This window comes from Pelophylax lessonae (assembly GCF_965119305.1).
Source record: "Pelophylax lessonae genome assembly, chromosome: 5".
Taxonomy (NCBI): domain Eukaryota; kingdom Metazoa; phylum Chordata; class Amphibia; order Anura; family Ranidae; genus Pelophylax; species Pelophylax lessonae.
Genome location: NC_138772.1, coordinates 384,821,815 through 384,933,188, shown reverse-complemented (window position 1 = coordinate 384,933,188; position 111,374 = coordinate 384,821,815). Strand labels below are relative to the sequence as shown.

The window sequence follows — 111,374 nt, the reverse complement described above, 5'->3', positions numbered from 1 at the left end:
TTTTTTTCTCCAGAGTCTTTGTTAAAAAAATATATATAATGTTTGGGGGTTCTAAGTAGTTTTCTAGGAAAAAGTACTGATTTTAACTTGTAAACAAAAAGTGTCCGAAATAGGCCTGGGGCTTAAGTGGTTAAAAAGTGGGTGGGAGGCACATATACAAACTGTTTTAATTCCTACACCTTTCACCTGATTTGGATGTAAATACCCTCAAATTAAAGCTGAAACTCTGCAGTTAAAGCACATCTTGTTTGTTTCATTTCAAATTCACTGTGGTGGTGTATAGAGCCAAAAAGATTAGAATTGTGTCAATGTCCCAATATTTATTTACCTGACTGTACCGACTTGCTCCAATTAATGGAGAATCCAGACAGGGAACCAAAGTATTTTATAAGGGACAAGGCATTTGTAAGGGAGGCATCAGTGTCGCCCAGGTGGAGGAGTGTGTCATCTGCATATAGCGAGATTTTATCCTCCTTGCTACCTCTAAGGAAATCTGAAATAGATGGAGAAGACCTGAATGTCACTGCCAATGGTTCAAGGGCAAGTGCAAATAGCAGGGTGACAATGGACACCCCTGCCTTGTACCCCGATAAATCCCCATTAGTACGCAGCCTAGCCATAGGGGCTGAATAAAGCAGCTGAACCCATGTGATAAATCGCTCGCTTAAGCCGAAGTGTCTAAACACCTCCCATAAATAAGGCCACTCTACTCTATTGATGGCTTTGGCTGCATCTAAGGATAGGATTGCACGATTACCCGGATTGGATACAGGTATCTGAAGCTTCAAGGACAATCTTCTGATAATAATCGCTGTGGATCTAGCAGGTATGAAACCAGATTGATCCCTATTGATGAGCTTAGAAGTTACTCTCGCCAGACGTGTAGCCAGGGCTGTAGCTAAAAGCTTGACGTCAGTTGTTAACAGTGAGATGGGTCAATATGAGCCTGGTAACAGGCAGTCTTTGCCAGATTTAGGTAAAAAAATAATAACTGCCTCATTCATAGACAGGGGGAGGCCTCCCAACTCCAAAGCTTCTAAAAAAACATAATTTAATTGTGATAAAAGGGCCTCTGCGTATTTCTTATACACCTCTGCCGGCAACCCGTCTGCACCCGCAGATTTGCCGGATGGAGAGAGGGACAAGGCATCGAGCAATTGATCACTAGTCAAAGGCGTGTTTCAGCATGTCTCTATTGGATCGTGAAAGTTGTGGTATTCCACTCTCTTTTAGGAAGGACTGAGTGGCTTCTGGTGTAGGTGAAACTTTAGAGGAATATACATCACAACACAGAAATCCCGAAAGGTCGTAAGGATTTCCGAATGAGTTTGAACCACTCAAACTGAAATGTTAGTAATTGTAGTAATCGAAGATGAACCTATGTGGGATTTTGCTAGCATCGCCAACATATGTCCTGTGTTCTCCCCTTCCTCAAAGAACTTTTGTTCCAAAAAAAACATTTATTTTTGGCTTTGGTCAATACCACCTGTATCGCTAGTCGCTGGGCTTTTACCCATGTCCTCTCAGTATGAGAGGATGGGAGATCCACATATGTAACTTCAGTTTTTTTTACTTCCCGCATTACCAACTGCTCCCAGGATCTGGTCTCAGTCTTAATGGAGGAGATTGTTTTCATAAAATTGACCCCGTATAAAAAGCCTTTAACGAATCCCAGAACATCCCTGAGGAAGTCGTGCCTTTGCTAAATTTGGACAACAGTTTTGGTATGGGGTCAGGATCTGGGAATAACGATAACCAGAAAGGGTTAATTTTCCAGTACGTCTGTTTTGAAACGCCCGATGTTACATAGCGGGTGCAGAGGGGGGGGGGATAATCGGAGATGGTCCTTGACTCGTAATGAGACAAAGAAATCAAGGGAAGCATTTCCTCGTTACAAAGACCAAGATCAATTCTGGAGAGGCTCTTGTGTAAGGCAGAGTAACAGGAGAAAACCTTGGACTGCAGGTTATGTGTACGCCAAGCATCCCTCAATGCCATCTCTGCCAAAAGTCTAGCGAAGGGCGTCTGATGTCCTATTGATTGACATCCAGATATTTATTAAAATCCCTTGTAAAATACGCTGCGATGTTTGGATGATGGGCCAAAAAGTTTGCCAGGGTATTAAGTACTTCCATAGAAAAGGAATGAGGGGTGTATATATTGACTAGTACACATTCCAGTCCATCCAGGTTGCATAATAAAAAGATATATTGACCATATAGATCAGAAACCGACAGCTTACATGAAAACGGTCCATTTTGTTAAATTAGCGTGTTTACCCCCCTTGAATAGGCAGAGTATGTAGAGTGAAATTGATAGCTGAACAATCTTGTAGAGAATGGGGTGTTTTGATCTGAGCACAAATGGATCTCCTGTAAACAAACTACAGAGGAGCCTAGACGTTTAGCCATATGCAAAACAGCCAGTTTTTTCACTCTGTTACTTAACCTTCTCATGTTCCAGCTAATTATCCCATCTGATCTAGACATAGCAAAACTGTAAAAAAAATGTTAGGCAAGTTAATCCAAACATTGCAGAAATCCAGTACATCATATAACACACTTGAGTCCTGCTGAAATGAAGAAGTGAAACAGTGAGTATGACACACTAAAGGATCACAAGTCCCAAATCCAGAGGTGAAGGCACTCCTCAACCACATGGGATCTTCAGAAACCAGGAAATAATTGTCTTCCAATGCAAGAACAGAAAAAAAAATTAATAAATAAAGCTCAAGGACCAACAGAGTCCACAAGTTGAACTTAACAGTGTGAAAATGTCCACTTTGGACCAACATCCAGGGGGTTGAAACAGCTGGACTACATAACATAGCCAGACTCATAGGCATGGTGCGCAATTGTAGGAACCAAAAGGAAAAACCAACCAAAAACAAACGTATCGGGTACTTGCATGGATCCACCTTAAGAAAAGATCAGGGGCAAATAAGGCATCACAGTAGGTGGTTAGGAATGGTAGAAATAAGCGGCTAATGTACAGTAGCTTGCCTACGTCTCACACCATCTTCCCGAAGTGTCCAGCCATTGGGAAACAAGGGAGGGTTTTTTGAAGAAGTGTGTTTCTTCTTTGGCAACAAACACATAGGCGGGCAGGATACAGCATGGCATATTGTAGATCCAGACCTGAAGGCGTTTTTTCACCTAAGTGAATTGTGCCCTCTGCTTTTGGACCTCTGCCGAGAAGTTGGGGAACAATGGGATCTTTGACTTGCCAACCACTAGAGCATCTCCCATAGACCTGGATTTGGAAAGGATCAAATCATGATCTTTGTAGTTAAGCATCTTAAAGAGGAATGATTTTGGAAAATTGCCTGGTGGTAAAGGTCTGGGAGGGACGCTATGGGCCCTTTCCCCTGAGAACATCGGTGAAAATGAGTCTCTTCTGAACACAGAAATTAGCCATTGTTCGATAAATGTGACTGGGTTTTTCTCATCGCTTTTTTCTGGGATGCCTATTTTTCTAACATTGTTTTGCCGCAGCCTGTTCTCCATGTCATCAAGGCGAGCTGCATGTTTAGCAGTGGCGGCTTGCTGATAATGTACATCACGCTGCAAAAGCGCCCAATCCTCTTCTAAGGTACTCAGGCGCCCCTCCAGCGCTGTTGTGTGATCCCGCAACTTTTGCATATCTTGGCGAATGAAAGTAATTTCTGTCTTCATCCCCTTAATCTCTGATGCAAGCTCTGTAATGGAGGAGTTACAAGTCGTGACAGCCACTAGAGTGTCTCTCAAAGTAGGTTCCGATCCATCCGGGCTCTTGGCCTGTTCTGCACGGCTGGCCAAATTAGTAGGAGGTGTACTCAGCCTCAGATTGATTGTCACTATGGTCTCCTGGAGTGTCGGGCAGTGAAGGAGCCTCCCATGGCTGCGGCATGGCAAAAACCTTTTGAGCCACCTCTTTATATTTCTCCTTGGCTGGCCGCTGGGGGGCAGCGCCATCTTGCCCCATGCTGTCCGAGGTTGAGCGGAAGGTAGATCCACATTTGGACATGTCCCCGGAGGTGAGGAGAGGTATCGCCTGATAGCCCGAGAACTCTGCTGCCGCCCGGTGTAAGTAGCACGAAAGGGAGTGGAGTATGGTAGGTGCCAGAAGGATTATTGCACTGATGTTTGGCAGAGCTAGTAGACCATGCGTCCATCTACATTCGCTGCCAGGCCACGCCCCAACAAAATATGCTTTAATTACTGTGCCACAAGGGAGAGTCTAACAGACATGTGCAAAACTCAGCAAAATCATGGCAGTGTTATTTAACCCCTTTCAACCTGCGTTGGTGGTCAGTGTCATTAGTATTTAAGCTCCCTTCCCACTTTGGTAGTCAGTGGCATTGTTATCTAACCCCTCCTCACATTTGTGGTTAGTGAAAGTGTTATTTAACACCCCTCCCCACATTGCTGATTAGTGACATTGTTATTTAACCCCCTTCCCACACTGGTGGTGAGTGGCATTGTTATTCAACTCCGCTACCCACACTGATGGTCAGTGACAGTGTTATTTATTCTCCCCCACATTGGTGGTCAGTGGCAGTGTTATATATTACCCCTACCTATACTGGTGGGCAGTAGCTGTAATAAGTATTCCCTTTCCCCCTGGATTGGTGGTGAATGACAGTGCAGACACTTCAGTGCTTTGGGTGGATTCACAACCTATACAGTATCTCACAAAAGTGAGTACACCCCTCACATTTTTGTAAATATTTTATTATATCTTTTCATGTGACAACACTGAAGAAATGACCCTTTGCTACAACGTAAAGTAGTAAGAGTACAGCTTCTATAACAGTGTAAATTTGCTGTCCCCCTCAAAATAACTCAACACAGCCATTAATGAAGAGGAAAGACAGACTCAAATTGAGGTATATAATGAAAAAAAGGGGGGGGGGGAAAGGGCACCCACGTCCCAGTATGTATAAAAGAAAAATGAAATGGAGAGGGGGGCGCAAAAGGGGGGGGGGCTTTCTAGAGGGGTGCCGTCATTAGACCAATATAATTAGAAAGTTGTATAAAACAAATATTTTATTGAAAAAATATAAGTATAAAATGTATACTGTATTTCCAAACAAGATAGGACAGTAATACAGTGATCAATTAAAAACATGTAAATACAAGCCTAATCATAGCAAAACCATGTATCGATCAGTAAATATCGTATCTTACACAGGGGCTAATAGAATATACTACAGACCCTTAACCAACCAGAGGTAAATTGTCCTGGTTAGTGTAGACGTGAAGAACGATGATGCCCAAAACTGTAGCCCAACATGTTTCGTGGGCTATATATATCAAAAAGAAACACAACATATAACAAATCTTTGATATTGTACATAAGCAGTTATATATTTATAGCACATAACACATCAAATAATCAGAGAGAGGAGCCTGACCATATATAACACACCTGAAAGGCATGCAGCTTGCAAACTGACAAGTGGATCCCGGACCATAAAGGTAGGTATCACCCCCCCCCCCCGGGGCAAACACGGGAACTGTTCACCACTGGTAGCGGCCGCAGTGCGGTTGAATAGCTCGGTATATAGAAGATCTAGATAAATAATGTAAAGAATGCGTGACACTAGAGTATGTAATAACAATATGGAGGTATATCAATCCACAAGCATCGATTGCATGATGGAGACGTTGTTCAGATAAAAGAGGTTATTAATATATATATATATATATATATATATATATATATATATATATATATATATATCATCCGAAGATGATGATAATAGGTATCCATGGATTAACTATATATATGTCTTACCCAGATGGATCCAAAGGTGGAAATAGAGACAAGGGAACGGGCAGGATGATGATGATCCTAGGAACTGGGTGAATAACCCCTAGACAGTGACCAAAAAATAGTCAGCATATCCCAGGGAATCTGGATAAAAAGTGGGGGGGGGGGGGAGAAGAAGGGGCGAAAAGAGAGGATTAGAGTTTAAAGATGGTGAAAGAATGAATGAAGACAAAAAAAGATAAATAAAAATGGAGATATATATCTAAATGTATGTATGATAGGGCGTATATGGGTGATATATGTGTATAATTATGTGATGATAAAAATATTAAATATAACTCTAGAGGGAACATAGTGCAGGCTAGGATGAGATATGAAAGATATATATGATGATGTGGCATTATCCATAGGAAGTAGCCATGGCAGGTCATGATTGACATCACTATAATGGTGTAATGGGGTATACTGGTGTATGGAGGAACCCATGAGGGGATGAGGGCCGTCCATCGGTAATGAGATGTGCGATACAGAGAGACAAAGAAAGGAAAATAACCAGTAGATGTACAAGGTGGCCTCATAAAGAGGGAGAGAGGTGCCAGTAGATCCAGTTACCTGTGGCGATTCACCGCAGCGTGTCCCCCCCTGGTGTATAATGGAGGACACTGAGCGGGCCAATAAATAGGGGAAGTTCCGCCCCAGACGTACATAAGAACGTGGCGTCAAATGACGCTTTCTGGGGCCGACGTTTTGAGTGCGCGTGCGCGGGAGAGTTGCGCACGTGCAGTGGCCAGCGTGTCCTGCAGTACCCACGATGATCGGCAGGGATCACAGCCAATAATGAATCACCAGCCAGCACAATCGGGGAAGCAGGAACAGCCGGACACCCAAGCCCGCCCAAGGGGAGGGCCTGGGACAAAACATCACATGCTCGCCACGGGGGAGAAGAAAACCCAAAACAGTCCCTCCACAGGCACAGCTGTAGAGGCAAGATATACTGCCAGAGAAGCAGCGGCAGCCACAGAATATGCTTAAAAAAGGCTCATCTCAATGATTGAAAATTATGCACAGATGTAGCACATTATACAAAGTAAACAAAATAGTGATGCATATAAACATATTTTGATTAAATTACAACAATCAAGCACAAAAGGGTAAATACAAATCATAATATCTGCATCATCTTTTGAGACAGGTATGTCCCAAAAATAGGATCGAGGATTTCAAACCAGGAGATCCCCGGTTCTATATATACAATTACATTTGATGGATCTAGAGTGGAGTTGGACAGGGTGGCTAAGAAGGGAAAGGAGGAAGGGGGTGGAAGGGATAAAAACAAAAAAGAAGGGCAAAGAGTAGGGAGCAAGGGAGATGGGGGGGGTTAGGGAAAACGGGAAAGAAGGGGGGGGAGGGAGGAAAAAGACAGGGAACAGGAAAGTAGTACCAGTCTGACAGATTCAATCACAGAAATGGCTTGTATGAATGTGCTTCATTTAAGCCAGGGGGTGAGAGGGCATTAAGCCTCTCTATCCAAATTGTCTCACGCTGTTAAATCCGGCAGTCCCAATCGCCTCCTCTAGGGTCTGGGGAGATGATCTCCAAGACCCTAAAGGAGACACAGGTTTTATCAAGTTTGTGATGTAAGCCAATATGGCGTGTTACGGGGGTAAGGATTTTGCCACCCCCGGAGTAGTAGATGTGATCTCCTATTCTTTGGCCCAATTGTCTAATAGTTTTCCCAACATAAAATGCTGAGCAACTCATTAAGTAGACAACGCCACGTGTAAAGCAGTCGGTGTGTCCGCAAAGTTTGTGTGTCTCATTATTAAGTAAGTGGTGGGACCCTCTTCAATCCAGGGGCAGCGGTGGCAGTTACCACATTGGTAGGTTCCTGGTGCACCTGGAGAGTGAGAGGGCCCATCCACATAATGGCTCTTTATGAGATGGTCTCGTATGGAGGTGGCTCTCCTGAAGACCAGCTCAGGGTATGATTTTACGTATTTTAGACAAAGTGTAATCTTCGCTAAGAAGGTGCCAATGTTTTTTAAGGATGGAACGTAGTTGTGTGTTATTATCAGAATACTGAGTAATTAGTCTCACGGTCTGTGTGGTATTGGTATTTTTCTTTTTGTGTAGTAAATCAATTTCTTGAACAGGCCTTTGCTTTGTTGAAAGCCTTTCTTAGAGTTGTTCGGGAGTAACCGCGTAATAACAGTCTTTGCTGAAGTTTGCGTGCTTCATTAAAGAAATTTTATCTAAATATGTTTATATGCATCACTATTTTGTTTACTTTGTATAATGTGCTACATCTGTGCATAATTTTCAATCATTTAGATGAGCCTTTTTTAACCATATTCTGTGGCTGCCGCTGCTTCTCTGGCAGTATATCTTGCCTCTACAGCTGTGCCTGTGGAGGGACTGTTTTGGGTTTTCTTCTCCCCCGTGGCGAGCACGTGACGTTTTGTCCCAGGCCCTCCCCTTGGGTGGGCTTGGGTGTCCGGCTGTTCCTGCTTCCCCGATTGTGCTGGCTGGTGATTCATTATTGGCTGTGATCCCTGCCGATCATCGTGGGTACTGCAGAACACGCCGGCCACTTGCGCGTGCGCAACTCTCCCGCACACGCGCACTCAAAACTTCCCCTATTTATCGGCCCGCTCAGTGTCCTCCACTTCTTCTTTCCGCCCACCCACCACACTTTGGGCATAGATAAAGGAGCACCTTGTATCACCATATACGGACTGCACTTATATAGGACTCCTTTTGGATTCAAAGTCACCGAGATTGCACATGCGTTTGGACTTATTTATTGGATTAATTATACGGACACTTTTTTTGATACTGCTATTTATATACATATTCTTTTATTTTCAGTTTTAAGAGTACTTTGCACTTTTGCACTCACTTATTTATTGGTAGTCATTTATATATATTTATTTTCGCACTTATATTTATTGATACACTTATATTTATCGATTGTCATTTTTATGGATGTTAATTTACCACTGGTTATTATTTATTGAACTCCATCATTGTAATATTGCTTTTATTACTTCACATTTGCCACTCATTTTTGCACCTTCCTGCACGATTGCACTTATGGTATATTTTTGTTGATATATTTTGAACAAGTTTTTATCTGATGTTTTTTTATGCATAAACCTGCCCTGATTTATATTTGCTACACCAAATTATCCAAACATATTATACATAGATCTTACCAGGGGTTTTTCCTATAGATCTCCATACAACACCCTACCATCAGTACAGTAAGATCCTATCCCTCAAGCACCCCACCAGGCAGCGCCAATCACTTCCCTTTTCCTTTCAGTGTCCTCCATTGTACACCAGGGACGGGACACGCTGCGGTGAATCACAACAGGTAACTGGACCTACTGGCACCTCTCTCCCTCTTTATGAGGCCACCTTGTACATCTACTGGTTATTTTCCTTTCTTTGTCTCTCTGTATCGCACATCTCATTACCGATGGACGGCCCTCATCCCCTCATGGGTTTCTCCATACACCAGTATACCCCATTACACCATTATAGCAGGTCTTGACAAATTTTCCTGAAATCTAGGAGCCAGCTAAAAAAGTTAGGAGCCAGTTTTTTTTTTTTTTTTTAAAGTAACAACCAAGCTTTATTTAATAAAACGGATACTAAATTTACACATAAATACGACTAGACCCCCACTCTCCTCTATAGCGCAATTGGATGAAAACAGACTGTCTGTCTCTTTCCATCCGATGCCATCTGATCCGATCCACAGGATGGATAGAAAATAGAACCACCATCCGTCTGCTTTTGGCAGACAGGATCAGATGGCGGCAGATTACTGCTCCATAGAGGAGAATGAAGGGTCCGATCAGGTCTGCCTGAAAAACTGACAGGCGGACCTGATCAGACAGCCCGTGTGAAAGGGGCCTTCGGCTGTGGCATGGCGATGAGGAAAAAAAAAAAAAAAAGATTATATATATATATATATATTTTTTTTATTATTAATAATAATAATAATAATAATAATAATAATAATTGGAGAAAAAAAAGAAATATTTTTTTTTATTTTTTTTAATAATTAAAAAAAAGAAAAAAATATTATTTATTTTTTTTACATTTAAAAAATAAATTAAATTAATAATAATAACCACAATCCCTGTCAAAGGTAACTAACTGGACAGGGAGATGGTAATGCATTGAAAACAAACAGGCAGTGGAAACAGTCATTACAACAGTCATTACACCCGGCCACCACAAGAGGGCGCCAGTTCCCCATTGGAAGCCTCTCATCTCAAGCAGGCCGAAAAGCCGGGGCCTCAATTTTCAGACAGCGTGGAAGTCCGTGTACTCCGTGCGCGGAAGTCCGTGCACTCCGTGCAAAAATGACAGGACACCTTCTGCAGGGCACCCCAGGCGCCAGGTCGCTAATTCTAGTCGCAAATGCGACCTGGCGCCTGGGTTTAGTCGACCCCTGGATTATAGTGATGTCAATCATGACTTGCCACGACTACTTCCTATGGATAATGCCACATCATCATATATATCTTTCATATCTCATCCCAGCCTGCACTATATTCCCTCTAGAGTTATATTTATTATTTTTATCATCACATAATTATACACATATATCACCCATATACGCCCTATCATACATACATTTAGATATATATCTCCATTTTTATTTATCTTTTTTTGTCTTCATTCATTTCACCATCTTTAAACTCTAATCCTCTCTTTTCGCCCCTTCTCCCCCCCCCCCCCTTTTTTAATCCAGATTCCCTGGAATATGCTAACTATTTTTTGGTCACTGTCTAGGGATTATTCACCCAGTCAATCACCATCATCCTGCCCGTTCCCTTGCCTCTATTTCCACCTTTGGATCCATCTGGGTAAGACATATATATAGTTCATACATGGATACCTATTATCATCATCTTCGGATGATATATACAGTTGTATTCAAAATAATTCAACCCCCCAATGCTGTAAAGGGTTTTAGGGAATTTAGTGTACATTTGTAATTGTATTCAGAATGAAATCCTACAAGGACTTCTTAAAGAACCATATGCAACTAAAATGACATCAATTGGTTTTGTAATACAGTAGTAAATGTTTCTTTTGTGAATTCTTCATTGACACAATTATTCAACCCCTTAAAGACTACCACTCTGAAGAACAGAGGTCCATTGAAGTGTTTTCAATCAGGTATTGAAAACACCTGTGGATGTCAGGGAGCAGCAATAAAGCCTAATAAGCACCAATTAGGCAGCTTTAAAATGACTGATACTCAGCTCCTTCTAGACATTTACTGGTGTGGTTACAAACATGGTGAAGTCAAGAGAATGGTCCAGGAAGACAAGAGAAGAGGTGATTACTCTTCACAGGAAGGGCAATGGCTATAACAAGATTGCAAAGATGTTAAACATAACAAGAGACACCATAGGAAGCATCATTTTCGCAAATTCAAGGCAAAGGGCACTGTTGAAACGCTACCTGGTCGTGGCAGAAAGAAGATGCTGACTTTGACTGCTGTGCGCTACCTGAAGCGTAGAGTGGAGAAAAGTCCCCGTGTGACTGCTGAGGAACTGAGAAAAGATTTGTCAGATGTGGGTACTGAAGTTTCTGCTCAGACAATATGGCGCACACTGCGTAATGAAGGCCTCCATGCCAGAACTCCCAGGCGCACCCCCTTGCTGTCTCCAAAGAATAAGAAGAGTCGACTGCAGTATGCCAAAAGTCATGTGGACAAACCACAGAAGTTTTGGGATAGTGTTCTGTGGACTGATGAAACAAAATTAGAACTGTTTGGGCCCATGGATCAACGCTATGTTTGGAGGAGGAAGAACAAGGCCTATGAAGAAAAGAACACCTTGCCTACTGTGAAGCATGGCAGGGGGTCAATCATGCTTTGGGGCTGTTTTGCTTCTGCAGGTACAGGGAAGCTTCAGCGTGTGCAAGGTACCATGAATTCTCTTCAGTACCAGGAGATATTGGATGACAATGTGATGCAGTCCGTCACAAACCTGAGGCTTGGGAGACGTTGGACCTTTCAACAGGACAATGATCCCAAGCACACCTCCAAGTCCACTAGAGCATGGTTGCAGATTAAAGGCTGGAACATTTTGGAGTGGCCATCACAGTCACCAGACTTAAATCCGATTGAGAACCTCTGGTGGGACTTAAAGAAAGCAGTTGCAGTGCACAAGCCTAAGAATGTGACTGAACTGGAGGCTTTTGCCCTTAACGATTGGGCGAAGATACACGTAGATCGCTGCAAGACACTTGTGTCAAGCTATGCTTCACGTTTAAAAGCTGTTATAACTGTAAAAGGATGTTGTACTAAGTACTAAGATTGAATGTCACTTGGGGGTTGAATAAAACTGATAATGATGTGAGCACAGAAAAGACATTTGTGGTTATTTCATTATAAATGTTATGTTATATTTGTCTGACCTACACATGCCTCTTTGATTTAATTGTAAGCAGGATGACTGAATGATCAAAATCAATGTCAAACTGGCCAAAACAATCAATTTCAGTGGGGGTTGAATAATTTTGAATACAACTGTATATGTTTGTATGTATATATATATATATATATATACACACACACATATATTAATAACCTCTTTTATCTGAACAACGTCTCCATCATGCAATCGATGCTTATGGATTGATATACCTCCGTATTGTTATTACATACTATAGTGTCACACATTCTTTACATTATTTATCTAGCTCTTCTATATACCGAGCTATTCAACCGCACTGCGGCCGCTACCAGAGGTGAACAGTTCCCGTATTCGTCCCGGGGGGGGGGGGGGGTGATACCTACCTTATGGTCCGGGATCCACTTGTCAGTTTGCAAGCTGCATGCCTTTCAGGTGTGTTATATATGGTCAGGCTCCTCTCTCTGATTATTTGATGTGTTATGTGCTATAAATATATAACTGCTTATGTACAATATCAAAGATTTGTTATATGTTGTGTTTCTTTTTGATATATATGTCTTTTTCTTCTTTTCTAGTAACTGTATTGATGTTTATATAACCCCTCAACTGCCCCTGAGGAAGCGGCTGTTGACGCGAAACATGTCGGGCTACAGTTTTGGGCATCATCGTTCTTCACGTCTACACTAACCAGGACAATTTACCTCTGGTTGGTTAAGGGTCTGTAGTATATTCTATTAGCCCCTGTGTAAGATAAGATATTTACTGATCGATACATGGTTTTGCTATGATTTGGCTTGTATTTACATGTTTTTAATTGATCACTGTAATACTGTCCTCTCTTGTTTGGAAATACAGTATACATTTTATACTTATGTTTTTTCAATAAAATATTCGTTTTATACAACTTTCTAATTATATTGGTCTAATGACGGCACCCCTCTAGAAAGTCCCCCCCCCCCTTTTGCGCCCCCCCTCTCTCCATTTCACACAGCCATTAATGTCTAAACCGCTGGCAACAAAGTGAGTACACCCCTAAGTTAAAACGTCCAAATTGGGCCCAAAGTGTCAATATTTTGTGTGGGCACCATTATTTTCCAACACTGCCTTAACCCTCTTGGGCATGGAGTTCACCAGAGATTCACAGGTTGCCACTGGAGTCCTCTTCCACTCCTCCATGACGACATCACGAAGCTGGTGGATGTTAGAGACCTTGCGCTCCTCCACCTTCCGTTTGAGGATGCCCCACAGATGCTTAATAGGGTTTAGGTCTGGAGACATACTTGGCCAGTCCATCACCTTTACCCTCAGCTTCTTTAGCAGGGCAGTGGTCGTCTTGGAGGTGTGTTTGGGGTTGTTATGTTGGAATACTGCCCTGCAGCCCAGTCTCCGAATTTGAGGGGATCATGCTCTGCTTCAGTATGTCACAGTACATGTTGGCATTCATTTTTCCCTCAATGAACTGTGGCTCCCCAGTGCCATGAAGCCCCAGACCATGACACTCCCACCACCATGCTTGACTGTAGGCAAGACACACTTGTCTTTGCACTCCTCACCTGGTTGCCACCACACATGCTTGACACCATCTGAAACAAAAACATTTATATTGGTTTAATCCGACCACAGGACATGGTTCCAGTAATCCATGTCCTTAGTCTGCTTATCTTCAGCAAACTGTTTGCGGGCTTTCTTGTGCATCATCCTTAGAAGAGGCTTCCTTCTGGGAAGACCTCAATGCTGACTAATTTGATGCAGTGTGCATCGTATGGTCTGAGCATTGACAGGCTGACCCCCACCCCTTCAACCTCTGCAGCAATGCTGGCAGCATTCATATGTTTATTTCCCAAAGACAACCTCTGGATATGATGCTGAGCACGTGCACTCAACTTCTTTGGTCGACCATGGCGAAGCTTGTTCTGAGTGGAGCCTGTTGTGTTCAACTGCTGTATGGTCTTGGTCACTGTGCTGCAGCTCAGTTTCAGGGTCATGACAAACTTCTTATAGCTTAGGCCATCTTTATGTAGAGCAACAATTCTTTTTTTCAGATCCTCAGAGAGTTTTTTGCCATGAGGTGCCATGTTGAACTTCCAGTGACCAGTATAAGAATGAGAGCGATAACACCAAATTTAACAAACCTGCTCCCCATTCACACCCGAGACCTTGTAACACTAACGAGTCCCATGACACCGGGGAGGTAAAATGGCTAATTGGGCCCAGTTTGGACATTTTCACTTAGGGGTGTACTCACTTTTGTTGCCAGAAATTTAGACATTAATGGTTGTGTGTTGAGTTATTTTGAGGGGACAGCAAATTTACACTGTTATACAAGCTGTACACTCACTACTTTACATTGTAGCAAAGTGTCATTTCTTCAGTGTTGTCACATAGAAGATATAATAAAATATTTACTAAAATGTGAGGGGTGTACTCAGTTTGTGAGATACTGTAGGAGTCTGCATTCGATCCAACCCTCTGCTTAGAGTAGTTGGGCCTAGTCCTATACACAGCCAAGTCTGAGACCAAGGAACCAGTGCTGACTCTCCAAGCTCATGTCTGAAACATTTATTAAAAAAAACTCACTGCAGATCCATTTGCATTTCCATGAGGGTTCTGTGCCTCATGTGAGGTGGTGATCTTTCCCCAGTTTCACTCCAGGCTTCTGCAGCTGAAAATTCTGAGTGCGTTGGACAAACTCTCTTGTCTCTGGACAAGCCAATGGGCCTCTATCCCAAGACCAGGATATCTTTGACCTGGTGGCTGACCAGCCCTATGCTGAATTGTTTCTCCCATTAACCTAGATGGTCCTCACGACAGATACCAGCCTGTTAGGCTGCAGAGGTGTCCTAGGGAGGGAATCGTTCCAAGGGACAAAGTCGTCAATGCAGTCCAGGCTTCATTAACTTCTCATACTGAGGGTTATTTACTGTTTGTTGGACCAGCCAGTTTCAGGGACAACTGACGAGGAGTTTAGTCAAAGCCACAACCATGGCTTACATGAACACAAGGGTGCCACCAAGAGCAGACTTAATTATGGTTTGAGCCAAAGGCATGTTTGGGCCTTGTCAGAAGTCCACATTCTGGGAACAGACATTTAGCAAACAAACTTCCTAAGACATCAGTGTATGGATGTGTGGGAAAAGTATCTTCACCCCAAAGTGTTCCAAAACATTGGTCAGCACTGTGGGATTTTTATATGTAGATATATTGGCATCCTGATTAAATTACAAGGTTTGTGGCCTGGATCAAGGATACAAAAAACCTTTTTTGTTGATGCACTGGTGATCCCATGGGATCAGTTCTGGTTGATATCTGAATTACCTCTGCTACAGATTCTTCTTCGACTGGTTTAAGAGGATTTCGACTGGTTAAGAGCATTTCAGTAATCTTGGTGTCACCAAATTGGCCCAAAGGGACATGGTACTTGGGCATTCTCCAACTCCTAGAAGACACTCTGTGTGCACATCCAGACCAGCCAGACCTACTGTCTCGGGGTCTGGTCTATCATCCTGCTTCATGGGGGCTGGCTTGACAGCTTAGCTGCTGAAACCGAAGTCCTGAGAAATCAGGGTTTCCCTGACTCCAATATTCCTACACTGTTTAAAGCTAGGAAATCATCCTGTTGCAAAGGTCCTTCAGTGCACTTGAAAGCATACTTCACATGGTGCAAAGTACAGAGGATTCACCCAACACAGCACTCTGTGGAATGTGTCCTGTCCTTTCTCCAATCTGAGCTGGAGAAGCAACTGGCTTTGAGTACCCTGAAGGGGTCAAGTCTCAGCAATGGCTATTTTGTTTTAGAGACTGCTGGCCACTCATCCGCTGATAAAGGCCTTTGTTCAGGGGGTGGCTCACATTGTTCTCCCTGTTCCTACACCTGTTTCTACCTGGGATCTCAGTTTGGTCTTGTCGGCTCTATAGAAGCCTTTCTTTGAGCCAATGACTATCACGCCAGAAAGATGAGTCTCAGATTTGCAAAGAACTATTCTTTGTTCTTCATAAAGACAAGTTGTTTTTGAGGACCGGGGGCTCTTTCCTCTTACCTAAAGAGATTACATTGTGAGTTTACCTCTCTGCCACTGTTCTCTTTTTCCTGCCTGCAAGCTCTCCCAAGTGCTGTCCTGTATCTCCTTCCACCATCTCTAGATGGATTAGACAGGTTATAACTGAGGCTTAAGGGCCATACACACTATAAGATTTTCTGAAGACTTTTTCCTTCAGATTTACCTTTTCTATGTAGTGCAAGGGCCTGCCAGATTGCATACAAATTGAAAGTGTTTAGGTTTGACTTCATATTATATGGTTTTGGTAAGTCTAAAGGAAAAAGTCTTCAGAAAATCTTATAGTGTGTATGGCCCATTATTCCTTGAATGATAGAATTACACCTTTCCCTGGTAAGGTTCACCTTGATTTGTTCATTCAGTCTCGATCCACACTAGCGCGACTTGTCAGCCTGACAAGTCGCGCTCCCTCGTGGTCCATTGACTGCTACAGGACCCGTTCTAATAGTCGCTCCGACTTAGAAAAAGGGTCCTGTACTACTTCGGGGCGACCTCGGAGCGACTTGCATAGACTTCCATTATGTGAAGTCCATGCAAGTCGCTCCGAAGTCGTGGTGCGCGGGAATGCACAAGTCGCCCCCGAAGTAGTAAGGAGTCGTGCCGCCCCAGTGTGAACCGAGCCTTAGTGTCTTCTGGGTACCAGGTGCCTATTTCTAAGATTTGCAAGGCTGCCACCTGGTCTTCTGTTAACCCGTTTGCAAGGGTTTATAAAGGTGAATGTTCAGGCCTTTGCTGATGCTGGCTTCAGGCTGCTGTTTCAGTTGGAAACTTTGTTACTTTTTGGCCTGATGGCATTGTTTGCTGTGTTGTCCACCTCTCAGTTATATTGTTACATGGTTAGTCTGGTTGAAAAACGACCTTCTAGTTTAACCAATACAAAAAAAAAAACCTCCATATCTATCCCTCTATCTACAATTGATCCAGAGAAAGGTAAACTAAAAACAATAAAGCATGATCCAATTTGCTCCAGCAGGCAACAAAATCCTCCCTGATTCTGAAGAGTCAATCGGATATTCCCTGCATTAACCACTTTAGGACCGGAGGATTTTCCTGGTTAACGTACAGGCCACTTTTGTAAACTTGGCACTGCACGACTTTAACTGACAATTGCGCGGTCATGCAATGCCATAACCAAGCTAAATTTACGTCCTTTTTTCCCCACAAACAGAGCTTTCTTTTGGTGGTATTTGATCATCTCTGCGCTTTTCATTTTTTGCGATATTAATAAAAAAAATACCGAAAATTTTGCAAAGAAATTGACATTTTCTACTTTGACAGTTAAAAAATATCCAATATATTCAATGTTTGTCATATATTTAGGCCAAAATGTATTTAGCTACATGTCTTTGACAAAAAAATTCTCAATGAGCGTATTTTTAACCACTTTAAGACCAGAAGATTTTACCCCATTCCTGACTAGACTATGTTTTGCGATTCGGCCTTGCGTTACTTTGATGGACAATTGCGCGGTCCTGCGACGCTGTACCCAAATTTAATTTATGTCCTTTTTTTTCCCCACAAATAGAGCTTTCTTTTGGTGGTATTTGATCACCTGTGTGATTTTTAATTTTTTAAAAAAAGAGCGACAATTTTGAAAAACAAAACATTTTTCACATTCTGATATACAGTGCCTTGCGAAAGTATTTGGCCCCCTTGAACTTTGCGATCTTTTGCCACATTTCAGGCTTCAAACATAAAGATATAAAACTGTAATTTTTTGTGAAGAATCAACAACAAGTGGGACACAATCATGAAGTGGAACAAAATTTATTGGATATTTCAAACTTTGTTAACAAATAAAAAACTGAAAAATTGGGCATGCAAAATTATTCAGCCCCTTTACTTTCAGTGCAGCAAACTCTCTCCAAAAGTTCAGTGAGGATCTCTGAATGATCCAATGTTGACCTAAATGAATAATGATGATAAATAGAATCCACCTGTGTGTAATCAAGTCTCCGTATAAATACACCTGCACTGTGATAGTCTCAGAGGTCCGTTTAAATCGCAGAGAGCATCATGAAGAACAAGGAGCACACCAGGCAGCTCCGAGATACTGTTGTGGAGAAGTTTAAAGCTGGATTTGGATACAAAAAGATTTCCCAAGCTTTAAACATCCCAAGGAGCACTGTGCAAGAGATAATATTGAAATGGAAGGAGTATCAGACCACTGCAAATCTATGAAGACCTGGTCGTCCCTCTAAACTTTCAGCTCATACAAGGAGAAGACTGATCAGAGATGCAGCCAAGAGGCCCATGATCACTCTGGATGAACTGCAGAGATCTACAGCTGAGGTGGGAGACTCTGTCCATAGGACAACAATCAGTCGTATGCTGCACAAATCTGGCCTTTATGGAAGAGTGGCAAGAAGAAAGCCATTTCTTAAAGATATCCATAAAAAGTGTTGTTTGAAGTTTGCCACAAGCCACCTGGCAGACACACCAAACATGTGGAAGAAGGTGCTCTGGTCAGATGAAACCAAAATCGAACTTTTTGGCAACAATGCAAAATGTTATGTTTGGCGTAAAAGCAACACAGCTCATCACCCTGAACACACCATCCCCACTGTCAAACATGGTGGTGGCAGCATCATGGTTTGGGCCTGCTTTTCTTCAGCAGGGACAGGGAAGATGGTTAAAATTGATGGTAAGATGGATGGAGCCAAATACAGGACCATTCTGGAAGAAAATCTGATGGAGTCTGCAAAAAACCTGAGACTGGGACGGAGATTTGTCTTCCAACAAGACAATGATCCAAAACATAAAGCAAAATCTACAATGGAATGGTTCACAAATAAACATATCCAGGTGTTAGAATGGCCAAGTCAAAGTCCAGACCTGAATCCAATCGAGAATCTGTGGAAAGAACTGAAAACTGCTGTTCACAAATGCTCTCCATCCAACCTCACTGAGCTCGAGCTGTTTTGCAAGGAGGAATGTGCAAAAATTTCAGTCTCTCGATGTGCAAAACTGATAGAGACATACCCCAAGCGACTTACAGCTGTAATCGCAGCAAAAGGTGGCGCTACAAAGTATTATCTTAAGGGGGCTGAATAATTTTGCACGCCCAATTTTTCAGTTTTTTTATTAGTTAAAAAAGTTTGAAATATCCAATAAATTTCGTTCCACTTCATGATTGTGTACCACTTGTTGATTCTTCACAAAAAAATACAGTTTTATATCTTTATGTTTGAAGCCTGAAATGTGGCAAAAGGTCGAAAAGTTCAAGGGGGCGAATACTTTCGCAAGGCACTGTATAACATTCCCCCAAAAAAATGTATAAATCAAAATTTTTTAACATTTTAGGCCAATTTGTTTTCTGCTACATATTTTTGGTAAAAGAAAATCAAAATAAGCGTATTTTGATTGGTTTGCGCAAAAGTTATTGCGTTTACTAACTACGGGAAAGATTTGTCATTTTTATTGTTTATTTTTTTTTTTACTAGTAATGGCGGCGATCTGCGATTTTATTTTTGCGGGCCTGCGACATTGCGGCGGACAGATCGGACCCCTAACAATTTTTTACACTTTTGGGGGGGACCAGTGACATTACTACAGTAATCAGTGCTATAAATATGCACTGTTACTGTAATAATGACATTGGCAGGGAAGGGGTTAACACTGTTGCTGATCAAGGAGTTAAATGTGTGCCTCATGCTTACTGACGTGTGTGACACAGATCGCAGGTTCAGCTATGCTGAATCTTGTGATCTGTCCCTGCCTGTTTACACAAGTGGGCAGATTTTATCACTCTTTCCCCCGACAATCAGGGAAGAGCTGCGGTGATCACCGCCTCTCCTCCCCTGGCCCGACTCCCGCTGTGTCTGAATACAGCCGGAGCGAGCCTCCAGCGGTGCGCGCGCGCCACTGAGAGAGGGAGGAATCCAGCGACGTAGGTCTACGTCGGCAAGTGGTTAACTACCTCTGTTGTTACTACCTAGAAATTTTGTATCAAGTTATATATTGTGCATTTAGGAATGCATCCAGCTCTTTTTTTAAAACAATTTACTGAGCTGGGTAAATCTACTTCTTGAGGCAGTCTATTTCACATTTTCTCAGCTCTTACTGTGAAGAAACCTTTCCGTATGTGGAGGTTAAATCTCTTTTTCCTCCAGATGTAAATTCCCCCCTCGTCCTCTAATGACCTGAAAGAGAATAACTGAACACCAAGTTCATTATTTGGGCTGCCTATGTATTTATACGTGTTGATCATATTTCCCCTAATCTCCTCTTGTCAAAAGATAATAAATTCAGTTCAGGTAATCATTTTTCATAGCTGAGCTCCTCTGTGTCTCTTATCAGTTTGGTTGCCCTTCTTTGCGCTTTCTCCAGTTCTCTAATATCCTTTTTGTGAGCTGGTGCCCAAAACTGAACTGTGTATTCCAGATGAGGTCTTACTAATGTTGTGCTCTCTCCCGAAGGGGCAGCTGAGAAGATGCCCAGGTCTCCCTTGCTAGTACAGAGGCTGCCAGTCACAGTCTCCAAGCACACTTGCTCAGTTCAGGGGATGTCTTTTGTGGATTTTATTTGCAGACATTTGAACAGGAGGGAATTTAAGGGTTCATGATAAGCCAGACAGCAGCACCAGGACAAGAACACTCTGAACAGGCCTTCCAAACATTTATCCCCTCTCCAGACACCTTCTGGGCACCCCCTCCCCAAGAATTGGCTGGGATTTGATAACTATTCATAAAACTATTCATGATACTATTCATAAATCAGTCATTTGTCCTCCCATCTGGAAGCTTCTTCTAGAGGCAGACAGAAACAATCAACCGTTGACCTTAGGAAAACCTGACTAGACTAAAAAAAAAAAAAAAAGAGCAGGCTGCTACCCTAATGATATGTACAGGGGCAAACTTATGTTTTTCTCTCTCTTTGGATTCTATATCTCTTTTAATATAAGAAAGTATTTTACTAGCTTTAGAAACTGCAGCTTTGTATTGCCTGCTAATATTAATTTAATGATCTACCAGAACACCCAGATCCTTCTCAGCCATTGACTCTCCCATCTGTACTCTTCCTAGAATGTAATGTATGATGCATGCACTTTTTTAGCCCCCCAAGTGCATTAACTCTACATTTATCAACATTAAACCCCATTTAATACAATGTTGCTCAATTACATAGTTGCATTGATATTGATTTGTAAGTTTGAGACATTCTACAAGAATGTTACTCCACTGCATAGCTTGGTGTCATCTGCAAACTCAATAGCAAACTCTAATAGCACTTTTTTTTCCCAAACGCTATATCATTTATAAATAGGTTAAAAAGCAAGGGCCCCAACACTGTACCTTGGGTTACACCACTAATAACCTTGGACCATTCAGAGTATGAATCATAAATCGCTATTTTCTGAATATGGTATTTTAGGCAGTTTTCTATCTAGTAGCAAACTGGATTTTTTTGGCCTGTAGATTTTACCTTACACATTAGCCCTGTGTGGAGAACGGTGTCAAATGCTTTTGCAAAATCCAAGTATACCACAGCTACTCCTTTGTCAAATGTTTTGCTTATTTCCTTATAAGAAATCATATGTGCACGCACCTACAAGCATACAAGCGTACATGCGCACGTAGGGTGCATCTATATACACAAATTACAATTTTGCTACACATTTTAGGTATTGCACACGTCGTCTGTGGATAATTTTAAAAGCATTGGCTATGGACGATTTTGTTGTTTGACGCTATTTCACGGGCAACTGCAATTTTAAGGCTTAACATGTTTGGTATCTATTTACATAATGTAGCACCCTCCACGTAGGTGCTAGTGAGAGAATATAATTTTGGCTCTCTCTGCCTATCAGAGGAGCAGCAGGGAAATCAATATTGCTTTTTACCTACCAGAGAACAGGATCTGTGAGTCAGGTCTGCTCAGTTTGCCCAGTGTGTAATTCATTGGGTCTAGATAGTGTTTCACATTGGTCCAATAGGGAGGCATGTTGGACAGTGGGAGGAAACCTGACCAATGGATATACAGGCTTTGATACAGTCCCAGTGATTGGCAGAGGCTGGCTGTCTCGGTGCATTATGGGATACTGTATAAAAGCCAGGAGCACATGTGGTGTGGGGTCTTTGGCTGGTGAGCAGAGTCCCGGAGGGAGGGTGGCGGCTATCTCCTCCTCTGTAGCAATGGCACAAGGTCCCAGGCAGTCGGACAGAGGAAAGGAACTGATCCCAGAGGTCAAAGAGAACTGACTGGAGGGGTAGAGACACTGGAGACCCCCGAAAAACAGTATCGTAAGTAAAGTGGATCATGTCTCGGGGCCTGGCCTGAGGGGGGCCACCCTGGTGTAGGATAGTCAGAGGAAGGGTGTCAGTCTGCGGAGTGAAAGGAGATACTAGGCGGGTATCCTGAAGATAATCTACCCAACTAAGTCGTCTGTATAGAGACTTCCTAAACCTAAATTCTTCTAGTGGCAAGGTGAATCTGCAGCTGGTCTGCATCTTTAGACAGGAGCATGGCAAGACCACTTACTGTTATCTCACATATATATTCTTATTATTATAGCCAAATTTACCACCCTAACTTCTCCCACAGTTTTTACACCACATAGACAGTAATATAACGAAACGTGTGGATTGTTCCCGATTGGTGTGTTATTACTTTGTGGAACGTTTCGCCAAAAGGTTCATGAAATATCGGCATTTTTGTGGCGAAATTGGTCCTATAGGAATGAATGGCGGAAGGTTCAAAACTAGAGTGAGAGCTGAAAAAAGCTAGAGTGGGAACTAAAAAATCAGGACATGATTTCTAAACTGCCACCACTCCCTCATTTTCAAGCCCACCTACACAAATCGTATATCAAAACGTTCAGCTATCCCTGCTGCCACTAAAAATGTCCACGACTAAGCCATAGTTTTCACAATACGACCATTTGTTTACAACTCATGCCGTCCATTGACATTCATTGAAACTCCACTCTAGCCACCTCAAATTTGAAATGTCTGAACTGCGACTGTGCCTTCAATTTTAATATTTTAGACTATGCATTTTAGACTTATACTATGCATCAAAATGTAGGTCTGGGTCTTGTGATTCTCACAACATAAAGCTCTTTACTGTAGGATTTATAATTTTTAAACTACAACTGTTTGAAGTGAGCAAGTTGGAGCAGTTTGTTTTCAACTTTGGTAAGTTGCCCCAAAAGAATGAATGGTGGAATGTTCAAAACTAGACCGTTTGTTTCCAACTGCCAAAATTTCTTAACTGCTACCACTCACACACACACACCACACCCACCCACACACACACACACACACACACCACACCCACACCACACACACAACACACACACCACACAAACTGCTGCCACTCCCACACACATAGTTACTCCGCCCACTCCAGCTGGAGACTACCGATGGCGACAAGAACACTGGGCAAAATTTCCCCGGAAATTGTAAGTTTTCTAGTGGGTTATATATTCTATTTGTGTGCACTAAAATGAATGCTAGTCTATTTTTTACTGGATATATGAGTTTGATATATAGTTGCTCTATTATTTTGTGACATAAAAAAATTGCAACTGCCACTGTTTTATTCTATATTCTCTAAGTTTCAGAAAATATATAATATTTGGGGGGTTAACTAATCTTTAAGCCTGAAATGTGCATTTTAATATGTATGCAGAAAATGCAAACATGGCTCTGGAAGCAAATATAGTTTCATTCAAAATTAATGAAAACAGTTAAAGCAGAGTTCCGGCCTCAAAAAAAAATTTTTTTAGATAAAAATACCCCCAGGACAGTCAGGGCTAGTGCATTTCAGCAACGATAGCCTCTGAACTGTCCCGGTTTCACTTACCTTTTAGAAGAAATACTTACCTTGAAAATGTCTTGTCCAGCACTGCCATCTCAGGTGTGGGCAGCTGAAGCCAGAGCGTCCTCTTCAGTAACGTCGGAGTCCCAGAATGCCCTGCACCGGCCCTGCTCGTCATTTCCAGTGCATGCGCGTCATCCCTGCACAGCTTCTGGGCATTCCCAGAAGCTGTTTAGCAGGGAATGACACGCCTGAACCGGAAGTGACGAGCAGGGCCGGTGCAGGTGCATTGACTCCTGGGAGTGATGACGTGCGGCTCCCAGGAGTCAATGCAAGAAGCAAGAGACGGCGCAGGCTGCGGCCGAAGAGGGAGGAAGAGGAAGGAAGGTAAGTATATTTTCTTTAATAACAAGGTAAGTAAATAAAAAAAAAATTGAAATGATCCAATTCTTTTTCAGCTACATTGCAGGAAGTGGATGGTGTAAAGTCGATTTTGAGGCCGGAACTCCACTTTAAGGACTAAAGATGGGCTCGGGCGAGTTTGGGATCCTAGTCCCAACCCACCTGCCCGATCCCAACAGGAAGCTGACACTGCAGGTGCGGACTGGGAAATGTCTCACTACCTGTGATTAGCGGTGTACAGTCCTGGCGGGATTGGGCAGGTGGGTTGGGACTAGGATCCCCAACACGCCCAAGCCCATCTCTATTAAGAACCACTCAGGAATCATCAACTATACTCTGCAACAGAGAAAAAGGTCCTTGTGGAGCTAGGTAACTATCTAATTGCTCCATTAGGGTCACATGCACACAGGCAGTGATATACATGCATTTATAGGACGTTTCTAAGGCCTCATTTACACGGGCATACTTATGTGTAAATCCGTGTGAAGGGCTGTCTTTGCCTTCACAGGATGCATAGGTGATCTGTGCATCCACGTACAGGCAGTCCCATTCATGTCTAATAGGATGCAGTGGCTGCACACAAATGGCCAGTGGTTCCAATCTGACAGCCATGCAGGTGTGTGTGCTTGTCCCTAAATGCACAGGGACTGCGTTCAGGGATGCGCACCCATAAATGTAAACCCAGGAGAAAGTGATCTGGACGCATAAAGGCCCATTCATTCTACAGCTGCAAGGAAAAGTATGTGAACCCTTTGGAATGATATGGATTTCTGCACAAATTGGTCATAAAATGTGATCTGATCATCATCTAACTCACAACAATAGACAATCACAGTCTGCTTAAACTAATAACACACAAAGAATGAAATGTTGCCATGTTTTCATTGAACACACCATGTAAACATTCACAGTGCAGGTGGAAAAAGTATGTGAACCCCTAGACCAGTGGTCTCTAAACTGCGGTCCGAGGGCGGAATGTGGCCCTTTGCTAGCCTTTGTCTGGCCCTTGAGGCAGTATTCCTCTCAGTGACACCAAAGGTGGGGAATAATTTCTGCTACTGTTAAAAATGATAGGGCACTATTCCTCCTACAAATATAAATAATGGGGCACTTATTCTTCCACTGATACCAATAAAGGGGCACTATTTCTCCTCCTACTGACCACAGGCGCTATGTAACTGACCACTAACCCTGTGGCAATGTTTATTCTCACTAATGCTGAGCCGAGGACATTTTCTAACCCCACTGGCCACAATCCAGCCCCCTAAAGTCTGAAGGATGGTAAACTGGCCCTTTGCTTGAAAAGTTTGAAGACCCCTGCCCTAGACTAATGACATCTCTAAGAGCTAATTGGAGTGAGATGTCAGCCAACTGGATTTCAATCATTGAGATGAGATTGGAGGTGTTGGTTACAGCTGCCCTGCCCTATAAAAAACACACACCAGTTCTGGGTTTGCTTTTCACAAGAAGCATTGCCTAATGTGAAGGATGCCTCGCACAAAAGAGCTCTCAGAAGACCTACGATTAAGAATTGTTGACTTGCATAAAGCTGGAAAGGGTTATAAAAGTATCTCCAAAAGCCTTGCCGTTCATCAGTCCACAGTAAGACAAACTGTCTATTAATGGAGAAAGTTCAGCACTGCTGCTACTCTCACTAGGAGTGGCCGTCCTGTAAAGATGACTGCAAGAGCAGACTGCTCAATGAGGTGAAGAAGAATCCTAGAGTGTCAGCTAAAGACTTACAAAAGTCACTGGCAAATGCGAACATCCCTGTTAGCGAATCTACAATACATAAAACACTAAACAAGAATGGATTTCATGGAAGGATACCACAGAGGAAGCCACTGCTGCACGTTTACAGTTTGCACAAGAGCACCTGGATGTTCCACAGCAGTACTGGCAAAATATTCTGTGGGCAGATTAAACCAAAGTTGAGTTGTTTGGAAGAAACACACAACACTATGTATGGCGAAAAAGAGGCACAGAACACCAACATCAAAACCTCATCCCAACTGTGAAGTATGGTGGTGGGGGCATCATGATTTTGGGCTGCTTTGCTGCGTCAGGGCATGGACGGATTGCTATCATCGAAGGAAAAATGAATTCCCAAGTTTATCAAGACATTTTGCAGGCGAACTTAATGCCATCTGTCTACCAGCTGAAGCTAAACAGAAGATGGGTGTTGCAAAAGGACAATGACCCAAAGCATAGAAGTAAATCAACAACAGAATGGCTTAAACAGAAGAAAATACGCCTTCTGAAGTGGCCCAGTCAGAGTCCTGACCTCAACCCGATAGATGCTGTGGCATGACCTCAAGAAAGCGATTCACACCAGACATCCCAAGAATAGTGCTGAACTGAAACCGTTCTGTAAAGAGGAATGGTCAAGAATTACTCCTGACCGTTGTGCACGTCTGATCTGCAACTATAGGAAACGTTTGGTTGAAGTTATTGCTGCCAAAGGAGGTTCAACCAGTTATTAAATCCAAAGGTTCACATACTTTTTCGACCTGCTATGCTGAATCCTGTGATCTGTCCCTGCCTGTCACAGAGGAGATCCGCCTGCTTTGTTGACACAAGTGGGCGGATTTCCTCACTCGATCCCCGACGATCGGGGAAGAGCGGCGGTGATCAGCGCCTCTCTTCCCCTGGCCCGACTCCCGCTGTGTCTGAATGCCGAGAGGGGGCGTTTCCAGCGACGTAGGTCTACGTCACTGGACGATAACGAGCCACTTTGCCGCAGTACCAGCTCAGTGAGCGGTCCGCAAGTGGTTAAAGTTATTGTAAATGATCGCCTTGGAAAACAATCCATTCCATTTAAAATAGAAATGAAAGGCAAAATATTTTGGTATAGATATATAAAAAAAAACATTATAAGTACTTTTTTTTTCCCCTTATTTTCCACCTTATTTTTTATAAGTGAGCATATTCTCTCTGTTCTCAGCTGCATAAGAGCTGGGGGAGGAGAAACAGAATCACACTGATCTTCTCAGTGAAAGGTTGTGCAGGGCTGGCATGTCGGGGAAAGACTGATTATTGAAGGGGAGCACACTGAATTCCCAGCATAGCTAGAGAACTGACCACGAAGTGTTCTCCTGCTTAGTGTGGTAAATTTTTAATAGGATATCAGAGGAACTGGCAGGAACACCAGGGATTTAACACACAGGGAAGCGATACAAAAAGAAAAGGATACTTTTTCCTACAAGCATATGGTACAGCAGGCAAATATCAGGAATATGAAATGTTGGGGTAACAAACAATTTAAACACGAGTACAACTTATGTTCAGCTCTATCCAGCTGCAGCCTGCCATAGACTTTGACAGACCGCAGGCTTTCCCTCCCAGGCAAAATCTTATTCCAGGGGGGACGCACAGCAGCTTAATGCCCCCGTGTGGTTTAAAAGGGGAAACTCTGCTTGTCTGACCCCTTTTGGGGGGGGGGGGGGGCGGGTACCTGGTTTTGACAAGTACCTGCTCCCACTGCTGGCTCGGTTTACTGCGGCAAACTTAGCTGGAAGTTCGCCCCCCTCCTCCTTCCCCCACAGCAGGCCCATTCACAAAGCGCAGCGCAGTAGGGCACTGGCTGTGACTACTGGTTTCCCTTAGTAGAGATGGCGGCAGCAGCACCCGATAGCCTATTGAAAAATCAGCTCAGATAAGAACACCGCTGGATTCCTGGACAGGTAAGTGTAAAGTATAAAGTTTTTACAGCTGCTGTTTTTGGCATCAGACGTTTTTTTCTGCAGCCAGTAAACTCCCCAGCTTGTTATCCTATGTGTCCATGCACACATAGGCTGTTATCAGCAATTTTTGGCAGAGGCAGTTTCTGGCTGTAAAGAAAAAAAAAAAACTAGTGGGTCTTGAGTGGTGTTTTTCAGCTGTAAAAACGCTCTAACGTCAATAAACGATGCTAACTGGTGTTTTTTGATGTTTTTTTTATCTCATTGCTTTTTTTAAGCCTGGGTTTTGTTTGGAGGTGTCATTCATGGAACATAGCTTGGGTTCACACTGGTGTAAGCTGAACACCGGATGGGATTTGCACCAGAAATGCACCGCACTCCTGTGCACATCACATGTGATGTCTGTGCGATGCAATTTGAGCCAAATATTTTGTATGGCTCTACTTGCATCACATTTGCACCAAAATGTTGTAGGACCCTTTTTTTCTCCACACCTAATCGCATTGCATGGGTGTGAACACCGATGCGATTATGACAAGCGCACTGCATTTTGCAATGTGTTTTGGGGTATTGTTCATGGAACATGAAGCCCTGTTGACATTGTGCCGATTTGGCATGTGATTTGTCATGTCGAATCGCATGTCAAATAAAAGCCTATTGATGGCAACGGCACCAGTTCACACTGAGGGCAGGTTTGAAATACAATCCCCTCCCCCCACACACGTCAGTAAGCATGAGGCATACATTTAACCCCTTGATCACCAGTAAAGTTAACCCCTTCCCTGCCAGTGTCATTATTACAGTAACAGTGCATATTTATAGCACTGATTACTGTAGTAATGTCACTGGTACCCCCAAAAGTGTCAAAAATGTCAGTTAGGGATCTGATCTATCCGCCGCAATGTCGCAGTCCTGCAAAAAAAAAAAAAAAAAAAAAAAAAAAAAAAAAATCGCAGATCGCCATTACTAGTAAAAAAAAAAAAAAAATGACAAATCTTTCCCGTAGTTAGTATACGCGACAACTTTTGCGCAAACCAATCAAAATACGCTTATTATGATTTTTTTTACCAAAAATATGTAACAGAAAACAAATTGCCCTAAAATGTTAAAAAAATTTGATTTTTAATTTTTTTTTTGGGAATGTTATATATCAGAATGTAAAAAATATAATTTTTTTTTTCTTCAAAATTGTCGCTCTTTTTTTCAAAAATTAAAAAAATCACACATGTGATCAAATACCACCAAAAGAAAGCTCTATTTGTAGGGAAAAAAAGGACATAAATTGAATTTTGGTTACATCGTCGCATGACCGCGCAATTGTCCATTAAAGTAACGCAGTGCCGAATCGCAAAATATAGCCTGGTCAGGAATGGGGTAAAATCTTCCGGTCTTAAAGCGGTTAAAAATACGCTCATTGAGGATTTTTTTGTCAAAGACATGTAGCTAAATACATTTTGGCCTAAATATATGACAAAAATTGAATCTATTGGATATTTTTTAACTGTCAAAGTAGAAAATGTCAAATGTTTTGCAAAATTTTCGCAATTTTTTTATTAATATCGCAAAGAATGAAAAGCGCAGAGGTGATCAAATACCACTAAAAGGAAGCTCTGTTTGTGGGAAAAAAAGGACATAAATTTTGTTTGGGTACGGCGTTGCTTGACCACGCAATTGTCAAAAGTCGCACAGTGCCAAGTTGCAAAAAGTGGCCTGGACGTAAAGCAGGAAAATCCTCCAGTGGTAAAGTGGTTTAGGTCCTATATGTCCAGGGATAAATGCCAAGAACATAGAAGATATGAGCACATAGGTCCCAATCACGAGGCACCCTTTAAAAATTACAGACAGTCTCTAGGCACCCTTTAACATTTATGGACAATCTTGGGGCACCCTTTAAAAATGATGGACAATGTAAAAACGATTCTAATAATTTTACTTAATGCAGCAACATCTACAAGTCCAAGCAAGACACCCAACGTTAGAGGTGATTTATTCTTCCAAAGCAAATACACTTTTGAAAATTGGTTCTGACCAGTATGCCAATGTTTCTCTTCTCCCTCAGTTTTTCTCCATTACTCAGCTAATGTAACCCCAGAGCTGATAGAGAGGGGCAAACAAGGATGCTATGCAGGCGACTGACATCCTCCATATCAACTGATGATGCCATTGGTTGTTAGGAGGTCAGCAGCTAGAAGGTTGTAATGGTGCACAATGAAATACTTATGGCTCGTACACACTATAAAAAAAAAAAAAAAAATTGGGCGAGAATTTTAGTCCAAAGAACTTTCGTACAATTTTCATATAGTATGTATTATTATCCAGGATTTGTATAGTGCCAACAGTTTACGCAGCGCAATTCCGCAAAAAGAAGACAGCACAATTTACAATACGGTTCAATACAAAAGGAATAGGAGGGCCCTGCTCATGGAGCTCACAATCCATGTACACAACTTTCTACAGCCAAATCCAACCTTCTGAATGAAAATTTCTGAAGAGACAAGCTCCAAAATTTTTCTCAAAGATTTTCGCTTAATGTGTACCATTTTCGTATGAGAAAAATCCAAAACGAAAGACTGAGCATTATCAGAAACAAAAAACGACAAAAAAAGCCTTTGTCATGTGAGAATTTTCGTACAAATTTTCTTTCTTTGGTTCTGATTAGCTGTAAAACAACGAGGAAAATTGTACAATCGTCTGCCCAATTTTCTTATAGTGTGTACCCCACTTTAGTGTAACTAAAAAGGCAGCCTTCATCCACACGCTGGTTTGTATACTGTTTTTGGGCAATTTTTTTGCATTTTGCCAAGGCACCCCTGAAGAAACCTCAAAGCACCCCTGAAGAAACCTCAAAGCACCCCTGAAGAAACCTAAAGGCACCCCTGAAGAAACCTAAAGGCACCCCTGAAGAAACCTCAAGGCACCCCTGAAGAAACCTCAAAGCACCCCTGAAGAAACCTCAAGGCACCCCTGAAGAAACCTCAAGGCACCCCTGAAGAAACCTCAAAGCACCCCTGAAGAAACCTCAAGGCACCCCTGAAGAAACCTCAAAGTACCCCATGAAGAAACCTCAAAGCACCCCATGAAGAAACCTCAAGGCACCCCTGAAGAAACCTCAAAGCACCCCATGAAGAAACCTCAAAGCACCCCTGAAGAAACCTCAAGGCACCCCTTAAGAAACCTCAAGGCACCCCTTAAGAAACCTCAAGGCACCCCGGAAGAAACCTCAAGGCACCCCGGAAGAAACCTCAAGGCACCCCGGAAGAAACCTCAAAGCACCCCATGAAGAAACCTCAAAGCACCCCATGAAGAAACCTCAAAGCACCCCATGAAGAAACCTCAAAGCGCCCCTGAAGAAACCTCAAGGCACCCCTGAAGAAACCTCAAAGCACCCCTGAAGAAACCTCAAGGTACCCCTGAAGAAACCTCAAAGCACCCCTGAAGAAACCTCAAAGCACCCCTAAAGAAACCTCAAGGCACCCCTGAAGAAACCTCAAAGTACCCCTAAAGAAACCTCAAGGCACCCTGGTTAAAAAAGGCTGGTCTAGGAGACATAGCCAGCATCTCACCTTCCTGGTGAATGTGGGGCCCTGTTGACTCACCCCATTATCTACTGCCTTTCCATGAAAGGAATGCCAATGCTGGTATGAATAAGGCCTTCCAAAGAGAAGTGAACATTCTAGTCACACTGGAGAGAATAGAGCTGGTTTATGCTTGTGTGGAAGCTTTGTGAATGGAGTTGTATGTGGAGATGATTCCACACACACACAGTCAGCGCTAGCTGTGAAGATCTATGAGGAGGAGGATAAGCAGCAGGCTGTGTTTGGGGATGGAAACTAGGAGGGAGGTGCTGTGGAAAAAGTTTTTGTGAGTGTTCTGGGGGCTGGGATGTGCCTGCTCCTCCTTCCTCTTCTCCTCCACACGCCATAGAACTGAGGAGCTCCGAGCCGTACAGAGGAGCGCAGGGTGAGCTCACACAGGAGCGCTGTGAAGGCGGGAGGGAGCCATCCTCTGGTAAGCCGAACACAGGAGGAGAAGGAGGGCGGCTGGGTGTGAGTGTCTGGAGACATTACACGTCTCTTTTGTTACTTTGTAACTGTATGACAACAATGTAGGACGGAGCAGTCCTTATCAGTAGAGACAGAGGACATTCCTGAGTCGTAGGGAGATGTATCCACCTTCACCTCTCCCTCACATAGCACAGAACATTGCCCTCCTCGTCTGTGTATGGGAGGCCGGTGTGGTGAGGGGAGAGCCTTGCCTGCTCCTCTCCTATACAAATCATTGTGCCAGGAATGTCAGCATTTACCAGCACAAGACCTGCTCATGTCTCCTCTATGTGGTATCTGGGAGAGATTTACAACCTGTGATTATAATATAGAGAAATCTCCCTTCTTATATCATTTTACTGTGTTATGGAAACTATATGTGCTTTATTATGTGGTCAATGTGCAATTTTATCAAATATCCATAACTTCCCATCTTCTACTTAGTTAAAGCTGGACATAGATGCATTGTTTTTTATTTTTTGGCTCAGCCATGAGCTGAATCCCCAAAAAAAAACCCTTCCCCAATTGGCATAAGTGAGGTGGATGAGGGAATCGTCCCCGCTGTGTTGCATTCATAGGCGTGCGCACAGGGTGTGCCAGATGTGCCCGGGCACACCCTAATCACCCCGTGTGCATTAGGATTATTGCTCTGTGTGCCAATAGAAAGATGGGAAAGATCTCCCGCTTACCAACTTTGCCATAAGAGAAGTGTTTACATACTTCTCTTTCACTGTGCCGGCATGGAGATCTATATGCCGAGGTTATATATATATATATATATATATATAATGTGTAGACACACACTCACGTGTGTTTGAGCTTTAGGGTGCACACCCTAATGCAATAGGCTGCGCACACCTATGGTTGCATTCTGACAGTGGGGACCCCTCTGCTGTCTGAATACACTGATCAGTGCTACAGATGATTGGCTGCCGACACTGATCAGGTGAAACTTTTTCAACATTCCTGTTGGAGAGAAGCTGATCTATACATGGACTTCTCCCAAGTGGGAACAGCCATAGATGGATCAAATGTCAACCAGGAACCAGCTCATTTTCGATCCATCCATGGCTATCTTTAGATCCGGTTCAGTCAACCCAATGGCAAAAAAAAATCATTGATTTCATTTGGATCAATTAACAGCACTGGGATACTTTAGTCATGAAATCGATCAGATTATGAGAATACATGGTGGAAACAGTGATGCAATAATAACTTATGATCGTATCTTCCAACTGTTGATCTAGCTTCACTTCCCTGTGTGTAGCATTTCAATTGATTTGGGTTGTCCACTATAGATTATTTCTATCAGAGGTTGTATCGATCATTTATCAAAGCATGTATGGCCACCATAACAGCTCATTTACACTTCTTGTTGGGTTGGGGGGGGTGTAAAATCATGTGATTGAGGCATGTTTTACCTCCCTCCAACCCCCCCCCCCCTTAACCACTTAAGCCCCGGAAGATTTTACCCCCTTCCTGACCAGGGCCTATTTTGCGATTCGGCACCGCGTGACTTTTTTTTCTGGTCTGATAAACAAAAACCGAAATCTTTGGCCTGAATGGCAAGCATAATGTCTGGCGGAAACCAGGCACTGCCTATCACCTGGCCAATACCATCCCTACAGTAAAGCCAGGTGGTAGCATCATTAGGCTGTGTGGATGTTTTTCAGCGTCAGGAACTGGGAGACTAGTCAGGATCAAAGGAATGTTTATTGCAGCAATGTACAGAGGCCTCCCTAATGAAAACCTGCTCCAGAGCGAGTTGGACCTCTTCCAATGGGGCAACGACCCTAAGCACACAGCCAAGATAACAGAGGAGTGGCTACGGGACAACTCTGTGAATGTCCTTGAGTGGCCCAGCCTGAGCCCAGAGTTGAACCCAATTGAACATCTCTAGAGATCTGAAATGGCTGTGCACCGACACTCCCCATCTAACCTTATGGAGTTTGAGAGGTTCTGCAAAGAAAAATGTGAGAAACTGCCCAAAAATAAATGTGGCAAGCTTGTAGCATCGTACTCAAAATGACTTGAGGCTTTAAATTGGTGTCGAAGGTGCTTCAACAAAGTATTAACCACTTTGGCCCGGAGGATTTGGCTGCTCAATGACCAGGCCCTATTTTGCGATTCGGCACTGCATTACTTTAACTGACAATTGTGCGGTTGTGCGACGCTGTACCCAAACGAAATTGACGTCCTTTTTTTCCCACAAACAGAGCTTTCTTTTGGTGGTATTTGATCACCTGTGTGATTTTTTTTTTTTTTTTTGATCATGAGCTATAAACAAAAAAAGAGCGTCAATTTTGCAAAAATAACAATATTTTTCACATTTTTTTATATGAAAGTCCCCAAAAAAAATTTAAAAATCAAAATGTTTTAACATTTTCGGCCAATTTGTTTTATGCTGCATATGTTTGGTAAAAAAAATTGCAAAAAGCGTATTTTGATTGGTTTGCGCAAAAGTTATCGCGTTTACTAACAAAGGGAAAGATTTTTGTTGTTTTTTTTTTTAACGCGTAATGGCGGCGATCTGCGTTTTTTTTTTGCGGTACTGCGACATTGCGGCGGACAGATCGGACCCTTGACTGACATTTTTGACACTTTTGGGGTTACCAGTGACATTTCTACAGTAATCAGTGCTATACATATGCACTGTTACTGTAAAATTACACTGGCAGTGAAGGGGTTAACTTTTTTTTTGAGAGGGAGGGGTTATGTGTGTCCCTAGGGGCGTGATTCTAACTGTGATTGGCTGTGGCTTGAGGTGTAGGAACAGTGATCAACGGTCCTATATAGTAGAACCGTATGAACACTGTTCTTACACAGGGGAGAATGACAGGCGACTTGTTTACATCAGCCGCCTGACTTTCTCCCTCTGCACCGAAGATCGCCGAGTGACCGGCGGACGTCGGGTCCGCCGGTCACATGCGCGGGGGGGGGGGTCCCTAGACCCTCACAGGCTAGTGACGTAGTACTACGTCGCTCTGCCTGTGAGGGGCTGACTGCCGACGTAAATAGTCGTGCGGCAGTCGGCAAGTGGTTAAAACAGAATTAAAGTCAAAAGTATTTACCCGAGGCTGGCCATAGATTATGCAATTTTCCCTTGATTTCCACATCAACACAATCAGTGTTAATGGGGGAATCCTTCTCACTGCAATATTGTGTTCTGACAGCGGGAGGTTTCTCCAACATCACAATACAAAGATTAGGGATGCACTGATCTATTGGCTGCTGGAAAAAAAAAAAGGTGCCCATGATGGCATGCTGTGTCCCATGGACTTCAGTGCAAAATTGCGTCTCATTGACTTCAGTGCAAAAACGCCAAGTGCATCCTGAATTTTTGGTTTCAGTTTCGGAACCGTAATTTTCATTTCGGTGGACCCCTAACAAAGATCACTGCTGGTGGCTGCTGGCAGTGATTACATGAGAAAAACACAAAAAGCTGATTGTGCTAAAATCGTTCATTAGATCGACTTCAGTACAACCAGCCTGCCCATAGATGGATGGAAATCTGGGCAGTTCCTGCTGAACCTAATCCCACCAGCATCTTTTCCCCAGCTTCTTTTGGGTGCTGGTCTTTGGCCGTCTTGATTGGCTGGCATGAGATGATGTCATTTCCGCTCAAGCACAGGAGTGCAGTAATCCCAGCACACAGACAGCGTGCTGGATTGTAGATTGAGCTGCGCAGCTCAGCATACATTCTACAGGGGATTGTAAGCAGGCAGGTAAATATATTTTATTGCATGTCTCTTCTGCAATAAAGAGCCTTCCTGCCTGTCATTTTTTATTTTAGGTTCCACTTTGAGCAGCAAAGGCAGCTGGCCAGGGGTGTACACATGAATCAATGCAATGCGCAAAATGATCCACTGTCCCATTCCACAGGTACTAACACCACGTAATGCAACCCATTCAAGTGAATGGTGCCACGTCACAAGCACACCGCACATCTAAACTTGGCCTAAGAACCAAACCTTAAAATCAAAAAAATGTTATAAACCCAAATAGTAAATGGTTATACTACATATAGCCACATTTATGTTATCTGATTTGATACTTTAGACCAGAAGTTCCCAAACTGTGGGTCGCAACCCACTGGTGGGTCCCAGGCTGCTTTTGAGTGGGTCGCCAGCAGATTTTACTGAAAGCAATCAGGGCTGCCCAGGCGTCGGCAGTGCACTGTGTTACAAGGAAGGAGCAGGCGGGGCCTTGAGCTCCACTGACGCTCCGTCCCCTCCCCTTGCTGTGCCATATTACATGAAGCACAAGGGGTCGCTTGCTTGGCACCTTCTCGATCTATAAAAAGCCTTGCCTTTTAACTGAATGTAAGGCCCTCTGTGATTGGAGAAGGGTGGATGTCACAATCTCCCCTCCTCCATTCATGGAATGCCTTGTTTGAGAAGAATACAATTATCTTATAAAAATAGGGTTATCTGTGTTTTGCCCATAATAGATGCTTTAAAGCAGTGGTTCTTAACCTGGGGGGGGGGGGCAACGGGGAAATTGCTCCCCCCCAGAAAATATTACTGATTGTGAGGCCGAGCGCACCCTGGGAAATCAGAGCTGCGGTCGGGACAAGTCACATAGACTCTTGACGCTCCGCCCCCTGGACCTCCCCCAGCAGGTTTCCAGCCTATCTCCTGCAGGCTGCTTGAGTGGGCGGGATGGGGGATGTACCTGACCACGGAGATCGCGCCCGTCTGGAAGAGGAAAGTGTGAGCAGCTGAGCAGAGGGAGCCGAGTAAATGTTCCTGGAGGTAGGCTCAGCTAGCTGTACATGGTGGATTAGTTTACAAGCACCTCTATGCTAAGTCTGCTGAGTTACTGCAGCTTAGCATAGAGGTGCTGTTAGCTGACAAATGGAAATGCATGTCCTTTTCATTTAGCTCAATAAAGCATTGTGAATGCCCCCTGGTGTGTGCCCTCCTGATACCCCATGGTATGCCCTCCCAACACCCCTCCCCCCAGTGTGTGCTCTCCTGACACCCCATGGTATGCCCTCCTAACACCTCCCCCCAGTGTGTTCCCTCCTGACACCCCATGGTATGCCCTCCCAAAACCTCCCCCCCAGTGTGTGCCCTCCTGACACCCCATGTTTTAATGGTTTTGTTCTTAAAGCGGAATTCCACCTAAAAAAACAAAAAAAAATACATAAAAATACCCCCGGGACAGTCAGGGCTAGTACATTCCACAATGGCTAGCCTCTGAACTGTCCCGGGTTGCACTTACCTGCAAGAAGAAATACTTACCTTGAAAATGTCTTCTCCAGCGCTGCCATCTCAGGTGTGGGCAGCTTGAAGCCAGCGCGATCCTCTTCTGCGTCCTCTTCCGTCCTCTTCGGTCCCACGATGCACTGCGCCGGCCCCAGCCGTCACTTCCAGGGCTGCAGCGCCATCCCTGCACATCTTCTGGGCATGCCCAGAAGCTGTTTAGCAAGGTATGACGGCACCTACACTGGAACTGACGTCGGGGCCGGTGCAGGCGCATTGATTCCTGGGAGCGATGACGTTCAGCTCCCAGGAATCATTGCAAGCCAGGAAGTGACGAATCGCCGTGGCCGCCGAGGGGAGGAAGAGGAAGTAAGGTAAGTATATTATCTTCTAAACAAGGTAAGTAAAAAAAAAAAAAAATGCGATTATCCATTTGTTTTTCAGGTGACCCAGACCAAGAAGATGGAACGAACTTTCATTTTCGGGTGGAACTCCGCTTTAATGGTTTTGTTCATTTTGTGCACTTATGTATAAATATATACCTATGTTTTGAATTTGAAAAAAATCAGATTTTATTTTTCCAATTAAGAAGGGTTCGGTGAATGCGCATATGAAACTGGTGGGGTTCAGTACCTCCAAGAAGGTTAAGAACCACTGCTTTAAAGACTGTGCCGATACTGGCTGAAAATAAATTCATATTAATTTAAATTCATTAAATTACTAAAAATTTGAATATATATATATATATATATATATATACATACAGTGGGTACGGAAAGTATTCAGACCCCCTTAAATTTTTCACTCTTTGTTATATTGCAGCCATTTGCTAAAATCATTTAAGTTCATTCTTCTTCCTCATGAATGTACACATAGCACCCCATACTGACAGAAAAACACAGAATTGTTGACATTGTTGCAGATTTATTAAAAAAGAAAAACTGAAATATCACATGGTCCTAAGTATTCAGACCCTTTGCTCAGTATTTAGTAGAAGCCCCCTTTTGATCTAATACAGCCAGGAGTCTTTTTGGGAAAGATGCAACAAGTCTTTCACACCTGGATTTGGGGATCCTCTGCCATTCCTCCTTGCAGATCCTCTCCAGTTCTGTCAGGTTGGATGGTAAACGTTGGTGGACAGCTGTTTTTTGGTCTCTCCAGAGATGCTCAATTGGGTTTAAGTCAGGGCTCTGGCTGGGCCATTCAAGAACAGTCACGGAGTTGTTGTGAAGCCACTCCTTCGTTATTTTAGCTGTGTGCTTAGGGTCATTGTCTTGTTGGAAGGTAAACCTTCGGCTCAGTCTGAGGTCCAGAGCACTCTGGAGAAGGTTTTTGTCCAAGATATCCCTGTACTTGGCCGCATTCATCTTTCCCTCGATTGCAACCAGTCGTCCTGTCCCTGCAGCTGAAAAACACCCCCACAGCATGATGCTGCCACCACCATGCTTCACTGTTGGGACTGTATTGGACAGGTGATGAGCAGTGCCTGGTTTTCTCCACACATACCGATTTAGAATTAAGGCCAAAAAGTTCTATTTTGGTCTCATCAGACCAGAGAATCTTATTTCTCACCATCTTGGAGTCCTTCAGGTGTTTTTTAGCAAACTCCATGCGGGCTTTCATGTGTCTTACACTGAGGAGAGGCTTCCGTCGGGCCACTCTGCCATAAAGCCCCGACTGGTGGAGGGCTGCAGTGATGGTTGACTTTCTACAACTTTCTCCCATCTCCTGACTGCATCTCTGGAGCTCAGCCACAGTGATCTTTGGGTTCTTCTTTACCTCTCTCACCAAGGCTCTTCTCCCCCGATAGCTCAGTTTGGCCGGACGGCCAGCTCTAGGAAGGGTTCTGGTCGTCCCAAACGTCTTCCATTTGAGGATTATGGAGGCCACTGTGCTCTTAGGAACCTTAAGTGCAGCAGAAATCTTTTTGTAACCTTGGCCAGATCTGTGCCTTGCCACAATTCTGTCTCTGAGCTCTTCAGGCAGTTCCTTTGACCTCATGATTCTCATTTGCTCTGACATGCATTGTGATCTGGAAGGTCTTATATAGACAGGTGTGTGGCTTTCCTAATCAAGTCCAATCAGTATAATCAAACACAGCTGGACTCAAATGAAGGTGTAGAACCATCTCAAGGATGATCAGAAGAAATGGAAAGCACCTGAGTTAAATATATGAGTGTCACAGCAAAGGGTCTGAATACTTAGGACCATGTGATATTTCAGTTTTTCTTTTTTAATAAATCTGCAACAATGTTAACAATTCTGTGTTTTTCCGTCAATATGGGGAGCTGTGTGTACATTCATGAGGAAGAAGAATGAACTTAAATGATTTTAGCAAATGGCTGCAATATAACAAAGAGTGAAAAATTTAAGGGGGTCTGAATACTTTCCGTACCCACTGTATATGATAAAATTTTTCTTTTTTTTTTTTAAATTGTTCAGTTTGGTTTTTTGGCCAAGTGCACCCTAAATTTTCAGTCCAGAATGTTTATTTCAGTGCACCACTAAAATTTATAATATCCAAAGATCCGTAAGAACTCGCATTGATTTATTTTTATGTAATAACCAGTTAGACATTATAAATAGGAGTATGGAGATCCTTGAGTGTGAAATCTTAGATTTAGTGTAGGTCTTTACTATAGCGGATAAAAGTCCTGTAAACCGATAGATATATCCCTATATTATTAGGCCCAAAATGAAACGTTAATTAGGCAACCATCAGTCATCAAGTGAAATGTTTTCAGCTTATCTTATCTTGGAATAGGATAAACCCCCTACTAATGAAAAGATTTGAATTGTGCTTTTGCCAGCTCAGTAAATTAACAGCGGCTACAAATGCCAAGCTTATTATGTGATAATGAAACCTAAGACAAAGATATTACTGATTGTTGTAATGCAGCTTTGCAAGCTCTGTAGTGTTTGGTTTATAGAGCTGAAAGGATACAGATACTTGGCATTTCACCACTAAAAGACGTTTTGATGTCTTTTTGTTCATCATTATGACCAGCTTTCAGGGATGAGAGGAGAGGCGATTTCTCATCCTCATAGCATTTACAGAAATGAGAAAACCCCATTTTTTTTTTTTTTCCAAGATGTAAAAAAAAAAAAAAAAAAAACACTTTTCATCTACGTGCTCATTATTGCGCATTAGATTATCTTTAAGTGATTATTTGATTGGTTGCATAATTTGTAAAAACTATCTCCTGTAGGCTTTTGTAATGTGTTTTAATCAGTTTATACCAGAGATGTATAGTAACTAAGTAGAACTACTTCACTAAGTACGGAAAGGCGGTATCTGTACTTTCCTGGAGTAGAATTTTTTTTCTCCTACTTCCACTTTTACTTCACTACATTTTTTCGATGATTTCAATACTTCTACTCCAATATTTTTTTTTGTGTTGCATAGTTACTCGTTACAATTATAAAAAATTACCACTGCCAGAACAGTAGATGGCAGGTTTCATGAAGCTCAAAACATGTGTATTATCAGCTCATAAGAAAATAAATGCTACTGTATGTATAAATAAAAGCTGCATTTGAAATAATAAAAAACAATATGATGTTCAAACTTTTGACTTCGTTCTTTAATAACTACATAACACAGTACTTGTACTTTTACTTTCAGTACTTGAGTAGCAATTTTTTTTCAAAACTACTGGTACTTTTACTTTCAGTACTTGAGTAGCAAAATTTAAAAAAAAACTACTTGCAATACTTAAGTACAAAAAATGTTGAATACTTTAGTACTTCTACTAAAGTCACTTTTTGATCGAGCACTTCCACTTCTACTCAAGTCACTTTTTGATCGAGCACTTGTACTTTTACTCAAGTATGGGTTTCGAGTACTTTATACAACTCTGGTTTATACCGTAATTATGAGACACACAAACTCTGGCACTATAATACTGTGATTGCATTCATGAAATGATATATGCTAACAATTTTTTTTTTTTTTTTTTTTTTTTACAGCTTTCCCAGGAAGACTTCCTCTATTTGTTGTAAAGAATGAAGTCGTATCACTTTCCCATCCCTGCAGTAGCCATTGCCTTGTTCATTTCTTGGATTTTGCCAGTACAGTGCTGCAATAAAGCCCTCTGCGCAAGTGATGTCAGCAAATGCCTAATTCAGGTATGGTAAAGACCTTTACAGGAATGCTTAGGTCATGGCTGGCCCAAGACTGTAGAATAGACTGTATTGGTGCAATATGATTGTCTTCTATCTTTAAAGCATATTTGAACCTCAAAACAAAACTTTTTTTTATTTTTCAGATTACCAGTCCTCAAATGTGGTGGCTGCATTTGTTTTCTTTTTTCAGGCTAAAAATATTTTCAGAAAGTACAAATCACCTGTTCGCGCTAGACATGCAGTTTACTTGTCACTTCTGTGAGCTGAAAAGATGGCATCCCTTATATTTGTTAGGTCGGCCATAGACGGTTCGAGTCTCGGCTGGTTTAGCAGGAACAAGCCGAGATTAGAACAGTTAATGGGCAAGCTGAATGTACCAAGTTGATTGATCAACTTGGGTACAATGTGCCTGCCGGATTCTCTTGTGATTATCACTAACGGCTGCTATGGCAACTAGCAAAAATCACTGTCTTCTCTCGGGGGGGGGGGGGGGGGGGGTGGTGGTTCCCCCACCTGTGGTTGCAGGAAAGAAATTTGCACCATTTATGGCTTGGTCCCATCAATCCACCATTTATTGAAGATGATCAAAGGCAGACATATGAACTCTAGTCTGTATGACAACCATGTCTTCTTCCATAGTTCAGTAGAGAAATGTGTAGACATGAAGGTTCAGGCAATACAAGATTACCAAGTAAAAATAGAGGGGGGGGGGGGGGGAATCTATTTTAGTAAATGGCAATATATACAATCTTTTGTTTTTGTGTTTTTAGGTGGGGTAGATTAAATAGTGGAGATGTTGCCCATTGCTACCAATCAGAGTCTAGCTGTCATTTTTGCTCTTAAAGCCGTACTAGAACCAAAATAAAAAATGTAATACATTGCAGCTTACTAATTATTACGTGTGGTGGCTGCATTAGTTTTCTTTTTTCCGCCTTTTTTAACACCTGTATTAGGGTGCCTACACTCAGGCTTGAAGGAGCAACAGAGACACCTTTTGGACAGCAGCATTGTCAGTCTGGGGGGATAGGGGAGCGTTGTACTAACAAATTAAAGCCAAACTCTAACACTTTTTAAGCAGTTACAGCAAACAGTTTTGTTCTCTTTGAAATTAAGGTTTTACATTAAAAAAAAAAAAAAAAAAAAAAGCTGAATATAGTAAGCACCCCTGTTGGTAATAAATGGTTTGTCTTAACCCACTATCTTCTACATCTGCAGGACAGCTTGCTCTGTCAAAAAGCCACAGACTTACTAACTAGAATCTCTAGTAAAAAAAAAAAAAAAAAACCTAATGCAGCTATCGCATCTTAGAAGTGGTAAGCTGCAATATAATAAATGTTTCCTTTTTGTAGGTTTAAAACCGCTTTAAGGTTAGAAAATCAAATGACAGCCCTATTGCCATGGGAACAGGAAACGCTTCTCCCTCCAGTTTTTTGTGTGGTGTGTGTGATTTTTTTTTTTTTTCTTCTATCAATCCCAATGATTTTGCAGTCATCGGTGAACCAGACTTGCACCTATGCCGCATGACGTACATCCAAACTTCTACAGCAGGAACATTTTGCAACCGTTTAGGCTGCCTCTGAATCAACTGGGCATCTGCTTATTCATAGGTTGCTTACTTTTTACAGCCAGCCATAGTATTTGGCCATTACTATCAAAATCTGAATGTTCTTCTGAGGGCTACACCTTGCTTACGCAGGGCTACCATTTGACTTTACAGCCTTCAAACCAACAGCATGTGAAGAAAGTATCCTAGGTTTTAGACCATCATAGTCTTGTGGCTTTTGTTAGTAGCCAATTATGCCTTTTATTGCTTTACCTTGTAAGTGTCTAGAGTTGGCCAGACAATACAAAATCAAGGAGAAAAAAGTTAGTGCTGATTGAGTACTTCCCATTGTCCATAGTCATTGAACTCGCCATTATTTTTATTTTTTTTATAAATGTTTTAGTATGCACTAAAACCTTATTTGTTTGTATCATGTATCTATAAAATTTGATGTTATTTAAACAGCTTGGTCAGAGATGCTGACAGGACATCATGGGGAAACACTTAAGCCAGGTTATTACTTTTATTGCTCATTATTTCCAATCCTAATTTACAATACCAGTGTGGATCCTCTTCTTCTTTTTTTTTTTTTCTCAAATAGATTTTATTGAAATTGACATTCATAAACAAAAACAGATATATTAACCTCAACAAAATTCCCCGCCACCCCACCTTGAAGTCCCCAACAGCAGGGTTACTCATTTAAAATGAACTATAAATAGAAACAGTGGCTTGTAAAACCCAGTATGATATGATCATACAACAGAAAAATCTATTACATGTGAATATTGTTTATCAAAGGACCCGTAGCCATAACAATAAAGATTTGCATGGGAAAAAATGGATCTGCTTGATAACTAATCAGTATCACCCTAATATTACCATCTGTGATGGTAAAAACCCCAACAATGAACTTCTTCCATTTATTTACTTTATTTTGGTCTTTTTTAACGATACCTTTTTTGAAAGCTCTTTTTCTTAGATCTGTTTAATAAGTACAATAAATCATGATGGCCTAAGACATACAGAGCTGTCCTGCACATGGTTCCTGTGTTATCTCAAGGAGTCTAATTAGCCCTTCCAGTTCTTGTCTTGGACTATGTTGTAGAGATGAGGCCAGTGGCAGGGACTCCCAAGGTTAAGCAACAGCTGGGAGGGCTTACTGTGTTGTCAGCACGGAAAAAAAAAAAAAAATTATATATCACAGTGCCTTGCGAAAGTATTCGGCCCCCTTAAACTTTGCGACCTTTTGCCACATTTCAGGCTTCAAACATAAATATATAAAACTGTAATTTTTTGTGAAGAATCAACAACAAGTGGGACACAATCATGAAGTGGAACAAAATTTATTGGATATTTCAAACTTTTTTAACAAATAAAAAACTGAAAAATTGGGCGTGCAAAATTATTCAGCCCCCTGCAAAATTATTCAGCCCGCTTAAGTTAATACTTTGTAGCGCCACCTTTTGCTGCGATTACAGCTCTAAGTCGCTTGGGGTATGTGTCTATCAGTTTTGCACATCGAGAGACTGAAATTTTTGCCCATTCCTCCTTGGAAAACAGCTCGAGCTCAGTGAGGTTGGATGGAGAGCGTTTGTGAACAGAAGTTTTCAGTTCTTTGCACAGATTCTCGATTGGATTCAGGTCTGGACTTTGACTTGGCCATTCTAACACCTAGATATGCTTATTTGTGAACCATTCCATTGTAGATTTTGCTTTATGTTTTGGATCATTGTCTTGTTGGAAGACAAATCTCCGTCTCAGTCTCAGGTCTTTTGCAGACTCCATCAGGTTTTCTTCCAGAATTGTCCTGTATTTGGCTCCATCCATCTTCCCATCAATTTTAACCATCTTCCCTGTCCCTGCTGAAGAAAAGCAGGCCCAAACCATGATGCTGCCACCACCATGTTTGACAGTGGGGATGGTGTGTTCAGGATGATGAGCTGTGTTGCTTTTACGCCAAACATAACGTTTTGCATTGTTGCCAAAAAGTTCGATTTTGGTTTCATCTGACCAGAGCACCTTCTTCCACATGTTTGGTGTGTCTCCCAGGTGGCTTGTGGCAAACTTTAAACAATACTTTTTATAGATATCTTTAAGAAATGTCTTTCTTCTTGCCACTCTTCCATAAAGGCCAGATTTGTGCAATATACGACTGATTGTTGTCCTATGAACAGAGTCTCCCACCTCAGCTGTAGATCTCTGCAGTTCATCCAGAGTGATCATGGGCCTCTTGGCTGCATCTCTGATCAGTCTTCTCCTTGTATGAGCTGAAAGTTTAGAGGGACGGCCAGGTCTTCATAGATTTGCAGTGGTCTGATACGCCTTCCATTTCAATATTATCGCTTGCACAGTGCTCCTTGGGATGTTTAAAGCTTGGAAAATCTTTTTGTATCCAAATCCGGCTTTAAACTTCTCCACAACAGTATCTCGGACCTGCCTGGTGTGTTCCTTGTTCTTCATGATGCTCTCTGCGCTTTAAACGGACCTCTGAGACTATCACAGTGCAGGTGCATTTATACTGAGACTTGATTACACACAGGTGGATTCTATTTATCATCATTAGTCATTTAGGTCAACATCGGATCATTCAGAGATCCTCACTGAACTTCTAGAGAGAGTTTGCTGCACTGAAAGTAAAGGGGCTGAATAATTTTGCACGCCCAATTTTTCAGTTTTTTATTTGTTAACAAAGTTTGAAATATCCAATAAATTTCGTTCCACTTCATGATTGTGTTCCACTTGTTATTGATTCTTCACAAAAAATTACAGTTTTATATCTTTATGTTTGAAGCCTGAAATGTGGCAAAAGGTCGCAAAGTTCAAGGGGGCCGAATACTTTTGCAAGGCACTGTATATGTATATAAGGTGCTTGTATTACAAAGATGAAATTAATTTTTTTTTTTTTCCATTCTGAAATGGGTCAGGGGAAACCACTGGGGTAATGTTATGTGTTTAGAAATTAGGGAATGTCTTCTTGTGCTCTTTGAATTTGTTTTCCAATTGCCAATTTTTTTCAGTTCTGATAAAACAAATGCTTACATTTGGAGAACCAGAGAAAGGAATAAAGAATGAAAGATATTTGTGCCAGAATGTGGATCTTAAGAGAAGCATGCATAATGTTAACTACTGACAAATAGCTCTAGGCCATTTTCCTTTTCTAAAGCGAAAGTTATGTGTTCAAGCCTTAATACAGCTGTTTACAGTACTGAATTTAACAGACACTGCGGTGCCTGGGAAGCCCTAGAACTGTGGAGAAGCTCAAGTAAAGGCTTCACTCACAATAGCAGCATGTACCTGTGATGTTTGTTTCCACTTTTTTAATTAAGCATCACAGAGTTTGATCCCAGCTATGAGATTTATGCCTAGTACACAATGAGGCTGAACGAAAAAAAGAGGAGCTATATAGTTTGAAAAAATTGAATGAACCTTTTTTTTTTTTTTTTTTTTTACATTTCATTGGGAGAATGCAATTAACAAAAACAATGGCCGCAACATTTGACCGACAAGTTAAATCAAAGACAATATACAGTATGTTAGTATCAATTGAGAGACCTAGCAGTGCTGGGTCTAGTGGTGTACATTAAGAAATATTTGAATGTATGACGGTCGGATTAGTAAAGAACAAGCAAAGGGAAGGGGGGGGGGGGAGACCTCAATTTAAACAAATGTTACTGAATGAAAACATTTGAATACATTTCTACTAGTGTATGGTCAGCTTTAGGCATTTGATTGTGCAGCATAATGACACTGCGCATTTCTGGTGCCCGGAATATTATGAACTGCAGCCCATAGATATGAATGAGTGAAGGTGACTGTATGCAGCTGTATGGCGCTATTTACGTGATTATCGCATGCACACAGAAGTAGATGCGTTGAATGCACACATTCGTTGCGTTGTATTAAACTGTACAGTAAGAATCTACTTTTTCTACTACACTGCTTCCAGTCAAACATTGATATCACTGTACACCATTCAGCAGTAATGAAGCATCTCACTCCATGCAACAGTGAAGTCTTCACTCTGAGCATTGTTGAAAGACCATTAAGAAGTTGGTGTGTAAACAGGAGCCTAATGACTTCCTTTTGTGTGACCTTTCCAGACGTTTGTTAAACTCCAGACCAGAAGTCTCTGCACAGAAAAGTATTCATGTATCTCTCCTGCTGGGAGCAGTAATGAGGGATGTGACCATTTCAATCAGCTCTGTCTACCTTGATCTTATCAGAACACATTCCTACTGTGCTTTGCAGCAGATCTAGTTATAGATTATATAAACATATGCCCTTTATATATTTGTCAAATATTCTCGTGAATACCACACTGTGCCTGTGTCCTAATGAAAAACTGGCTAACTATAGTACTAAGAATGCCCATTTTCAATTTTTTTTTTCCAGGAGCTGTGCCAGTGTCGCCCTACAGATGGAAACTGCTCTTGCTGTAAGGAGTGTATGCTGTGTCTGGGCACACTCTGGGATGAGTGCTGTGACTGTGTAGGTAAGTGTTAGTTCTACAGTTTGTGTAGACCGGCAAAAAGATTTTTAAAGAGATTTGCTGGTGTGTTTAGAACTAAGACATTATAGGGAACCTTTATTATTGCATATAATATCTTGTATGTTTTGAGCATGTGTCCGGGCAAAAAAAAATGTAGTACATTTATTCAATACATACACATTTCACCTTGTTTATTTTTTTTTTTATTAGAGGTGCTGATATGGAGCTGGCAATTTAAGCAGGAAGGCCCTGCTTAAAGATTTTTGACTTACCGTAAAATCCATTTCTCTGATGTTCATTGACTGACACAGCACCCACCCCTCTATGGAGTTGTATTACTTCTGACACTGCTTGTAACAAAACTGAGTACCTAGCAGAGAGGGGGAGTATACCTCCCGGGACTGTCCATAGGCGTAGTCTTTTTTCTGCCTAGAGCCCTACTCCTGTAAGGGGCAGTATAACTCAATGGTCAAGTAGATCAGGAGCTGTGTCCAATGAACATCAGAGAAATTGATTTTACGATAAGTCAAAAATCCATTTTTTTTTTTTTCTCAAATTCTGCAAACCATATCCAATAACGCAAAAGAAGTTTGTTTGAAATAATAGCACATTTTATTTAAAAATAAAAACTAAAAAAAATCATATGTACAGAAGTATTCACGTCCTTTGCCCAATACTTTGTTGAAGCGCCTTTGGCACCAATTGCAGCCTCAAGTCTTTTTGAGTATGATGCTACAAGCTTGGCACACCTATTTTTGGGCAGTTTTTCCCATTCTTCTTTGCAGGACCTCTCAAGCTCCATCAGGTTGGATGGGGAGCATCAGTGCACAGCCATTTTTTGGACCTCTCCAGAGATGTTTAATTGGGTTCAAGTCTGGGCTCTTGCTGGGCCACTGAAGGACTTTGACAGAGTTGTTCCCTAGCCACTACTTTGTTATCTTGGCTGTGTGCTTAGGGTCGTTGTCCTGTTAGAAGATGAATCTTTACCCCAGGGTGAGGTCCAGAGCACCCTGGAGCAGGTTTTCATTAGGGATGTCTCTGTACATTGCTGCATTTATCTTTCCCTTATCCTGGGCTGGCCCACCACTTTGTTTGCCACCATTTGTTACTTTTGTAGATAGCAGAATTGCATGACAGTATCTATATTTTTGTGCCGCTAAATGCGCTCCAAGAAAAGTATTTTATGATAAGTACAAAAGTTCTGTTATACAGTATGATGCAGTCAATTGCACGAACACAGCAGTGTGCATTTTTTTTTTTTTTCTGAATCCCTCCTGTATTATATGGTATTACTTGTTGATCCTGTCAGTAGATCTTTGTCTCCCCCCCCCCCCCCCCCCCCATTCTCTGCCGAACCTCTGTTCCCCCAAAGTCTCCGCTCTCTGCTCACCTCTGTACCCTAAACCCTACTCTCTGCTCACATCTGTACCCCAAACCCTCCTCTCTGCTCATTTCTGCACCTCAAATACCCCCTCTCGGCCCACATTTATACCCCACTCTCTCTGCTAACCTCTGCAAGCCAACCCCTGTGTGATCCTCTGTGCCCTGCTTTCCTCTCACCAGAGCCCCAGGACCATTTTTCCACTACAAATCACAAGCAGTGAGTAGTACTGGCTGAGATGGGAATGCTAGGTTAGTGAGCTGCAAGGGACATATGACTGCCTGCTGGGTGCTCTGCGTCAGAATCCGATGCACTTAGCTCTTCTTCTGCTCCCAGCCCCCTTACTAGTTCTGCATACTCTCAAACAGCCTTGCACTGGGTACTGCCCTGTAAGGGGAGGCGGGGAGCTCAAGGCACAGGAAGCTGCCTTCCCCTTCAGTGCAGTGTCCACAGCAAGCTGCTTCTGATGTACAATTTGGAGCTTGGTAAAGTCTGCAAGCCTTTCTCAACAGGAATTCCACTGGACCCCTGACGACCTCAGGCGGTTGGGAAAGGCTGATCTATACATTCAGCTTTAGAACTGCCAATCAATTTTACAGGGCTCCAAATGTGCCACCCTTAACCCCATTCCATTTAACTGGCAATATACAGGATCAGGAAGTGTTTGGGGAACATCCATTCCGCTATCCCCTCTGCGACTAATGAACATGGAAGCAAGGTGTATTGCATCACCAGGTTCATAGCTGTCGTTCCTCAGCTATTTTTGCTGATGTTGCATGTTTCAGTACAATCTGTGCTTGATTAGCTGCCGTGGATGGTAGGGGAGACTTTAAGGGTCTAATAGACCCCGAATGTCTCCAAAAATATGACCTGTCACCTGTTCATGCTATCACATAGGGGGGGGGGGGGTTATTAGACTCTCTGTGTTGGCAATAAATGAGGGGAAAAAAAGTGTAAAGTTAAAATGCAGTAGAAAGGTTTTTAAAGGCTAAATTCACCTTTCCAGATAATGTGCATTTGTTTTACTGGAGCCTGCAGAGCATTGGACACTCGATTAGCAGATTGCAGGTGCAATGTCAGGCTCCTACACAGTCTTCCTCTAGCTTTGTGCCCATATCACCGTACAGGCTTTCAGTTACAAAGCTAGAGGAATACTGAATGAACTAGCGGTATGCTTGCAGCCCATTCAAACTACATGTATGTCTGCTGCGTTGGAAGACGGTACTTGTATTTTAGTTTTTTAATTCACAAGAATCTAATGAATGACATTGCTGTGTCTGTGTTTCTATGTCATTAAGAATAAAATGAACCCCTTTACAGAGGGACATATGTGTAATGTCTCTTTCTATGACTGATAATTCTCCTGACACAGATACACTAGTAACTATTATTACATCAGTACCAATAATACTTGTGTCTAATAAAGCCACCATCATACTTTTTATAAAGCGTTTTTTTAATGTAAAACACTTTTTTAGATAAGGAAAGGTTAGTATCCATTTCAGTTTTTTTCTTTTTCAGTGATTTTTTTGTTTAGATTTTTCAACAAAGGTACAAAAAAATGGTGTACGTTAGTTCCATGCCGGAGTCTCAACAAAGTGAACTGACATATTTTCAGTGAACACCATTTTTGTCACAGGTTGTGAGAAACCATAATGTTAATGAGAATATACAGAGTACAGCAGGTAAAATAATTATTGAACACGTCGCCATTTTTCTAGGTAGATATATTTCTAAGGCCCTTTCTCACAAGGTTGATCAGCTCGGCGGACTCTGCTAGGTTAGTGGGGATCGCTCCATCTAGTTAGTGGGGCTCGCTTAATCCCCGTTGAGCAGGGGGATGACAGGTCCGTCTTTGCTCACTGTGCAGAGATGGGCCTTTCAGAGTCCCGCTCTCCTCTATGGGGAGATCGGATAAAAACGAACAGCATGCCCATTTTCATCTGATCTGACCCGCTGGACAGATAGCAAACCTATCGCCCGTCTCTTTTCCGCAGATCTTGTCGATTTGGATGCCAGACAGGTGTCAGCGTGGGTGGCCCGATCAGGTCTGCCTAAGAAACGGACAGGCGGACCTGATCGTTCCAATCATGTGAGAGGGGCCTTAAGGTGCTATTGATATGAAATGTTCACGTCAGTAACGACCCATTCAATCCATACATGCAAAGAAACGAGAAAAAAATAGTTCAGAAATTAAAGTGATTGTAAAGTCTCGATTTAAAAAAAAAAAAAAATGTTCTACTTGCCTGCTCTGTGCAGTTGGTTTTGCACAGAGCATCCCAGATCCTGCTCTTAGCCCTTGCGTCCTGACCAGTGCCCTTTCTTCAATACTTTTGTTTTTAATACTTTTTCCCTGTGTCATTCCATTTTTTTTATTCATAACCTAATTTCTGAACTTATTTGTTTTGGTTTCTTTGTATGTATGGATTGCATGGTTTGTTACTGACATGATGAAACATTCATGTCAGTAGCACCTTTAGAAATATATTTACTTAGAAAAATGGTGACATGTTCAATACTTTATTTATTTTTTTCAAATCTAAATTTTATTAAGGCACGAAGGGGGTACAGAAAATCAATGTGCATATTTAACATACATGCCTACCATAAACCTTGTAAATGACAAATCAACATAGTGCTAATGCCTCACTGTGTATTAGTGGCTCTGCCACCTCGCACCATTTTTTCTTTTCGTTATAAACAGAGGAAGTGAAACCAGAGGGATATCAGACCGAAAAGGTAAGAAGTGAAAAAGAGAGTAGAGGAGGGAGGAAGAAGTAGAGAGGGGGTGGGTGGGGAGGAGAAGGAACTGATGGGGAAAGGAGTGGGGCAAGGGGGAAAAAAAGAGGAGAACAAGAGAACAATCTGAAAGGTATTGATTATGATCCGAGTAAGGTTACACCTTCTTCAGAGAGGACAAAGGGATTCCATAACCCCCACATCTGGGAGTATTGTTCGCTGTTCAATACTTATTTTACCTGATGTATGCACTCGGACCCAATCGTCAATTTTTTAACCCATTGGTGCTGATATATAGGAAGAAAGAAGTCGTCTTCCTCTAATCACACCAGCTTCTCTCCCAGATTCTCCACCTCCCTGAGCTGGAGAATCTGGGGTGGAGATATTTCAGTGAAACAGCCAGTGAGATCTTCAGATCTCAATTTCATAAACTGGTAGTTTGTGACAGAACTGTTGTGTGCTGTGATGAGAAGCCTGAGAACATATTCTCTTCTCCTCATCTTAGCTACATAAACCGGTACACCTGAGAGATTAGCCCAGGATCACGGCTTTTCTCTGTTTCATAAATGGACACCTCTCTTCAATCCACAGTACAACTGGGCTTTATATATATTTAGGGCTGGATTAGCTCCTGAACCTGTGTTGTGGAAAGTAAGCTAAGCTCAATACTATTGCTGTCTCCTTCCATAAACAAATGAACCTAATTATTATTACTGTTGTGTTTTTGTTGACAGCATTGTTTTAATCAGTGAAGTTTGTTACATTTTTTACTAACATTTTTTTTGAGCTGTGATGTGTCAGTATATGAATAGACCCCTGTAACAAATTCTACACCGGTACCTGAGAAGTGTGCAGGAATTGATGTGGCATAGATCACATTTTCTGAAGTCAACCAGGAATCTTGGCATGATTGAATGCAGGTGACTTCGCCAAGTGCCAGACTAGCATCCACCCTTAGGGCCTGTTAAAGGCTGTGCACTTTTCCTTCGCCAGATGTGCAGAGTTATGAGCTGACATCACTGCTTACAAAAACACAGGCTCTAGCTGCACTTTCATTACACCTCCTGTCATAAACACTTCCTGTTTCCAATGTTCTTTTAGTTGGATTTGTTTTCTATTTAAATAGACCTCCACTTTTCTTTCCTAATTAAATATATTCAACAAAGTTTAATAAAGCCATTTTTTAACAGCGTAAAGTAGGCAGTGTAACATTCATTAAAGTGAACCTAAATTTAGTTAAGTTAAGCTGCCTTAACATAAGGAACATTTATAAACGATAAACGTGTCTAAGCAGGGCTCTGTAAGATTTACATTTGTTTTAAATTTCTTCTGAAACACAGCATTGCACTTCCTATGCTGTAAATCTGCAGTGCGAGATCATATAAGGCACTGTAGCTCTGAGTGCTAGCCTCATATGATTTGTGATGTGATTTAGTAAGTTTACTGCTGTGCTTTTCACTAGTCTCCTTGCTAAAGAGAGGGGCTGTATCTGAGGCCCTGCACTGCAAGGATATCTTTGCATCTGCTCCATCTGTTTAGTGTATGTGTGCTTTCTGCAACTTTCCCACTGCTTCTTGCTCTGACACGAGGAAGCAAACCCCTGCCTCTACCAAAATGGCCTCCTCCACACAGACATGCTTACAGAGACACATACTTTGAGATGTGCTGGATATGCAGGGACAGTCGCGCTTTTTAAGTTAGTTTCCCCATGTGTCCTGGGAAGAGAGCTACAGCTCTCTTCTAGTGTTGAATGCACAATGTCACGTTGGTGTACAGAATCACTCTAAATAGTTGAATAACAGAGTCCCGCTGCCTTGTTACAGTGACCAGTGGCGGTGCTCTACTTTTCAAACACAGCCTCCTAGTGTGACTTTCTTGATTCATTACTAAGAGAGAGGTTACTTGTTCTTGCAATGCAGGAGCAGCTGCAAAGGGTGCAAGGCAATTTGTAGCAGAGAGGAGAATGGATTGTGGTGGAGTGGATCTTTTGAGATGGTAAGTAGGTGAGAGCCCTCTTCTTGAATTACTTAAGAGCGTATAGAACCACTTTCAGAAGTCTCTCTTCATTCCTTCTTACTGTGTATCTCGGTCCTATATGAAGTGATATCGCTGGGGAAGGATAATGGCGGGGAGGGGGGAAGAGTATTCATGAGGGCCATAAGGGGCACTGTGTGTGTTGAAAGATGGGGGAAGATTGGGGGTGCTGTATGTGTGTGTTTGTGTGTGTGTGTGTTTTACTGGTGGAAAGGGGGGAATTGTGTATTTTTTTAAATTCTATTTCCACAACCGAGCTGCAGAATGGAATGTTACCCCCCCCCTGGACTCCTTACTGGTCACTTACACTTTACACAGCCCTCATCCTTGCACTCTGTGCATTATGTACCTCTGATCCTTGCACTGTGTGCCCCCCCCTACACACACACTCACCCTGTGTGTGGCACACCGCTCACCCAGCATGTTATGTACTCCTGATCCCTGTACAAACCTAACTACAACCCTACCCTGTGCCTCTCCCTACCCTACTCTCACACCCCTTTTGCATGCCGCTGCTTTTCTCTGTGTAGTTGCCACATTTCTGATCATCCTAGCACTGCAGGATACTGTCGCGTAGTATCTTCACGAGCAGATTCCCAATATACAGGATGCCTCAAGTGAGCAGGGCTTCACAACCAAGTAGTACTGAATTGAATGGCTATAAACAATGTGGTGCCAGCATGTGCATGCAGGCTGCATTTCAAACACTTCTACATTTTCCTACGAATGAAACACACAGGGAACTTCAGACCAGCTAATACACAGCAGCAGCTATGGTAAAAACACTTTAGTCAAAAAAAAAAAAAAAATCTTTACTGAAGGGTACAACTTTGCTCGTTCAAATAAACTCTTCTGCCTCCTTACTCTTTCTCTTATACAATTATAGATTTTTTTTTTTATGTACAAAAAATGCGTGAAATAACATGTAAAATGTGCTTCAAATTGCTATAAAAAGCTATGAAAAACATATGAAAGCAGAATTAGCTGTGAACAGAGCCTTAATGCGCATTGATATGCATTTTACATTCATTTTCATGCATTGCTGTTGATTTCCATGGGCACCTCCAATATGTCCATGCATCAAAAAGATTTGAATGGGAACCATTCAGGAGAAAGGTGTTTTGCTTGCAAGGGGTTAATATGCAATATAACACAAAGGTTTGACTTAAGCTGGCCTTACACTATATACCATTTTGTTATTCAATTTCCTTTAGATTTACCTTCCAACTATGTAGTGCAAGGGCCTGCCCAATTGCATACAAATTTAAAGTGTTTAGGTTTGACCTCATATTATATGGATTTGGTAAATCAAAAGGAAAATTGTACAAGAGAATTGTATAATGTATGGCCAGCCATATACACTGCATCCGGAAAGTATTCACAGTGCTTCACTTTTTCCACATTTTATGTTAAAGCCTTATTCCAAAATGGATTCAATTAATTATTTTCCTCCAATATTCTACAAACAATACCTATAATGACAACATGAAAGAAGTTTGTTTGAAATCTTTGCAAATTTATTAAAAATGCAAAACAATCGCATGTACATAAGTATTCACAGCCTTTGCTTAACCACACAACGACCACCCACCGCAGTTTTACTGGGCAAAGCAGCGTAATACTACGTCGCTCGCTCAGGAGATTCTAGGGGGCGCGCGAGCCGCCGCTCGTTAGCTGGGGAGCCAGTGCTTGTGACTAGAGATCTCCTGCAGCTGAGAGAGAAGAACAGACGGTTGATGTAAACACAGCCGTCTGTCATTCTCCCTGAAATGATCACAGAGGCTATGTGATCCTGCTATATAGGATCGCATGTCTCTGTGATTACTTCACAAGCCACGCCATCAGACAGTTAGAATCACGCCCCTAGGGACACATTTAACCCCTTGATTACACATTCTGTTAACCCCTTCTCTGCCAGTGTAATTTTTACAGTAACAGTGCATATTTTTAATACAAACGTTTTTATTGGGCTTTATAAACAAGAAAGCCAAAAAAACAAAAAAACAAAACCAAAGTATGACATATCAAAGCTGTGTCAGTACAAATTATTCCAAACAAGTCATATATAGCACATGGTAAGGTAAATATATATACCAAAGAGAAAAAAATGAAAAGGTATACAGTATATCAAGTCATGTAAGGCAGCGACATCACATGCTGAATAACCAGGGGCATAGTCATGTGTTTGTAGAAGGCAAAGAATGATAAGACATATCAGAGTCCCAGTTGGAAAGTAAGGCATGGAAATCTATGTCATAATAAATGTGCTATAGTATATTAGCCTGATATTCTGATCATGTCAGGTTTCTTAGTGCATACTTCGGAAAAACTAACAGTAACAGTATTAACAGATTGTTCCTGAGATATAAATTATTGTCTGGGGTAGGACCCCCAAGTAGACCACCGAGTGCTGAAAAAGGGTAACCTCATGAAAACTTAAAACAGGATTAGCCCATAACCCAATTCTCCCATTTTTTTATGGAAGATATGCATAGTATCATATAATGTGTGATGGACCCTCTCCATACTCCTAATCGCCTCCATTCTCGACATCACCTGAGTCCAAGGGACCGTCTCCGACCGCCAGTTAAGGGCCACCGCCCACAGCACAGAGCAACATAGTGTGTGTGCTAGTCTCTGAATTGGTGCAGGGGCACCAGGAATTTTAGCAAACAGTAGTCCCATCTGGGGGGTAATGGATATTCTTGATGTCAGCATTTGGGAAACCACCTCTGACACCCTATTCCAAACCATAGATAGTCTGCCACATTCCCAAAAAGTGTGAAGTATGGTGCCCGGAGCACCACAGCCACGAAAGCAGCGATCGGAGACCCCCTGATAAAACCTATGGACCCTGTCCGGTGTAAAGTACCACCTAGTGTGGATCTTCACGACCGTGTCCTTCACTGACATTGATTTAGTACATTTATGCATATTTTGTAGCATGGAAGACCACGACTCAACTGACAGTTCCACTCCGAGATCAGCCTCCCACGCCAACATGGCCCGAGATTTGTCAGGTAGGTGGAGGCCATTGAGGTAACTATACAATCTCGAAATTACCCCTCTATCTCTAGATGAGGTACGGCAGATTAATTCAAAGGGGGAAGATTCAAGGCAGCCTGTCAAAGGGCCCTGAGAGCTATAAAAGTCTCTGATTTGAATAAATCTATGGAGTTCAGAATCCGGGACATTATATCTGTTCCTAAGGCCTTCAAAAGAGTAAAAGGAGTTATCTTGGAACAAGGCGTGGAGGGTGGTCAAGGAGTGTTGTATCCACCAGTTATAGGTGTCAGGAGATGTAAATGCCGGTGCAAAGCTTTTATTACCTACAAAGGACATTAAAGGAGGTCTAGATGAGCGCAGCTGGTACCTGTCATGACATGCTGACCAAAGCTTTAGAGTGTGCCATACTATACTATTAAGCTGTTTGAAGTCCCAAGGGTGCGACATGGAGGACCAAAGTAGGCCCTGAAGGTTAAAGGGGCGAACAGACTCGGTCTCAAACCTCAGCCAAGGTGGCAGCGGGGCTCCCGCATGCCATTGTGCGGTCTGGGCCAGTCTAGCAGCCAGATAATAATGCCACAGGCTAGGGACTCCCAGTCCCCCTTGAGAAAGAGGCCTATAAACCGTGGGTTTTCCGCATCTGGGCCTCTTATCTTTCCATATGAATCTGTTCACTGCCCTTTGAACGTCCTCCACATCCCCCCTCCGGAGTACAATCGGCAGGGCACGAAAGAGGTATAATAGTTTTGGCAATATAGACATCTTAACTGCCACTATCCTTCCCATGAAAGGGATTGGGAAAGAGTGCCAGAGGGACAACCATTGTTTTACCTTGGCAAAAGCTTGAGGGTAGTTAACGCTATACATAGCTGACAGGGACGGAGCTAGACGTACCCCCAAATACTGCAGGGACTGTTTCGAGACTGGAAAACCAAATGTGGTAGTGATAGTGTCAATTATTTCTTGAGGGATGTTCACCGAAAGGGCTGAACATTTAGAAAGGTTAACACTCAGGCCTGAGACCCTCTCAAAGTCCCTCAATACCTGTATCAAGTTAGGGAGAGAGACCAAAGGGTCCGGCAGGAACACCAACACATCGTCAGCGTACAAACTAATTTTATGTTCCTCCGAACCCTTCGTGTATCCCCTGATCTCTGGATTACTACAGATAGCCCTAGCCAGGGGTTCTATGGCCAGTGCGAATATTAATGGTGAGAGGGGGCACCCTTGTCTGGTGCCCCTACCCAGGGGGAAAAGATCCGAAGAGCAGCCCGGCAGCTTTATTTTAGTTTGGGGATCCCGGTATAAAGCCCTAAAGCCATGCACGAAAGCCCCCCGGAAACCAAACTTAGCCAGAATGACATCCAAATATGGCCAAAGCACACTATCAAATGCTTTGTTGATATCAAGTCCCAGTATCAAGGCCTTACGGTGGAATAGGTCGGCATCCTGAATGATATCCGACGCTAGGCGGATATTGTCTGTTATTTGCCTGGATGGAATAAATCCTGTCTGTTCTGGGGCCACCAGGGATGAGATTATAGGTGCTAATCGAGCTGCTAACAGTCTCCCCAAGATCTTAAGATCGTTGTTAAGGACAGAAATCGGCCTATAATTTTGGGGTAGAGAGTGATCCTTGTTAGGTTTAGGGATTAAAGTCATGTTGGCGTGTAGCATATCCGGGGGAAGCGGATTACCTTGTAAAACAAAATTAAAGACCCGTGCCAATTTAGGAGATAAAAAGTCTATAAATTTCTTATAATATGTGGACGTAAATCCGTCAGGGCCTGGAGCTTTAGAAGTTTTAAGGGATTTGATCACAGCTGCCACTTCCTCTTCCGTGCATGGGGCGTTTAAACTGCCAAGCTGCTCCCCAGATAGAACCGGTAAATCTAAATTATCTACCCATGAATAAGATACATCCTGGTCGCCGACCTCCGGAGGGGAAAGCAATTTCTTATAAAACATTCAGTACCTCTTTAGGATGTGAGACCAATCTGCCCCCCTCATCCCTTACCTTATATACATGTGCCGGTTGGAGAGACTGGTGGAGCTTCCTGGTGAACATGGCCGAGGCTGTATTACTATGTAATAGAAATCTTGCTTTCGCCCGCTTCAGTGATTTCTCAGTGGCCAAGGATAAAATAGAGTCCAAAGCAACTCTCTTTTGTGAGATTTGATGTTGTACCTCTGGAGAGTGGGTTTGGCTATGTAGGTGATATAGTCTATGTAGGTCAGAGGTCAACAAGCGGATATCAGCCAGTCTTTTCCTTTTGGCTTGGGTGGCCAGCTCAATCAACTTTCCCCTCATCACTGCCTTATGGGCAGCCCAGAGCATAGGGGGAGACACTTCACCGTTGTCATTAAGGGCAAAGTATTCATGGAGGTGTTCAGTTACTGTGGTGAATGTCTCTAGGTTAGAAAAGATTCTCCAGTTGGACGCGGAGAACGGGAGACCTACATGTTCGGTAGCAAAAGATACTATATGATGATCAGACCATGGGCATACATGAATACCTGCCGAGGAAGAGTTTGCTAACAGAACTGGAGAGCTGAACACATAGTCCAACCTGGCATAGCTGTCATGTGGGTGCGAGTAGTGGGTATACTCTCTCACCCCCACATTAAGTGCCCTCCATGTATCTATTAATTGAAAGTTGGTCAATGATTTATGTAATGCTCGTGGGAAGGCATTGGCCGTGCTCACCGATCTGCTCTTGTCCAGCATGGGATGTGCCACCAAGTTGAAATCGCCTCCAACCAGGACATGTGCAGAGGAGTATCGCTCCAAGATCTGGAAAAAATGTTGAAAAAAAGAACCCTGTGATACATTAGGGGCATACAGGTTAGCAATTGTAATTGATTTACCCTGGATAGTACCCTGTATTATGATAAATCTGCTGTCTGGGTCCCTAAACACCTGTTGGACATCAAAATGCAGGGAGCCACGAACCAGGACCATGACACCTCTAGACTTGGAAGTATATGTGGTGAAATAGACCTGATTATATGCTTTGTCAAAAAATTTGGGGTGGTTCAGGGCAGAGAAATGCGTCTCCTGTAGCATAATGATATCCGCTCCCAGGTGCCTATAGGAGCGGAATGCTTTCCGTCTCTTCTGAGGTGTATTAAAACCCCTCACATTATGTGAGATTACTCGCAATCCCATAACTGGATATATAATAGAAAGTTGCTACCCCATTGGCTAAAAGGCACTATTATATCAATGGAGATAAAATTAAACAAGTGATAGGATACCTCAATGGGCCGTGTATTGATCGGGAGAACCGATGATAAATCCCCGTCAGCACCCGGTGGTCTACATAAGATCAGGAACACATAGAACAAAAGGGAGAAACTTATTTTCATATAGAGAACAATAAACAAAAAAAAAATAAATAAAAAATACAAAAATGCACAGTTCAAGTCACTGGAGAACATCGGGGGACAGAACCCCGGTTCCAAAAGAGGAGTAACCTAGGACTAAACCGTCCTACACTCTTTTAGGTTTGAAGCAAACCTGCAGCATCAAGCTGTGTACCGCTGCTTTCCCCGCTGCAAATATCGTGCGGGGAATTCTCGGCAATACAGTAAGTGCTGAAGAGTGGGGGGAATAAATGGGCGGGCACAGAGAGCCTTCTATATGGCCCCAAAAAAAAGAAAAAGGAAAAACAACTCCTGCAGGAAGATGAAAAAAAAAATTTAAATCAAAAATGCATAAAGTCCCTTCAAGGGTGCCCAGAGAAAAAAAAAAACCCATCCTGGAGCATCCAAAAATACCCACACCCTCCCCCCCCCGTCCTCCAGCATATGAATACAGTACTCAAATCCAAATAGGAGAAAGAGAATAAGGCACGGGGGGGGGGGGGCTGCCAATCAGGGCTAGCTCGACTCCCATAAGTTTCTATGTTAGAGGTGATCAAGGAGCACGATCCCTAGATCGGGCTCCACCATTGTTGGCTCTCTGTGGTGACGGTGTTGCCCAAATAGCAGATGGACGGGGGGTAGAAGGAAGCCTATGATTGTTTTGGGGTTCCATGAGTCCCAGCTTCACCAGGAGCTCCTTTCCTTCCACCACATTGAATACTGTATAGGTGGAGCCATTATGGGGAACCGTAAGTTTGAAAGGGAATCCCCAGCGATACCGGATCCTGGCTGTCTGGAGCACAGACGTGACTTCCTTCATCTTTCTCCTTTTATCCAAGGTCGTTGGGGAGATGTCGGGGTATATTTGTATAGTGACCCCCTCCAGTTGGATATGCTGTGTGGTACGTGCAGCTCTGAGGATGTCTTCTTTCACGACATAGTCCTTAAGGCACATCACTATATCCCTTGGGGGTTTGTCTGGGGTGGGTTTAGGCCTGAGGGCTCTGTGGAGCCTGTCACACGCAAAGGACGAGGCAGGGTGCTCAGGGAGGAGAGAACCAAAAAGCTTCTTCATTGCGGCTACTAAATCTGTGGTGGTCTCCGGTACCCCCCGCACCCGCAGATTATTTCTCCGATTGCGGTTGTCCAGATCTTCTAGGTGTGATTGAAGCTGGACAACCGTTTCCGAGAGCGACTCATGTTCTTTCCTCAGGTCGGCATGAGCCAGTGTCAGCTCATCATGCTTAGTCTCTAACATGTCCGTCCTGCCACCTAAGGCCGCTATCTCTGCAGTGAGAGTATTCGTGGACTTATGGAGTTCAGCCTGGAACTTTTGTGCAATCCGGTCGTACATGCTAGCAAGGCTATCCTCCAGGTCTGCCTTAGTCAGTTGTGGAGCGTACTCACTGCGATCCGATGAGACAGGAGCAGGAACTGCCTGGGTCGAGGCTTCAGCCGGAGCCTGTGAGCCGTGAGCGCCATCTTGGGCCATAGTCTTCTCCCTGACTCGGAGAAGATATGTCGTCAGGGACCGCTGAACGGGCTTCTTCCTGCGTTTCTTGGGGGTAGGCATACACTAGAAGGTCCCACGGGGGTGATCAGGTAGTTTGGGAATAAAATTTCCAAGCAAAAAGGCCCCGGGGAGTGATTAGAAGGCTCAACCGAGCTCGGAGCGTCTCTCACATGCGACCGTCCGGATCCGCGCCTTGGACACGCCCCCGTAACAGTGCATATTTTTAGCACTGATTACTGTAGTAAAGTCACTGGTATCCCCAAAAGTGTCAAAAATGTCAGTTAGTGGTCCGATCTGTCCGCCGCAATGTCACAGTCCCACAAAAAAAATCGCAGATCGCCACCATTACTAGTAAATAAATAAATAAAAATGGCAAATCTTTCCTGTAGTTAGTAAACGCAATACCTTTTGCGCAAACCAATCAAAATATGCTTATTACGACTTTTTTTCACCCAAAATGTAGCAGAAAACAAATTGGCCTAAAATGTTAAAAAATTTTAATTTTTACATTTTTTTTTTTTGAGAATTTCATATAAAAGAATGTGAAAAATACTGTAATTTTTTCAAAATTGTCGCTTTTTTTTTTTTTATAGCGCAAAAAATAAAAATCGCACAGGTGATCAAATACCACCAAAAGCTTTTGTGGGAAAAAAAAGGACATCAATTTAGTTTGGGTACAGCGTCGCACGACTGTGCAATTGTCAGTTAAAGTAATGCAGTGCCGAATCGAAAAATAGGGCCTGGTCATTGAGCAGCCAAATCCTCCGGGGCCAAAGTGGTTAATACTTTGTTGAAGCACCTTCGACACCAATTAAAGCCTCAAGTCATTTTGAGTACGATGCTACAAGCTTGCCACATTTATTTTTGGGCAGTTTCTCACATTTTTTCTTTGCAGAACCTCTCAAACTCCATAAGGTTAGATGGGGAGTGTCGGTGCACAGCCATTTCAGATCTCTAGAGATGTTCAATTGGGTTCAACTCTGGGCTCAGGCTGGGCCACTCAAGGACATTCACAGAGTTGTCCCGTAGCCACTCCTTTGTTATCTTGGCTGTGTGCTTAGGGTCGTTGTCCCATTGGAAGAGGTCCAACTCGCTCTGGAGCAGGTTTTCATTAGGGAGGCCTCTGTACATTGCTGCAATAAACATTCCCTTGATCCTGACTAGTCTCCCAGTTCCTGACGCTGAAAAACATCCACACAGCCTAATGATGCTACCACCTGGCTTTACTGTAGGGATGGTATTGGCCAGGTGATAGGCAGTGCCTGGTTTACGCCAGACATTATGCTTGCCATTCAGGCCAAAGATTTCGGTTTTTGTTTATCAGACCAGAAAATTTTGTTTCTCATGGTCTGAGAGTCCTTCGGGTGCCTTTTTGGCAAACTCCAGGTGGGCTGTCATGTGCCTTTTACTAAGGGGTGCCTTCTGTCTGGCCACTGTACCATGCAGGCCTGATTGGTTGAGTGCTGCAGCGATGGTCGTTCTCCTCTCTCCACAGAGAAATGCTGGAGCTCTGTCAGCATGACCTTCGGGTTCTTGGTCACTTGCCTGACTAAGGTCCTTCTCCCCCGTTCGCTCAAGTTTGGCTGGCGGCCCGCTCTAGGAAGAGTCCGGGTGGTTCCAAACGTCTTCCATTTATGGATGATGGCGGCCACTGTCCTTATTGGGACCTTCAATGCTACAGCAATTTTTCTATATCCTTCCCCAGATCTGGGCTTCGAAACAATCCTGTTTTATATTAAAAAAAAAAAAAAAGATTTCAAACAAACTTCCTTCACATTGTCATTATGGGGCATTGTTTGTAGAATTTTGAGGAAAATAATGAATTTAATTCATTTTGGAATGAGGCTTTAACAGAATATGGAAAAAGTGAAGCGCTGTGAATACTTTCCAGATGCACTGTATGGTTTGAATCTCTGATCTGGTATACAGCAATGTGGTTGTCATAGTATTTATTTCCGATACCTATTTAACGCTGTCAATTTACGCAGATATATACATATATATATATATATATGTGTGTATAAATTGTACATTCACATCAACATCCCTACCCTCAAGGAGCTTACAATCCAAGTTCCCTAACTCACATTCATGCATATACATAGTAGGGTGAATTTAGACCAGATCCAATTAACCTACCAGCATGCCTTTTGGAGTGTGGGAGAAAACTGGAGTGCCCAGAGGAAATCCACGCAGGCACAGAAAGAACATGCAAACTCTAGTGTCATGATTGGGATTAGAAGCAGCGACCCTTTTGCTGCTAGGTGGAAGTGCTAACCACTACACCACTGTGCTGCCCTATATCCTATACACTTTTTTGTAAATATTTTTAGATCTTTTCAAGTGGCGATACTGAAGAAATGACACTTTGCTACAATGTAAAGTAGTGAGTGTACAGCTTGTATAACAGTGTCAATTTGCTGTCCCCTCAAGAAAACTCAACACACCATTAATGTTTAAACCGCTGGCAACAAACGTGAGTACACCCCTAAGTGATAATGTCCAAATTGGGCCCAAAGCGTCAATATTTTGTGGCCACCATTATTTTCCAGCACTGCCTTAACTCTCTTGGGCATGGAGTTCACCAGAGCTTCACAGGTTGCCAATGGAGTCCTCTTCCACTCCTCCCTGATGACATCACAGAGTTGGTGGATGTTTGAGATTTTGTGCTCCTCCACCTTCTGTTTGAGGATGCTCAATAGGGTTTAGGTCTGGAGACATGCATGGCCAGTCTGTCACCTTTACCCTCAGGTTCTTTTGCAAGGCAGTGGTCATCTTAGAGGTGCGCTTGTACTCCTCACCTGGTTGCCACCACACACGCTTGACACCATCTGAGCAAAATAAGTTTATCTTGGTATCAACAGACCACAGGACATGGTTCCAGTAATCCATGTCCTCAGTCTGCTTGTCTTTAGCAAACTGTTTGCGGGCTTTCTTGTGCATCATCTTTAGAAGAGGCTTCCTTCCTTCTGGGGCGACAGCCACACAGACCAATTTGATGCAGTGTGCGGCGTATAGTCTGAGAATTGACAGGCTGACCCCCCCCACCCCCCCTACACCTTCAACCTCTGCATTATTGCTGGCAACACTCAAACTTCTAACCTCTGTGCAAGTGCTCAGCATCATAACCTCTGGATATGATGCTGAGCACGTGCACTTAACTTCTTTGGTTGACCATGGCAAGGCCTGTTCTGAGTGGAGCCTGTCTTGTTAAACCGCTTTATGGTCTTGGCCACCGTGCTGCATCTCATGTTTCAGGGTCTTGGCAATCTTCTTCTAGCCTAGGCCATCTTTTTTTCAGACCTCCAGAGAGTTCTTTGCCATGAGGTGCCATGTTAAACTTCCAGTGACCAATATGAGAAGAGCGATAACCCCAAATTTACCATACCTGCTCCCCATTCACACCTGAGACCTTGTAACACTAAAGAGTCACATGATGCCTAGGCCATCTTTATGTAGAGCAACAATTCTTTTTTTCAGATCCACAGAGAGTTCTTTGCCATGAGGTGCTATGTTGACCTTCCAGTAACCAGTATTTGAGAGACAGTGATGACACCAAATTTAACACACCTGCTCCCCATTCACACCTGAGACCTTGTAACACTTAACGAGTCACATGACACTGGAGAGGGAAAATGGCTAGTTAGGCCCAATTTGGAAATTTTCCCTTAGGGGTGTACTCACTTTTGTTGCCTGCGGTTTAGACATTAATGGCTGTGTTGATTTATGTTGAGGGGAATGCAAATTTACACTGTTATACAAGCTGTACACTCACTACTTTACATTGTAGCAAAGTGTAATTTCTTCAGTGTTGTCATATGAAAAAAGATAATATAGTTAAAAAATGTGAGGGGTGTACTTACTTTTGTGAGATACGAACTCTCCAGTCAGCGGCTGAGAGCGCTGATCAGAAGTCGGTTGGCAGACCTTTTTTAGTCATGAGTCTTTGACAGTCAGACTGGCTGTCATACACACAAGGCTGAATGTCGCCGGTTTCTATTGAACTGGCCGACAATCGGACCGTGTGTACTAGGCTTTAACCCGGCCATAGGCAATTTTGAATCCTCGCTGAACCAGCTGAGATTCAATGTATGGGCAGGCTGAATGTACCAAGTTGATCGAACTATCAACTTTGGTACAACCAGCCTGCCAGATTTTACTTGGTAAATTGGCTGGTATAGCCGTTTGCAATAATCACTGTCTCCTCCCTCACCTGCTGAAGATCAGCAGTGCAGTGAAGTATTATGCCCCATACACACGTGCAGATTATCTGCAGACTTTTGTCTGCAGACTTACCTTTTCTATGTAGTGCAAGAGCCTGCCGGATTGCATACAATTTGAAAGTGTTTAGGTTTGACCTCATATTATATGGTTTTGGTAAGTCTGCAGACAAAAGTCTGCAGATAATCTGCACGTGTGTATGGGGCATTAACATACAGGCTGCAGAGGAGTAAGCACTGCTTGCGGTAGCTCCTCCCATCGGCTTGTATGTCCTATTGTCGTATGAGTTGGCGGGCAGGATCACAAAGCGCGGTGGCGAGCAAGTATTTGACACACCCAGAAGTGTAGGATACCTGCAGCAGCTGGAGATTGGCAACATGCCAGGATATAAACACATGGGCTGCTGGAAAGAGAAATACTGTATAGTATCTTTTCTTAACGGAATGCCTTTAGTTTACTTTTGACCCTGAAGTGACTGGATCACTTTACCACTCTGGCCAGTTAAAACTAGCATGACCGTGATATTTTATGCACATCCTAGTTTATTCTTGCATGTGCAGGTTGATAAATGTTTAGTTACAATGTTACTTTGCTACTTTCGTTTATAGTCCTTTGAACAGATACGTAGGGGTTGATTTCCTAAAACTGGAGAGTGCAAAATCTGGTGCAGCTCTGCATAGAAACCAATCTGCTTTGTGTGTGTTTTTTTTTTTTTTTCTATGTTTTATTTTAGCCAAGCTGAAGTTAAAAGCTGATTGGCTACCACCTGCAGCTGCATCAGATTTTGCACTCTACAGTTTTAGAATGCACCCATAGTGTCAGTGGACAGAAAAGTTAGTATGCTGTATTCAGGCTATGAAGTGATTGAAATAGAATATAATGTCACCTCCTGAACATATAGAATATATTTACTGTCAAATTGGCCTAATTAAATATATTAAAGCCTTAAGAGTAATCTGTACATAAAATAAGTTGTTTTGCATTCCCTCCTAGGAATGTGCAATCCCAGAAATTACAGTGACACTCCCCCAACCTCCAAGAGCACAGTTGAGGAACTTCATGATCCCATCCCATCTCTCTTCCGGGCTCTAACAGAGGTGGATGGCATAAAGCAACTTAACTGGAACATTGTTTCTTTCCCTGCGGTAGAAGAACTTTCTCATCATGAAAACCTGGTCTCCTTTCTGGATTCAGTGAATCAGCCACAACACCAGAATGTATCAGTGCCTCAAAATGGGGCCCATGTGGTTCACAGCAATGATAAAGGTATGTAAAGTAAACTTTGAGCATTTGCATTTTTTTAACCACTTGGCTAATGGGCACTTTCACCCCCTTCCTGCCCAGGCCAATTTTCAGCTTTCCGCGCTGTCACACTTTGAATGACAATTGCGCGGTCATGCAACACTGTACCCAAACAAAACTTTTATAATTTTTTTTGAGACCGACAGAGCTTTCTTTTGGTAGAATGTAATCACCACTGGGTTCACTGGACTGAACCCTTTTTGAAAAAAAAAAAAAAATAATTCTCTGTTATAAGAATTTCTAAATAAATAATTTTTCTCCTTCACTAATGAGTGCTGATGAGGCTGCATTGATGGGTGCTGATTGGAGGCACTAATGAGGCGTCACTGATGGGCCTTGAGAGGAGGCACTGATGGGCAGCACTGATACTTGGGACACTGATGATCAGTGCCGGCTCTCCTCTCCTCACTGTCAGGATGAGGAGAGGGCTGCTGATAACTGGCAAATCCTGTTTATGCTGTGATCAGCTGTGATTGGGACACCATCTGGTCACATAGTAAAGAAAGTATGATCTAAGGTAAACGCAGTGGCTGACCCCATCCCTAGTGAATATACAAAGAAGAAGGAAGAGTGGTAGTGGGACTTTGAATGAGGTCAGTCACCATATTGAATGTTAAGAAAATATAAAATCGCAAAAATAATTTATTGGAAATAACCTAATTGACACATTAATCAAAATACAGATAGACATGATATATATGGACATATGCAGATGGAGAACAAAACATACAGTAGATAAATTCATAAATACATTTCATAGTAATAAATACATATATCCCAAATGGTGTAGATCATACACATAAAGTCAGTCTCCAAAAGGTATATCTTCTTTTCAAAGGCTCTACATGTTTCGTGGCTCATGGTCCACTCGTCAGGAGCTATTTAAAATCTATTTCTGTAAATATACACTAATGTAAGAATACAAAATACTCCTAAAAACAATTATGACCAAATATTCCAAATATGTATGGATAAGTATAAATAACAGCTACTCACAAATGGTAGGGAGGACAAGAGACCACACTAGGAGCAATTGTCTAACCCGGGGCTGAGGCGGGTGCAAGCTGGAGTCACCCCAGAAAGGGGTGGGGGGGAGATGGAAATGTAGTCGCCCCAATGCCGGGGGCAATGCCAGACGCCAAAAGAATGTCCAAAATTGTGTAAGCACACAAGATGACCAAAAGGTCTGGGGAAAAAATGAAATATGTATTGTGTGTGTGTGTGTGTGTGTGTGTGTGTGTGTGTGTATATGTATGTATGTATATACATACACGTGTGTGTGTGTGTGTGTATGTACGTACATACATACATACATACATACATACATACATACATACATACATACATACATACTCCTGGCTCACACTTTGCGAGGTATATCTCACATTTTCTGCCCCAAAGGTATGTGGAGCACATTTTATAGGGGATTGCTGATGAGAATATTTTGTAAAGTGCACACTGATGGGCACATTTTGTTGTGCCCATCAGAGTGCCCCCTAACATAAAATGTGCCTTTTCAGCGTGCCCCTTATTTTATGTTAAGAGCAACGCTGATGGCCACGTTTTTTGTTTTGCCCATCAGCGTTCCCCTTAACATAAAATGTGCCCATCAGCATGCTGTGGGACACACTGATGGGCATATTTTGTTAAAGGGGCAATGTGATGGGCATATTTATGCTATGGGGCACACTGATGGGCATATTTTATGTTAAGGGGCACACTGATGACAACAGATGTAAGGGGGCACTCTGACAGTAATGCCTGAGGTAAAGTGGCACTGTGATGGGGACAACTGATGTAAAGGAGTGCTATGATGGGGACACCTCATGTAAGGGGACACTCTGACGGGAATGCTTGATGTAAGGTGGCACTGTCATGGGGACTCCTGATTTAAAGGAGTACTGTGATGGGCCCTTTTTTTTTTTTTTTTTTTTTTTTTTGTGTGTCCCTTAACATAAAATGTGTTTCCCTTCAGCATGCCACTTATATTATGTTAAGGGGCACTCTCATGGCCACAATTTGTTAGGGGGCTAACTGATGGGGCTATCTGATAAAAGTGGGTACTGACAGGAATGCATGATGTAAGGGGGCACTGTGGTGGGGACACCTGATGTAAGGAGGCACCCTTATAGTGACACCTAATGTAAGGTGGCACTCTAAAGAGGACACTCTATGTAAGGGGGGACTGTAATGGGGGAACCTTATAAAAGAGGGTACTCTGATGGGGACAAAAGATGTAAGGAGGAACACTAATTGGAGACACCAGATGTAAGAGGGCTTTCCATTGCAGAAACCTGATGTAAGTGGGCACTCTGATGGGAATACCTGAGGGAGTACTCTGATGGTGGCAACTGATGTGTAGTCTGATGGGGGCAACCAATGTAATGAATTACTCTGATAGGGGGACTGATGTAAGGGGGAACACTTATGGGGACATTTACAGAGTATTACCAGAGTGTGTGGAGAAAATAGTAGCTAAAGCACCAGAGCATGGCTTGTGCCAAGAAAAGGCAGGTAGACGCTGAAAACCGACCCTTCAAAGATTAATGGACAGACCAATATATGTTCATTTTTCCTATGGGAAGTTTTAAACCAGTTTGTCATTTGTTTTGCGAAACTGTGGCGATAATAAAAAGTAGCAATGTGAAGCACCACTACAAAACAAAACGTGGTTCATTTGAGCAAACCTATCCACAGCATTTTGAGGTGAGGGCACGTAAAATAACTGAACTAAGAGCACAGTATGACAGATCCACCAAAGTCCTCTCACATTCATTTACAGCCCAGCAGTGTGCAAATAAATGTTCACCTAAAGTCGCATGGATTTTGGGGCAACACAAAAGACCATTTACCGATGATACATTTGTTAAGGAGTGCTTGAATGCTGTTGCTAAAAACTTTACTAGAGGGTGAATAAAAAAGCTGTGTGAAAAATTCAACCAAATCCCACTATCGGCATCAACGTCAACAAAAAAAACACTGAAATTTTAACAGAAGATGTATTGGCACAACTTAATGCAGCTATTCAGAGTGCAGTATGCATTTCTTCAGCCATTGATGAATCAACAGGCATAACTAATAATGCCCAGCTTTTGGTGTATGTAAGATTTTTTTCACAAAGAATCAAAAGAGCTATGTGAGGACCGGTTAGGTGTAACACCACTTGAGATACATACAAGAGGACAAGACATATATGAGGCCATTAGGGAGATTCTGAAAAAAAGTGGGCTCATTCACCACAGATGGTGCCCCTGCCATGATAGGAAATCATGGACACAATGATGAAACGCATCAACTTCCTCAGGGTATCCTCATCCCATCAACATTGTTTACTAAAATAGTTTTCTTAAAGAAGTTGAGGCAAATGCAAATTACCTTTTTACTTCACAACAATGTTAGGTGGTTATGTAAGGCAGTGTATTGGAATGCTTTTGGTCCATTCAAACAGAAGTAGCAGTTTTCTTAGAACAACTCAAAAGCCAGAAAGCAAAACCGTTTTTACAAGATGAGAGCACAATGGATAATATTGCCTTCCTAGTGGACATAACATCACACCTTTTAATGAACTCAATTTAAAGCTCCAGGGCAAGAACAATTCCATCTGTGATTTGATGACCGTTGTCTGCTCCTTCCAGAGAAAACTGGATTTGTTTAGGGAAGATCTTCAATTAGAGTGCTTGCATTTCACAAAGGTGAAAGAACAGATTCAAGGAAAGAGAAATGTATCTCCTTTTGTTGATTTCATAGATAAACTGATTTGGAAACTTCAGTAAAAGGTTTGACCGCTTCAGTCTTGGACAGCAGATCCTCCTGCTCATCCACAATCCATTCCTCATTAAAGATGTCAAGAGTGTTTTCAAAGGAGGTGATGCAGACCTTCAAGTGGGCACACAAGGGATCTCTACAGACAGAACTTATTGATCTGCAAATAAATGTTGGCCTAAGAGAGCACTTTGGAGGAACTGATCCTGCTAACTTCTGGCTACAGACTGTGCCTGAGACTGATTTCTCTTGTCTAATAAAGGTAGCACTACACACCTTGACCATGTTTGGATCTGCATACAGCTGTGAGTCAGCGTTCTCCACTATGAACATTATTAAAGCCAAGTATTGTTCCAGGCTCACCAATAAGCACCTACATATTTGCATGAGATTGTCAGTAACTCAATTTAAGCCAAGATTCAAACTACTGGCAGGACAATCAAAATAAAGAATTTAGAGCCTAATCGAGGCCATAGATAATATGGGTCACACCTATGCCCCTCCAGTCTACCCCAGCCATTGCTTAGGGAGTAGTAAGGACCAAGCAGTGTTGGGAAATTGTACAGTAAATGTAAGGAAATTTTAACAGAAGGTAGAAAAAAGGGAAGGAAGGGTTGGGGGACCTGTTGAAGAAAGTTTTTTTCTATGTAAATGGACAGTTACTGTGCTAGATCATGCCAATTCATGCCTCAGTAAGACTCTTAAGATCCCCATAGAGGATACTTTGTGTATTTAGAGACCTGGTAAACCAGGTTACATGCCCTCTTTAAGATTCTCTGTTGACGGGGGGACCTCTGTTGGCCTTCTGGTCTTAGAATATCTGACCCCTGGGTCCACAGTGTCAATTCAAGGGATTACAAATTGGAGTTTCACTCTCTGCCTCCTCCCCACTTCATGCTTTCAGACATGTCTAATTCTATGTCACACTGGGTGGATCTGCTTGCTGCTGTCTAGCAACTCTTGTCTAACTGGGTCAGTAACCCAGTACCAGGAATAGCTTGCTTTCAATGTTTTTACTAAAGTAATTTCATGGTTCCCAAACCAATTAGAGGACTCAAGCCCATCCTGAAGATTCTCAACTTGTACCTGCAAAAAACAGGTTGGTTGTTGCTCCTCTCCTTCTGGACAGTTTTTCTGGCCTCAATGGACATCTGGGATGCTTACATACTCTATCTTTTTACGCTTATTAGAAATTAACTGCGTTTTTTGCAGTAGGCGATCATCATTACCAATTTTTGCCCTTTCCTTTTGGCCTGACTGCAGCCCCCCAGGTCCAGTCATCAAGGGGCTTGCTTCGGTTCATGTTGCAGGGTATCTGGATGATCTCTTGTCAAATGACCATTCATCCCTGTTCGCCAACATCCAGCAGACAGTGCAGGCTCTGCAAAGCTTTTGAAGGATCCTCTATCCCAGAATGTCTTAACTGGACCCATCTGACAGATTGAAGTGTGTGGGCCTGGTACTAGACGGGGCTTTGTCCATAATCTTCTTGCCTCGAGACAAATGTCCAGTCACAAAGTTATGTGGAAAGAAATATATGGTGCCCCATAGTGTAAAACCATAGACTTTTCTTAGCAAAAAAGGGAGAACGTCTGATTGGACGAAACGTGCGTCGGTCGCGCCATGCTGACGTCATCCCTACGAGTTTGAGGACGGGCGGAAGAGCCGACCGGCCGGCGGCTCACATTATACGCTCCAAAATCATCTGAATTCTGTAAGTTGCTCTCCCTTTTTTGCTAATAAAAGTCTATGGTTTTACACTATGGGGCACCATATATTTTTTTCCACATAACTTCGTGACTGGATGTTTGTTGGAGATTCTGTTGGAGTTATTCTGGCACTGGAACCCACTTCCATTGAGATCCTGATCACTGGCATTTGGCTCATAAACACTGATTTCTGGTAAGCGGCTGCGGTGTCGGAGGTGGTCTTCCTTCTGATTGATGTGTGGTGGGATTCAGGAGGTCTTTCCTGGCCACTCCTAAGGATACTTATTTCTGCACTTTTTTATGTGTATCTGGTAAGCAGATCGTGCTTATGGGGGATGGTCACTATCTTTTCCAATATCTATTTGATTCAATACACTGCATGTCTGGTAAGCAGCCTGTATCATTGGTGGAGGCTTTCCTTTGCACCGCGGTGTTTACTCACCAATAGTATATGCAGTATTATGCTATGGGATTTGTTATTTCTTTCATGCACTTGGTTCGTGTTTGAGTCTTCCCCAGTTTCCTGAGAAGTATTCCTCTATGAGTTTGTCCTGCTTCGGATTCGGAGGAATTAATCTTGACTTGGGCACTGAATTTGTTACACTCTGGTAAGAAGTTTGTACATCTAGTGGCCTTCTTCCAGTTTTTGAAGTGATTCATCATTTTGTTCACTTAAGGACTTTCACTGACTCATACTATCTTATCAAGTTTGAGATTTGGACTCCTGATTTTAACTTTTGGGAGCATATTTATTTATTTCACATATATTGGGTATTTGTTTTCATGACTGACTGTTGTGCAACTATTTTTATATACTCAATTTTTTCACAATTTTCTTTATTGATACGTTGTTGTGATTTTTACAGCTTAGCGCAGCTTACTTTTATATTATTTTTGATCACGTGTTTGTCACACTTTAAGCTGCCGCTTACTTTCTTAGGAGCTTTGCGCGATTATCACCCACTTTTTTTTTTTCTATGAATGCATGCCCCCCCCTCCTCCCATAGCAGAAGGGTTAAAGACAGCAGCAGGAGCCAACAGGAGCGCTGAAGGGCGACCCCTGAAAAAAGAGGATCGGTGCGCTCTGTGGAAAGCCATTGCACAGCAGGTAAGTATGACATGTATGTATGACGACCTTTCTTGTTGTCTGTGTTTGCCCATCCCACTAATGCATTACTTATGAACATCTTAGAGTCTATGAATATAATGCCTGTGTCCTTTTTATTGTATGATTTTAGATAAGAGGATTTTTTTTTTTCCCTGTAAATTCCATATCTTGCTTTCCATCTTTTCCTTGGTTAATCTGCTTTGCTTGCTACAAAACTGATGATCATGGAGAAAGACAGTGTTTATAGGGGAGGCACTCTTGGAGGAGGGGAGTGGAGATGTCCTCAAGAGCTTTACCAGTGTCAATTACCCGAAGCTCTGAGCCTATAACCCTGGGTCTATGAATACTATGTATGTGTCCTCTACTGTATTCTAAGGTTTCCAATTTTACAGATAAGTCAAAATTCCTCTTTCTTTTTTTAATATTTAGTTAAAGATTTAAGTAGGGACCATTCCCAGTTCTATTGTGCCCAACAGACCGTAATAGAGAGCTTAAAGCAGAACTACACCCATAAGGGAATATTCTGCTTTTCTTCCTCCTCCACCCCCCCCCCTCCTTTTTGGGGGGTAGTGGGCGATCCAAGCGGAAGTTCGCCTCCCCCTTCACCACAGCCTTCTGGGACACATAGGTCCCAGAAAACTGCAGGACCATTCACAAAGCACAGTGTGGGTCGCTCGCACATGCGCAGTTGGAGGCGGCCTGTGAAGAATCAGCTCGGATGAGGACATCGATGGATCCAGGGGCAGGTAAGTGTCCTAATAAAAGTCAGCAGCTACAGTATTTATAGCTGCTGAACTAACATTTTTTGGGGGGAGACTGGAGCTCCTCTTTAACTTTATTTTGTAATTGTGTTACTTAAATTGTCTGTTTTTTACTTTTTTCTCGGACTACATTTTCATATATGTAGTTGATGTGTTGATTCTTTTTGCTTATTCCATTCTGCTGTGCACAAGTGTAGCAAACAAGCAGATAATGCAGGTACTAATTACTTTGTGTGCATTGTACGGAATTTAAACAGTTGGTCATGGTCACAACAGTATGGTTATAGTGGAACAAGCTGTAGCTGCATTGCAATGAAAATTTAAGTCTTCATACTCCTGACATAAGCAATGATTCTAAGCAAAGAGGTTCCACGCCTACCCACATTAGAGGGTAACTACAGAAGTTTTCCTGTATTTGGTTGAAAACGGAGAACCCATTAACCTTTTCTCCACTTCAGATTTCACTCTGCTTCCACTTCAGGAGGCTGAAACCATGTTCATACGTTTCACAAGCACTAATAAAACACAAATTACAGACTTCAAAATTAGTGAAAGAGTCCACATTCCAGTTAAGTGACTGCAGGGGATCCATGCACAACAGTTTGTTAGGTCTCCTGCTGTGGAAATTTGTGCCCCCAATGAATACTAAACCCACAACTGTTTAAAAGAGTTGATTTAAAAAAAAAAAAAAAACTGTAATATGTTGGCTGAGATTCTGGCAGGGTAATGGTTATCAGATCTTTCCTTTTAATGACTGCAAAAGGAGGAACTTACCAGAGCTATCTCCACTGTGCAATCAGCACCAGTCTTTATTTGTAAATGTTCTCTGTGCATATATAATAAACTACACCAATGAATCCCAGGTGTACAATTCTAAAACTATTAACACTTTTAAATATTAAGTTGGCTGTGCCTGGAAACCAGGTGCAAATTTTTGTTCCTTCATTAATGGTTTATATTTAACTTGTAATTTGTAATCTATGTAGATTTCTATGGATGCCCAATCACATGAGCTGTGCAGATGCAGAATTTGCATTATATATATATATATCTGCCTGCATTTACTGTTCTAGTTAAGACACATTGTAAAAAAAATATCAAACATTTTTATTGAAATACTGCTTTAAAACGTTCAACTCACAAACATTAAAACAAAAAAGAACATGAAAAAATACATGCCAAACAAGGACATGAACTGTAGATTGGTACTTTACGCTAAATGAGTTTTGACCGGTCTCGCCAAAACAGGCTTCTTCAGAAAAATAGCATAAACACCCTAAAAATAAAAATAAGCATAAAGATAATATGCTATTGGAAAATTGATTACGTGTGTGAATCACACAACAAATAGTGTGAGATTGTGCACAAGGAATAATAATAACAGTGGGGTGTCTGGCTGGAAATAAAGTCCAATAAGCCAATGCTTGAAAAAGAAGAAAAAAGATTAGTCCATATCTTGGTGGATGTGCAGGTAAAGGTGGAAACAACCTTACGATAACCCCAAGGTGGGTGACTGGCGAGGTTTGGGGTGACCCCCTAGTAAAAAGACCTACTAACCAGATGTACCCACCCCACACAGGGGTATAGAGCGGGTAATTGGAATGTAGCTAGATGTTCCTTCCTTTGGCTCCTTAGTTCCCTTCTGTGTAGGGGGGAGGCGTAGTGGGCAGTCACTGGGGAACCCGGGTGTCCCAAGGGGAAACAAGCTTGGTGGGGTCTTCTCCTAGTAAAGTGAAATCCGGCAGTCCATGGTGGAGTCCGGTCACTCGATAGTATGTACTTATGGGAGGGTCACATATGGCAAAGAAAGGCTCGATAGTGTGATATCGTTTATAGCTTTATTCGGATCAATATACAATAGATGGGGATGTTGGTGCAATGTTAGGTTTATCAAATTGGCACCACCTATTTGATTCCTTTTTCCTGCGTTTACTGTTTAGGTAAAGTCAGCATCTCACAGTGTATTTAAATTGCTAAAGCGACATATTTCACCATTGACACATCAGTACCATCCCTGTAACTGATGTGAGTTGAGAACACATATATATATATATATATATAATAATTTATGTTAGTCCTCTTCTGAAGTAGTATTAAACAATCAAAACTGAACCCATTTTTCTTCCTTTATGGGATAAAGGTTTTACATAAACCTGTCATGGTGAGCACCACTGTTGGTGGTAGTTTGTCTCAACCCTCTGATAAATCTGCAGAACAGCTTGTTCTGTTTAAAAAAGGAACAGACTTGCTGTCTAGATCACCAGGTGCAAATAAGAGAGCCTAAAAAAGAAAATGTAGCCACCGCATCTATGAATGTGTAAGCTGCATTTTCTAGGTGTGGTCATTTGCCATCGACCTTTATGACCAATTTAATTTGGGATACTAGCTTTCTTAAGCATGGGAGCAAATTAACCTTTATTGTATTTTATAGGGCTTTGGAAGCATACATGCTTGTGGCCAAATAAAAAATAAAAATAAAAATGTAAACGCTTCAGAAATATCTGGCTATGGGGATGTAAAGGTGGACTTCAGGAGTTTGTTGACAGAATACATTGACTGGTGAGATGTTTGTAAAATTACTTAATATTTTTAGATGGATACAGGGTTCGTACGGTCATGAAAATCCTGGAAAAGTCATGGGATTTTGACATGACACTTTCCAGGCCTGGAAAAGTCCTGGAAAATGAGTAAACTTACTAAGTTTTGGAAAAGTCATGGAAAAGTGTTGTGCAACTATTTCATTTTGTCTCTGGGCCCCCTGTATTCTGTGGGAGCGGGGGACAGTAAGTGGACTATTTTCTCTGTTTCGGGTTTAGGCGGATTAATCAGCCACACTGCACAGCTGAAGCCTGATCACTGGTCTCTTCAATATGAATAGACCGTGACAGGCTGGGAACTCTGCGGCGGATTGATCCGCTGAAACTGAGAAATAGTGCATTTACTGTCCCGCTCTCAGGGACGTACCAGCAGGGGGGGCGCGTGCACTGGGGCGTGTCAGGCCGGTGTCCGCCGGACCGCCCGCATCTCCGCACTGGGGGGGTGTCAGGCCGGTGTCCGTCGGGCCGCCCGCATCTCTGTGTAAAGAAGGCAGCGGCAGAAGGAAGGTCAGTGAGGAGTCTCGTGTGCTGGATAGGAGGGGGATGGGATGGGACAGCTGCATAGAGAGGAATTGAACTTTCATATTCCTCATGCCTCATGTCGCTGAATGTTGTTACTCCTCCTCTCAGAAGCTGCACTAGGAATATGTATATAAGTTCAATTCATCTATATGCAGCTGCCCCATCCCCCTCCTATACAACTTCCTTTGCTGGCCCCCCTCAGTGCTATTAACCCCCCCAGTGCTCTTTTAGCCCCCCCCCCAGTGCTCTTTACCTCCCCCCCTGCTCTTAGCCCCCTCCGTGCTCTTAGTCTGTCTCCCCCAGTGATCTCCACCCCCCTGTGCTCCCTAAATCCCCCCTCAGTGATTTCCTGTTCCCCCCCCCCCCGCCCCAGACGTGCTCTCCAGTTCCCCCCCTCCCCCTGTGCTCTCCATCCCCCTGGTTTTCCCTGCCTGCCCCCCCCAGTGCTCTCCACTCCCCTGCGCCTTCCAACCCTCCTGCAATGATTTCCAAACCCCCCCTTAATTCTCTATATCCCCCCCATGCCCTTAAGCTCCTCCAGTGCTCTCTGCTTCCCCTGTGCTCTCCGGCCCCCCCTAGTGATCTTCTATCTTCTATCATGTCCTCAGTCTCTGACTATCTCTTGTATCGTATCGTCCGCAGTCTCTGACCATCTCTTCTACCATGTCCGCAGCCTCTGACTATCTCCTGTACCATGTCTGCAGCCTTTGACCACCTCCTGTATCATGTCCACAGCCTCTAACCACCTCCTGTACCATGTCTACAGCCTTTGAAAATCTCCTGTACCATGTCTGCAGCCTCTAACCACCTCCTGTACCATGTCCGCAGCCTCTAACCACGTTCTGTACCATGTCCGCAGCCTCTAACCACCTCCTGCACCATGTCCGCAGCCTCTAACCACCTCCTGTACCATGTCCGCAGCCTCTAACCACCTCCTGTACCATGTCTGCAGCCTCTAACCACCTCCTGTACCATGTCCGCAGCCTCTAACCACCTCCTGTACCATGTCCACAGCCTTTGACCACCTCCTGTACCATGTCCGCAGCCTCTAACCATCTCTTCTATCATGTCCATAATCTCTGACCATCTCTTGTCTTTTATCATGTCTGCAGTCTCTGAGGGGGTCTGGAGAGGAGTCAAAAGTGGGAGTGCTGTCGGGATGGGGATCACAGGAGAAGTCAGACATGTGTGGACTGGGGAGAGGAAACTACAGGATAAAACCAGAGCATGGTGCACCTAAGAGGAGGTCAGTGACAGTGCTGCCCGGCCAGTCTGAGGGGGGGGGGGGGTCACTGATGTAAGGAGGCACTGTTATAAAGGTTCCTCCTTATATCAGGACCCCCCCCCTCCCTTCCTTAGTGCATTCACTCTGTGGAAAGTGGTCTCTGGTCACCAGAGTCCCCCCTACATCAGAGTTCTCAGCTTTTTCACCCGTGCGCCTGAAGTGACACCCGCTCCCAGCTGCGGCAGTGGTGCTTCCATACTGTAAAACAAGGGACCATTTTGAGTCGCGCTGTATCCAGAAACGAAACCCTAACTGCAGAGGTACTGTACACTACAAAGATTGTCATTTATTTTAGTAAAAATATGCTGGGTGTGACAGGGATTTTCTTATTTAACATGTATACATAGACATTTCATGAAACTTTAGGTCATGAATATTTACGTGAAGTCATGGAAAAGTCATGGAATTTTATTGGTAAAAATGTGTATGAACCCTGTGGATATCTGTTAATCACAGTAACTTGTATGCATCCTATATACTGGATGAGCTAAAACCACTAGGTCTGACCTACCATTGCCTCTTTTTAAATGAAGAGGTGAACAATTTTTATGGAATATTTCAGCTATGTGTGGATGCACAAAGGCTCAGTTGCATCTGTTTTTTTCTATCTTGGATGAGATGTCATTAGAAGAATTTGAACTCTGGCACCAGAAATTTTCACTTCTCTAGCTGAAAGGTAGGTCTAATAATCTCACCACAATTGGAGTTGGCACTATTACAAGGTTAAGTGTTAGAGGTTAATATTTGGGTTTGGTTAAGGGAAGGCTAAAATCAAGTGCAAGAGCCCATTTATACTATTGCATTACATTTGTTGTTGGGCTGCGATGCCAATCAACTGCAATAGCAACGGTGAGCTTGCTTTAAATTCTTATATACTGCAGTGTCTATAAAGGTTAATTAGAAGACAAGGGGTTACCGCTATAATCCTTTTACACTCTATTAGAAGGCCTATTTTCCTTGTATGAACAGCTATGTGGTTGAAAACAATCTTTCTACAATTCTGGTGGCCTGATGATCTGCAATTCCCCATAGATAACTGGATTGGTTAGTCCTGCTGAAATGCAGGTATTATATTATGGGCCAGTGATGTCTATGAGCAGATTAAAATAAACCTTTCATTAAAGAAATATGTAGCTGATTTCTTGTTCTAGAAATGATAGTTGCTTGGCTGTTATGCTGAACCTTTTTCTACTTTACTTGGTCTGGATCAGTAAACTGGAAAGCATTTCTTAACATACTAGCTTGTGAAATCACATTTTAGGGTGCAGGTCAGTAATGGCAAAATTCATATTATTTCTATGATCATCAAATTTAGTATGGGTAAACTAGTTTGAATGTCTTCACGTTGTTCAAAGATGTACTGTCAGCAGCCTATGTACTTCCTGTCCATCTTTGTATGGACAGAATGCTGAGTGTAGGTCAGTTTCAGTAAAGTTAGATTGGCAACCACTAATCAGGAAGGAGTGTGTAGAATAAGGGCTCCTTCGCACGATGTGAAGGAACTTGCGATTTTCTTGACTAGATGAATCACCCCTAGGGCGCTTATAACACATTTTTAAATATGCCCCAATCACATTACAGGCGGTCCCCGGGTTACAAACATCTGACTTACAAACGACACCTACTTACAAACAGAGAGACAACAGGAAGTGAGGAGAAATCTACCCCCTAGGAAGGGAAGTTCACTCCTGTAAGAGTTATAGGAAAAATGTGTCTCCACAGATGCTTTATCACCAATCATTGTCTCCACAACAAATCAATTCTCAAAATCCAGTTGTCATAGGGACAGAAAAATGTAGTGAAATCTTCTGAACAGGGGCACAGACAGCAAAACAAATGGTACAGGGGTGTTAACCCTTCCCTATGCTATCCAAAAAAAACTTAAAAATTATTATTTTAGCTTGAGCTAAACTTAAAAAATTTACCTGTTCTGACTTACAAACAAATTCAACTCAAGAACAAACCTACAGTCCCTATTTTGTTTGTAACCCGGGTACCGCCTGTAAAACACTGGTGTGGTGTAGTGCGGTGTGGAAAAATGTGTAGCATGTCTGCATTTGTCCACAGCAGATCACTGCACAGCAGCTCGGTTAAAATAGGTGCCGCTACGTGACACTTCAGATAGGGTTTTTTTTTTTTTTTCCATTTTTGGGAAACCTCTCGCACCTTCCTGCTGGAATTGACTTTGACAGCTGCTTGAATGGTAAAATGTGGTGTTTTACTGTGCGAACCAGTGTGAAGGAGCTCTTACAATATACTGTATATGTTCAAAATATATCATAAATGCAATGCCACCAGAAGATTATGTACGATGAGGCACAGAATCTAAGGGGGATAACAGCCTTACCTGGGAACTTTGCAAAGAAGCATTGGTTTTTACTTTGAGATGCTCCTAGGTCATGACCCCCAGGTTTGCAGTGTTCGTGACAACTGGCATGCACCTAATAAGTTGACCGACATGGCAAGTGAGGTGCCCCTAGATGAAGGATGTAGTAGCGGGTATGGTAGTCAGTAAAGTAGGATGTGTGAACACTGCTAGATTTGAGAGACAGCACATAGTTGTTTTCTGAAAGCAAGCCAGTAGATAGAGTAATTGGCACAGAACTGTAGTTGGTAGACAAGTCAACTTGTCTACCTCATGGATACATACGCGTGAGCAGGTGGCACGTGTACACAGTTGCTAGATCTTCATTTCAATTATCTAGTCCTTTGACAATATGTATCACATAGGTACAGTAATTATGAAAGATTTTAATTTTCAGTTTAGCTCCCTCTTAGTTCAAATGAATATGCTGCTTTTATGTCTGACGTTTCAAATCTGTCTGTTTTCGACATAAGATCACACACATGACCTGAACCTAATCTGATACAACCAAGCATAAACCTTAAGTGTGATTTATACTATAACAAATGCAATATTATATTATCACGGTAGCAGTAGCAGCGATATCGTACTATATATCAAAACAAATATATTTGATGCCATTTTTATCACTTATGTTCAGTGTGCCACATGATTAGCCCTGAAAAAAGTATGCAGATTTGGCTGCATCTAAATGAATGTTGAATGCTTGCTTCTGCTGTGCTCTAGGTTTCCTTTTTATTTAATCCTGGTGGTATGTGTTCTATTATTTCCCAGCGCGATACCTGGAATTTAACAATTTCCAGCTCATTGCATAGGGAAGAATAATGGTCAGATGTATCATATTAGGGTCTTTTACTGGGGATGTCTTTTGATCTTTGACAAAAAAGGGAAAATATGAAAGGCAAGGATACTGTAATTGTTGCTGTTTCTAAATATTTTTTTACACTGTGATTAAAATGACATAAATTGGAACATCTCAGGTGTTTAACTGTGTTAAACAATTGTAAATTTTAGGAAAGAAAATGATCTACTACACCAACACTAGATACGTAAAGATCTGCTACTAACACAGCCCTACATCTGTACAAACTTGGGGCCATAACTTCCCCCCCCCCCCCCCCCATAAAGATTGACCAAATCTAGATTGATGCACATGGGTACATGGGTTTCCTCACTGCCTCTTCCCCAAAAAAAAAACAATAAGCGTTATGTATAAATATCAGGAATTGTTCACTGAGACTGAAAAATATTAACTAATGTAGAAGATACTTTTTTTTTTTTTGTCACAGTTCATGGATTGTTCAATATCCAAAGAACTTGCTGTAAAGTAAACCAGCCAGATTATTTTGAATTCTGACTTACACAAATCTTGCACAAATCAATTTGTTCATACCTAAATAGAAATTTTTACTTTAGTTTACTTTTAATTACATTATTTTCTACTCCTGGACTCCTAGACTCTTTGATATGGTATCTGCCAACATTTACAAAGGCTGAAATTTCTATTTTAACCACTTCTGTACCAGGAGGTTTTACCCCCTTAACCACTTCTGGTCCAGAAGATTTTCCCCCTTAATGACCAGGCCATTTTTTGTGATTCAGGACTGCGTGTCAATTTTTTTTTCCCATGTAGCAGGTTTTTTAGGCATTCAGCCTGATGTGGGTCTGCCATTGTTACCACTGACGCCTTCAGCCCATTTAAGCTGAATACCCTAGTGTGAGATTGGAGACAATGACCATTCCGGCATCTTTGGTTTGTTTTTTGTTTTTTGTTTTTTATATAGGGGATGGGAGAAGGGAATTGGTGGGATACTCCTCTGGCTCAACTAGGTACAAAAGGGACACTTTGTGGAAAAATGTCTTTCAGCGCTGTCTTGACGCCGGCTGGATGCCGACCAGCGCTTGCTGCCGCTTGAAAAACACTGACTTGCTGAACTGTACTTGAATTTGACTTCTTACACTCTGATGATCAGCTCAAAAAGTCCTGGACTGTGCTTAGACTTGACTTCTGACGCTCTGGTTAGCTCAAAAGTTCTGCATCCAGCTACCTCCAGTCCTTCCTGACTGAGGTAGCTCCTGTAACTGCTTGTGCTGCTGCAACTCTCAACACTGTACACTGCACGCTATACACTTTAACACTTCAGGGCCCAACCGCTGGCGCCCCCTTTTCACTTCAGGGTCCTCTCACTAGGCACCCCCTCTACACGTCAGGGTCCTCTCACTAGGCACCCTCTCCGCACTTCAGGATCCACACACTGGCATCCTCTCTGCTTCTCTTCAGGGTCAACACTGGCACCCCCTTTACTTTTACTCCTGCACTGGCTAGCTAGCTCCTGGATCCCCACGACCTTCACCGGAGAGGTCACCTCTCTAGGCAGACCCCCAGGGGGCAGTTTGCAGTACTCACGAACTAGGAATGCTTTCCTGAAACTGGACCCCTCTCTCCACTGGTCCTCTGCACCGGATACTCTCTGCAGCTCAGCTCAGCCCTCTGTCACCTCAGGCAAGCCACCTGGGACACCCGATCCTGCTGACAGGAGGAGAGACAGTCGTACTCTCCCTCCTGGGACTCTGCTTCCCGCCAAAGATGCTGCATCATGCGTTCCCCTCAAACTTATAACCACTCCCAGAATGCTGTGCGGCAGAATCTGCCTTTCTGGGGTAGATACAGGTCTGAGTGCACCATTGGCTGGGTTTCCTCCACTGCCCAATGAGAACCCTCTCATGGAGCACAGTGGGGAGACTCCCCAGTCTCAACAGCTACACCTGGGAGACATGACAGCCCAGCTGAAAATTTTGTCACAGGTGTTTGAAAAATGACAAAAAAAAAGTTGTGATTGAAATGATAAATGGCTCACACATGCCATGGGTATATGAGATTACACCCCAAAATAGATTTTGCTGCTTCTCCTGAGTATGAGGATACCCCATGTGAGACTTTTTTTGGCAGTCTAGCCGCCTACAGGACCCCGAAAACCAATCACTGCCTTCAGGCTTTCTACGGGCGTAAATTGTTGATTTCACTTTTCACAACCTATTGCAGTTTGAGGCCATGAAATGCCAAGACAGCACAAAGCCCCCCCCCCCCCAGACCCCTTTTCGGAAAGTAGACACCCTAAGCTATTTGCTGAGTCATTTTGAGTATTTTGCAGATCTCGTTTTTTTGCTAGATTTGAAAAATTGGACAAAAATTGGACAAAATGTTTCCACTATTTCTTTCTTCATTTTCCAAGACAAATGAGAGCTGCAAAATACTCACCATGCCTCTTAGCAAATACCTTGGGGTATCTACTTTCCGAAAAGTAATTTGGAGGGGGGGGGGGGGCTGTGCTATCTTGGCATTTCATGGCCTCAGAAACTGTGATAGGTAGTGAGGAAGTAAAATAAGCAATTTACACCCTTAGAAAACCTGAAGGCAGTGATTGGTTTTTGGGATCCTGTGTGTGGCTAGGCTCCCAAAAAGTCTTGCATATGGTATCCCTGTACTCAGGAAAAGCAACAGAATGTATTTTGGGTTGTCATTCCACATATACCCATGGCATGTGTGAGCAATCTATCATTTAGTAACAACTTTGTGTAAAAAAAGAAAAAAAAATTGTAATTTTCCCGAAACTTGTGGCAAAATATAAAATATTCCATGGACATATAACATAACATGCCTTTTAGCAAATAGCTTGGGGTGTCTACTTTCCAAAAAGGGGTCATGTGGGGGGTGTTTTAACTGTCCTGGCATTTTATGCCCAATATTAGAAGCTTATGCCACACATCACCCACTCTTCTAGCCATGCCTTTTTTGACACTTTTTGTTTACATGAGAAAAATTTACTAGAAAATTACTTTGAACCCCCCAAACATTAAATATTTTTTTAAAGCAGAGGCCCTACATAACAAAATGTTGGGTGTTGCATTTTTTTTGTCATAAGGTATTTGCACAGAGATTTTTCCATACGCAATTTTTTTGGGAAAAAAACCCTTTTTGTCTTTCGTTCATTGACGGACACAGCTCTTCATCTTCATGACCGTAGGGTTCTACTGCCCCTACAGGAGTAGGACACTAGGCAGAGAAAAAAAGCTTGAGCACGCCTATGGGGCAGTCCCTGGGGGTATACTCCCACTTCCTGCTATAGGTATTCAGTTTTTTTTCTGCCTAGTCAGGAGGAAGGACCTAGTTCCTTGCTGGAAATAGAACAGGCGCCACTGAAGTTAGCAAAGGCTTTATTGCATGACAAACATAATGTAGTGACTTACATGTGAGATTACTCTAGTCCATGTTCCGTATGGTGGTTGTTCATCGGATGTCGTCTCTGGTGTTCCGGCCGTCCCGCAGCCAGGAAGTGATGATCCAGGAAGCTAAACCACGGAGCTGGTTAGGTCGGAAGCCGCGGTGAAGCGCAGGCTAACCGGAAGTGACGTAACGCGTTTCGGGGCATGCGTACTCGGTTCCTTCTTCAGACGTCTTTTCTTTTTCGAAGCATGCGTACTCGGCTCCTTCTTCAAACGTGAATGACAACTATCTACAGTAGGGATTTATATAGAAACAAGCTCCAGGGGTTGCCATGGCAATGATTGACACGGCGGGAGTGCAAAACGGAAATAGCTGCTGACTTTTACAGATATTACATGTATACAGCAATCATACATTATAAAATAATGGGCTAAAAGGTTAAAAACAACCTGCTTAAAGGCAAGGTACTTGGACATATACACTTATCTAGAAGTATATATAGAGAAGAGGTGTCGTGTCCCTAGTAAATGCATATAAAAGACAATGAGCATAAGATGATGATAAAAGGGTAGGGGAATGATAACTATAAGGCACTGTGTCCATGTGCCACTTGAAATATCCACAATAATAATTATCAATATAAAAAATATATATTAATAAAAATGTATAAAAAGACAGAAATATAAATAACTTACAGAATAGCTTACAGAATAGTATTGACGTCTAATTCCTCATTAAGTCCCCCGGGCGAGAGGACATTGAGGGCGTATATCCAGTAAGTTTCCCTTTTACAAAGTCGCTTAAATCTCTCGGCCTCCGGAGGACCTTTAGGGATGGATTCTATCACCCAAACATTTAGGCCTTCGGTCGACTTAGCGTGGTGGTGAAGGAAGTGTCTGGGGACACTATGATGATCCTTACCTTCCTGGATATAGCGTCTATGTTGGCCAACACGGGCATACCAAGCAATAGACTACGAACTGAGGAACAGGTATGGAACTCATTTATCCCATACCTGTTCCCCTTTACTACAAATTCTTTTTGGCCATGTTTAACAAATTGGCAGGTCAAACACAGTGGTTTTCGACATTGGTACATACCAGTGATGTTAAAGAATGTAAGGGACGGGGAGAGAAACTTTTTAGATTTAAGCTTACTAGGGGCAATTTTGGTTTTGATATTAGGAGCCTTCCTGTATGAGAACCTAGGTTTTTCGGAAAGTTGTGATTTGAGGTGGGGGTCTTGGAGCAAAAGCGGCCAATGTTTTTTGACTACCCGCTCCATCTGCCGATGATGGTTATGAAATTGTGTAGTAAATCTCACCTGTACACCCTCATCTCCAGGCCTAGTCCCTTTTGCAGTCTGAGGCACAACGTACTGGGCGTAAGCTTGCTCAATAAGATTCTCTGGGTAGCCCTTTTCCAAGAACTTGGTCTTGACAGCCACTCCCTGTTCGTAATCAGAGATCTTGGTACAGTTTTGCCTCAGCCTGCAAAATTGACTTTTGCGAATGTTGTCAAGCCAGCGTGGGTGATGGCAACTCCGGTAGTGCAGCAGAGAATTTCCTGCTGTAGGCTTCGTGTAATTTTATGCCAACACTTGCCGGTTTTCGTGATAAAGATCTAGATCCAGAAAAGCCAGATGATCTTGGTCAACTACGGAAGTAAAGCTCAAACCCATATCATTGTCATTGCAATGGGTAACAAATTTGGCGACTTCAGAGGCCTCACCATCCCAAATAATGACAATGTCGTCGATATAGCGACCAAAAAATACAATATGGGGAGTATAGGGGTTATTGTTAAAAACATACCGTGTTTCCCAATGTCCCATCCTAAGTTTCGCGTACGATGGGTCAAAGTTGGCTCCCATAGCGGTGCCGGTAGTTTGCAAATAGTACTCGTCATTAAACAAAAAATAATTATGTGATAAGCAAAATAGAGTTGCTTGCATGACAAACTCTGCTAGTTTAGGATTGATAGTGTCATCCTGACTAAGAAAGAACTCTAGTGCCCTCATGCCAACAGGGTGTGGTATAGAAGTATATAAAGATTGTACGTCGAGGGACACCCAAAGATATGTGGGCTCCCAAACATAAGGGGCAAGTAGCTCTAGTAGATGTATGCCATCTCGGATGTACGACGGGAGATCCTGCACTATGGGTTGTAAGAACACGTCTATGTATTGGGAGAACCCGCTAGTCACACTGTCCATGGCAGCCACAATTGGTCTGCCGGGGGGATTAGAGGTGCATTTGTGCACCTTTTGGCAGGTGGTAAAAATAAGGGGTGTCAAAATAATCTCTGATCAGAAAGGACATTTCTGATTTGGAGATGATTTTATTTTTCAGGGCCGTGCTTGCTAGAATATTGGCTTCCACAGTGTATTCTAATAGTAGGTCTCTTCTTAATTTAATGTCTTACTATCAGAGAGTAGTCGATTGGCCTCATTCACGTAGTCAGTTTTGTCCTGAACTACAATACTCCCACCCTTATCTGCTGGTTTGATAATGATATAGGAGTTAGACATGAGTTGTTTTAAGGCCACATTTTCGGCTTTGGTCAAATTGGAGCCATATTTATGGGTATTTTTTGCTTTTTGACACATCTCCAGAAGGTCTGAATAAACAATACGATAAAACGTTTCTATGCAGGGGCCCTTAGAGTGTGTGGGGTAAAATTGTGACTTGGGTTTCAGGTGCGTATACTTAATGGGAGGGGAGCTAGTGAGCTGTTGGGTGAAAAATACCACCTCATCCCCAGTCCATATCCTGACCATCCCATAGTGTACTACCTTCTACATAGAGCTCTTCTAGCATGGCAAGTGCCGCATCTGTGTCTCCACGTCTGAAGGAGCCGAGTACGCATGCTCTGAAACGCGTTACGTCACTTCCGGTTAGCCTGCGCTTCACCGCGGCTTCCGACCTAACCAGCTCCGTGGTTTAGCTTCCTGGATCGTCACTTCCTGGCTGCGGGATGGCCGGAACACCAGAGACTACATCCGAGGAACAACCACCATACATTGTTTGTCATGCAATAAAGCCTTTGCTAACTTCAGTGGCGCCTGTTCTCTTCTATTTGCTGCCAGCGGGATTTCCTGTTCTTTGCCTGCCAGTGCTGCCCTGAATGTTGACAATAATTGGAAAGTCTGCAAGCACCCACCGGTCATCTGTTTGTGCATTTGGTGGACACTTCTTTGGCACTAGCGCCCAACACCCATCTCCTTTAGTTCCTTGGATCTCTGGTCCTAGCATTTTTTCCTTTTTTAAATTGAATTTTTTTTTAGCTTTTTATCATTTTCTGTTCCTGTGAGAACTACAATCAAAACTGTTCCTGTGAGAACTACAATTCTGTTCCTGTAAGAACTACAATAAACTGCTGGACTGGGCGACGGACTGGACATTCTAGATCTTAGTCTCCCCAGTCCGGCCAGCGAGTGCGACCCGACCTCCGCTTCACAATAGGTCGGCTGCGACAATCCCACTGAACGGGGGCTGGCTGGCGAGTAAACGCCTCATGAGGACGCATAACCCTGGTCATGACCTGAGTTGCCTAGTTCCTTGCCAAGGACCCTGATCACGACCGAAGACCTAGTTCCTTGCTGGGATCTGTGGTCCTGGCAATTATTTCTTTTTAAATGGAATTTTTTTCCTCCTTTTATTATTTTGTTCCTGTGTGAATCTACAATCAAGTGCTCGGCTGGGCGATGCAGTGGATCATTTAGATCCTTAGGTTCCCCCCAGTCCTGCCAGCGAGCGCAGCTCCACGCTAGGCTGGCCGCGACATAGCCCATTGGACGGGGGCTGGCTTGCGAGTTAAACATCTCGTGAGGGCCCATACGAACTGGCTTTGGCCTGAGTCGCAGCGTTTCCTTCTAGCTGACAGCACTCACATTACGATGAAGAGGTGTCCTGTCCAGGGAGGTGCCCACCCTGTTCCTGGTGTAATAAGTTGATGTCTTAACCCTGGAGGGTTTTGGGATGGTCTGACTCCCCTCCATTCCAGTTTGCGTTCCCCACTTTCCCCCAGCTCGGTGGTCTATTGCGGCCTGTGCCCCCCATCTGCCCACATCCCCCCCACCCAGGGGCTGACATACCTTTTGAGGTTGAATGGGGTGCTGTACTGGCGACAGGGGGTGACCGAACAATCGCTCCTCTGTTGGGGGATGGGCCTGGTGGGGGCACCTGCCAGGGCCCCCACCCCTGCTTGGATCCTTTTTTCTGGCCCTGGGACCCCCGGGAGCCATGTGGCGCCACCATTTTCTTGTAGCCTTTTGTGCTGCAGATCGGGGGCTATGTTTATATAGCCTCGGTGGCCATTTTCCTAAGGTTTCCCATTGCAAATAATGGCGGCCATGTTTATGGAGATCAGATGGGCAGTGATTCAGCAGTATGAAGCCCTTCCTCGGCCTCTAGTGGTGATACAGGGTTATTCCTCTTCCTAATCCCTGCATGGTGTGCAGATAGTGCGGGCTGTGTGCTGACCAGTGGGGGTGAGTGCCTTGTGGGGTTTTCTCTCCCTCTTTCTGCTGTTACAGAGGTAGTGCTGTGCTGGGCCTTGTTGTGCCGACAGCGCGGTGGGTTGTCCCTTTTTTTTGTGCGGCTTCTCCTCTCCATTCATGGAATACCTGAAGCATTTTTTACCACCTGATCCCCTTTTAGAGGCTGTCGGGCTCTCCGGGGCTCCACAACTTTTTGCACTGACAGTGGACCTGGAGTCCTTGGTGTCCAAACTGGATTTGGTCCTGGGCAATGGGCCCAGCAAGAAGCTTCCCCCGCCTTCACCCGTTTCCTCTGTCTCATCAGATCCAGAATCTGATTTGGCTGCCGTGGATGCGAGTTACCCTCCGGGGTCTTTGTGCTCAGATAGTGAGAATGATTCCTCTGCTTCTCTAGCCAAGCATGAAAAGGCGCTAATGAATGCAATGATTGTATTAGTGCAAGAAACCTTACGTATGGAAGATGCGACTAACGCAGCATCAGAGGCGCGGGTCACCTTTTGGCATCCACAGGTCCTCCAAAGCAGGGACGGTGTTCCCCTTTCTCGCCTTCTTTGACAATATTATCTCGGTGGGGGTCCCCAAAATGAATCTTTGCAATCCCTGGTGGTGGCGTCACTAGATCAGGGAGATTTTCTCACCTCCATTGACATCAAGGATGCCTACCTTCACATCCCCAAATGTGTGGACCATCAGCGCTTCCTCCACTTTGCTGTGGGCGAGGAGGATTATCAATTTGTGGTGTTACCCTTTGGTCTTGCTTCCGCTCCTCGGGACTTCACAAAAGTGTTGGCCCGGTTCTAGCATTACTGCGTCAGCAGGAGATCGTGATACTGGGGTACCTGGACGATCTGCTTTTGCGAGCACTCTTCGACTGCTCTGTTGATGAACTTAAAAATTACTTTGCAATAGCTGAGGGAGTTGGGTTGGATTCTGAATCTTCAAAAGTCTGCACTGGTCTCATCCACGAGCCTAGACTATCTGGATCTTACTCTGGACTCTGCCTTGGCCAGACAGTTAGTTCCTCTGAAAAAACGTCAAGTTGCAGGAGGCTATTTGGCTCCTGCTGTCCAGCAGACGGTCATCTCTGCGGACTTGCAGGCGGGTACTGGGCCTGATGGGGTCTACCTTCGAGGCAATTCAGTTTGCACAGTGCCACACAAGATCTCTGCAAAAGGAGATTCTGGTGAAGTGGAACAAGGATCCCCAGTCTCTGGACAATCTGATCCTGTTGAGCTGGAACACGAGGGAGCCCCTTGGTTTGGTGGCTTAGTTCTCCTGAACATCTTCTGGGAAAATCAACTCTTCCTTTGTACTGGATGGTTATTACGGCTGCCAGCCTATCCGGGTGGGGAGGCGTCCTTGGCACAATGTGTGCTCAGGGGGTCTGGACCTGGAAGAGTCGAGGCTACCAATCAATGTACTAAAGCTCCGAGCGATTAGACTGTTTGCATCATTGGAAATGTCATCTCCAGGGATGTCTGGTACGGATCCAATTGGACAATGACACGGCCGTGGCCTATGTCAATCACCAAAGGGGCACAAGAAGTGTTCTGGCGGCTCAGGAAGTAGCTGGCATTCTAAGGTGGACAGAACAGTTTGTTCAAGCCCTCTCTTCTGTGCACGTTCTAGTAGTGGAAAATTGGCAGGCGGACTATCTCAGTCAACAGGTGTTAGACCAAGGAGAGTGGTCACTTCATCTGGAGGTGTTCCATCAGTTGTCTTTGGTGAGGGACTCCTAAGGTGGATCTGTTGGCCTCTCGCCTCAACAGAAAAGTACAGAGGTTTGTGGCATGGTCTCGGGATCCTCTAGCCGATGCCACAGACGCCTTAGTGGCTCCCTGCAGTATCTTCTGATATACACCTTTACTCCTCTCAAGCTTCTGCTGAGACTCCTACGCAGGACCCAGGCAGAAGGGATTCTGGTCATCCTAGTGGCTCCAGACTAGCCTCGTTGATCTGGTATGACTGTTCGCTGATGCTCTTTAGAGACTTTCTCATAGGGGAGATCTGCTGTCCCAAGGACCAATCTTCCATCCTGCTTTAGTTACTGGCCTTGACGGCTTGGCTGTTGAAAGCCAGGTGCTAAAGGATAGAGAGTTGTCTGAATCAGTGATTCCTATGCTGGTAAAAGCTAGAAAATCTACTTCTAGGAAGAGTTACCATCATACTTGGAAGTTGTACATTGTGTGGTGTGAATCCCTCAGGGTTCCCCCTCGCTCCTTTTTGGTTACTTGGATCTTAGCTTTCCTCCAGCGAGGGGTTGAACAGCGTCTAGCCTTGAGTACCATCAAGGGCCAGGTCTCGGTCTTGGCAATTTTCTTTCAACGTCAGCTGGCCACACATTCCTTGGTGCATACCTTTTCCAGGGAGTGAGACACTTGGTTCCCCCAGTGAGGTCTCCATTGCCGCCGTGCGACCTCAATTTGGTGTTTGTCAGTTCTCCAGAAACCTCCCTTTGAAAATATTCGGTAGATTCCCCAGCTTACGTTGTCCCAAAAGATGGCCTTTTTTTGCTGGCTAATACTTCTACGCACAGGGTGTCTGAGCTGGCGGCGCTGTCTTATCGTTCACCTTACCTAGTGGTTCACAGGGATAAGGTGATTGTTTGGCCATGTCAGTCGTTCCTTCCAAAGGTAGTTTCTGATTTTCATTTGAATGAAGATATTGTGTTGCCCTTCCTGTGTCGCAAGCCTAGGCATCCTAAAGAAGGTGCTTTCCCTGGATGTGGCTTGGGCAATTGGGGTGTACCTGGCAGCTATAGAGTCGTTTCGGAAGTTAGACTCACTATTTGTCCTTTAAGGATGGACCTCGCAAGGGGCTGGCTGCTTCTGCTGCGGCCATTTCCAGATGGATCAGACCGACTGTGGTTCAGGCTTATTCTATTAAGGGTCAGGTTTCTACTTGCCCTGTCAGGGCGTACTCTACTCTGGCGCGTAGTGCCTCCTGTCATTGGGCGTCAGTGGTGCAGGTTTGCAAGATGGTCATCTTTACACACATTCACAAAGTTTTATAAGGTGGGTGTGTTGCCATCTGCAGATGCTTCTTTTGGCCGCAAAGTTTTTCAGGCTGCTATTTAGAGTACTTGTCCTCCTTTTGAGCATATTTTTTTCAGGTTAGCTCCAGTTATTAATAGTTGAGCTCCAAGTTACCCAGTTGGCTATGTTTAGTCTTGGGGAAATTCGTTTTTTGCGCTTTCCACCCCTCATGTTTGACACTGCTTTGGGACATCCCTACCATCATGAAGATGAAGAGCTGTGTCCATCAATGACCGAAAGAGAAAAATTGGATTTTTAGCTTACCGTAAAATCCATTTCTCTGATCGTCGACAGACACCGAATCCGCCCCTCTTTTGGAGTTGTTTTTTTTTTTTTTTCTTCTGACACTTACAAACTGAATACCTATAGCAGGAAGTGTGAGTATACCCCCATGAACTGCCCCATAGGCGTGCTCAAGCTTTTTTTCTCTGCCTAGTGTCGTCCTCCTGTAGGGGGCAGTATAACCCTACGGTCACGAAGATGAAGAGCTGTGTCCGTCAATGAACATCAGAGAAATTGATTTTATGGTAAGTCAAAAATCCTTTATGTAATGCACAAATACACTAGATAGAGAGAGAGAGAGAGAGGGATATTGCCCAATTGTTGGTAAAATATAAAAGATGTTATGTCGAGTACATAGATACCAAACATGACCTGCTTTAAAATTGCGCGCGCCCGTGCAGCAGCAAGAAACTACATACATTTTTAAAAGCCTTTACAGTTTAGCACTTTAGATTTACAGAGGAGGTCTACTGCAAGAATTACTGCCCTCGATCTGACGTTTGTGGCGATACCTCACATTCTTGCTTGCAATTGCAGTTTACACCAGACCGATGCTTGCTTTCTCCTTTTACATGCAAACACCTTCCTTTTCATATTTTTTTTTTTATCACTTTTTTGTTATCACAGGGTATTAAAATATTCCTTATAAATATATAAAAACTCCGCGCTTGTGGTTTATTTGAATAAAAAATAGATAGATAAAATTAGGCTGCAGCCTCCCTAAACTATAGCCAAAAGGCTATATAATAGATAAAGGAAAGGTAGGGGAATGGCACTGCCTAGTAGGGAAGGTGTGGTAGGATGTTACTAAGGTGCAGATGTGCTGAGGAAAATATGATGCAGTATCTTTTGTGTGTACTGCTTTTGTGTGTATTTTACCTCTACTAAATGTGAGTACCTCTCTTACTTGCGCTGATTAATAAACCCCTGTCAAAACGATATTACACTATGTGCCTTCTTATTGCTTTGACACCCCGGTCCCATTAATACGAGTGATACTCTGTGGAACCCGGCATATCTACGGCTTACGGCTGAGATCCTAAACAGACCCCAGGCACTCCCCACTTAGGAATCCTCCTCTACAGACTTCCAAGCCCAGGACCCGCAGAGGATACCAGGAGCCATACATTGGATTCCCACTTATTACCGCTCTATACCCCTGTGCGGGGTGGGTATCTCTGGTGAGTGCATTATTCACTAGAGGGGTCACCAAGTACCTCACTGCCCACCACGGGGTCACTCACCGCACGTTTACTTTTGAAGATTGTCACCTGCTGCTAATAACTGACTTTTTTAATATCCTATATCTATATCGATATTTATATATCCACACCGTCACTGGTCCCACTTTGGACATTTTTTGTCACCGTCTAATTATCTATTTGTCACCAACACTTATCTAATTAATTTATTTATTTGTCACTAACACTTGGTCATAGGCCACTTTATACACCTAGCACTTTATATTAATGTATGCCTCACATTGCCTTATTTTATAATTTTACTTGGATATCGTGTGATTTCATTTGTTTTGAATAGCATGTTTTATAGTTATTTATGTAGTTAACCCTTTGAACTATAGGCGCTTATCTATTCACTACATATATTTATTATTTTCTTGACTTATTTTTCACACTGTTTTAGGGTACATGTGCACACGTCACTCTATTTATGCACACTGTATCCTGGTGACACTACATGCTACACTGATTTTTTGTTTATACCACACCATTTTTTCTAGTGGTTTCTTCTACACTGAACCATTGTGTATCACATTTACTTTAGCACCATATATACCGCTTGTTTGCCACTAGTTAGTAACATTTCCTTTTTCCTCAGCACATCTGCACCTTAGTAACATCCTACCACACCTTCCCTACTAGGCAGCGCCATTCCCCTACCTTTCCTTTATAAAATATTCCTTATGATAGCAAAAGGTAGTGACAGGTACTCTTTCTTTTTTTTTTTTTTTTTTAATATAATTGGGGTCTATTAGATCTCTCCTCTGCCCTTTTAAAGCATCTGAAAATGGCAAGATTGGTGTGATAAGATGCTTTCTCAATTTCCCAATGGCGCTGTTTATATCTGGCGAAACGAAGGTCATGAAATGCTTGTAGCTTTCGGTATCTTAGGCCATAGAGGATTGGAGCCATTAAGGTCTCCAATTAGCTCTATAGTCAGCTGATGGAACCACCGGCTGCAGTCCCAGGTTACCAGGTGGGACAGGAGAGCCCGAGAAAATCATGAAAGGTGGCGGGGGGGGAGCCCCCAGAGGTCCCCAAGAGCCCCCCCCACTGCTTGTAAAAGGAGTCTAGCGGCTAATTTTCTGCTAGGATTGCTTTTACATGAAAGCCAACTGCTGGCTGTAAAAAATTATACCAGAAAGTGTGTGGTATGCCCACCATTAGACCTCCCAGCATCAACCCACTTTTAATCATGGGCATACATGGAATGTTTATTTTTTTTTTTTTTTCGTTTAACCCATGGGCTGAACGAAAAAGAAAAAAGAACATAGCAGAATCCTCCATTCGCATCGATCGATGTGGATGAAGAAATCTCTGCTAAGAAAAGTGTTAAAAAATATATGGCGAAGCATAGGGGTGATCCGTCTTTTGTGTCCACTCCATCCCCTATGCTTCGCCATTATATGCTTTTTTTTTTTAATTGTGGTGGTGACATCACTTCCTACAGCTCTGCAATTATTGATTTACATATATGCTGAGAGCAAACGCTGTTGCTGTCAGAATAAACAAATCAGTGCTGCAGCTGATGGACGTACCTACAAAGCATACAATGGTTAACAATATAACACATTAACAAAACATTACAATATAATAGTATACAGTGCAGTAAACAAGTAGAATGGTGGTATCTGTAAAGAAAACTATGGTTAACAATGAAAAAAAGTAACAAAACATTACAGTATAAAAGTATATTTTACATTAAAGTAGAAAAGTAGAGTAAGAACAGAAAATTAACTCGACAAAACGACAACTATCTTTGGCTTTTTTTTTTCTTCTTTTTTTTGTAACTGTAAAAAAAAAACTGTTCCAGGCTAGGGTCTCTCAAAATGCGAAAGACATCAAACCTCTTTAGAGACACCATGAAAGTGTGCCCAAGACTGTGCCGTGCTGTACCATACTATTCCTCAGGATTCTCCTGCACCATGCCCGCAGCCCTGCATCTCCTGCACCATGCCTGCATAGCCTGTACCACGTTCGCACTTTTTCCACTTTTAACCGGAATTTGCTCTGCTATATCTAAAGCCCTATATGCTTACTTATCTATAATACACTCTTCAAATGTGCTTTAAAATGCATGGTTTTCCCTTTTATGAACAAGAAATTAATCGCGTTATGCTGTTGGGCCAGTATGATAATGCTCTGAGGCTGGTATGAAATTATTTCCAGGGCTGATTTTTATTCCCAGTCTGGTCCTGGTTATCATGTTGGAATACTGCCCTGTGGCCCAGTCTCCGAAAGGAGGGGGGGGGGGATCATGCTCTGTTTCAGTATGTCACAGTACATGTTGGCATTCATGGTTCCCTCAATGAACTGTAGCTCCTCAGTGTCGGCAGCACTCATGCAGCCCCAGACCATGACACTCCCACCATGCTTGACTGTAGGCAAGACACACTTGTCTTTGTACTACTCACCTGGTTGCCGCCACAAACGTTTGACACCATCTGAACCAAATAAGTTTATCTTGGTCTCCTTAGACCACAGGACATGGTTCCATAATCCATGTCCTTACTCTGCTTGTCTTCAGCAAACTGTGTGCGGGCTTACTTATGCATCATCTTTAGAAGAGGCTTCCTTCTGGGAAGACAGCTATGCAGAACAATTTGATGCAGTGTGGGGCATATGGTCTGAGCAGTGAGAGGCTGACCCCCCACCCCTTCAACCTCTGTAGCAATACTGGCAGCACTCATTCGTCTATTTCCCAAAGACAATATCTGGATAGGACGCTGAGCACTCAACTTCTTTAGTCGACCATGCCAAGGCCTGTTCTGAGCGGAGCCCATCCTGTTAAACAGCTGTATGATCTTGGCCACCGTGCTGCAACTCAGTTTCAGGGTCTTCTCAATCTTCTTAAAGCCTAGGCCATCTTTATGTAGAGCAACAAATCTTTTTTTCAGACCTCCAGAGTTCTTTGCCATGAGGTGCCATGCTGAACTTCCAGTGACCAGTATGAGAGAATGAGAGCGATAACACCAAGTTTAACACACCTGCTCCCCATTCACACCTGAGACCTTTTAACACTGAGTTACAGGACTCCGGGGAGGGAAAATGGGCTAATTAGGCCCAATTTGCACATTTTTACTTAGAGGTGTACTCACTTTTGTTGCCAGAGATTTAAACATTAATGACTGTGTGTTATGTTATTTTGAGGGACAGCAAATTTACACTGTTATACAATCTGTACACTCAGTACTTTACATTGTAGCAAAGTGTCATTTCTTCAGTGTTGTCACATTAAAAGATATAATATATTTACAAAAATGTGAGCGGTGTATTTACTTTTGTGAGATACTGTATATTTTTTATCGTTTATATCACACTGTATTTGCGCAGAAGTTTTTCGGGAAAAAATACACTTTAATGAATTTTAAAAAAACTAAACAGTAAGGTTAGCCCAATTTTTTGTATAATGTAAAAGCTGATGTTACGCCAAGAATCGTGAGAGAATCGTGATCTTTATTCTATGCAAAAAAAATTGTGATTCTCATTTTATCCAGAATTGTGCATCTCTTTGTGACACTAATACAGTGATCAGAAAAAAAGATCTGTACACTATAATAGTGACACTGTGACAGGGCAATGAAGGAGTTAACTGGGGTGATCAGGGGGTTAAATGTTAGGTTTAGGGTAGCTGCCATATATATATATATATCCCCTAATAAAGTTTTAACCCCCTGATCACCCCCAGTCACAGTGTACACTGTATACTGATAATTTACTGATCACTGTATTAGTGTCACTTGTGACTTCAGTTAGTGTGAGAGACAGTGGTAGTTAGAGGGAGTTCCAGATCTGTTTAGGGTAGCCGCCATATATCCCCTATCTGGAATTCCCTCTAACTACCACTGTCTCTCACACTAACTGAAGTCACAAGTGACACTAATACAGTGATCACTAAATTATCTGTATACTGTATATAGTGTACACTGTGACTGGGGGTGATCAGGGGGTTAAATGTGTGCCTATGTGTACTGGGTGTCAGTGTAGTGCTTGTGTACTCACGGTAGATGTTCTGTCTTCTCATGCTGGAACTGAAAAGGGCTCCAGGAGAGAAGATTGCATCATTTCCTGTGCCTGTGTTTACATTACACAGGCATAGGACGTTCTGCAATTGGTCAGAACCGATTACCAGGTCCAAGCAAAATATAATTGGCCTAGGTTCTGAACTGAATCGAAACATCGCGGGGACGGGGCGTGCGCACGCCCCCTAGCCCCGCGCACAATCGTCAGAGTTAAGTCGGTTTGCGCAGCTGAACCACCTTGCCGCAGTAAATGCGGTGGGCCGACAACAGCTTAACAAGCATTTAAACATGGACACTGTTCCCGAGTCATATCTGTACCAGGTTTTGGTTGATGTGCCATTTCAGCTTTCTGCACTCAGAATATTGTGACATGTCACACCTATATCAAACCACCCTTTTTTATTTTTCTGTAGTGAGTTTTCAGAGTTCTCTTTGGGTACTGCTAGCTCATCTTCCTGTAAGAGCGGGGCTGTCTCAAAGAAAACATTTCTTCCACTGGTTTGCCCTGTAGTTGGTGCAGTGAGAGTATGCTAAGGATAGAGATGGCTGCTGCTAAGAGTTCTAGCCGGGTCAGAAGCAAGAAGGAAGATAATTGCATTCTGGACCACACCCACCAGAAAAGGAGCTGCAGTGGATGCACCACTTCTTCTTTTTTTTTTTTTTTTTTTTTATTGAATGTTTACTAGGTATTTTAAAAAATATGTACTGATTGTCACCGTTTGTCTGACGACTGATGCCTAAACACTTTGTGCTTGCTTGGTATCCCTTTCCACCCTTATGCAGGTCAGCTACTCTTAATTGTATGTCTTCAGAGAGCTCATTTTTGTTAGCACAGACAATTCCGTAAGAAACACAATTCTGGGAGGACGTCCCTGTATGCCCTCCCAAAATTAGCTTATCGCGCTGAAGCCGTCATTCGGCTTCGGCCCGGTCGGCAAGTGATTAAAATCCAAGTAGTGGAATTTTGATCTCTCTAGCCCAGCCTATTGTAATATGATGGCCTTACGGGAGCCTGGTTATCCTAGGACAGGCTGCGCTCCAGCACGATCTGTTACCCACTGTGTCCAGCGGACACAGCCAGATAGAGATCACTGTACCAGCCTGCTTCTGGTACCATGTGATCGCTGTGGCCAGTTACAGCAGATCACATGACAATTGTACACAATCAAAGGCTTTGATTTTTGCCTTTCATTGTGTACTATTGTGATGAGCTCTGTGATTGATCACAGTGATCACATGGTACAGAAAAGGTCAATCGCAACCCATCTGTACTGTGATAAGTTGTAGTAGAAAATATATAAATTTATTCCAAAAAAATGGTTGCTTAGAACTGTAAAATTCAGTTATAAGCAAACAGTGTGTATATAAAAAAAAAAAGAAAAAAAATGGTTACTCTGTATTGCTCTGGTCACTGTATGTAAGAAAAAAAAAATTGTACAATGCACTGTATGAATGGTACAACTGAAAAATCATTACAATAAATAAGCATTTAGAAAGGTCTTCTGTATATAAAGGTTTGATACTGCCAAAACCTTTCATTGTGTACAATTGTCATGTGATCTGCTGTGATTGGCCACAGCGATCACATGGTAACTTCAGCATGCCGGTACACTGATCTGTCATGCGGGTGACACATTGCACCGTAGCTTAGTCATATGACATCCTCCCGGGAAATTAGGGCTCCTGATCGGCCATCATTTCACAATAGGTCGGACAGGAGGGGGTTAAACTTAAATGTGTGTTTCGTTTTGGCTGAAAGTGCAAATGTCCTTTGAGTTTAACCAAACCCTAAACCCACAGATGATCCAGGAAGAGACAAAAAAAAAACATTTTTAAAGCGAAGCTGCGCTTGTTTGCTTTTACCTGCTGACTTTTTTGGTGGGGTGGGGGGGGGGGGGCAGCCTGGAGCTCCACTTTTAAGTATGGTCCAATTTGAAAATAAATCCTTCCTGCTCTTCTACAGCATTCGGCTACTCCCCTAGATTTCCAGGGAGCGCCAAAACAATAGACCTAATTGAGAGTGTCTTCTGGGTTCAGTAACCTCTCTAGGGAAGGACCTGATATGTGCAATGCATACAATTATGAGTGGTTTTAAAATTTGTTTTATTAATGTTACTATGACCAGGCTTTAGGATGCTGGTGTGCTCTGATTTGTGATTTATACGTCACTCTAGCCTGTCAAGTCCAGATGCTGAGGTTAAATAAGCACAGGTGGCAGCCTTTTTGGTGTGGTCTTAAGCCTCGTACACACGATCAGATTATCGGACAAATTTTTGTCCGTTTTTTTGTTACATGCTAGTCTTAAATCGAGGTTACTTTCATACGAAAATTCTTGTACGACAAAATTCCGCTTCAGAAGTGATGTCATGTGTTGAATTGTTTTGTATATATTCTTTTGTTTCCCAGCATGCGTAGTCTAGCTCTTACAATTTCTTTTCGGACGAAAACTGTACTAATTAAACGAAAATTAGACATTGTGTTCACGTACAATAACAATTTTATAGCCTGCACATCCAGTTTTTGTCTGAAAATTCATAATCGGCTGTCAAACACTATACTAAAAATCCAAAAAATCGGCAGATTGTTTGTCGGAACAAAATTCTACAAAGCACCAAAAATTATTTTATTTTATTTTTTTTACATTTTTATTAAGGGTTTGAGATAAGTCTGTACAACAAAAGTATACATTATAATCATGTAATTTAACAATGTAGGAAAAAGTAGGGTTCTTACATAATTTTTAATACAAATATATAGCAATCACAATCTCTTATCCCAATTTATCTGCAGTACCCTACTTCTATTCCTATACAGCCAGCTTGTCTTCATGATAAAGCTACACATAGTACAGTCTCTTCCCACCCCAATTTTCCTTCTTTTATACCTACATAAACAACCCTCAAACCCCCCCCCCCCCAAAAAAAAGACCAGAGGGGAAAGGGAAAAAAAAAAAGAAAAAGGGGGGGTGGAAGGATATTGATCCCTTCCATTTCCTGGCGGGCAAATGTTACCTCTACCCAAAGAAAAATACTCAACGCTTACATCATACTTCCATTCTATTTTTCAATCTAGTAGTGCTATACCTTCTCTCAATAAGATAAATAGATTCCATGCTCCCCACGTCTCTTTTTATTTTCCCTCTTATGTTGAGCTGTCATTACTAAATCCTCCATTTTGTTTATTTCCTCTATTTTCCGAACCCAACCTGCTATTGTTAGAGAGGTTTGTTTTTTCCAGTTACGGGGTATACAAAGTCTGGCCGCATTTGCAAGATGACATATTACCGATTCTCTATATTTCCTCATTGATGAGTTATTTAGTTGTAGAAGAAAAAAAGCTGGTAGTTGTAGAAGAAAAAAAGCCGGATCTTCCGGAATCTCAACTTCTGTAAACTTTTGCATGATCACTCTAACCTTTTTCCAAAAGTCCGTCAATTTGGGACAAGACCAAAAAATATGGATTTACGTGCCCTCTTCTACCGAGCAGCGCCAGCATCGATCCGAGTTATTAATCAAGATTTTGTGTAATTTATATGGAGTGTAATACCACCTTGTCAATATTTTAAAATTTGTTTCTTGATATTTAGTACATATAGAGGATTTATGGACAAGGTTGATCATACTCTGACGCTGCTCTGGTGAGAAGGCACGAGACAACTCCCTCTCATTTGTCAAAATAAGATAATTGATATTGCCTTTCAGGTGTATTTATCAGATCATATATTTTGGATATCACGTGATAAATATTTCCTGTATCTGAGCAGTATCTTTCAAAGGTTGTCAATTGAGGGTTATAATTCTGAGGGTTAGGGATTGAGCAAAGAAAATGTGATAATTGAAGTGCGTTCCAGAAGGGAAGTCTAAAAACATCCATCTCATGCATTAATATCTCCATTTATCTTCCCTTAAGAAATGTACGGCTTGGAAATGACCGGTCATACTGAGAGATCTAAAAGATTGTGCCTCCATGCCTATGGGAAATTTCGGGTTCCCCAAAATTGGGAGTAATGGTGAATCCTATGTAGATAAAGAATTCTGGAAGCATAGTTGTGAGCAAATTTGTAACGTCGTACCAATTAACTGATGTGATTTCAACTCTGTTGGTAATTCATCGTAGCACCATAGTGCTCTATTAAGTGGAATAAGTGTATGTGCCTGCTCAATTTGTACCCAGAGCTTAGAGTCTCCATGACGACACCAATCAATTTGTCTTCGAAGGTGTGAAGCTTGAAAATATTTACGCATATCTGGTAAAGACGCTCCTCCCGATCTTTTAGACAGCGTTAGTAACTGTCTTGAGAGACGGGGTTTCTTATTTGCCCAAACAAATTTGATAAATATTGAATTTATTTGTTTGAAATAATAAGCTGGGACTTAATGGGTAGTGTTTGAAAAAGGTATAAAAATCTAAGTAGTATAGTCATCTTTAGCAAATTACACCTACCAAACCATATATGTAAACCTGTGTTCCATTTCTCCAACTGAAGGCGGGTTTCGGTTAAAAGAGGGATAAAATTAAGTTCAAAAACTTAAGAAGGATTAACCGGTATAATAGTACCTAAATATCTTAATGCCCTATTTGTCCATTTTGAATTTAAAATTCTCTGATAAGGTTTGGTAGTGAAATCAATGGGTTAGCGATTGAAAAAAGATCATCTGCATAGGCAGAAATTTTATATTGTTTCTTCCCCACTGTGATGACCTCAACATCTTCATTTTGTTTTATTTTACATAAAAATGGTTTCAGGGAAAGACCAAAGAGCATGGGTGATAGGGGACACCCCTGTCTCGTCCCATTCTTAATCAGAAAAGGTTCAGAGAGAATCCCATTAACCTTAACTTGGGCTGATGGAGCAGAGTATATGGAAGATATCCATTGTAACATAGTCTTTCCTAAGCCAATATGTTTAAGTGTAGATAGCATAAATTTCCAGTTAACTCTAGCAAACGCTTTTTCTGCATCAGTTCCTAAAAACATGGACACATGGAAATTGGGTTTTGTCTGCGGCATATAATAAGTTCAATGCTTTTGTAGTGTTGTCTCTCGCTTCTCTGTTTTGTTATGAATCCTACTTGGTCTAAATTAATTAGGGAATGTAAATGTTGCGTCAGTCGGGTTGCTAATATCTTAGTGAAAAGTTTTAAATCTATATTGAGCAATGATATTGGCCTGTAACTCCCGCATAACATTATGTCTTTATCCTCCTTGGGTATAATTACAATGTGTGCTCTCTAAGTATCTCTACAAAATATAGTATTCGATCCTACACCATTAAACAGATTCAGTAAATATGATCCCAGAATCGGGAAGAAACCCCTATAGTATTGGAGAGTAAAGCTATCTGGCCCTGGAGCTTTCCCAGCTTTCATCGCATTCAGAGCTTGTTGAATTTCTGTCAATTTTATTGGTGAATCTAATTCTTTACAGATTTCCACTAATAATTTAGGAAGTTGAGATAATTTAATATAGTCTTCCATCTGGGCTGCCAAAGAAAATTGATCTGGAAGGTTATATAAATCAGAATAGAAGTCTCCATGTCTGAGCAATTTGTTTGGGTGGTGATAATTTTTTTCCTTTAGGAGATAAGATTTGAGGGATATATGTAGCTGCTTTGATATCTTTTACCGCTCTAGCAAGGAGTCTCCCACATTTATTACCAGATTCATATCCAATTTTACGGCTCCTTTGTAAGGAAGCTTTGGCCTTTATAACTAGAAGATCAGTAATTTGTTTCCGCACAGAAATCATCTCTATCTCTGTGTTAACTGATGGGGATCTTTTATGTTTCATTTCCATCTCGTGTAGTAGAGAGAGCAACGATGCCAATTTTTTCTCTCGTTCTCTTTTAACCCTGGAACCATGTTTAATCAATACACCCCTGATTACTGTTTTATGTGCTTCCTATAGTATGCCTGGATCTCCTTCTGGGGACTAGTTTATTTGAAAATATTGTTGTATTTCTTCTGTTATATCTTTGAGGATCTCCGGGGTCTGTAATAAGCTCTCAATCTCCAAAATCTATTTTATAAATGATAAAGTATCAGAAAGTGAATAAAGTAAAGTATTGGGGCATGGTCGGACCAGATTATTCTTCCAATTTCAATTTTTTGTATTGCATGTAACTGTCTATGAGGAATTTAAAAAAAGTCTATTCTTGTATAGCTCCCACGAACCGAGAAAAAATATATGTGTAGTCTTTTTCTCCAGGGTGTATTAAGCGCCATGCATCTACAAGTTGATGTTTATGTAATTCTTGCATTACGCGTTTGCTTATTTGTAAAGGAGTAGAAAAAGATCCTAATGAAGTGTCTATTGTAGGCAATAAAGGGACGTTTAAGTCTCCTCCCCTTATCAGTTGACCTTCTGAAAAATTCAACAGGTTATCTAGAGCACGTGTCAGAAAGGTTTCTTGTTTGTAGTTTGGTGCATAAACAGTTGCTAAAGTCACTCTCACCCCTCCTAATGAACCCTTTACACAGGCATATCGTCCCTCAGGATCCAGTTGCGTTTTTCCTGTAGAGTCCATCGGATTCTATTGGAATTGAGTATGGAGACACCCTTCGACTTGGACTCTGTATTAGTCGAATGGTATCCCCATGGATAGTTTTTATTCCTCAGTATGGGTTGTTTACTTTCCTTAAAGTGTGTCTCTTGAATTAATGCTACGTCTATCTGAGAGCGTTTTAAATCATTTAATAACATACATCTTTTTTCGGGAGTATTAAGGCCTCTTGAATTTAATGTCATTACTTTTATATTTGCCATATTGTCACGCCAGAAAATGGAAAGGGGAAGGGAAGAAAAGAGAGAAATTAAAAAAAAAAAAAAAAAAAAACAGAACCAATCCCACCCACCCACCACTGCTAAATTAACTGCTTGTTATTTGTACGCACACCCTCAAACCTAAAGGCTTGTGCGTAGTCCTATGTAGGTTCGTGGTTGGGCAGGGCCTCAAAGAGGTCCCGGCTCTCTCCCCCACACCCCCCTCCCCCGAACCCCCCGGACTCTTTATACTCTAATATTTTATAATCAGCAGAAAGCCATTCTTTTATTTTTATCTCTTCCCTCTCAGGGAGCAGCCCTCTATATCCTTTGAGCATCCTGAACGCATTTTTAATACTAGTAACATAAAAAAAAAAAAGTGAAAGAAGGGAATCTCTTGGTTTCCTATCTGGATAATACAACTAATTTTATAGTGCTCAAAAAAAAGAAAAATAAAAAGTGAAAAAAATGGGAAATTCCTCAATTCCCTATTTAGCGTGTGTAAATAATTTTATAGTGTCAAAAAAAAAAAAATATATATATATATATATATATATATATATATATATATATATATATATATATATATATATATATATATATATATATATATATATATATATATATATATATATACACACATCCAATGTTAATAAATCTTGTACATTGTTTATACTTCAAAAAAAAAAAAAAGAAAACCCTAAGCACCCCGAGTGTCAATTCTAAATGTTTATATCTTGAGCAGTGAAATAAAAAAAACCCATCAAAAACGTGACTATAGTGGGGAAAAAAAAAAGGGGGGGGCTACAAAAATATGAGTACAAAGAGGGAGGAAACCCCTTTTTTTCTTTATGTAGCTTGTGTAATGAAAAAAAAAAGAAAAAATTTAAAATATTAAAAATAAATAATAAGAAAGGAGGGGGAACAAAAGAAATATTTTAATACCATCCTCATAATATCTTGCACATTGTTTATACTCCAAAAAAAAAAGAAAAAAAACCCCTGACCCTAAGCACCCCAAGTGTCAATTCTAAATTTATATATCTTAAACAGTGAAATAACAAAAAATTATCAAAAACGTGACTGTAGTGGAAAAATAAATAAATAAATAAAAGGCTCCAAAAATATTGAGTACAAAGAGGGAGGAAACCCCCCTTTTTTTTTTTTTTTTTTTTTATGTAGCACATTATATTACATAGTATAATTTAAATTTATGAGGGGTAATAGGTTATTTGACTTCTCTTCCTACAATATGTAGGTAACCCGATCTATAAATAAACCTCCTTCTCCATCTTTCTCCAAAAAAAAAAAAAAAAAAAAAAAAAAAGAAAAAAACCTACCACAGCAAAAAAAAAAAAAAACCCACCAGGTGTCCACCTCACAAAGTGAAGGAAGGGAACCTCTTGTTTCTCTATATATCTCATGTATACAATTCCCAAGTATACAAAAAAATAAATTCCTTTTTCCCTTCCTTTAGTGCCATAACGCCAAAAAAGAATCAGAGAAGGGAACCTCTTATTTCCCTCCATATCCCGTGTTTGCCATTCTAAAGTATGTGGGGAAAAAAAATGTAATTAAAATTTATAATATCCTCTTTATCATAATACAAGGATGAGGACTCTGAAACGATGGACATTTTCTCACAAAAGATTTCCTTTTTCCTTCTTTTTTTTTTTTTTTTTTTTTTTTAGGGAGTAACACAAACAATGGGAGGTTTGGTGCCGGTTCGCACTTGTGCGGTTTGCGAAGTTTGCATGTGGTTTGGAGCGCACTGCTCCTAATTGCATGCGATCTCATGTGCGGTGCGGGTTCGGCCATACACTGTGTGGCTGAACTCGCGGCGCATCCGCAACAAACACGCACACGAGGCCTTTTTTTTTTTTTTTTGGAATCGGATCGCATGGTGGTTCACACTGGTGCAATCCGATTCTGTGCGAACTTGCGGATTGCACTGCGGTGTGCTATCGCAACTGGGGGTGTCGTTAACTTTTGATTGACGCCCCCTGCATATCGCATATGGCAGTGTGAGCTGCCAGAGGTGCGGATGCGATTCGGGAGCAAGATGCATATTCGCAGCGTTCCCGCATCGCACGGGTGTGGACCGGCACTTAGTGCCGGTTCACACTGCCGTGACCTCTAAGTCGCCTCATAAGGGGCGACTTGTTAGCGCGACTTTGCGCGTATTCAGCGCGACTTGTATAATAGACGACTTTGTACACCTTTGTATTTGGCCAATCAAAATATGATGGTTCTGGCTCATGCTCAATCACACAAAAAAAAAAAGTTCTTAAAAATTGTTGTTTTTGATAGAGAGCCAATTATTGAAAAAGTTATTGAAAAAAAATTTTTTTGATTTCTTTGGATTTAGTGTCTGGGGGGTCTAAAAAGTGTACCTGTGAAGTTTCAGTTCTGTAGCATGTCCAGAACCAGAAAAAATATATATTTTTTTCTTATAATTTTTAGTAGCACAGGCATATGGCTTCTCTCCACCTGGGCGTTTTTGTTGCAGGCATTTATCGGCATTTTTGGAGGCAGGCATGACTTTTTTTGGATTTAGTGTCTGGGGGGTCTAAAAAGTGTAAACGCCCAGGTGGAGAGGAGCGACTACCCTGCTCTATTAATAATTATAAGAAAAATGATCTTTTTTTTCTGGTTCTGGACATGCTACAGAGATGAAACTTCACAGGTACACTTTTTAGACCCCCCAGACACTAAATCCAAAAAGTCATGCCTGCCTCCAAAAATGCCCGATAAATGCCTGCAACAAAAACGCCCAGGTGAAGAGGAGACACTACCCTGCTCTATTAAGAATTATAAGAAAAATGCTCTTTTTTCTTGTTCAGGACCATTTTAATGGAAAGTCGGATCACAAGTCAGATCAAAAGTCGCTTCAAATAAGATAAGGAGGCGACTCCCATTGAAGTCTATGGGACAAGTCGGATACAAGTCGCCTCAAAGTAGTACAGGACCCTTTTCAGAAGTCTGAGCGACTTCAGTAGTGCCAATTAAGATGGCACTCATTGAGTAACATTGCTTTTGTTATGTCAGGCGACTTGAGGGCACACAAGTCGCGGCAGTGTGAATGGATTCTTAATGTTTAAGGCTTAATGTTTGTGTATTAATACTATCCACAAATAAGCAAACACGGGAAGACCTCCATTGAGGTTTATCTATGCATTATCTATGTATTATGAAAAATAATTTTTTAATGTTAAAAATCCAATGTAACTTTTTAAAAAAAAATGTTATTTATAATTTGTGATGATGCACTGTCAGTTTGCGTCAAAACTTGATTTCATAAACTATGTAGAGCACTGTTTGTAATTGACAATGTTCTGTTTACTTTCTGACTAATAGCTGATATATTTGTTCTACTTTATATGACGGCTTTGTGTTAGGCTGTGCAGATGTGCCTTACTTCAAGATGTCCTAATATAACCTAGATACTAAATGACTTGTGACTCCGGAGGTGATGCAGTGCATAGTACATAAACATTTCAGAAGTGTCAGAAAAGAACATCCTCTAGAACAGCTGTCGAAGAAGAAAAATAAATGTTTGTCAGGAAATCTGTAAAAACCTACATTGCAAAGCCTTTGTTGTTGCACTATACTAAACTTGTACATGAGCTTTGCATGCTGCTGTGTTTCAGCCACCCACAGTACTTGGCCTTTGCCCAGTGTCTTTGCTTGGATTTGTCATATTTTCCAGTGGTAAAGCACTATTATATTTAATAGCTAAGGGATTATTTTTTTTTTTGGATGCCAGGTCCTCTCTCACCCTGTTTGCCATATAAACACTGTTAATGAAGAGTAGGGAAAATAAATAGTCTTCTTTACAAGCTGTACTTTTTAGTGCTTAACTGTAAAGGCAAAAATTAGTGACTGGCCAAGCTACAGGGATTTTTGGGCAGACACGGGCAGCAGTGGATGTGCTCTGTGTTGTGCCCAGATTGTAAGTGGTTCAACTAAAGGCTCCAAACAGAGATGGAAGACAAATGGACTCCTGTCTTATTAGGGCTCTGGAATCTGATCAGGAAAGAAAGGGTGGGTCTAGTCTCTACAATTCCACACAAGGTTTTTTTTTTTTTTTTTCACCTGGCTGAGATGCCCACAGGTAAAAAAAGCTGCTGGGGGCAGTAGCTAAATATTCTTGTTTTCAGTGTGCTGAAATGAAATCTACCCGGACTTGAAACCCTTGCCATTTTGAATCGAATACCTCTTGGAGGGCTGACTGTTACGTCTTCCGATGTGAAGGAGCTGATGTGGAATACCTCTGTATGCCAAACAATTTGTTCACCATTACGAAAAATTTAAGGGGGCATATTTATAGATCACTGAATACAACATTTACCAAGTTTTAGCTGTGGGTAAAGCGACAGCAGGGAAAGAGATTGTGGCATATCGTATATATTGCATTCTGCACAATGATGTGGCATTTAGAGGTCTATCTTCCCACATCTATTTAAAACCAGATTAGATTCAACAGTATTGAAATTTTTTTGACTAATTTCTTGTAAAGGTTTATTTTTATTCGGATTTTTACCTAAAGTGTCATTAGAGCCATTTTTTAAAATTTGATTCTTCTAGTAAGCCTTGCACGCTCTTGGTATAAGTTCTAAAAATTTCCCCTCTTCTTGCTCTAACTGGCCCCTAGCCTCACTGGCCAACTTAAGTCATGCAGGTGCCCCCTGTGGCCGTCAGGACCTATGGTTTCTCATTATATTCTCCAGTTCCCGCTTCCATTTAAAATTACAACCTTACTTGCAGATGTTCCTGAGAGGGGCACAAAGCCATGCTTTCTTGGGAGCCACTGTTAATTACCTGTGAAGGAGAAGGTGAGGTGTGTCTCTTGCTCTATATCCCTCTCACTCTGCCTGTGTGTGCCTGGGAACAGCGGTACGTACATTTGTAGTTCTAAACAGGAGAACTGGGGATGCTGGCGAGACTCCATAGATTCTGGGGGAGCTCCTGAATACCTAGTTGGCTATTTAACTGGGGGGCAGTTAGTGGAGCAAGAAGAGAGGAGACCTTTTTAAAAAGAATAAGCATCTCATAAAAAATGCTTTAATGTCACTTTAAAGAGGAGTTGAAGTTAAGCCTTTGTTATGTTTGGGAAGTAGTTTGCACAATCATTGCAAAAGACAACAAAACCATGTTGCTTTCAGGCTGATGTTTGGACACTAAAGGCATAACTTGTAATCTTTTGAAATGTTTCCTTTGCAGAGCACATGTGCACAGTGGTATATTTTGATGACTGCATGTCCATCCACCAGTGCAAGAATTCCTGCACGTCTATGGGAGCATCAAAATATCGGTGGTTTCACAATGCATGCTGTGAGTGTGTCGGCCCAGAGTGTATCGACTATGGAAGCAAAACAGTGAAGTGTATGAACTGCATGGTTTGAAGAACTGATCTTCCTCCATCACAGTATTTCCTGCCTACTGTATAAACCTCCTTCCCTTTCATTGAGATGAGATCTACAATGAAGAAAAAAACTGTCTCACCACTGTCTCCCCGGACAGTTAAACCTTGAGGGACATCAGCTACTACGTAGAGGAATACATATGCGACATTGAGTAGATTTTTTTTTTTTTTTTTTTTTTTTATACTCTGTTTTTATGTAAAAATTTAGATGCCCATTTCACATTCACAGAATGTATTTTTATATGCAATGTCAAATTTAAGTTTTTATTATATAGTTTATATGTATGCAGTTTTTTAACAATGTTTTTAAGTTTACTAATAGCTGTCAAACCTATGCCCCAAGCTACTAGTTTTATTATGAGTAGAGTGTAATGGGGACAAGTGTTGGTAGAACTATAATAATTGCTGCTTAGTGAATTTACAGTAGGAACTCCTCTTGCTGTTTCAGCTAATTAGAGTTAAAAATAAAAAAGTCCAACTCAAAGCTTTACAATATTCAGTAAAATCACATACTTTGTGTATTTACTGTTTGGCAAGCGTCACTTAATCCTCTTCATCCTTTGCATTTTTTATTACATGATTAATATGGGCTTTTTTTTTTTTTTTAAGCCACTTTTTATGCATCAAATGACGCTTTCCCTGGCATAGGCACTCCCTCATCCCATCCTGTGCACATACAAAGCTACAAAGAAAATGTAGTCTC

The 111,374-nt window shown here is 42.3% G+C and overlaps 1 protein-coding gene across 1 annotated transcript; it reads left to right on the top strand.

The window, feature by feature from the left end:
• Positions 1–41,331: 41,331 nt before the first annotated feature.
• TWSG1 (twisted gastrulation BMP signaling modulator 1) lies at positions 41,332–111,121 on the top strand. The gene is made up of 4 exons (XM_082259616.1): positions 41,332–41,476; positions 47,412–47,511; positions 66,762–67,034; positions 110,470–111,121. The coding sequence occupies exons 1-4, from the start codon at positions 41,354–41,356 to the stop codon at positions 110,649–110,651; spliced, it is 678 nt and encodes a 225-aa protein (XP_082115742.1). The 5' UTR covers positions 41,332–41,353; the 3' UTR covers positions 110,652–111,121.
• Positions 111,122–111,374: the final 253 nt, after the last annotated feature.

Coding starts and splice junctions, on each gene's coding strand:
- TWSG1 (XM_082259616.1), top strand. CDS start 41,354: ATGAAGTCGTATCACTTTCCCATCCCTGCAGTAGCCATTGCCTTGTTC. Junction 47,512..66,761: donor TGAGTGCTGTGACTGTGTAG/GTAAGTGTTAGT, acceptor ATTCCCTCCTAG/GAATGTGCAATCCCAGAAAT. Junction 67,035..110,469: donor GGTTCACAGCAATGATAAAG/GTATGTAAAGTA, acceptor TTTCCTTTGCAG/AGCACATGTGCACAGTGGTA.